The sequence below is a fragment of the Lycorma delicatula genome, chromosome 8 (genome assembly GCF_047948215.1).
Source record: "Lycorma delicatula isolate Av1 chromosome 8, ASM4794821v1, whole genome shotgun sequence".
NCBI lineage: Eukaryota > Metazoa > Arthropoda > Insecta > Hemiptera > Fulgoridae > Lycorma > Lycorma delicatula.
The window spans coordinates 32,262,208-32,385,730 of record NC_134462.1 but is presented as its reverse complement, the minus strand read 5'-3'; the positions used below and the strand labels follow the sequence as shown (position 1 = coordinate 32,385,730).

The following is a 123,523-nucleotide window of genomic DNA, read 5'->3' as shown; positions in this document are numbered from 1 at the left end:
TCTTATGATTAAATTTTATCATCATTTTTATAATCAACAAAAGACATAATTATTATCAATCGAAGAAATTAAGATTCAATCATTTTACAATGATCCAAATTGTTTACATAACTTGTGAATAAAATGAAGTGATTAAAATACAGAAAAGTATCAATAATTCAAATTTTCTGCCTATGTACAGTATTATACTTAAAGTACTTATTGTTTTCTATCTTTTTATGAAAGAAGTGAAATTATGATACTGTTTTAATCTATCAGAACTTTTAATTGTTTGCAACCACACACATCCTCTTTCAATTTTAAGCTGAATCCAAATGTAAATAACTGTATATAATGTAAATAACTGTATGTAAATAAGCTGCAACGGAAGACTGAAAGCAACTATGCAAAGTAAGCTTTTAAATTCGAACCAGCTATTACAATACCATATTACGAATATGCTTCAAAGGTACTAAAGCCTTAACAGTTTATTTGTTTTATGATTAAACTTAACAGGTTTAGAATACAGCAACATAAAGGAGATAACGGTGTTCAAGAAATCATGGTGTTAACTTTTTTAGAATATTTTTTGACAGCCTACTTTACAGTATTTTTACATGTTTTTTTTTTAATTTTCAAGTTGTAGAATTAATGTTCAATTTGTAATGAAATAAGTAATACAGTGAAATGTCTCAAATTCAGAATTTGCAGTAATGTGGTTGTCTTAAAAACACCTTAAAAAAATAACACTTTTTTTTCTTTAGGGAATATTTCAAAAGTTATGCTGGCTAAACTTACATTGGAATGTTAACATGACTAATCATCAATCTTGCCTAAACCGTTTACTATTAAATTCAGACTTCTATTTCAGTAGTGCTGTGTGTTATTGGGCATGTACCTTGTAAATGTTGTACAGTACTAAGTTAAAGTGTTTTCTTTTAAATTTTTAAGGGTTAAGGATTTTAGATAATTCCCTTTGTGTTATGACACTCCCTTTAAGCAAAAAATAATCTTTTCATTTTAAGCTAACATAAAATTTTGGTTGAATATTCCTCTAGATCTTAAAATTACTTTCTAGTTCCATTCAAATAAAGGAAGATAATTAATAAAGAAAAGTTTGGTAACAACTATATTGTTCTCTACTGAAAGGTTTCTTCTGTATTAGAAGAAACACACATACAATTTGACATTATTTTCAAAGTAAAAAAAAAGAATTCCAGATTTTAAAAATAATAAAAATGCATCTAAAAAACTATATCAAAGTAAATGTTTAATTATTTTTGTACTTATTATGTAGAGACTGTAACTTTTAATGATAAAAAAAAGACAGATCTGTATAAAATTTATCAATTACTTTCAATGATTTATAAAGCAAAAAATCAAATACATTTGTAATGGATGGCTATTAAAAAGTGTACAAAGAGGATTAGAGATCAAGAAGAGTAGAGAAACAAGTAACTGGGAAGGCAATTACAGAAATTATGTATTTATAAAAAAGAAGCTCAAGGAGGAAAAACCTGGAGAAATCTAGATCAGTGTGCAACCAGAATGTTAACTGAGAATAAAGACAATTCCCTCTGTGCAACCTCAAACCATAATTTTAATAAATGGCAGAGAAAATAAATCATTACCAAGATTGTTATGCCCCAATAAACATGATGTCTAAAAACTATACAATTATAGTTAATGAAAAAAATTAAAAAAGTTAAAATAAAATAGAAGAGCACAGCATATATAAAGTTAAAGTTATACTTAAGGAATAAAAATTGTGGAGCATAGTACAAAGTCAAATTACTACCAAAATCATATTCATATTTTGTGATTTTTTTCGTTTAAAAACAGAATTTAACTTTTTAATTTGTCATCTAAATTAATTCATAGACTTAACTTATTAATTACATAACATGAGAATAATTTAAATAAATGCAGTGATAAATTATAATAATGTGAATGTAAAAACCTCATCTAAAACATAGTTGTGATCCAATGATTAAAAAAACAGAAACATTTATTTAAATAAAATAAATCACTGAATTATAATAATAATAATAATAATAAAAGAATCTCATATAAAAGGGGTTTTAATAATTGCTCTAATTATACAAAATTTTCATATGTATTAACATTTTACAAAAGTAAAAAATGTTATCAAAAAATTCTTAAATTTACTAAAGATTAAAAATATATAATTATTAAACAAAAGTAAAAAGTGAAAACATTCAAGAACCATTTACAAAAGACAAAATTACTTTTTATAAATAATAAAAAAACTTAGGTATTTATTTAATAGTTCTTGACAGTTTCCTCTTTCTGATATAATTTCATAAATCATTTGGCATGATTTGTTGTTTGTTTTAAAAATTTAATTGTTTTATTTCTATGTAATGTAAAAGTTCTAAGTACTAATAAATTGTGATTACTATATGTGTGTTAAATGATGATGAATGAGGATGATGTTTAGATACAAAATGAGTGATGAAAGACAAAATGTTATTACAAAAATGTGTAGCTTTAAATACAACTTACTAGAGAAAACAGAAAAGAAGAAGTAACTAACATATTGGAATGAATACTATATGATTTCACTGCATTAATTAATATTTTATAAACTATGCAAAATTTAGGAAAATAACTATGAATATTTGCACATCATTATTAGTTTAAACTTAACATTCTACAAATATCAACAGAAATAAAATTATTAAAAAATAAAAATTAAGTTACTTATTACAGTAAATGACTTGTGATTATTATATGTAATTGTAAACATAGGAGACATATGCATCACAACAGAGGGGAAGAGAAACTGTTTGATTTTGTTACAAATTTTACCTAGCTGCTGTTTGTAACCTGTACATCTGCAGCCAAAAACCTTAACCTTTACATTGGTAGTTGAAATCCGTATCGAATTATCATCATAATCCAATTGACATGGATTTTAACTCGTGATAACACTCTTAGCTAAGAACATTTGTTTTAATATTTTATGCGCTACCATTGAACAGCCTTCAACCGAGTTGATATGTATCTTTGTGTAAAATACTTTTAAAATCAAAATTATCACTGATAGAGGAAACACATATTGCCAAAGAAACACATAATTTTTTTCCACATCTAAATGAGAACAAAATGAAAACTGTACTCTGGTGAAAAAAATACAATATTGTAATCTGGAGTCTTTCTCTACAAAAATAAACATTCAAGTAGGGTATAGTCTGAGAATTAATGCATTGCACTTCTAGCGGTGGTTCATTTCATTTAAGGTTGGAGAGCAGAAATGATGTCAAATGATATAAACAAGAACTGTGTAAATAAGACATATAGCAATGAACTTTTAAAAACTGGTGTTTATTCTGATTTTATAGTGGATATTGATAAAGTAATGTTTACAAAATAAAATATTTGTACTGAACGTGGACTTCAACTATAGATGTTTGATTCTTTATTCTATCAAAAAATTATTAAGAGGTAATAATTATATCTAATGTAAATAAATGTAAAAAACTACCCCTCCATTCAATCAATTAGTAACAACACAGTAATGATAAAAAGAAAATTACAGTTAATAGGATAAAATTGAACAGTCACACTTCACTGAAATAAGTATAACTTTTTACAATTTTATTTATAAACTACAATAAAATATAGACAAATCAAATCAGACCATCTAAAAATATATACCATCTGTAAAATTTATTTTATATATTATGTAAGTACATACAATACAATAATAATTAAATACATTAACATTAGAATAGATATTATATAAATTATCATTATTATTATTATTATTACCTAAATAGATTCTTATAACAGAATCAATTAATTAATTATCAAGTCCTTTAGTTCATAAAGGATTATAATTTAATTAATTTACAAATATTATTAATTGGACTAGGGTAGTCAGTCGAGAAGCCAATCAATAAATTGAACTGGACTAGTGACCACCATTTAATTGAATAATTGCATTAACAGACACACTTAATAAATTAATTTAATTAAAATTAACAGAATTCACAACAGTTTATCATTATTATTTTAAATAATCAATGGATGAAACCGTTACTAAATGAAAATCCATCATAACAAAAGAAAAATGAAAATAAGTTATTAGATTTTCACAAGATTGAATAACATATTTTGCTTATTTTTTTGTTATAATTTTATTTTATTTTTTTTACTTTTATTTTCACCTAGAGTATTATTATATATTCATGTACATAAACTTATTACAATTAACTCTTTTTAACTGTAAACAAAAAAAAATTAAAGTTAAAATATTTTTTAAAGTAAACAACAGAATCAATTAAAATATATATTATTTTTCAAGCAGTCTATGAATATTTTGTTAAGATGTAAGAGATAGGTAATCCTATCTCTTTTATTATTAACTGATCTAAATACAATATGTACACTGGCAAAAAATAATAATTAAACATTTTAATAATAATTGCACATTGTATTTTTTAATTTATACAACAAAATAAAACTTAAAGTCCTGTTTCACATGGGTTGTAGAAGTCCAATAGATACTTTGATACTTTCACAAGGGTACTTATAATCAAGTAACTAATAGTTTAGATAGCCAGATCACTAATAAAACAGTTTGCAATTAGAGTTGATACTGTATGAAATACTAAGTTCTTCTGTACTAATTTGGAGCAATTTTAATAACAATACTGCAAAGAGTTTCTAATTATCTTTAAACTTAACTGATATATTCATTAGTATTTTGAAGTTTAACCTTAAGAGTAAAATACAGAAATTAAAAGCCTGGGCATAGCTTGAGAATTGTTATGCAGTATGGAAATTTCGTAGTAAATGACAACACCAAGCCCAACATATATAATATATTTATATATAATCAGCAACAACAGGATTATGCCTTCTTACAGTTACTGATGGATGATATGAATTTTGTAGTAAGCAAAAAATGCCATGCCTGACTGGGATTTGAATCCAGGACCTCCGGATGAAAGGCAGAGGTGCTATCACTCTGCCACAGAGATCAGTTTACTGATCTGGGAGCTACCAGAAGAAAGTCTGACATGCTACCATTTTTCCTTCAAGATCAGTAATTTAATGTAACATTAAATCAAACAATAAATTAAAGGGGTCATTCAATAATTAAACCAACATTTTTTTGTGAAGGAAACATGCTTAATGCAGGCAACTGAAAGTTTTCTAAGTGTTAATTGGCAACCTTGCAAAGAATGTTAGTCAGCTATTCAATTAATATTTACATAAACAAAACCTCTAAGTCTTAGTTAAGATGGCGTGTCTGCTCAAAGAAAGTACTTTTGATGAACAGCATTCTGTAATTCGATTTTTACTTTTGGAACGTCTACAACCATCAGAAATATTCTCTTTGATAAGCAAACAATACAGCAGTAGACATGAACAGTGAGAGTTTTTACATATGGAGGGAAAATTTTAAAAGTGGCCACAAAAGTGTGACCAACAAGCACCGCTCTGATCATCCAGTAACAGTGTTGACCTCAGCATTAGATTTTTGTATTGATTCATTTATGCAAGACCGACAGTTAAAAAAATTGCTCATCATTTCATCACACAACTCACTTCATCATTCAAGACAAACTGAACTACCGCAAGACTTGTGCAAGGTGGGTTCCCAGAGAGCTTACTGTTCATGCACCGAACTCAAAAATTGTTTCAATAACGAAGGTGATGCATCTTTGGACAGGATTTTAACCTGTGATGAAAATTTGATACATAATTTTGAGCAAGAGTCCAAGCATCAAATGATGCAGTGATAGCACCCTGAATCGCCTGTCCATACGAAATTCAAAATGCATCTATTGGCTGGTAAGGTCACGTTATCATCTTTTAGAGTGTCCATGGTCCAATTTTCTGGAGAAGCAATGCACTATCAACAGCCTACACTACTCAGCCATGATTGAGAACAAAGTCAAGTCCATGTTGAAGAGGAAATATCCAGGATGGCAGAAGAAAGGCATGCTTCTTCTTCAAGACAACACTCAACCTCATATGGGACAACTGATGCTGGAAACTATTGGCAAAGTGGGTTGGGAGCTCCTACCTCATCCTCCTTACAACTGTGACCTTGCCCCTTTGGATTTTTATCTGTTTGGTCCGATGAAAGACACTGTGCATGGCATTAAGTTCAAAGAAAAAAGTACAAAACTGGCTTTGAGATCAAAGTAAAGAATTCTTCGCTGAAGGGATAAGATGACTTGTAAAAAGATGGGACAAGTACAGAGAAGTTGGTGGGGATTACATGGAAAAGTAGACAAAAAATTGTATTTATTTAATAACCATTTTTTTCTATACGGCTATTTGTTTAATTATTGAATGTACTATTATTGTCTGGCTACTTATAATCATTTACCGCTTCATTAAAAACTCAAATGTTATTAATTGTTGAAGCAATATAACTTGGCTTTACTTAAACTAATAAGAAAGTAACACGTTACAGCTGGGTTCTGGATGTTTACATTTATTTTTTGTAATCTTAATATATTAATTATTAATGTTTATGTTATTTATAGATATGTGTAATGATTCTAAATCAAATAGGGATTATGATATAAAATAACTAAGTTGATAACTAAATCAAATAAAAATACGAATTAGTAAAGACCTTGACACTGAAAAAAGTCAGTAAAAGAATTTTATTTTAAAGAAAATCTATGTTTTGAAAAATGCTAAATAGATGAAGTTCTACAGTCAAATTTTATATGGTAACAATAAATTTATCAAATTTTATATGGTAACGAACACACTGATTGTGGCTTATATGAATAGTGATGTAATAATCTAGCAAAACTAATTTCTTTTAATGTCAACAATTTTGTTTTACACAGATCTGTGATCTAGACAGAGTAGGTGAATAACTGCTTGTTCACATCACTTTTCCTTATTCTTAAACTTGTATTGAAAAATAAAAACTAAACAAAAAATTCAATGTTTAAACAATTCAAGAGAGTTGAATTATTACTTTTAAATTAAGTAAATAGCAGAATGGCAACATTTTTGTTTAAAAATATTGTAGGGGTTGTTGACCTTTCCATCTGTAAGTAAACTGATACATGAAATAAATTGAGGGTAACTACGTATACTAACCCTTTTAAATCTTGCATGTTCCTCTATTTTTTCAGCAGCTCAGGAAGTTTTTTTATCTGCAACACTTTAAAACAACTGTACTTCTATTACAATTGTAATTCTATTACTAATATTGTATTTATATTATAATTAATTGCATGTTTAAAAAATGAGCAAGATTTTTAGATTTAAATAATTTTAAAAATTATGTTTGCAGTTATTTGTAAATAAATCAATAAAAAACAATAGTTTCAAAATGGGTTATGTTTTTATCTCCTGTCTTCCTGAAAATCTTGATGAAACACGTGTAGGAAATAAAAACTACATTTGCTGACTAATTTTTAGATTTTAGGTAAAATCAGTTACAAATTATATATAAGCAGCTTGACATAAAAATCAGAAACTCTGAATATTAGTAAATAACAAAAATGTTTAGAACACTAAATAAAATCTAATAAACAATATATTAAAAAAGGTTAGAACAAGAAAAAGGTTATAACAAAAAATGACCACAACACTAATGTTCAAAAATATTTTCACTAAATGTCCTTGTTGAATATTGTTCAATACCACAGAAACTTAAGGTGCCATTAAGTACTAATTTTGTAAAAGATTATTAATGGATTGCTAACAAATATAGCATACTGTAAAATTGTGCTGCTAGCTGTTATAAACAGAAACTTCACCAATGTCACATTAATAGATATTAATGTGAATCTCTGATATTATGTGTGTTAATCTTTATATTAATCAAGAAATTAAATGAAAGTTAAACATTTTGTAGGAATAATAATTTTTAACATAAAATTTATCCAATTTGAAGCAAAAAATAAACTTAAATGCATACATACACAAAGCATATGCATGTATGATGCATGTGCACATTTAAACACACACACCCATGATTTTCACACGTCCAAAATAAGTTTTATATAAAAAGAAAATTATTTAAGGAACTTTAACAAGTCATTAAATTATAATTTAAATTTTAAATAAATTTTATGCAAGTCTAGTTACTTGCCTTATTTGATTATAAGAGCTAATGTTGATTTCTGACTACATATAACAATAAGTAATCTGAATACATGTGCAAGTAAATTTTATGATAAAACTCTTTAAAACCAGTTTAAAAATTTCCAAAGAAATATGTTTTTAATAAGAAAGCTAACTCACATTTAATATACATAGTTAATAAGTGCTAAGAAAAAAACCTGTTTTAAATAATGTCAATAGTTATGTTGGTCCACAAACCAAATTTACAAATGAGTAGATCAGTATTTTACATATAATAATACAATTACAATATTTATATTATAAAACTAAGAGAATTAAAACAGGAAAGAATAAAATTATAAAAATTTTCAAAACAATAACATTACTTAGAAATTTTTAAATATTCAACAACTATTTGTACTTTTCACAGATGTATGTAGAGTATGTGTATCTTTAAAGTTACTAAGATTCAGTTTAATATAAATTTTGGTACTTTTGAAGAAGATGCCTGCAGTCGACTGTTAGATGGCAGCACTGAAAGAAGAAAATAAATAGTAAACTTTTTTTTTAATATATACATTGTACTTTAAAATAATGCAATGATACTGTAATAATAAAATAGTAAAGTACAGTATTTTTGAGTACAGTAATTTACGTATATAATCTACTGTATAATGTAACACCTGTGTAAATTGAAGGTACATTGTATAATACACTTATATAAATAACCAAATAAATATATATAAATTAATATAATAAATAAATGTAAAAATGTAAATATAATCTAACCAAACTTAACCTATGCTTGCTTTGCTCGTTAATCAAGGTTAGTGAGTGAAGCGAGCGTAAATTAAGTTTGGTTAGATTATATTTATTTATTACATAAAGTTAGATAATTTTGATTTATTTATTTTTACCTTTCAGTGGCGCCATCTAACAACTAAAAAACTAACTACAGTGACTAACTAACTACAGATTGGCTGCAAGCATCTTCTTGAAGAGTACCTAAATTTTTCACTGAATACATCTGTATTATAATTTAAAATACTAATAATTGCACATCTTGTATAAAATTAATATAAATATATTTCTTTCAGTTGTACCAAAGAAAATAATTTACTATGGAACTCAAGAAAATTTCAGTTCTTTTCTACCTTTATAGCAGCTATCATTCACTTGATTTATTTGAAAATCAAGCATTAATCTTACATTGCACACTTTCTTTCATAGTATTATCGAAGCCGTTATATTCCATTGTCTTATTAGATCTTACAAATTTAGCTTTTTATAATTTTGCTAAAAGCTTGTTTTTTCAGCAATTCATCTTAAAATTTCTTGATTACATAATCAATATATGCTTTATTACTGCATTAGGCCTCTATTCTTTATCTTTCTTGCTTCTCTATTGAGTAATCCTGAAGTTCTCTACTTCAAACATCTTTGAAATTCCTAAATTTATACTTAATACCAATTGTTGTCAGGAATCTCTGATTTCATAGTTTTATCAATTATTTTTAATTTCATTCCCATAATAGAAAACTTCAGGCACTTTATGTTTCCTTAAATGATTAAGGAAATGTAAGCAACATGTGGTTTCCTTACATTGCTACAAAATTCATGTTAATCTAACATTTATTTGACCACACTTGATTAATTTAGTTACATTTTTATTTACATTTAAATCAAATTTGTCTTAAGCAATGAAATAATAACATTCAATATGCTCTATTTTTTAAAATTTATTTCACCTGAAAGAATATTATATCAAACAATATTTAGTGATGTTTTAGTCACATGATAAATAGAAATCATTCACATTTCCAGATCCTCTATTTTATTTGGCACCTAATTCTTATAAAAGTCTTATAAAACTTAATTCTTATAAAAAAAAACTTTTCCTACATTTTAATTTATATTTCTTAAAATTTTAAAATATTTTACTTATTTCAGTCGTATTAAATGTTTTTTCAAGACTGGTAACTTTTTTTTTTTCAGCTTTGTGTATCAAACATAGGCCACACGCAACACGGGTACTTTAAGGTTGGCTAAACAGTGTAACAAAGCTCAGTGCATAACTCATTGAACATTGCTGGATTTGTAATTGTTATTTGTTGCCATTTCATTCATTTTTAATAGCTGGCTTCATCATTTCAAACTAGTGGTAGGAAGATTTTTCAAGTTAATTTAGATAAATATTTACCTAGTTAATTAGTTATTATTGACCGTGTTAAAATTATTAATCAGAACCAAATTCAAATCCAAGTTATGACTGAAGATATTATTATTTTTAACTGGACTTGAATGATTACACTAGTACTGTTTTTATGATTTATTACTAACAATTTCTTAAAATTGATCAGTCTGGGATTTTACAGGACTGGGCTTAAAGCAGCCTGTATAATATGAAACTTGTGTAAATGAACTTTGGTCAAGACAACACAGTACTCTATAGAAAAAACTGGATACAAAAAATTGAATGTACTTAAAAATGTTAAATTATAATTGTATTAATTATAAAGAATTATAGGTTTAACTGTTTTAATAAAATATAATACTACTAGATTTAATGCAAGATAAATATGATAACAGGAAATTAAGGTGATATTAATGTCAAAGCAGAGAATGATATGTCTATACACAGATGACACTTTTTTGATATTAAAACTTATCAAATGTTATTTAAAAGGTAACTAACATTATGAAATGAAATTAACACATTATTTATATCAATTTACAGAATAATCTTACAGAAAATAAGCTGCTGATATCTTAGTTATATAAGAATATACTTATATTGTGGAGTTAATTTATTATCCATTATAATTTTTTTTAATCTAAATTACAAAAAAAACTTTGATATCACGGGTCCCATCATTTTGGGCCAAATATTCTCAAACATAGTGTCCCACAAAGAGCTTTTTGTCTTTGACTTTAGATGTTTTATTTACAGGCTGAGTTGGGGGAAAATAAATTGGAATTAAAACAAGGCAGACATAGTAAAACACCAGCATTCTTCTGTTGCAAACAAAAATAATGGCCTCCTTTCAGAATACAAAAAAAAAAACTAATATTAAAAAACTTAGAAAATACAAAACAAAATGAAACTAAAAGAGAAATAGAAGAAGGATGACTACTTAATTTGAAGACTGACACCAGCAACACACTGATAGTAGTACTTCAAAAATGATTTATAAGAATGGGTGAACAAGTCTTAGGGTTCTAAAAAATGTCTTCCTCTTTCCTCAGGTCAGTATTTACATTATAGGGAATTACACATACTGCTTCAAATAACACTATTAAGAAAAACTCAAATAGTCCTACAATTCCTTACTCTGATCAATAAAATGACTAGGACATATTAAAACATCATTAACATCATTTTAATGTCATCATTAACAATTTGTGTTTGCATAATGATGTCATGTTGATGTTTTCATTAAATTTTAGCCAAATCATTGCATAAATATTGATAATCAAAAATCTAACACTTTGTGAGAAATGTTGTTCAGTTCACAAATTTATTAGATCATTAAAAATGCAGTTTTTAATTTATTGATAATTTTAACAACAAATATAAAACCTAAATAATTGAACTTACATATATCTATACAGTATTACGCATAAATCCTTTTTTAAATTCAGTATAACAATAGCAACATTACACTAACTTGACAATTATAGATAACTATTTAAAATTATAAATATATACAAACACAAAAAAACTTAAATTAAAAATATAATATATCAGTAACAGGAATAATATAATAAAAAAAAAAAAATCACTAATTTCATTCAATATTATCACCTATTCTTTAAAAATATACTATTTAAATAGGGCCTTGATAAAATAATAAAATGAAATAATAATCATTAAAAATTCTCCTATGTGAAACATATATTAACTATTGTGAATTCTGTTCTATAATTTATTAAAATTAATTTATATAATTAATATAAGTGATTGGTCATGAAGTATAAATAGGTAATGGATGTGCTTCAGAATTAATAACATATTTATCAATATCAAGTAATTCTCTATCATCACTAAATAAAAGGTAAAGGTACTTAAGTGTTTCGCTTAAAAAGAATGATTCCATCATATCTCTTGGTCGTGTCTCATCTACATAACGAGTATTTACATTGCCAATAGATGTATAGCCATTATCTACTTTGGTGAACTTTTCAAATGCCTAAAAACAAGAAAAAATAATGTTAACAGTAAACGATGACAAAACATACAAATTAGAATTTATCAGAACAGTAAAAATTGTATTTCTATAATTAAAGTAATGTTAGTAAATATTATTTTAAAATTTCATTCTATAGGAACACTGTATACACCACTACAGTATTTAAATTACAGTCACTGATATCTCAGTAAAAAATTATTCTAATTTCATATTTAAAATCCAACAACTGATAAAAGAAGTTTTATTTTATTTCATACTTTTTAATTCATTCTTGAACTCATTACAAAATATTTTTGAATTTATATTATACAGAAGAAGCCTGTTTTGCTAATTTTATGAGCCATATCAATGTAATGTAATATTAACTCATATTAATGTTTTTGATAAAATGATTTGTACCATCAGTATAATGCGATACAGGCCTGTATTTTTAACTACTACACAGTAAAATCCAAAAAATGACTACCTTCAAGAAATAACTGATAATTTCATTCTGCATTCTGGTAGATTTAAACTAACAGTTTGTTTTTTATATGGCTTTAACAATAGTATCAATCAATATTAACAAACATCAAGTGGTCTACAGTTTATAAATTATAAGACACAAACAGATTTTAAAACAGCTGCTTCTTTAAAATACATTGCTTTTAAACAGTCTGTGCACAGGAATATAGATGTTTACAAGGATACATTTACATTTACAGGGCATTGATGAAACATGGTCTTTTTCAGTTTCTAGAATTTCAGACTTTTATATTCTTCTATTAATTTTTTTTATAATCAAATTAAGCTAACAAAAATTAATAGAAAAAGTAAAAATTTATAATTATAAAAAAAGAATTACCTTGAATATCGACCAACCCCAATCCTGATATGTAGTATTTCCTGTTATTTGGTACATATACCAAAGACTCTCGATAAATTCTGGTCTCAATAAATTATGTGCATCATTGCTCTTTACATACATATCATCTTTAGCAGCAACATCATGCTGAAAATTAAAAACTTTAGACTGCAAAATTATGTAATAGTAAGCTAATAGAGTTCTGACACAGATAAAAGTTTGCTGGATACATTATGTAATGTATGAAAGTAATTTTAAAAGAAATTATATATATATATTATAATAACACAATAGGAATTCAGCTTCTCCAGAGTGTTATATATTTTGTGTATTATTGCAAAAAAAGGCAATATAATATATAATAATTTTGAAATGTGGTGCTATAGGAGAATGTTAAAAATCAGATAGATGGTTGGATAAAGAGACAAATGAAGAGGTATTGCGGCAAATAGATGAAGAAAGAAGCATTTGGAAAAATATAGTTAAAAGAAGAGACAGACTTATAGGCCACATACTAAGGCATCCTGGAATAGTCGCTTTAATATTGGAAGGACAGGTAGTAGGGAACAATTGTGTAGGCAGGCCACGTTTGGAATACGTAAAACAAATTGTTAGGGATGTAGGATGTAGAGGGTATACTGAAATGAAACGACTAGCACTAGATAGGGAATCTTGGAGAGCTGCATCAAACCAGTCAAATGACTGAAGACAAAAAAAAAACTTTGATACAATAAAAGTTTCCGAATAAATAAACAACAAACCGCTGCATACAAAATACAATCATAAAAAATAATAGCACTGGAATAAATTTCTCTTATTACAGATTACAGTTTTCTACATTGGTCAAACAGGAGGTAGCTTCAAACAAAAAAAAATAATGAACAATTTAAAGCTCTCCACAGCAACACAAGTCAACATTGCTAATTACCTCAAATGTAGATCACAAATTCACTGTTATTAAGAACCACAGATACACAAAAAAAGACGATATCTTGTAATATATAATATTCTAATGTTATGAAATATTTAAATGCCTAAATATACTAACTGAAGACACTATTTTTTTTTTGTAATTTACTTGGTGAACAACAAACAATTACATTGCCAGAAAAAAAAATGAGAATGTCAAAGATTCAAACACATTTCTAATCACATTTTAAATGCATGTATGCCTAGTTAAAAAAAAAAAAAAAACTTCCAGCATTATTATCAACTGACATCATTGAGAACAGCAACAATACCTGTCGGTCACTGAAGTGCTGAATTGCTACAAAAGTTGCTTCATTGTTTGAAAAAGTTGATTACAGATAATTAACAAGTATAAAATCAGTCTGAAGTTAAATTTTGTTTTCTACTTAGCATAAGATTTTAAGAATTCTGCATAAAACTATATGCATGAAATCCATGAGCAATTTTTTCTTTATGAAATTTTGTAAAGTTATAATTAAAATCCCAATTTCATTACAATAGTTATATCCATAATTCCATTCTGTTAACAGAACAGAAAAACATTTAAAAAAATACATACTAATGAATAACTATACAGATATTAAAGTGGGTTCCAATTAGAAATAAGCAAAAATAAAATATGGATTTGTGTACACAAGTGTCATGAACAGATAGTCAAAGGAAAAACAACAAAAAATGGCTGTTAATTAACTGTATAATAACAGGATGTATGTGTAGTAATTCTTAAAGAATTTTCTCCAGGAATCTTTGATTTTTATTAATAATTTGTACATAGTGAATGTAATCCAAGCACAATAAAATATTTTTAAATATATATTTATTTATATACACATATTTCAAGATGTCAGGTGATATTTGATATCTTGAAATGCATAATCCAAAAACAACAAAATATATATAGATACGTATTTCACATATTTCAAAATGCCAGGTTTTAGGTGAAAGATTTTTGATAAAGATTTTCAACTAAATGTTCCATTGAAATTATATAAAATATATTTCATGATTAAACAGTTATTCAGAAAAAGAATTTATAAATCTGGATTACCTACTAGATAAGCAGCCTAAACTTTTTTAACTTCCTTTTTAAAAGAAATTTACAGAATTTCTTAATATACAACTTTTTCACATAATTTAATCGTGGCTAAGAATAAAAATTATATTGGAAAACTTAAAAATTTTATCACCATGTCAAGTTTGATAAGGAAAAGATAATTAGGAATGAAACATATTTAAATGAAAATTCTTTTTTAAAAAAAACTTAGTTAATAATGGTATTTAATTTATAATGTTTTCTTTAATTATGAAAAATTAAAGAAGGAATGTTCAACAAGAATCAGAAATTTTCAAGTTTTGTTGAAAGCAAAAATGAGAATATTTATTGAAAATTTGTATAGAAATATTTTGAGTGTACAAATGAAATAAAGTAAAATAAATTACAGGTTAAACCTTTCTAAGAGGTTTTTCCACAAGGAAACCAAACTTTAAAAAAATAGTCAAATCTGATTATGTGATTAATTAGAATTCACTAAATTGAATCACAAAAATACATCATTATAAGATTCTTGTACTATTCTGTAACAGTGGTAAGGCTGGGACTAAGTGCACAGAACTGTTCTTTTTTTATTTTAACTGGTTTCTAACAGGGGTTAGCATTTCTATCTTTAATACCAGTCTTGAGTCATTCCTCCATATTTTGAGTTTATTCTCACTTTTCCAATCCTGCACTTTTAGTGAATTCACTAACTATCTAATTAAGATAAGATGGAAGGATATTCCCTTCAATGGACTGTTGTTCCATCCCATAAGAATTAATCTGTTAAAAAGTGAATATTCCCTAAAAAAAAACTTAAATAAAAATGGCAAAAAATTCTATTTTAAATAGTGCAGAAAAACAAAAAGAAAATTCAATAAACTAACTGATATTAAATAAATAATAATAAAAATGAACAACAAAAAATAATATAGTTACCTGAAACCTAAAGAATGTAATTTCTGGAGCAAGAAATGATGGACGTTGAGCATATGTTTGATAACATGTTTCCATTAATTCTTCTGCCAATTTAAGATGATGCTCAGGTAGTCCATGATGATAACCTAGCGCTAATGTACCAGGTAAATAACAAACCAAATGATCCTGAAATTGCAGAAAACCAATAATGTTTTTCTTTTTAAATAGAGAAACTTGACTTAATAAAGAAATCTTGAATTAATTATTCTTTTTGGACTGTTAATGAATAGCCAGCTTATGGATATATCCACTGAGGTAGAATGTTTTGTAAGAGTGGAATTGGGACATATTTAAGAAATTTTCATTAAAATTTATAAACCTGAAAGATATGTATTCAATGGGTGATTATTCAATGAATCAACTGAATTTCATCACTCACTGAACATTTACTCCTGGACTATACTGAATTGGTCAAGAAATCAAACTGAAATTTTTAAGTTTCTTGAAGTTCCCATTGAACACACATAACTCCATATGTTGGGATGGAAAATAGGAGTCTGATATGGTCCAGGATCCTGGAGTGTACCCTAAAATGGTAACTGAAAATTCGGGAAAATTAGGCAGGTACACTTGGTCTCACTCTGTTATGTCTGTGATGTCATCTCAGTAGCCACATGCTCTGGATCACAGCACATCATGGCTTTTGAAAACAACCGATCTGTGATCGCGATACAAAGAGCTTTTTGGCGATGGTTCAACATTCCATGTAACAATACTGTTCCTAATGTGAATAAAGTTTTGGTCCAGAGTCAGGCAGTTTGAGGAAACTGGTAGTACACTAAGAAAAGGTACACGTGGCTGATGCAGGTCCATCAGAACACCAGAAAAAGTGTAGCTGGTGAGAGCAGTGATTTAGCAATTGCCAAGACCTTCTGTTTGGAGGCATGCTGTTGCCTTGGGGATGCAGGCTGCAGTTTGAGGAGATTCTGAATTTTGATTTGTATTTTCAACCCTTCAGAATAATTAATGATGTCTCAAGAATTGAGCCCAGCAGACTATACAAACCACCAAAATCTGTGTGAGCAAATGCTTGCATAGATCACTTTTGTGGCAGCTTTCTTCAGTAGCGACGAGGCAAATTTTTACCACAGTGGGCTGTGAATAAGCAAAATTTTAACTACTGGACTGAGAGTAACCACTGATATTCATGAAAGGCCGCTACATTTCCCTAAACTAATGATGTGTCGTGCTTCAGGGCTTTTTGAGGAGGACAGCTTGACCATGACTGTGAATTCTGAATGTTGTGTCTCAATGTTGCGAATTTTTCTGCATCCCAGAGTGGAAGAGATTGTTGAAGACAGATTGGGAGACTTTTGGTTTCAACAGTATGGGGCTACAGCTCACACAGCCAGAAATTCACTCAATTTTTTGAGAAAAAAGTTTTCCCAGATGTCTGGTCACTCTGATGGGTGATGTGGGGTGGCTTGCATGGTCACCTGATTTGAGCATTTTGATTTCTTTCTTTGAAAATATCTGAAGGTAAAGGTGTTTAAACATTGCTCTCACACCCTGCCAAAGCTAAGGGAACAGATTATTGAATAAGAAACTGTACAAAGCTTCAGAGATCGTCTTCAACAGTCTATTGTTGCTAATGGCTGTCATCTTGAACACTTATTTTTAAAACTTAATAATTTTATTACATTGTATGTACTGCTAATTTAGAAAATAATAACATTTTTTCTCTATAACCCCCATTACTTTTTTATAATTCCTCAAAACTGCTTAATCAGTTCTGTGGCGCCTGTATATATATATATATATTTTTTATATTATTTATCAAGGTTGTTAGTTGGATATAAGATTATGTTTATTTGTGAACAGACTCATTCATGTCTGTATTATTAATATTTTCAGCATAAAAGTATAACATTTTATTTTTCAAGAATGAAGAGAAACTTTGATGTTTGGTTCAAGGTCATGAGCAGACTGTCCTTAAGACAGTTTATGATTTACACATTATAGTGTTAAATCAATCACATTGATTATAATCAATTATCACATAGTGTTCTACCAAGTGGCTGATTACTTAACTAACATTGGTCATGAGTTGTTCTAATCTCATGACTGTGTTTTGATCTTCATGTCTTCTACACTTTACTTGTCTGTCATTTATAGTATCTTCTTCTATTTACATTTACCTATTCATAAATAGCTACAAAATAATCCTTTTTCTTTCAGAATCTGTCAAATTAAATTTCCTTTCCTCTTTGGACTGCTTGTAAGAGTGCTCTATCTTCTGTAGTACTGCTAAGCACCATTCCTCTTCTTACTCAATCCATCCATTTTATTCCATCTAACCTTCTCCATATCTATATCTCTAATCGTTCAATCTTATCTTCTCTATTTCCTGATGTCCATGTTTCATACCCATACAACATTAACACTACATGTATTTTGACTGTTTTTTCCTCAGCTCTAAACCCATATTTCTTTGGAATTTTAAAATATATAAATGTATATATAAAATATCAATAAAAATTTTATTTCCTATCCTGGAAATTTTTTTATTGTTTTCTTCTTGTTTTTGATTTCTACTTCGCTTCCAATAATTACTCACATCATGTAAAATATATTGTACTTAATAATACTTTTTTTTATTTTGAACAAGTAAAATGAAAAGCCCAATAACTGAAGGAAACATGAGAATTAGGGCATAAGGTGCTCTAGAACAAGTAACAGGTACAACAAAACTGAATCCAAAAATCCCTTTTGGCACACCGGAAGGCAGAGGTAGATTTCACCGGTGCTAAGTAGGGGATAAAAAAGATTTCCGCCTTAAAGTTAAGAAAAACTTCAAATTTACTCAATTTACTCCTCCTGTTGACCAATATTTAGGATGAAAACCTTTGGAGATTTGAAACAAGATTATGAAAAGTTTTTTTTGCTGGGTAATAAAAAGTAGCTAGAGTGCCACAGTATTGTAAATCCTCCAATTTTCAATAAAGATAAAATAGCAGAATACCTGAACTGAATTTTACAAAACTACGTAATCCATTTAATTTGAGATGGATTAGTTCATCTTACTGGTTGTGAAAAACCTTACTTTGGCCTTAAAAACTGAAGCTTATACCCAAAAATTATCAAGGTGATATTTTTTGAGGGTAATGTTTGCAGGAAGTTATTAACAGAGGATGACAAACTTCTCAATCCAGAAATCTATGGAAATCTTGGACCTATCAGATTGATGCCATTCGTTTCTGCTTTCAAAGCTATGGATAAGGTTTTGAGTCATTACTTCATGATAAACAAAAATAAACAGTGATTAATTAAATCAGCATATCAATGAACTACGTAAATGTTCTGAAGCTACAGAGCAAAAGTGTCTAAAATACTGAAAGTTCATGTTATTTTGGAATATATGGCACATTATTTGCAGTTTTTGGATGGAGATGGATTACACCTTTGGTCTGAGCAAGCTGGAGAATCAATTAACAGAAACTTTTTTAAATATTAGGAAAAATATAAAAAAATCAAATTGAAGATGGATCATATTCTCAAAGACTAAAAAAGTCTAACAGGATTTTTGTCACAGCATATATAAATTTAGTTTAATTATAACAGAAAATGTGTAATATTATTGTAATTGAAATAATTAAAATGTATAAACTATGCATTTCAGTATGTTTTGATTGATTCATCTTGTACCTATGTAATGTGAAAACCTTTTAATATATTGTTTAAATTATATCATTTATTGGTTATGCAACCAATAAAAGATTTTAATTATATTATAGGTAGTATAGTTTATTATATTATATGTATAGTTTATAAATTTGTTACAATATTGTAGCTGTACCCGATTCCCCTAATGAAAATACACAGTATGTCTGAAAAGTTCCCCAACTAAATTAAATAAAAATACAGATATACAAACTTACTCATATCAGCCCTCTACATAGAACCCTTCTCTAGTTACACACTCGTTGGAGTGCCGGTAGAGCCTGTCAAACGCTCTGGAGAAATCACATTCAAGCAAGCCCTTTGGATGGCTGGAATTGTCATTGAAAAAGTGGTCTTTCATCTTCAACTTGAGTGTTGGGAACAGAAAGTAGTCTGTTGGAGCCAAGTCAAGTGAGTAGGGCAGGTGGGATAAGATGGTAATTTGATTTGCAGCATAATAATGTATTAAAACTGTTGCCATGAGAGCCAGGGCATTGTAGTGCAAGAGAGTCCAACTGCCCAGATTCCAGTACTTGGGTCTGACTTGATGAATCCAACACATCAGGCGTTTCATTATTTCCAAACAGAATTTAGAATTCACCATTTGACCAGTTGGGACAAATCATGATGGATCGCGCCCTTTGAGTCAAAGGATGCAATCAACATTGTTTGTACTCTTGATTTTTGCTGCCTGACTTGCGTTGATCTTTGTGTTCCAGGACTCAACCAAGCAGCGGATTGACACTTTGTTTGCAAATCATACATGAAGCACCAGCTTTCATCCCAAGTTACAATTGTTTGTAAAAAATTTGGGTCACTATCAGCAGTTTCAATGAAGTCTTGAGTGCAAGAAAAACACTAGTTTTTGTTCTTCAGTCAAGAAGTGTTTCGGCAGTTCATTTCTTCTGTTAGAATTGTACGTACCACATCTTTACTGATTTTTAGCTCTTCTGCTCTGGTCCTACGGGTAAGATGAAGTTGTTCGAGCAGGAGTGCACGCACTTTCGCAACATTTTCATTGTTGATGGCCTCCCGCTTTATTGTTCTTAGTCCAATGACTCTACTGTCTTTAAACTGCTTCCACCATGCATATGTTGTCGTACGAAATGTGGCTGCATCACCAAATGCTTGCTGCATTATAGAATAAATTTCAACGAAAGATTTTTGAAGTCAAACACAAAATTTTATCACGCTTCTCTGTTCCATATCATGAGCTCGCACAAGGTCACATAAACACAACATACGCAGTCGAATATAACTTGAGACTGGAGTGATGAAATTTTGTACACATACTCATCCAACATCATACTACATAATTCCTTTGTTGTCAGAGAGATGGTGCTACTTGTATCGACTACAGAAATTTAGTTCAGCAACTTTTCAGACATACTGTGTAGAGTTTTAATTGCTATCATCTATACCACCATTATTTATATTATTATTCATAAAACATATTTATATTCAAGTTTTAAAAGAAAATGTACTAACTAATATTAAGTTAAAAATAGCATTTTCTGCTTGACCAAACGTGAAAAATAAAAAATGTAAATAACCATTTCTCAAAAAAAGGTCCTGTTACAATTTCATTTAAAATAGATTTTAAAACTATGAATGATGCCAAATGAAACCCTGTTGCCATTTTTGGATTCAGTTTTATTATTTCTGTCACTAGTTCTAGAGCACCATGGGCATATTCCAACACATTAATTCTGCTTAGTCAAGGTTAACTGTAAACACTTAATTTGCTTAATTATATCCCAGCGAAAAAGGATAATACAATTTTTTTTAAGACCAATATATCAAACAAAATTTACTTAAACACAAAAATCTAATGAGATTCTAATCATAAAAAAAAAAAAATTAATATAATTACCATTTTAGGCACAAAATCTTTAGTTCCACCTTTAAGTTCTCCGATGAAAAGAAGATTACTTTTTGGCGTTCTTCTTACAAGCCATTTCTTGATACCTTCAATGGCTTCTAAATAATCATTTTTTAAACTAAAAAAGTAAATAAAAAATAATACATAAAAAAATAGTACATAAAAGTACATAGATCAATTGTAACAATATTCATACACACAATAAAGAAAAAAAAAAAAACAATTACTTTGTTCATAATTTGAATTTATTAATTAAGGTCCATGACCAATTTGCTTTAATGTCATCAATAGTCTCAAAACAGCGGCGTCCTTTCATCACTGATTTTAATTTTGGAAATAAGAAAAAATCGCAAGGAGCCAGGTCTGATTTTTTTACTAAACTGACAAACTGACAAAGCTGAGTGTGTGGGCACATTGTCATAGTGAAGGAACCGTGAATTGTCTCACCACAACTCTGGTCTTTTTTTGTGGATTTTTTCATGTAATCATTGTAATCGCCTTGACAATAGCATGCAGGCTCACTGTTTTATCTTGAGGCAAGAATTCAAATGCACAATTCCATTAAAAAAGAAAAAATGAGCATCGCTTTGACACTGGATCAAGACTGTACTTTCTTGGGGGGTGTGGGGATCCTTTGCCAATCCATTGTGATGGAACTTTTGTCTCAATGTTGTAGCCATAAACCCAGCTTTCATCTCCCGTTCCTTTACATGAATGTTTCATCATCATTGGCTTATTCAAGAAGTTACCAACAAACGTCCACTCAATGTTTTTTCTGCTGTTTGGTCATCAAACGAGTAACAAACTGCTGCAACTCGATGAATGTCTAATTTTTCAGTCAAAATGTCATGGCATGATCCAATTAAGATGCTAACCTCTTCTACAAGTTCTCTGACAGTCAATCGGTGATTTACACACATCTGATTGTTGATTTTCTGAACAAGGGTGTCATCGAAGTTGAAGGTTAGATAACCTTTAGATAAAATTAGTTAAATTACTTTAGATAAATCTAAAGTAATAACTCATTCATTAAAAAATAAAAGAGAATAGTAATCAACAGAAAGATTTATCTTTATAGCAATAAATTTATATTAATTCAAAAAATAATACTCACAAGTCAATAGTTTTTCCAGTTTGAATCCACTGTTTTAAGAGATATTCATAATAGCTATCACCACGGGCGCCTAACTTAATGTCAGTATATGAATGAAACCAACCAGTATTTGGATTAATAAATATGGGAACTAAACCATCTGTTTTTGGAAGTTCATGAACATGCTTTGAAACTTTAAACGCCGATTCCTAAAACAAAATAAATTACTATAGTACAAAAGAAAAGGATCGTCACAACAAATGATTTGTAAACAAATGTTGAGACTTTAAAATACTAAGCTATACATCATATAATAGTAAATTATATTCTACTATTTAATCAAAACTTATAGATGATAAAAAAGTGAAATAAAAAAAACTGTTACTGATAATGATAAGCAATAACACATTTTACATGAATAATTACAATTATTGGAAAAAAAAAAAAGAATAACATTTGTTTCTAATTACTTTATTACTAACATTAAATAAATCAACAAATGGATTATAAATGGTAAATTTAGTAACAAACCTTCAATAGTTGGCTTGATAGTTGGATTTATTGTATTGGGCAATAAATGACCTCTGCCCAGGTCTGCTGGATCATCGCAGGTATAACTGTAGCAATAGCAGCAGTGATCCCCATTGTTTTAAATATTGTGTATGCCTGAATTTTTTACTGTAGACAATTTTAACATATCCCCATAGAAAAAAGTCTAGGGATGTCAAATTTTGGCATCTCGAAGGCCAAAGCGCAGGACCGACCCTACCAATTTGATTAGGGAATCTCTCATTGAGAAAGCGTTGAATGCCTACGCTAGTGTGGGAGCGCACTATTTTGTTAAAACACTACGGCAAAGTTACGTTCTTGTTCAATCTGGTCAACTTGCGGAAACACGTAAAGATGTAGAATGTCTAAATAAACATTCCCTGTGATAGTGGGTTCATGAAAAAAGAATGAGCCAATCACATGATCGCACATCATACGGCTATAGACATTTATTTTTGGGGAATCTCTGCCAATAATTTCACTGTGTTGCTGAGATCCCCATATCCAACAATTATGCCGGTTGACACAATCACTGACATGGAAAGTCACTTCATCTGCAAACATAAATGTTATTAGGCATTTTACTTGCGAATTCAACATATTTAGGACGATCCGTAGGTTTAATTTGATGTTTAAACTGAATTTTATAAGCGTGAAGGTGTAAATGCTTGTTCAACACATTCTGAATAGTTGTCTTTAAAATTCCTAATTATAAATTCACTTAAAATTGACTTTTTAGGGCTTCTTAAACAACTTTGGCATATACACTCAACTAATTCAATACTAGTTTTGGGCCATCCAGGGGACTTTTTCACTTCCATGTTGCTAGATTCCTTTAACTGCTCATACCACTATCTAATGCTGTTTGCATGAGGGAAATCATGTCATAAACACTGTGGAAAGTTCATCGAACAATTGTAACTGATTTATACACCATTAACCACAAAATGCACTGTGCTTTTTGCTGAACTGTCGCCATATCACTGATTGTCAGTAGTACAGAGGCATTGTGCATAACGGCTCAAGTATCTAATATACCATAGTCAATCATAAACATATAATCAAGTATGATTAAAACATGTTCATATAAATCCTAAATGGACTTTTTAAATTTCCAACAGACTTAATTCTAAGATAAACTTAGGTACTTTTAACAATTTAGTAATTTACAATGACATGAATTAATATGTATAAGTTACATAACATATCATTTATAAAAAAAAAAAATCAACAGAAAAGGCAACTCTAAACACTTGTAAAAAAAGATACATCACAGAAATATCTTTTACTAAAAATGCGAGTTATTTTAAGACTGTCAACTGTTTATTACAATATCAATATTATATAGATATTTTCATATGAACTTTTTAGATTTATACATATTGTCTAAAATAATTGCTTCAACTATTTCTGAAATAGGGAAAATATATAGATTAGCACAAATTTGGATGTCAAACTTTTTTTAGAAAATGTCATTGTTTCACGTTCCCCTAAGTGCAAAATAAAACCATAGAAATTTTCAGAAGATGTATGTACATGTGTTAGCCTGTATTTTGATTAATATCTCCAGACTGGCTCAACAGAAACTCTTCAAAAATTTCTAAAAAAATTCCTATATGTGAGGCAGTGATGGTACTAAATTTTGGACATTGAGCTTTGGTGCAATGAAAGTACTTATTTGCTATATAATACTCCAAAGATTTAAGTCAGATATAGTGGTGAGGGGATATTCAACATTATTTCTAAGCAGTTTTTATCCCATATCTCGAAAAACCGCAGACCAAAAAATTTGCAAAAAAATTTGTATATATGTATCCAAAATCTTCTATAAAATAAATAAGTTTGAAAATTTTTACATTTGGAAATGAAAAAATGGTGACTAATGTGAGATTTATCATTAATAGTTTTGTAAATATTAGTTTTATTAAATACGCTTTATTACATAAGCCTTCTACTGTGTACAAAATGACATCTCATTTGTTCAAATCAGTTGACAAATACTTGAGATATGGCTGAAGTTGTTTAAGTGAATCATATAAATTTTGCATAAAAAAAGTCACAAAAATGTCAGGCTGCACCCCTGCTGACAAGCAAATAAGCCTCTTTTCTAAATATAGTATAATTTTGATGATAAAAATACGATTTGGTCAAAGAGGTCAATTGGGACCCAATATATTTTACGAAAATACTTATGTGACTTATATCATCAAATAAGTCACAAATTTTCTTACTAAACACTTTGATCTTTTTTTAAATTGTACTAAAATTGCATAATTAAGTCATTAATAATTAAAAACCACATAGCATATTTGAAATGTCACAAGTAAAGCCAGGAAAGTTATAACCCTTTGCCAGCTTTTTTCATTTTAGAGTAGAAATCTATCATTAGATTATTTATGTAATTTAATTTGATTCAATTTTTACTTATAAATTTATAGGATTATTCAATTTAGAGATTTCTACCAGGGAACTTATGCAATAGAATGAATACTGTAATACCAAAGAGGAATCAGTTTCAGAAAAATTTCAAATTAAGTTGTATAGGAAAATTAGGTTGTATAGGCGTTAAGTTTTATAGGAATGAACCCAAAGTGAGTGCATTAAATTATATTATCTTCCTCTTCAGAAAGAGATCGTCTACTCTAGGAAAGTGGAATGGATACAATCCTTATTCGTGTTACTGAGGAGGCAATCAACAAAAGTTAAAACTTTTTCCGATAATAAAGGTTTCAAAACTAATTAAATAATAATAAAAATAATCAACAAAAAAATATAACTAGTTTAGTGAAAAAGTCCACTTCTTCACTGGTACTCAAAGAAAATCCATTATGAAGATTTGATATAAAGACAATTACAAATATTTAAAAAAATTATCTCCTACAAGAGTAACAAAAAGACTGAACTATCAAACCTCAAATTTTTTATCATGTGTACAACGACTAAGATCACGAAACTCCAACTGTAAAGTTGTTACTTCTGATGTGCTACTATCTGGACTCCACTTCGGTGAATGTGCAGTTTGAGAAGCAAGGTTAACATCTGAGTATGGTATACCAGAAGGTGATTTTGTAAAACAAGGAAGTAATCTTTCTCCTAAGTCCAACTGGTAAAAAAGAAATACATAAATCAATCAAAAATGGTAAAATTCACGATTTAAAATAAAATTGCTTAAATGAGAATTACAATGTACATGGAAATCTCCATGTGAATCCTGCATTATTCTACAATAATTGAATTTCCTTTAATTACTACCCGCAATTATACTTTAGAAGAATATAGCTATAAAATTAACTTTTACTATGCTCTTTGTATTCTTTCACCTTATATGCTGAACAACTGTCAAGAGCTGTGACCTAATGTGAAAAAATGTTTAGAACTTTCTTAAAGCTTGTACCATTATCATATCTGTCTGTTAAGTGCCTTAACTATGATGTTATAGGTAACTATAAACACATATTCATTTCCTAAAATGACAAAAGCCATTCTCAAGAATAAGAAGATCACAAAAGTTTACTAGGGAAACTGATATGGTTTCTCAATGCCTTCTTTACTGTACAGGATATACTATAGCACATCAGCATAAGAGGCCCTCTGAAATATGGTTGAAACTTAAACCACAAACCACAATTTACCTTCACTCAGTTAACTAACAAGATTATATATAATGAACGTATGTATAACTCAATGTTATACGTAGTATAACAATGCATTTACTCAGTAGGGATAATACAAATAAATAAACAAACATATTGTATACTTATTTCTACTTTTCTCTACTTATCTTACTACAGTATTATCATCATCATAATTTAATGTAAAGTTTGACAGCAGTTGTTAACTTTTTGAGTTACAATCATGGATAACAAGAAATATATTAACATAAGAAACATAAAAATGCAAAAGAATATGAATGGTATTGATATATAACAAATTAATAATATACTATGAAACCTGTAAATGTAAAGTAACCTATTAATTATCCATCCTGTAAAGTAACAGAAGGATGATTGTTGAAGGAGTGATGTAATGAGAAAGAAAAATATGATTGCTGGAAATGTGTAGATGTAGTTAAATAAAAAAGAATACTGTGGAAGTGAAACCAAAGCATATTAGCATTAGCAGTGTTATGGAGAAAACAAAGGCCTAACAGGTGACAATATCATATAAATAAAATGATTGCTCAGAGGTGAAATATTATCTAATATAACACAGTAGAGGTGAGAAAAATTGATGATGATATCATAAATTCTACAATATGAATGTGAATTCAGTAGAGCCCTGACGAAGTCACCCATTTGTTCATCAAATTACTATTGGCATGTCGAATTGTATCCGCATTATCATAATGCTTTGAATATGATATACTTTTCTGTCCTTTGATAATTTGATGTTAATTCTCCCTTAAAAATAAGAAAAAAAAAATTAATGAGATAGCATTTAAATTATTATATTACCGTGTTTTATGAATGAATAAATTCTATACATCAGGGCAAAACATTTATGAGAATGGAGAATATCTTTAGATTATGAAATTAATGTAATTTTTTCCATACCCATGAAAGCAGGAGTAAATAAATGTGAGAACTATCAAACCATCAATTTAAAATTTCATGCATAAAAAAATTTTTAATAAGGTAGATTACTGGAAAATTAAATGTTGGATATGTGTATTATTAAATGAAGAAGAGTGGTTTCAAAAAGAACATTAGTATAAAATGTAAAAGATTTGTTATTGAACGATGAATATCAAGCAACAATAAGCATTAGCGTTTATTACTGACTAAATGAACAACACTTTTATGACTTCTACAACATATAACATTAACCAACTTAAAAAAATACCTTGAACTATATATTGAGATGTACTAATTCAAAATAAATATCATATGGTGTTGATAAACTAACACTAACACTTCCCCACAATTATTAAATTATTAATTGAACAAGAACAACATAACATCAGTAAATAAGTGTTTGTACACATACAAATCATATCATGAAATATATAACCTCAAAAAAAAAACGAACTACTTTCTAAACCAAACTAATTATACTTAACTGAAACTATGTCTAACTATGAGTAATAGGTAGTGTATTAATATTTCAGGCAACTTATTGATTCAACAGTTTAATAACTACAATGAAAGTCTTGAAATGCATCAATAAACTTAACCTAAACCTTTTGTTTCAATAAGTTTTCAATACCAATAAGTTCTTAATAGTTAAATCATGTTTAATAAATTTTTCTTTACACAGAGGTTTTACCATTACATAAGCCATATTATGGTCAGTTTCTACATACTCAAAATCTATAATGTTCTTTGCATACAAGTCTTAGACAAAATGTATTTAATATCTATATGCTTAGCATGTTTTGAGTTTTCAAATGTTTTTACTATTGAAATAGTACTACAGTTATATCTACAATACTAGTACTACAGCAGTTATCTTGATTCATTAATTCACACAACACTCCCTTTAAATTTACTAATTTGTGGGCTGCAGCAGATATTGCACATTATTCTACTTCCATAGTACAAATTGCTATGAAAGACTTTTAGAAAACCATGTAATAGGACACCATAAAAAGTTATAAAACCGTTTATGCTCTTTTTTGAAGTTTTATTTTACTTGCCCAATCAAGATTTGAATAACTGTATAATCTTCCTTCACCCTTTTTGAATTTCGGTCCTAGATCTTTGGTAGCACTTTATCAAAAAAATACAAAAAAAAACATGCTTCTCTGCTTTTCAAGTTTGACTAGTAGGCTTGACCAAAACAAAACAACAGTGCAACTGCAAATGTTAACTCTATATTGTCATTACTTCTATATACAATAGACTACTCACAAGCCAATGATAAGGAATAGTAATATTTAATTCTGATTATTCAATTTGAAATCCAACCCCCATTGGTGTAGCTAGACACCAATAAAGTTTTCCATATTGAATTTATTTTAAAGTTGTTAATTATCTTGTTTTGTACTACAGTTAAGCTGTCATTTGCTCTACTGATTTTCATTCCTAAGAAACAGTTATCCTCTCCCATACCCTTGAACTTAAAATTTATTATACAAAATGAATATTATGTCTTTAACCTTTCTTCCATTACCAGTAATTAATTTGACATCAACAAACAAAGAGTTACACATCTTTGGAACAGTATAAACATAATCAACCCACCGGGTTGGTCTAGTGGTTAACGCGTCTTCCCAAATCAGCTGATTTGGGAGTCGAGAGTTACAGCGTTCAAGTCCTAGTAAAGGCAGTTATTTTTACACGGATTTGAATACTAGATCGTGGATACCGGTGTTCTTTGGTGGTTGGGTTTTAATTAACCACACATCTCAGGAACGGTCGAACTGAGAATGTACAAGACTACACTTCATTTACACTCATACATATCATCCTCATTCATCCTCTGAAGAATTATCTAAACGGTAGTTACCGGAGGCTAAACAGGAAAAAGAAAGAAAAGTATAAACATAATCATGCTGTAACTTTGGAACCATTTTCTTTCATTACCTCATTAAATCAGTTATCCCAGTACTTTGTGTCTTTGTGTACTTTAAAGTCCATACAAAGCATGCTATAACTTCAATAGTTCTTCAGAACAGTAAACTCCTTGTGTTTTTTAATGAACATCAACATTAAGAGTACCATTTAAAAAAAGCAGTTGGAACATCTATTTGTCTCAACTTCCAATCATTTCTCACAGCTTGAGAGTAAAATCATTAATGCTGACCTAAAGACAGGAGTATAAGAATTCATCTTCTACTAATTGAAAAAACCTCCTGCTACAAGTTGTGCCTTCTTAGTACAATCTTCTTTAATCTTAAATACCCATTTTGTATTAATAGAGACCAGCTTTCCATTAGGCAATTTTCCAGGTACCATGTACAAAGTTTTTAGTGAGAATTTAGTTCATTTTTAATAGCAATTTCCAATCAGGTATCTTAGCAGCATTCTTCTGTTTGTGACAACAGACAGTATACCGTGTATAATTCATAGTCATATAAATAAATTGGTGTAGTAACCTTTCTTCCACATCTTGTAACATTTGTTTCATAATTTCCCTTTTCATAACTACCTTGCTGAATTTCTTCACTACCACAGCATTCTTTTATATTGGACTTTTTTTTGACCTTATTTATTTTTTCTGTCACCTAAATTTATTTTAACAAATTCTCTCACTTCTACATTCTGGTGTAATTGATGTTGATCTTTAAATTCCAATACAATCTCGTCAAATATCACATCTCTTGACCACATAACTTTCTTTTCATCTGGTATCCACAGTCTATAACTACTTCCACAGTAGCCAATTATTACAGCATGTTTGTTCCTTGAATCTAATTAGTTAGATCTTTGAAACACTGTGACCAAGCCCTCTTAGTTTTGTAATTTCTTGTCATCTATCCCACAGAAGAGATGGAACAATACCCTTTTCTAGAATTGAAGAAGGAAATGAATTTAGTCCATAAACACTGTATTCTTAAAACTTCACCCATAAAAATTTTGGTACACCTAAGTCTAAGACTTAGTTCTAACCATGTTAAGTAGTGTCCTAATTCAGATTTTCCATTCATTTGCAAGCTGTAACTTACAGTGTATTCTAATTTAATACATTTAGACCTGGCATAACTTTTAGATGAATTACAAGTGAACTCAGTACCATTGTCCATTCTTACATATTTCATGTGTGTCCCTTGCTGGTATTCTAACTCCTAGATGTAATCAATCAAGTTTGCTTCAGCTTCATCTTTAGTTTTCAATAGACGAACAATTGAAAATTGATATTTTTCATTGTTGTATGTTAGTTGTTTTGTCTTTCTTTTAAAAAGAAAGTCTGATTGATTTATCTACCAAGCACGCTGTACATTTTTTATTTTTGAAAGGCAGCCCAACTGGTGTAAGCTTTCAAAATTTAAATGTTCAAAACAATGGTGCCAGATATTTTCTTTGAATGATTGTCATATAACACAACACTATCCTTCTGTTTTCAGAATGCTGGCTTTTAATACCTAAAAGCCTTCCACATACACAAATGTATGTCACAAAATACTTTAAAATGAAATCCATTCATTAACATACAATTTTTGTCAAATATCAACTCATAATTTTTTGAGCAACTTACTTAAAACTAACAGATTATGCTTCAGACCACGTACAATCAATGCCTCTTTGGTTATAATTTTGTTTTAGCAGGAAATTCATAGTTTACTCTTGCCAGTGGCTTCTATAACTTCATCATTTGTAATATAGAAAGTCACTTTTTGATCTAATGTTTCTTCATCAAATTTTGTGTAAAGTTTGTTGCTACATCTCTACTTTTACCTCTACTATCATGGCCACTATGTAGACCATGTAATGAACCCCTAACATTTCTTATACCTCAAAGAATATTTTTCTTTGGTTTCTATCACCACAATTATAACTACTACTACTACTCTACTACTACTACTACTACTACTAGATGCTTTGAAGTTTACTTAGAATCTGATCTTGAATTTGAAGAGGACTTTGCTTTTAATTTTATTTCTTCATCTAAAATAACCTTGCCTTACAAAATCAGATTTAATGTCAGGTTATGTGTCTAAATCTGTTATTACTGCATCATATTCTTTTTGATAATGAAAGCAACAGATGACATAAGTTTCCACATTTCATTAATCTTTTAAGTTAGCTCACTGGCTACACTTTAAATTCATCAATTTTCTCCACAACTTTTACTAAATGTACATAAATAAACAAATAGCTGTAGAGCCATCACCATTTCTTTTGCATCTTAGTCTCCTTAATTATATCCAAACGTTTATAGTAACACCTTATATTACTATGGATTTCGCTTTCGAATCTTTAATGAAAAAATTATTTTTCTTATTTGCATCTGTTATGTCTTCATCAAACAAACATTCAATTTGTTATTTTTCAAATAGCAATCTGATTCTAAATTTCCAATTGTTAAAATTAGTTCCCAATAAAAAGGTATGCTAATATTCATCCCCAACATTATTCTGATTATGAAATAAATGAACAAACACTTTATAGGTTATCTACATGGTCTAACTTTTACCGGAAAACACAGTCTTCTTATAACTATTTGGGTGTATCTGGGCTTAACAACTATATAGCATTTAACCAACAACTTAAATAACTTGAACTATATATTGAGAGGTATTAATTGATACAGTGAAATCATACAGTATCAATAAACTAATAAAATATCGATATTTTCTATACAGTTTTATAGAAAGAGATCAATTTTTCATCACCCAAAATGAGGTGCATCAAAAATTTCATTCTAATTTAGCAACAATTCGAAGACGTCATTCTTTTCCTCAAAATAATTTTGGAAGGCAGGCTTAAAAAGAATAAACCTAACTACATAGCATTTGTAGATCTGGAGAAGGAATCTGTTAATGTAGAATGGAATAAAATGGCTAATAATTTGAAGAAAATTGGATTAAATATAAGGGAAGAAGACTTTTACATAATTTGTACAAAAATCAAGTAGCATTGGTAGAATAAAAGATGAAAGAAAGAATTTCTTTGATTCAGAAACAAATGAGACAAGGCTGTTATGACAGATTCTTTTTAACTTTTACAAAGAAGCAGCAAGCAGAAATTGGTTAAATTTGAGAATGGGTTACTTATTGAGAGGGAAAAGAATTGTTGAGATTTGCATATGATACTGTGTTTTTAACAAAAACAAAAAAGTAATACTGGGTAGGATGAATTTATTGCTAGAGAAAAATTAAATTTGAAAACAAATAACAGTAAAAAACCATAATGAAATGTCACAGAAAGGAGAATATAAGAGTATAACATTAAGATAGAAACAATATATATAATATACCAATGTAGGAGAATGTTATCTAGGGAGTAATATTATCAATAACGAATGAAGTAATGCAGATATCTAAAGCAGACTGGAATAAGCAAGGAGAGTTTTCACGAAAAAAGAATCTGTTCTAGAAGAATTACAAAGAACAAAGATCTAGATCTTATAAGATCAGAATCTAATAAGACATAATACTTAGTGGATTGTGTATTAAGCTATCTATGTTTAGTTAATTTGGTCATTGAGGAATTTGTAGAATGTAAAAGATGTAGAGAAAGAAAGACTGGAATACATAAAACAGACAACTGAAGATGTAGGTTGTAGTGTACTATAGTTAAAAGATTAGCACAAAACGGAAAGTGGTAGTAAACTGATTGATGACTTTAAAAAAGGAATAATCAGTAAGTAATGAACCAATAAAGTGTAATTCAAAATCTATTAAATAAAATGTATTTGTACAATGTTCTAAAAATGAAAATTTGACGCTGCTGTTATAAGTTTAAAAAACTGTTTAATCAAAATCTTAGAAAAGTTTACTCTTGTCATTGTACGGGATCATTAACAAACATTGTTCAATTAACACCTTCAGAAACAAAGTTTGTCAGAGGACTTGCCCTTATACAATGTAAATTACCTAAGAACCACCAAAATGTTTCTTCTTCAAAACACATTAGTTATACATAGCACAATTAACTTACTGAAATACTTAACCAAAAGATTATTTTACATCCTGCTACTTCTTCCTTTCCAGAATTCAATTCATTACATTTCCTTTCATTGTTGCACCTTAAGGTTGCTATTAAAGTAAAAATTGTAAATAAAAAGTGAATATCATCCTTTCATGGTTCTTTTCATGCTTGGTGAATTGGAAGAAGTCACAAGGGGCCATGTGCAGAGAATAAGGAGGCTGAGTCATCATAATGGTGTTGTTTTTGGCCAAAAATTCATGAACAAGCAATGAAGTTTGAGTAGGTACTCTATTGTGGTGTAATTGCAGTGAATTGTTTCATCATAGATCCGGGCATTTTCTCAGACTGCTTTAGACTGATTGCGCAGAACTTCCAGGTAGTACTCTTTATTGACCTTATGACTTGGTGGCATGAACTCATGATACACTAAGCCATTAAAATCAAAGAATACAGTGATCAGAACCTTCAAATTTGATTGAACTTGACAAGGTTTTTTTTTTGGTCTAGGCTCTTCAGAAAGCTTCCATTGGGATGATTGGGCTTCATTTTTCACCCTAAAATATGAGTGGTGTATGGATGTATACCCATACACCCATGTTTCCATCAGCAGTTATGATGCATTTGAGTTTTTCTGGATCATCGTTCACTGCAGTCAGCAACTTCTGAGCAATGTTCATTCAGCACTGCTTTTGGCCAAAATTCAACAATTTTGGAACAAATTTTGCTACCACACATTTCAAGCCCAAAACGTCTAAAAAAATTGTTTGGCTTGAGCCAAATAATATGCCAAGATCATCAGCAACCTCTCTGATAGTGATACAGCGACTGTCCACAATAATTTTCTTTACTTTTTTTTATGTTATCAGTAGTTGATGTGCTGGGATGTCCAGGGTCACCTTCATGTCTTCATAGCTCTCTTGGAAATGTTTGTACAATTTTTAAACGCTTGTCTAATCCATAGAAGAATCGCCTAAAGCAACATTCAACATTTCCAATGCAGTGCTGCACTTCATTCCATTCTTAAAGCAAAATTTAAGGCAAATTCTTTGTTCAATTTTTTACAAGTTAAAAATTGCCAACCATACAAAAACAGTATAACTTTTTTGGCAGCCAACATTAAATTAAGCATCCAGTATGGATGCATACATTTACCAACATAAATATACATTAGGGACAAGAGTACAAACACAAAAAAAATTGTGAGAATTTAACTTTACAGCCTTGAAAACTTTAAAAATTCTGTGTATTTTTGATCAAACCTCATACTTTCATAACTACTTTTGATTATAACAATTTAGTGATGATATAAAGATTTTCTTTAGTGTTATAAAAAAACTTACAGCTTTTTCAAGAAAAATTTCCTCTCCAGATAAATGATATGCGCTTAGCAATCCACCAAGAACTCTAATTGTCACTTCAAATAAATTGACATCATTATATGTATTAAATTTTAAGCTACTTTCAACCCATGATTTAGCTTCCTTGAATTCTGCAACAAAAAATATAATTATATATCATACAACGAAACTAATGTTTTATGTTTACATGAACAATATTGTTTGAATAAAAGGGTGAATATGATTGTAGGATCATGTAATGATCCTGTAAATTAATCTTAGGCTTTTATTTTTTATCTTAAATAATCATTTATATAATTCTATTATTAAAATTATTCTATTATTATTATTATTCTATTACCAAAAGAAGAGAATAATCAGTAACTCAGTCTAAAAAGTTACATATTACGATTATTAATACCTCCATAATTAAAAAAAAAAAAAACTATGTTATAGATAAAACCTTGATAATTTTGAACAATCAGGACAATGGAGAAAACAGATTAATGAAAACAGGAAAAATGATAAGTTAAAAAAACTATAACATTTAGATTAAATCTTTGTTATCAAAGAAATTAATTATTAATTGAGTATCAAAGAAACACTGACTTTTTTTATTAAAAAAAGTCCCAATTACGTGGGATTCAACTTACCTGTTGCAGTTAATAAAAATATTACTGCATAAAAACACATCTTTCTCTAAAACGTCTGATATCAAACAGCATTTCCTAAATATTTTCCGCTTTCGTTGGGTTTACAATATCAGCTTTAGTTCAAACATTCAGATGACAAATCAGATTTAAAATATACTCACAAATTACTTTGAGATCCTATAAACACATCATTAAAGATTAGGTTCTACAAAATTTATAAACATTATTAACTAAATGAGGTAGATCACAATTCATTTGATCACTTAACAAAATGAAAAGATGAATAGTATGCTCATAATCATAACAGACTATTTGGCATTATTTAGTCATTACTTCGGTGTGTTCTCAGTGATAAATTACCATTATGAGCAAGCAATTTTATCTCAATCTCTGAAGAAATATTGCTGCAGGAAATTCATGATGAGAATTACAAGTAGTGCCTTTACCTTTAAGGCACATGGTAAAGTGCCTTTAACATGAAGTGCAAGCTTCATGGTAAAGGCCAATGTACAGCTGATAATGGGAAATTTTAATGCCAAGATCAGTCAGGGTGCACAAGATCTAAGGACAGCTTACTGTGTTGCACAAATTAACAAGGTGATCATTTGATTTAGTTTTGCATTGAAAACAGCTGCAGTCAAACTGTTGTTTGGTTGCCACCACAGTATATATATATATATATATGTAAACCACCAACAGATGCAGAAGTAACATAGTGCATAACCATTTGATTTTTATCTATATGAATAGAAGATTCAGAAATAGCATAAAATCTATCCTGGAGCCAATATTAATTTAGACCATATTCTCCGCAAAGTTCCTCTTGGTGAAGTCACCTAGAGGAGACTCTGCCATGTTTCTAACATATCAAAAATAGACTTCAGTAGGAAGAAAAAAAAATAGAATAATATTAAAAATAGAAATCAGTAAGAAGTTTTGAGATATGATCAATACAAGTGCAGTTTTGAAAAAAGTAATGAAAAAGGTAATACTTTTGCGAGATGTGGCTGGAGAGTTATAGTCATCTGAAGGGGAGGAAAGAGTGGATCATTGAGGAGATTCTTGATATGATGGGAAAGAGAAGTGTAAAAGAGATCTGATTGAAATCAGTGTGAGGAACATAACTGCTGAACAAAAAGCAAGATAATTTCAATACCAATAAAAAAACTTAGAAGCAGATATGTACAGACTAATTGGGATACTGGTTGATCATGATGGTAATATTATTAAGAAGAAGCCAGTGGATGTGTAGAGGAACTACATAGAAACTTTGTTTGATGGTAGTAGACTGTATCCTGAAGAAGGATTGTGAAAACTTTGTCTAAGATTTTTAAAGATGAAGTGGAGAAAGTTTTTAAGCAGGATAAGTTTGGGAAGGCATCAGTATTTGATGGTGTGTATACAGAGTTTTTGAAACTATTTAACGATGATGCAATTAACAAAATAATATTTTAAAAGAGATAGGAGCAATTTTTTTGGTCTCAGGAAGCCTTTTTTTGACTTAGGATTTTTCCAGCACTGTAAGGATATTAGTGCATTTGTATTAATGTATTTTGTGTATTTAGTGTACCAAAAGGCATTTGTTACTGTTGAGCAATCAAAGCTTATTTCTGTGAAGTACGGCTAGACTTAAGGAATATTATCATCCTAAATTAGAAAGCTAATGTGAGTTGAGGAAGTGACTTTTATTAGAAAAGTGACTAGTATTAGAAAAGTTAACGTGCTGTCAGCCTTATTGTTCAATATGTAATCTAACACACCTTTAGGGAGATTTGTCATATTGTGTTCATGGAATTTTGGTTAGTAGCAAAAGGCTAAACATCAAGTATGCGTACACAGTTGTCTTCAGATTCTTTAGAAAGCTTGTAAGAATCCTAGATGAATCAATGGAAATTGGTGAAATGTATTTGAATTAAAAGATGAATCTATCGTACTTACTAGAAATTGTATCAAAATTAGTCCAGTGCTGTGAAATCACAACTGGAATACAGCTATAAAATTAAGGCTTGTTGATTGTTATGTCCTTTCTACTTTGTTGTAAGGTAAAGAATCATGCATTATCACAGAAAAAACCAGCAAGGTATGGCTTATTCTATTCTGTTGTATTATTGGAATCTCTAGAAAGAATCATCTGATGAATGTTGAGGTTGTTGGAAAGATTGATGAGAGTACCAAAGCTTCTTTCTCAAAGAGTTCAGAAGCTTTGGTACTCTATTACTAATCTTTCCAACACCTGAGCATACATCAAGAAGACAAAAAGTTTCATTTATGACTATATGATATGCAATCAGTAAGTATGAATTTTACATCTGGTTCTGCAAGACAAGATCAACAATTTGAGGAGAGCCAGAAGATGGATTTAGGGGACTTAAAAATTTAGTCTTGGTGCAGTGTAACCGTTTTGAAGACCAGCAGACAGCATTTTGTCATAAGATTATATCTTGGATTTCTAACATCCAATAACAGACAGACAAAAGAAGAAATAAGGTCTAACTCATTTTTATAAACCTTTTAATCCAACACTAAAAATCTTTATTAAAATTTATATAAATAGATGAATATCTATTTATATATTCATAATTAAATATGTCATCTAAAGCAACTTTTTTACCTTCTTTTAGTCCCATTATATAAATTGTATCCAGAGCATCAATTATTGTTAAACCTAATCCAAACCAATCATGATATCCACCAGATATTGGTTTTAAATGATCATGACCCCAAGCGTACGTTCTGTATCCTTTCCAAGCATGTTTAAATGCAGCTACAACAGCTTCTTGTTTTTCATTACTAGGTGGTGGGAAAACAACTTTCACTTTAACCTGGTCTGGAGGTACAACTTGACCAATTAACTCTTCAGGTTTCCCTTTTTGAATGTCTTCTACATCCTCTTTTTCTGCTAAATCTTTCCTTCTACTTTCTTCTCCTTCTATCTGTACTTCAACTTTATTATCTTTTTCTTGCAACTATAAATAAAAAACAGAACAAAAAGAAAAGAAAAGTAGATTTATATTAAAGTTACAGAAACTAATTAAAGGATTAAGTAAAACAATTATTTGATTGTATATTTATACTACCTTTATTTCCACATTCAAATATGTTAAATTTTTTGAGATTGAAAGTACTTCTACGCAAATTTTACACAGAATATGCTGTTTATAAGCATTTTATTTTTTCAGAATTTGAGATTATCTATAGGATTCAATATAACCATTTTCTAGGGGACTAGTGAATTAATTAATGATGGGGGTCAATGTTAACGCGAATCAAAAGTTGTATGAACATGGAACTAACTTCTTTGAAAAGACACTCACCTGAAGCTCTCCTGAATAAAAGTGAAATCAGTTTTGGTCAATTTTCAAGAATGTAGTTGAAATTGATTATTATAAAAAGGTGAAGACCATTCATTATTCCTAATTATATATATATACTCAGAAATCTACAGATTTAATGTTACTCTCCATTCTCTTTAGTTCTGTGTGAATCTTTTACTTAACATACTTTAGATTCTTCATCCTCAATTATCTAATTATTAATTCCAGTCTTTTGCCTTCCTCTGCAACTTTTACTTTTACATATCCCTCTATGAGCAAATTAACTAAACGTGGATGACATAAACATATGTCCTATCAATCTACTTCTTATCATTACAAGACTCTACCACAAATTTCTCTCTTCCCATACCTTTTAATACTTCATTTCAAGTTTTTTGAAATTACTCAATTTATTTTCAATATTCTCTGAAAAACCAAATTTCAAAAGCCTCTATTTCTTTTCCATTCTGTTTCCTATTATCAACTTTCACTCCATAAATTGCTATACACCTCACAAATATTTTCAAGAATTTATTTTTAATTCTTAGATCTCCATTCGATACAAGCATACTTCTTTTTTTTCATGAAAACTCTCCTAGTTTATGCCAGTATACACTACTTCATTCATCCCTTGTAATTTTACTCCTTAAACAGAAAAATTCTTCCATTTCTGGTATATTGTGCTTACCTATCTTAAGACATTCACTGCTGGCTTTTTCATCTATGTATTAACCCTCAGAACTGAATTTTTTTTTGTTTCTAACTTACTTAAGTATACTACTTATCAACATTTATATATGTCTTGGAATATAACATTTGACTATAAAACACAAGCATGCACTAGAAAATAGTGCATACAGGAGACAAAAAAAGCACTGGATTTATACTGCTTGTGCTGAATACTCATTTGCACATGGTTGAGCATATTTATAAAGTTCTTACTTGTTCATGCTGTCATTTTATGTTAACTAATTTTCTAGTCTTTTAATTACATAAAAACAATTTATTTACGTTTTATGAAAAAAGGAAGACCTAAGTTTGTGGATTTTACTTATACATAAGTCTGATAAATTTAAATGGAATAAATTGATTTATTCCATATCAATAAAAAAATTAAAATTTAAAATTTTTATTTTACTTTTGTATCAGTTAGATTAATTTATAGTTTATTTTCATCTGGTTTTATGTCTCATCTGACTTGTTTATGACTTTTTTACATAAATTCTTCTTAACATTTTAGAATAGATCTAACAAACAAGTAAAGTATACTAAGTAAGTTACTAAGTAAAGTTACTATACTACCTATGTTTTAAACACATACTGAAATACTCTTATATTTTAATGTTTTTATTTAAAAGAATAATAATAAAATTAAAAATATTTATCCAACATACATTTTATTATAAAGGATATAAATAATTGCCAAAAAGTATTAATTAAAAATGAAAATAATAGTATCAATATCTATACTATTATATATAAAGAGGGTTTTTGTTTGTTAAGGATAAACAAAAAAACTACTTGATTAATCGCAACCAAATTTTTACCCACATTTCTTTTGGGATAACTGAGAAAATGTTGGATATTTATCACAAAAAATCTTGGGGAAAAAAAAAATATATATATAGTAGTAGACATTAATGAATTGAATTAATGAACTGTGAACTGTCTCTATCATAATTTGAGCCAGGTTTGAACTTTGGGACCACTGTTACATACTGCTTCAGAGAATGAAATGAATGAAATTTTGTAGTGTGTGAAAATGCCATGCTTGACTGGGATTCGAACCTGGGACCTCCGGATGAAAGGCAGAACACTGGTGCCACAGAGGTCAGCAAGCTCGGTTTGAACTGAATGATTCAAATCAATCGAATGAATAATATTACAAAATAACTGAATTAAATTTACATTAAATAAAATAATATTAAATAAATTTAAAAAACTTCTGTTTAACAATAATGTGCTTCCTGTAGGGAATGTATGTAAGGCTAGAGTGATGAAGTATGCAAGACCTCGTGAGAGACTAAGCCAATCATCACCATCAACTGGTAACAAATGGGGTGCCCCTGGGATGCTGTTTTTGGAAGAGGAAGGGGGTGGGTGCTCTTATAATATCTTTACAAACAATAGTCTGATTTTCAGAATTCAAATGGGGTATTTGTTAGTAGGTTGAAGGCTATCTTTTGTATGCAAATACAAATAATTAACAAAATATATTTATAATAAATATATCACTTTCAAAAGTGATAGTTCATGCAAATTTAAAATTGAACCAAAAAAAAAAACTGGTTCAATGTAATTATGAATGAACTGCACATCAACAAAACAAACATTTTTGTGCGCTAACATATGATACCAAGTCAACAGTCTCATACTGATCCCTACCAGAAGAGATAGAAAAGCCGTTGTACTACCATGCATATGTGCGTGGTCAACAAGTTGCATGTACGCATAGATCATGCATCTGCAAGTGCTCAGCACTGAATGTATTAATATTAGAAGTCCTTTATATCTCATTTCATCTGTTTTGGTCTTATTTATTTTCAAACCAAATTTCTCTCCTAGAACACATCCATGCTGATCAGATTTTTTTCTAACTCATCTCTGGTTTCTGTTGCATATGCCTATTTATATAACTTGAACTTCTGGAAGAAGTGATGATAGAAATTGAATTCTATACTTTTGATTGGAAGTCTACTGATCTTTATAAGCTAATGGGAGTATAAGAGGGAGGCAGTGCTCATACATGTTATTAATAAATTTTACTGTTTGACAAATTCAGTAATTTTTTCCTTTATCCTCTTGTTAAGGGGGGAAAATACAAGTACATATATTGTATTAGAACTGAATTTTCTAGAAAAAGTGAGAAAATGGAGCTTCCTACTTTTTAATATTTAAAATAAACAAGTGCTATAAGAGAATATACAGAGTTAATGAAGGAATACAATTTCAAGATGTACACTAGAATAAACTCATTCACTTTATATGATACCAAGTATGGAACTCAGACATAATTTCATACTAACATATTTTCTGAATTATTTTTTTTATATTATTTTTTAAATACTACTTTCACTACATTAAACAAAACAATTTTTGTTTTTTTCTTACATGAGCAATAATAATATAAAAGTGAATTAAGTTTTTCTTTAATCAGAAAATATAAAACTGTTCCAAACAGTTTAATTCTTTATGAAATTACTTTAAAGCAACAAAAAATGAAAAAAAAATTTAATTATGTGTTTGAGAAATAAATAGAAACACAAAACTCATATCAAATATCATCCCTATTTAAAAACATTCTTTAACTTACATTCTGTTGAGGAGGTTTCTGTAGATCTTGTGACAATGGAGCATTTATTTGTGGTTGATCACTTACTGCTACATGTCCTACTTCAATAATTTTATTTACATTTTGTTGGTGTAGTTTTTTCTGTTGCTGATGAGGCAGATGTTCAACATTTTGATCTATGTCAATCAAGGGTTCACTTAATAATGACCAGTAGTATATTATAGTAACCATTGTAATTGCAGATATCATACAAATCAGGTTTCGTTGAAACCTGGAGAGCTGGTTCCACCACTGAAAAAGAGAAAAAAAAATTACAATAAAATAATTTATTATTTTTTAATGCATGTAATAAATAACTGAATGATTGGTATGCTAGTACCAAACAAGCTGAGTAATTGTTATAAAATATAATTTATTTTGTGGATAATTTTTGGAAAAGCTGTGGCTTTTAAGTGATTAACAAGATTGCAATTTTATATATATATATATATATAATTCCAGACCTACATATTCCGAATTAAGTCATCGAACATATTAAAGAAAACCAAACACGAAGTTGTATAAGTAAAGAAAAAATATATTAAGTACTGGGCCCATTCTTTTTCACTTCTAACTTCTTTTCCTTATTTTTGAAAATTTCTTTCCAATTATTAATTCTGTGCATGCAGATCTCAGCCTACTAGATTCTCCATACTGACTATACTAGGGTCGAAGAATCAATGCTTAACTACTATTTGATGGGGGCTGAATGTGAACAGATTTAGAGAATCTGTTAACAGAATCTGTTATTAATAATAATAATAGTCTTCTCTGGTGGCTGTGTACCCACACACAGGGTTCTCTGTGGCCCTGCTTTACCCAAAAGACTTTTAGGTAAAGCAGGGCCTCCAAATTCTTCCTCCCCTGAAATCCTTCCACTAGAATGTTAAAAAATAACAAAAACCTTTACTATAAAAAAACAATCATGTTACAATAAATTTTTACCAAATTATGTTAACACATTTATAAGCAAGAGGTAAAGATGATTTTTCTAATTCTGATGAATTTGATATAATGAATCAATCAGGACATAAAATGAACAGTTGATACACCAAATATCCGTGAAAAATCAAAATTGTTTAATGTTGTTAAAGCAATATTCAAACTATATTTATTAATTAAATTTATATGAGTTATAATATTGCTTCTATTTTTAGAAGCAATTTTGAAGTATTTCTCTAAAAAATTTTCAGTAATTCAGTTTTACACTACCTATTTAATTCTAATTATTTAATAAATGATTTCAAATTTATTTTAATTCCTTGATGATGTTTCAATATTTATATTTGATTTGCAAATCTGACATCTACTGTCTGTTAATCTTTTTAATTATACCATGTTAATATGTTATATATGTACAGGTGTTATCTCAAATGCTTGAGTTGAGTTGTACAATATTTACTTCATGTTTATCAGTGCAGCAATTGTATATACTAAAATTAAAATTAAAAGGGAAAAATAAGTAAACACGCAATTCAGATATACTACCCTTTCTTGGAATAGTTCAGAAACAACCATTTTGAAAAATATAGCTGAACATTTGTACATGCTTATAATTATCTGTAATATAGTAAAAAATAAAATCTCTCAACATGTTGCATATGTTTCTCACAGCAAAAGTTGAAAGAAAATTATCAATAAGACCTACAATCTTCATTTTTATAAAAACTTTAGATAATTTATCAGTATCTTTTAATAATTGAGATTCAGGAAAGAATTAATTTGCATAGTTTATAGCTTGAGGATAAAAATTAAAGGATGTAATCAAACTTTTACTGTACTGTTTCATTATAGAAATCCAAATGGCACACAAACATACATATTAGATCTTTTTCATAACTACAGTAATACTTACAACAAAATTATTAAAAAGATTCACAATCATAATAAATAATTTCTATTACAATTCAGTTATTCAGTACACTAGCCTAATAAATACACTGTAAAAAATAAATGAAAGTACAATCTGAAAATTAAAACGGATAACCAATATGACCTACAAGATTATATTACAATATCAAACAGTTACTGTTACTGTTTCATCAGTAACTGACCAAAGTTACATGATCTTTTACTACCACTTTGCTGCTACTGTAATAAAATCTTTGTGATTATTATAATTAAAACTATTTCTTATAATAAAAAAATTTATCACTGATTAAAATACACTACAAACTAAACAATTTAAATACTTTGACTGTCTACATTCATTATTTATTATTTTAGAGTAAAACAATAATAGTTTATAAGTATATTTAAAAAAAATCCTATTCACTAACACATGATAAAAAATATATTTATAAATATAATAAATCCTACTGGATATGTAAAAAAAATCAGCTGCTTTTATTGTATTAAAAAAAAAAAATAATAATAATAGTTTTATAACACACACTTGGTAAAAACTACTGATACTTGATAAAATGAACAGTAAATTTGTTTAATTCTATTTTTGTTAATCATTCTTGTTTTATTTGGCAAAGGAAGTTCCTCTTTTCATCTCATTGTATGTTTTTGCAGATATCTTACATGGTAGGTTATTTAAACAAAAAATTTCATTTTCTATTAATTTAAATATATTAAATTTTCTTTTTCATTACCATTGCTTAACATTTGGTTGTACAGCCTTACAATTGGATTAGTATGGTATACTCTGATATTTACAGTAATTCTGCATGAAGATTAGTTGGGAAAATTAGAATAAAATAAATATTTTTGCATTCTGTAGTTCTTGAGTACCACAAATCCTTTTAATTTTGTGTAAATTAATGTATACTGAATATTTTGGTCAGCTGGAAGTTCGAAATAATGGGTATGAATGTACAATGGAATCCAAATGATATTCCCGATTTATACACATGTCCTTTTTAGTAATGAATATCTTTTTTAGTATGTCCTCAATAGTATTTAACACATAAAAGTTGAAAAATTTCAGCTGTATCTTCCTTACCTTTATATTTAAGATTTTTAAATGCGCATTTTTTTTTTCTCTAGGAGCTATCTTCCAAATCATCATGATGCCCTTTGAAGATCAAAATTTTATTTTTACAATGCAATATTTATTGTTTTACAGTTTGATTTTTTTAACATTTTTAATAAGTCTTGGGTAATCTGTAAGATATCATCCTTTGATACTATGGTTGCTAGAGTTTCATATAATAACTATGTCATAAGCACAGTAACTAACTAACTACATTTACTGATTTAAGAGGAATTTGAATCTTTTTTAGCAATTGAATGATCTGTAGATCCTGGCAAGTCAAGTGACCATTGTTGATTAGCCAACTCATTAGTTCAGGAATGGAGTAGTTTTTAATGTCGTTTGAAAAAAAAAGATTTTTTTTTTTTTTGTTACTCTATAATGACTCTCAAACTTGAGTCCTCTATAAGGATAGAGGATCGGTAGAGTTACTGAGGTTTAAACAAGATGGTCTTGATATGAAAGGGTCTACAAAATGATGTTTTTCAAACAAATAGTTATAAGAGTGAATTATATATAATAAAATAAATTAAAGTATGTAATTTTTAATTTCCTAACAATAAATAAGAAAATTTTAAAGAGAATACCTTTAAAAGGTAATGCCAAATATTACTTTTGGATAAATGGCCAAGATAGTTAATAATACTTTATACATGTTGACCTGCTTATCAACAAAATATAACATTTTAGGAGCTAAGTTTCATGGAAGTTTTGCTTGTATCAATAATTTATAGTATATCAGAATATTACAGTTATGTAATATTCCAATCATAACTGTACATTAAATATTACAGCACTATATCCCTTATTCTTTAAAGTACTTGAACTTTTTTCTTAATAACCCGTACAATAATAATTTTACTAACTAAAACAATGACTGAAAATATTCAGTGGAATCTGAATAGCTACTATAAAATAATATTAACTATTATTTAATAACAAATGTATTAAACAACAATTCTATGTTACTACTAAAAACAACAGAAATGTTCAAGTCACAAATTTGTTCCCTTTCATATATGAATTAAAAAATACCAATCACAACAATTATGACATAAAGTACATTAAAAAAAACACAGAATTGAAAACAGTATTAGACAGCTTTAAACAATAATGTGATCACAATATTAATAAGTACATTTATGATATTTTAATGTTTCATAGAAAATTGAATGTTTTTTTGAGTAGTTGAAAAAGAGATCTTGTGGTTTGTGTCAAATTTATTTTACTGATTAATGCAGACACTATATTAAATATAGAAAAATATAATATCTCGATGTAATTAAGAATAATATTAAATGAGTTTGTAGCATCATCTATATCAGTCATTAGCCACTAACAAATTTAAGTAAAACTGCACATAACATTATTATAGACTTATTAAAATAACATTAAAATCAGTTTGTAATTTTTTGTTTTGAAAAATCTATTTTCTAAAAATATTTTTTTCTTGTATCCGTTTTTATCAATATCAGTTTAATTATAAAATAGATTTCAATTACTAACAAGCATGAAGTATTTTTAGCAATGTTCATCAATAATTGACACAAATATGTTTATAAAACTTTCTGTTTGTTTGTTTGCAAGATGAGATTTTGATTACTAATTTATTAAAAAAATTAAAATGACTAAAGCACCTTGGAAATCAGTAAGTAAGAGGATTATTAACATTGTAAATCCTTAGAGAAAAATTTTACTACATCATGCTGAAGAAAGCATAAAACTGATTTTCCAAACATATAGCACTATATAACATTACCAATTTTTTAATGAAAAACCAAATCATTTTGAATAGGATGGGAAACAAAAGATGCAAATGAAACAACTGATACAGATGATGTAACATAAGAATCTTAAATTAATATATGGTATATTTTAAGGACCAAATTTTGAGGACCAAGGTAAGGATTACGATCCATTTTTTATATATACGAGGTGTGATAAAAAAATACGGTGAATAATTTTTTATTAAAAAAAGTAATAAGGTTACATAGAATTCGATTTAATCTCCTTCAAAGTATTGTCCTTGGCTAGCAATGCACCCAACATTGACTTCATGACTGGAGGCATTTCTGGAAGGCGTCTTTCAGAAGGGCTTTCAGCTGCTCGGTCGTGGCCCTCTCAATGTCAGCAATGGTGTCAAAATGTTTTCCTTTAAGCACAGTTTTAATTTTTGGGAAGAGCCAAAAGTCGCATGGTGCTAAATCCAGTGAGTATGGCGGATGTGGACAGACAGGAACACTTTTTCAGCCAAAAACTCGCGAATGAGAAGGGAGGTGTGACACGGCGCATTGTCGTGGTGATGAAGGAAGCCATTGGTTCATTTTTCTGGGTCGCTTTCTTCGTACGTCATTTCGCAAACGTTGCAGTACACCCTTATAAAATTCAGAGTTTACAGTTGTTTCCCTTGGAACGAACTCTGATCGCACTATGCCCTCACTATCGAAAAAAACAATGAGCATGACCTTGATGTTGGATTTTGACCGACTTTCCTTTTTAGGGCGAGGAGATGAACTGGTTTTCCATTGGGAACTCTGCATTTTGGTCACAGGGTCACAGCCATAGACCCAAATTTCATCTCCAATTTTGGCCCATGAAGTCCGGATCTGCATGAAGACAACCCTTCAACTCCGTGCAAATTGACACACCATTTTCCTTCTGTTCATCACTCAAACGTCTGGGAACAAATTTTGCACTCACTCGTCTCATTTGCAATTCATTAGTTAAAATGCTTTGAACGGATCCATACGAGATGTTAAGGTCTTACGATAGCTCTTGAATAGTCATTCGCCTGTTTGAACAGACCATTGTTTCCACTTTTTGCACATTTTCAACTGTTTTTGAGGTTACTGGACGTTCCGCACGCAGCTCGTCTTCAACAGACTCATTTCTGTTTTTAAATCGGTCGTACCACTTGTACACAGTCTTCAAAGTTACCACATTATCGCCGTACACCGATTCTAACATTTCGTGAGCTTCTTTGGCACTCTTTTGCAACTTAAAACAAAACTTAATGTTAATGCATTAATGCATTGTTCAAAATCCATGTTGCGCGACAGATACGATAAACACAACCTCACTCTAGCGGCTCTGGCAGCTGACTGGCAAGCTCGAACGTGTTACAACTTGTCCCTGCCTGTCTCAGTTGATCACGCTATTGGACAAATTACAGCATATGTGGATGTAGCGTCGGCAGTTGCCCCTATAAAAATTCATTCACCTTATTTTTTGATCATACCTCGTATATAGAATATCTGCTGTATTATCATTAATACATGGTTTATTAAAATGATATAATGGAATGTTTTCATATGTTCATTAGGTAATTTTTTGGAGAGGTATATCTTGTATGTTCAGTATAGAACTTAATCTAGTCAGAGCAGCTTAGTTTATATAATTACTGGGAAATATTGTTTGATATATGTTCCAAATGTTTTTGTTTTCTTTCTTTACTGAAGTTATATCTAATTTTTTTTATAAACTGTAAAAGCTATTTCTATCTCTATCTCTCTATAGTGAGAGGCAATTGCCTCAAAATCATAACTTCTACTGTGTTCGAGACTTTCACATTCTGTACATACAAAACAAGTTACAAAAAACAATGTGCTAATCAGTATTATTAGAATAAAACCACAATTAATATGACAGAACAGTGAAAATCCACCAACTAATAACATTTAATGATGTAAGCAAAAGATCACGAGAAAATTCAAATGAACTGTGTTTATTGAAGAAAAGGGAAAAAAGTCGTGAAAAATTTGAACCCAGAATGCTTGTTGTAGAAAAGCAGCAAAGGATCAGGCAAAAATTTTAAATAGTGTCTACTGAAAAAAAGGGAATGACCACTAGTAATCCACACACTATATCTGTGAGTCATTGTTAACAAATGTTGAAGTGATGCATCTTTGTTTTTATTTCAGTTCATTCAGTGTAAGAGTAATTCACAAAGTATGTTGTCATCCAGTTCTGCGAGACATGTTATAGAAATAATTCTTTTATTCTATTTGGGTGCTTAGATTAGTCTTAAGAATCATTGTGTAAAATCTGAGAATTTACAGTTTAGGTGATTTAACATCTTGTGAATATACTAATCATTGCTGGTTTTATGCGTGTATTAAAAATTGTTGCTCTACTTTCAGCAACAAAAATATACGAAAGATAAAAAAAAATAACTGTAAGAATTGTCATATAATGAATATTAATAAAATTAAATAAACTTACCCTCCATACACTACGACGAGGTAATGATCTCATCTGGCCGCCAGCTGACGGTTTACCAATATTTAGAGCAACATAATCTGCCATGTTGAAGATAATGGCTTTATATCAAATAATGTTATAAGAATTTTAATCTCATATTTATCTGTAAAAGTAAAATCAAATATAAAACTAAAAATCTATAATAAAAGAATTCTATTAATAAATTTACTATAAAAACAAAAGATATTTTTATAACTACCATTCTGCAGATCTTGACAAGCAGCATCAAATGTTTATGAATTAAATCTTATATATACGTATATATAAAACTTAATGTTTGTTCTGTATGTGTTCTGATATCATTCATCCGATTGCGATGAAATTTTGGTGAGTTGTTGTGCACACTCCCGCAAAGGTTTCTGAATTAGTTAGTACTCGCTTGGTGGTGCTGTGGTCAAAATATTTTGAAAAATTGTATTTATGGTCTGATTTGGCTCACATTCAGAATATGTGTTACATGGAAAGAAATACCTCTGCAAAAAATGGACCTGCTAGATGGCGCTGGGTTGAGATATTTGGAAAAACTGCATTTATGGTCTGATTTGGCTCATAATCAGATTATATATTAGTCATGTGAAAATAAATATTTTTGCGAAAAATGAAAAAAGGGGAAAAGGAAAGAAGAGAACAGAAGATGCAAAAAAGGGAAAGGTTAAATTTTATGAAGTTCTGTAATGTACAGTTTTTTAATGTTTTATCAAACTTTCATTTGTGTTCATTTAATCTATATATATACTCAAATCTAGCAATGACGAAGCATTGCTGGATCAGCTGGTATTTAATAAACAAATATAATAATCAGATTGGCAAACAACTATATAGATCATGTCAGGAATGGTAGTTGTGCTAATCCACTGAAAAAAGGAACTGCTGCGATATACAGGTGGCGGACGAAATGATCCAACATTTGTTTTGGTAATAATTGTTTAGGTTAATATGTTTTATGTTGGCATAAATAACAGCAGTTTGACCGGGCAGTCTGTGGTATGTGTCTGCAATGCGGATTGTTGGATGATACTTAGCATGTGATATATGAATGTGCTAAGTATGACTTAATATGCACAGAGACCATTTGTTGGGTTGATATTATTGGGTCGAAACTTGATCCCCATGTTAATTGGAAAAGCCAGGCTGAATGTGTAATTGTAGAAAGTTTTATTGCATATTTGGGGAAAGGATTGCTGAAGGGGTATGATTTTCTGCTTAGACTTTCCTTCTTTGTGTTTATGTTTGGTTTTATTGTTATTTTGTTTTATAGTTTACTAAACTATTGATGTTTTTGTTTCTGCTTGGTTATACATTTGTTTGTTTTCATTAGTTATCTTTTATGTTACTGTTATGTTATATTACTTATTGTTATTGCTATGTTTTGTTAGTGTTTTATGATTCGTTGTGTGTCAAACTCATTTTTACCTTTCAGGTAAGTAGAGTTCAGTTCCTTCATTCTTAGAAAGTCATTCAGTCTTGTTTGAGACTTGGCTAGATGTGTTTTGTTTGGAGTTTATGTTAGTTAATAGTACACCAATGGGAATTTTGCTTGGCATTTTCATCAGTAATGTTTGACTGAAAGATATCATTGGCGAGGTACTCTAGATGACCTCTGGTACCCCATAAAGATACCTCTAGATGACCCCATAAAGGCTAGGTACGGAGTGGGTGGCATGGTGACCAAAACCATCAAATAGAGGATTTCTTCACCTATGGGTTCAGTTCATGAATATGAACACTAATTTTCACACCAGCCCCTACCTTGGTAGGTTAGTGTAAAAATTATCACACGGGTTTTTTATAAATTGTTGTTTGGTGGGTATTTCCTAGTGTGATGGAAGAAGGAAATTGTCAAATTGTTGTTTAAAGGTGGCGACAAGGACCTGCTTCGTTTTATAGGCTCTTGGCATTACTGCTAGTCATTGGAAAGGTCTTTGAAAAGGTTTTGTACCTTCACATAAACGAGAGGTTGAGCTCCAGTCAATCATATTGATGACCAGTTGCGAGTAATATGCTCTGGGTATTTTCCTGGACATTTCGGGGGCGTTTAACAACTTGTGGTGGCACTCTGCTATTTTTCAACTTCAAAAGAGAAAATATACTGAAAGTGAGTTGCAAATTATGCAAAGTTACTTCAGTCACAGGATGTGCTGCTTTGAGAGGGCAGTTATGAAGTAGGCAAGACACTGTCCAAGGGTTGCCCTCAGAGCAGTGTGCTAGGTCCTTTGCTATGAGTGATAGAATTTGACTCTCTTCTGCTAAGATTGCTCAGTGGGTATCTCATCATGGCCTATGCTGATGATGGGCTCCTGCTGGTTGAGGGAGGCTTGTAGAGGTATGTAGAGCTCTGTGCCACTCAGGCTTGCAGGGTACTCGAGCTGGTGGGTCATCAACATAAGACGATGTTCAACCCAGAGAAGACCACTAAAATGCCCCTCAAAAGATGTTTGGCTGTGAGGTGGCATGTGTGCATTTCGATGTCAGGCCAATGAGTTATATATGTTCAGGCTAAAAACTACCTTGGGGTGTTTCTCGATGAGAAATTGTCTTTTAAGAATGACCTTCAATATGTTGTAAAGAAGGCCTGTAGTGACTTCTTTGTTATTCGACGTGTGGGCAATCCCCTGTTTGCGGTTTAAATTTCTAAACCATGAGCATCCTGTATAAGGGCATCTACAAGGCTATTATGCTATATGTGGTGCCCATATGGGAGGGTAGGCTAAAATTTAAAAGCTATCAGGAGATGTTATTAAGGGGTCACAACACCTTACATAATTAACGGTAACGGGTGGTTAACCTAAGATTTCACGGGAGGCATTCTTCGTGATCGCAAGCGTGAAACCAATAGGTCTGATTGCTACCGAGAGGCAGCAGCATTATGTAGCCAAGAAATCAGGAGAGTTGACTTCAGAAACAATTCAGGAGATAGGTAATGCCTTATGGCAGGCCACATGGGATGACAGAGGGTGGGCGCTGCACGCATGATTTTATTCCAAATGTTGTAGGTTTGCTGGACGCCTCTTGGGTACACCCTAATAAATATGTGACACAGTTTTTTTCTGGTCATATCGCTTTTCAGGACAGACTTCAGAAGTTTGGCCTGGCGGACTCGGGCATGTATCCGCAAGGTGGACAATTGGACGATGTGTACCATGTTTTTTATCAGTGTTCAAAGTATGAATTGATGCGCACGGAGACCATTTGTTGGCTGGATATTATCGGGTCGGCACTTGATCTCTGTATCAACTGGATGAGTCAGACCAAATGGGTGATAGCAGAAAATTTTATAATTTACTTGACAAAAGAGAGAATTGCCGAAGGGATTTAGGAGTCCACCTGGGTTTTTCTTGTTTTGTTATATATTTGGTTTTTTGGTTATTAGTTATCATACTGTTTTGATTTATTTTGTGTTCTTGTTTTATTCATTAGTGTTGTTATTTATTATTTGTTATCTTATGTCTGTTGTGTGTCGAACTCAATTAACCTATTTCAGATAGGTAGTTTCAGTTCCTTCACTTGTTAGTTTTTCAGTCTTGTTTAAGACTTGAGATTGTTAAATTAGAGTTTTTAGTAGTACACCAATGTAAATGTTACTTGTAGCATTCAACATCGGTGGCATTATAGCTGAGGTTAAGACTGAAAAAGGGCATAACCAAGGTATTGAAGATGACCTCTGGTAAAGCCCATAATGGGGCATCATCATAGGGATCTGCTTCTTTTTGAGAAGAAAAACAATCGTTATTTGCTGCAACATTAATGGCATGATGAAATGTTTGAATGTGAATCATGATCCAACTGATTGTAGGTCATTTATAGACTCCACCAAGCTTAGTTTAAAAGGTGTATTACTTCACAATGGCAACCATCTATGCCTGTTGGTCATGCAGTTCACATGAAGGATAATTATTAATAAATCAATACAATTAAATGAAAAAAAAGTTAAAAAAAAAGGAATGAAGTAGGATTTGAATTGATGTGCCTTCCCCTTGTAAGATCCAAATATTTCATTAATTAAAACTTTATTTGGCTATAACTCTGGAACCATAAAAATAAGTACCACTTATGATATATCATTGAAAAGCTTCCAATGAGGACTTATTACTGCAGTTAAAATTTGCAAAACCCAATTTTTTTTGATTTTGGGCTTTTTTGGACACTTTTGGTCCAGCTGATTGGAATCAAAAGGAGAGGAGCGCAACTAGATGATACAACAGTCCTAAATCCAAAATTTAAACATCCTACGGCTAATCATTTTGGGAGAACAAAATAATCGTTTACGGCTAATCTGCGCAATACGTACAGACGTCATGCCGAAACTATTCAAAATGGATTCAGGGAAAGTCAAAATGGATATTTCTGTTGAAATCTGAAAAAAATTTTTTGCGATCTCAATACTTCCTTTACTTCGTACAAGAAAGTAAAAATAATTGGACATTCAATATTATGAAATTAATAAACAGCTGAATTTTTAATACAAGTAGGCTTATCTATTTTCAATTAGTTTTTTTTTGGAGCATAACTATATATATGTATTCTATGGTGAAAAGATGCTGAAATGCAGTAATCGACTTCTACATTTTGTGTTATATCTGTATTCTACTATTCACTTTTATGATGAAGCATTCAGAAAACTAAACTGTTTGCTAACAGGTATGGTTTTAGAACAGGCATGGTTTTCGATAAATAAGTAGTCTGCTGTAAATTTAACTTAGAGCCACCCTCACAAACACTTAATTTGAAATTGCATCTAAAGTTACAGAAGATTACAAATTTCAAAAGCTTATTTTTTAATGTTCTGATGTAAAACGTAAACTAGATAAATAATTTTCAATTTGGGCAGCAAAAGGCAGGTAGTAACAATTATCATAGGAAACAATAATTACTATTGCCATAAACATCTGTAATATTGACACATAAACAAACATTCTTTGATAGTACATTTCAGAAGGTATCAAACTGCAAACTGTTTTTAAGTCCTAATAACTAGCTGGCCTCTGTGGTGTGAGTGGTAGCATCTCAGCCTTTCATCCAGAGGTCCCGGGTTCGAATCCCGGTCAGGCGTGCTGTATACATACGCTGCAAAAACTGCCATTCGTCACACGGATGTCTAAAACTCAACTAAAATAATTTCATAGGTTCTGAGACAAAACAAGATGTTTACAATTAACTGCATGCTTTCAAATCACATGTGTTTGTGCTTTAAGATACATTATTACACATGTGTAAGATGCTTCAAGGAATACATTTAAGAAAATTTAAAATAGACCCACAGGGTTGGTCTAGTGGTGAACGTGTCTTCGCAGATCAGCTGAGTTCAAATCAAGTCAAGAGTTTCAACATTCAAATCCTAGTAAAAACAGTAACTTCTACACGGATTTGAATACTAGATCGTGGATACCAGTGTTCTTTTGGTGGTTGGGTTTCGATTAACCACACATCTAAGAAATGGTCGACCTGAGACTGTACAAGACTACACTTCACTTACACTCAAACATATCATCCTCTGAAGTAATACCTGACTGTGAATCCCGGAGGCTAAACAGTTAAAATATTTAAGAGAATAAAGAATAATTGCCAAAGGTGAAAGAAATGTTTAGTAAACATTTAAAATGCATCATTTATGTTAATACTGAGTACAGTTTACCTCTAGATAGGATAGGTAACTGCATACTGTTGGCAACTGATGTTAAATGACTCTGTAACTGATAATACTTAGATTAAAATGTTCTAATATCACTCTAGAGGTTCACTTAATAAAACAATGTGGTTTTATTTAAAATCTTAATAGTGAAAAACTGTCAAACCTGCTTCTTAGGTTAATTAGTTAAAATAGGTTAAAGGCTAGTTTTATAAGTAAAGCTGCAAAACCTATATTTAAATAGGCAGGAAGACAGCTGCTTTAATCATTCATATTAATAATTGTGAGAATTCAATTAACTGATAAGCTCGACAGTTTACTTGACAAGACCAACAAGTAAACGGCCACTGAGCTGTTTAATTGGATTAAGCTGTTTAATTGGATTACCTAATTAAGGTTATGGTGGGTAGTCTAATTTAACTTTGGTGTTGTAACTAATATCCAGTTTAATACGTAAGTTTAGTTTTATTTAATGCAACATTTAAATCTTTTGCCGTACTATTACGGTAGTGAAAATCATGTCCCATGGTGTTTTGCCGCTATATAGTACGCTTCATGTATTGCTATCAGCCGCTGCTGTATAAAATGACAACTTATTTAGTAGTGTAGGGGAATAGTATCATTAGGCTATAAAATGATACTCATAGCCCTAATTTCTAACCGTAGCCAAGAGAAACAGCCGTTTTTAACGTTCTTTACTGTAGACTGTTCCTTCAACCACCTCCCTTAAAACAGTACGTTTTCTTTACATAATGTAATTTATCTTGTTTTTTTTTGTAATTTTTATTTATGTTACGTTTTCTTTTTCAAAATGTGGTTGTAAAAACATTGTGTTTATAATATGAGTTTCTTTCTTTACCTTTTTTTTGTGTATAGATCCATGTTTTGAGATATGTCACACTAATGAAACCTTTTAAGCTAACTGTAAACCTACTTTTTTATGCTAAACATTTATTAATCAGTATTCTAGAATGTTTACTATTTAAGTTTAAAATATTATACACAAATCTTAAGCAGAAGTTAAAATAAAGTAAATTTAACTAACATGTTTGTTTCTGTACTTTTATTTTAAAAAACCCACGCAGGTAGGGGTCACAGTTACCTGTATAACTAACAGGTTAAAGGATTAAAACCAATGAATAATACTTAAGATCTTTAAGGAAAGGGTTTAAATTATTTTACTACATATGGAATCATTTTATATAGGTTTTCAATTTGAAAATAAGCTTCCAAAATACTATAATATTATAGTATCTTTATGAAAGAACGACATTACTGATCTGCAATTTGGCAGAAATAATTCTAAAGTATAATTATTAAATAAATATATTCTATCTTTTAAGTAACAACAACAATAAATTTAATTTGAAACTGTTGCCTAGATATTAAAATAGTAAATTAATATTAAAAGCAAAGTTTCAAATTGATAAATCATACAGAGATTTGAAAAAAATTATACAATATTAGTAGTCATTTGTTACATATTTTTTACTGTTATTTTAAAAATACATTGGTCTTAAATATTTTCAGCAAATTATAGGATTAACAGAGAAGAATGCACAGGTGCTGTCTGTTAGCATCCCTTAGGCCAATAAGTACATTCTCCGGCTTGTGTAAAAAGACAGATGAATTTGGTAAATGTAGTGGAACACCATCAGCTTTAGTTCTCGGGGTTTACTCAAGAGAAAATGATAAATTAGGACAACAATGTGAATTAACTCCAACAGGTACAAAAATTAATGATAGACTTAATGGAAAAATATTAGAAGTATTGAGAGACGGTGCACTACCAATTCCAAAGATAGGGCAAATTAGGAAACTGTTTGATTTGGATGTGCAATATCCATTGATAATAATTGCTGGACTCGGTGATGAATGTTTAGGTTATAATCCAGATGAACAAATTGATGAGAAGAAAGAAGCAATTCGCATAGCGACAGCAGCTGGATGTCGTGCCGCTCAGGATTTTGCTTTACAAGTGACATTTGTTGATACAATGGAAAATGCAGAATCAGCAGCTGAAGGTGCTGCATTAGGTACATGGTTATATCAAGACCTAAGGAATCCTCAAAATCATAAAAGAATACCTAAAATTGAATGTTTAGATTCCACTGATCATGCTGGATGGTCGATAGGTCTTCATAAAGCTGCAGCACAAAATTTAGCTAGATTATTATCAGAGACTCCAGCAAATCATCTGACACCATCACTGTTTACGCAAACAACTGTTGAGGTGCTATCAAAATGCGGTATAAATGTTAATGTTAGAATGAAACACTGGGCAAAATTAAGAAACCTGAATGCATTTTTAGCTGTTGCAAAAGGATCCTGTGAAGAACCTGTATTTATGGAAGCACTGTATGAAGGATGTGATCCGGATATTTGTCCAGCTATTTTGATAGGCAAAGGTGTAACATTTGATTCAGGCGGTATATGCCTAAAATCATTTAAGGATATGGAACACACTAGAGGAGATATGACTGGTGCAGCTGTTGTAATAGCAACGTTACGTGCGATTGCAGCACTTCAACTGCCGATTAATGTACGTGGATTAATACCACTTTGTGAAAATCTTCCAGGAGCAAGGGCTACTCATCCAGGTAGTATTATAAGAAATGTTGCTGGTAAATCTATATTAATAAGTAACACAGATGATGAAGGTGTCTTAATGTTGGCAGATACATTAGCTTATGCAAATGAGTTCAATCCTAAATTAATAGTCGACATAGGAAATTTTACAAAACAATCAACTAGTGCTATGGGATGTGGAGCTTCTGTAGTATTTTCAAATTCTGAAGCCTTATATGAAACATTACGAATTGCCAGTATTCATACTGGTGATAAAGTATGGAGATTTCCTCTTTGGAAATATTTTGATGAATATGTCAAAAGCCCTTTTCAAGCAGATATGAAAAATCTGTCATCACATACAGAAGGAGGAGGTGTATGTAAGGCAGCTTCATTTTTAAACCAGTTTTTGAAAAATGATATAGATTGGATGCATATTGATACTGATGGTGTATATATGCATGATGATGAATCTCATTTATATTTACGAAAAGGAATGAGTGGGAGACCTACAAGAACAATCATAGAATTCTTTGCTCAACTGGCTTGTATTACTTCTGAAAGCCGTTAAAATTTGTATTAAGCATTTAATGTTTTGTTAAACATTTTTCAACTAATTTGTGATTAATTTATCACCAATAAATTTTCAATACTTCATTAATTTTTTTTTATTTTTAAACAATTTCATCAATATACAAAGTATAGAGTATGTTAATACCAGGCAGCCTTTTTTATGTTTATGCCAGTTACATGTTTCTCCTTACATGTAATACTAGAAGTTCTAATTATTTTTATTTATGAAAGAAAATTAACAAGTTATGAAGTTATTAACTTTTATAAACAGTTATAAACTGATATTTTATTATAAGCCTTATGTAAACACAAAGGCTGCCTTATATTAACATACTGATAAATATCGCAACATGTTAAATGTTTTTATTTAAAATCCTTCTAAGCATTTTTCATACTAACAGCTGTTAATAACACTAGTCAACACAAAATTTGCATCTAACATGTTATACAGCTTTTCTCACCATAATCTGGGTTCTGATTTCAAATATGCTATTGAAATTGTGTCCAGGAGAAGGTTTTAGGTATATCGTAATTTGTAAAATATTTTTATAATAAACTCATTTTGATCAACTACTGGTTACAGTTACAAATAGTTTCTGTATTTTTACTTTTAAAAATGCATATATATTTAATAAAGAGAAAATAAATATGTAAACTGTATCGTGAGAAGTAGATACGTGTCTGTACGATGTCATACAGACATCGTACAGACATGTATTTGTAGGACACGTAAGTTGTTGCCTACTTCAGAGCTTAAAATCTTAATGTCAGCTTCATTTGTCTAAACTATGTGTTGTATTTCATAGAGTAAGCTACATCTTCATCAATCCTTTATAATACAAAAGTGATTTTTCTAGTTTTTATTTACTACAACATGGCTTCTGTAAAAGTTTCTTGGATGTTGAAATCTAACATCCAGACAATTTTTACCATGTCTGTGGTGGTAAATTTACACCTAAATCTCAAAGAAATACTATTTCTGAATTGATAAAAGCACCTTATGTTATTTGCATATCGTGCTCAGTAAATAAATGGTTGAAGGGAAACGACAAGCCATGTCATTTGCTGTACTTATGGTTTGGCTTAAACCTAAGGACCACTTCACCAGCTGCTACTTTTATTTGACAAATATATTTGGATTTTCATTCAAAAAGAAAGTTCATAGAATTGCAGATGTCTCCTTGGCTCTAAAGTCGAGGAGATAGCACAGAAACAGGCACAGAGAGGAGTTAACCTGTACCTGTACCACCATCTAATCTGACATTGCTAGAAGAAGAATCTGAAAATGAAGCTGATCATGTAGAGGATGTTGAATAATTTCTTCTTCTATCTAATGAGAGGTATCATTTAATTCAACAACATGAACTTAACAATTTAGTTTGCAATTTAAAGTTATCCAAGCAGCAAGCTGAACATCTGGGTGTAGACTGCAACAGTGGAATCTTTTAGCAGAAAAGTTACTACATTTAGAATACAAAATAAAACTCTTTCAACTTATTTTACTATGAAAAATTCATTGTGTGTTTGTACTGATGTCAATGTCTAATGAAAGAGCTTGGAATTTAGCATATTCATGAAGAATAGCATCTTTTTACTGACTCTTCTATAGTTAGTCTGAAAGCAGTTTTATTGCATAATGATAACAAACAGCCATCCATTACATTAGCTCATGCAGTTGACACGAAAGAAAAATATAAAACTATGGCATTAATATTAGAAGCAATAAAATACAAAGATCATATGCGGCATATTTGCGTAATCTGAAAGTTGTTGCATTACTTCTTGGTTTACAAGGTGGGTTTATGAAATATTGTTTTTTTTTTCTTTGGGATAGTTGTGATACAAAAGGTCGTTAGCAAGTAAAGAACTGGCCATTGCGGCAGAACTTTGTGGTTGGTGAAAAAAAGTAGAGCATTTATCATTAAAATGGTAAAATCATACTGCCACCACTTCACATAAAACTTAGGACTCAATGAAAAATTTTGTGAAGGCATTAGACATATATACACCAGGATTTAATTATTTAAAAATAAGTTTTCCTAAATTGAGTGATGGGTAAGCTCAAGGAGGGTATATTTATTGGTTCGCAAATCAAGAAACAAGGACTCAACTTTTGGTGATAAACTTAGTGAATGTGAACTAGCTACATCTAAGTCCTTCAAAGATGTTTGTAGTGGTTCTTAAGGCAACAGAAAAGACTAAGGCTATATTTTTGGTTAATAAGCTGTTAGAAAACAACAAACATTTAAGATGTACGATGTTATTAAAAATTTATCTCCCACATGTTTTTTTCTGAAAATTTGGTCTCTGTCAGTGATGAGCAAGGAGAGTGTTTTCATCAGGATATTCTGACCTTGGTGCATCGGTACCAAGAAAGATGGTATCCTAGAATGAGGGGTAAGTATTGTTGGTCTTTGTTTAGAGAGAGACTGATTAAACATTGTAAAAATGAAAAGGTTTGTCAACATATCTCGAAACTGTTATTTTAAAATTGTATTATGTATTTCAATTTATCTGTGTTTGAATACAAATTTAGTGGATTTAACAAAATTTTAAATTAATACATATATTTCTTTTATTTAAAATACTGATTTCACAGTGATCATACATTTATTGATAAATAAATTGTATGTATCTAAAAGATGTCATGTATTAATAAATTCTGATAACAGTTTTTGAATTCAGCACCCTAAAATTAGTTAAATTTCTTTTTTTTTTTTAATGTAATGACTTCTATTATTATTCCTGTTTATGTTGCAATCTGTTTAACTAGTGAACAGTAAGCAAACCCATCCCATGAACCAATGAGATGAGAATGATATGTATGATGAATAAATGTGGTGTCTTGTACAGACTCAGGCCATCATTCCTGAGTTGTGTGATTCTGGAAGAAAATTCTTTCTCCTTAACATTAAATATGTGATGGAAAAAGAGAAAGATGAAACTATTACTTTTTTAGACTTAACAATAAAAAGAAATAATCTAGTTTTTGAAATATACAGAAAAGAAACCTATGCAGATAACATCATAGCTTAAGACTCAATCGCCTATGGAGCATAAATTAGCGGCTTCTAGATACATGATAGATAGACTACACAAATTACGATTAAAGAAACAAGCATATAAAAAAGAGTTAAACTGTTTTAAAAACAAAAAAAATATATAAAATAACAGGTTATGTTATTGTATTGCTATTATTGTATATGCATATTGTGCAGTAAATAAATGGTTGAAGGGAAACGACAAGCCATGTCATTTGCTGTACTGATGGTTTGGCATAAACCTAAGGGCCACTTCACCAGTTGCTACTTTTATTTGACAAATATATTGGAATTTTCATTCAAAAATAGAAAAAAAAAATTGTGGTTAATTGAACCCCAACCACCAAAGTACTGTCTAATACTCAGATTTATATAAAAGCAACTAACTAATAGAATTTGAATCTCAGAACCTTTCACCAAAAATCAGTTAAGGAACTGATTTTGAAATTGTGAGTTTACCACTATAGTTCGCTATAATTATTTAATAAATTATTCATATTAGCCATATAAACAAAAACCAATTAAACTATAACAAACAATTATATAACAACAAAAAAAACACATTATAAAAGTAGAACTATTAAAAAATATTTTCTCAAATGCATAAGCATTTATGCTCAGTAAAAAAATTAATAATTATTTAATAAATTATTCATATTAGCCATATAAACAAAAACCAATTAAACTATAACAAACAATTATATAACAACAAAAAAAAACAGATTATAAAAGTAGAACTATTAAAAAATATTTTCTCAAATGCATAAGCATTTATGCTCAGTAAAAAAATTAATATTAAGTGATGATAAATTATTAGGAGTATAGTGAGTGATTAGTAAACTTGTTATTGACTATTAGGTTAACATCATTTAAGTATAACAAATGTACTTAAAATTACTATTGGTGTACTTTAACAAATATATATGAAAAAAAAAAGCTAAAGTATATTAGCACACAATCTATTTTTTTTTCTCTTTTGTTAAGATAATAAATTACTATTTTCTTTGCGTTAAACGTCACTGTTGTTTTCATGTTGAGTGCTTACCTTTCTTAGCTTCATTATTTTATCACTTGTTGATCTATTTCAGAACCACTCCATTGTCAAAACTTATTGTACTGATAGTTTTAAATCTCTTTAATCTTTATATAGCGTTTAGTCAACCCCCCCTTCCTATATTTGACGTCATGCCTTATCTGGCCTTCTTTTTTGTTATTAATGGTTATACTTATATATATTTTTTTATTTATCCACTTCCTGTTTTCAAAAAGCTGAGGTTTTTGAAAAGGACTTGCAATTCATTGTTGATCTGTTCATTTATCATAGTTTTATTGTTATACTATTTAATTTAAAAATTTCTTGAGTTTCGTTCATTATTCTTCCTCTAACAATTGTGAATTAATTTCATTGATAATACCATTTTCATTGGGGTATGACCTTTTATTAAATGCATTGCATAATTAGAATCTTGTTTTTGATTTTTAAATATCTCATGTGTTTGTTATATCTTAATTTTCATCCAGTTTGTCCATTGTATGCTGCATTGCATTTACATTTTATTTTGTATATACCATTATTGATGTATATGGTACAATTAAAAATCTATGTGACTATGTTATACTATATTACGATTAAAAATCTTTTTTAGTTTATTATTTGCATTTATAGCCATTTTTATATTATGTTTACTTAAAAATTGTTTTGGGTAAATTTCTTACCCATTAAATGGTAATGTACTCCCATTTAAAGTTTTCTTTAATTTGTTGTTTTAATTTATTTCTATTTTTATTAATTTTTTTGATAATTTATTTTTTATACCTGTTATTTTCTTTTATTTGTTTTAAACAGTTTTTAACTCTTTTTTATATACTTGTTTCTTTAATGATAATTTGTTTAGTCTATGATGTATCTAAAAGCCGCTAATTTAATCATAAGCTATGATTCGAATGTTATCAGCATAGCTTTCTTATCTGTACATTTCAAAAGCTAAATTATTATTTCTTTTAATTGTTAGGTCTAAAAAAGTAATAGTTTCGTTGTTCTCTTTTTACATCACATATTTAATGTAATGGTGGAAGAACTGAACCAGTTCTTCCAGAATCTTTTCCTCAAAAAGAAACTCTATATAAAGATTAACAGAAATTTAAATATACCAGTACAAAGTTTTGACAGTGGAATGATTTTGAAACACAACAAGCGATAAAAGAATGAAGCTAAGAAAGGTAAGCAGTACTCAACATAGAATTTATTTTTTTATTTATAAAAATGTTATTCTGAATGGAAAGAATATTTTTTTTAAATTGTGTTTATAAGGAAAATGACTGAACTACATAAGCTTTTATTAAAAGCTTAATCTACCAGTAAATTTCCTAATTGATAATAGAAGCACTAGCTAAGGAGAGAACCTCTTATTATTTTTCCCTGAATAAAGGTAAACAAAAAAGAAAGGAATACTGTACAGACAGCACAAAGCTATGGCAGAGACTGTGAAGAGTCAAAAGTTTTCAATATATCATGACATCATGATAAATTGATTGACTTATGATTTTTTATTTTACAGACTTCTTGAAGAACAAAAGTTTTGAATTACTTTCAGTCACATGTTAGGGGTGGGGGCTGAAAATGAGTTTTTTTATGTTTTGAGGTAGAAAGAGTTCCACCATTCACTTAAATTGTGGTATCCTTATATACACATGCCTATGTATAAAATTTTGTGTTTTGAAAATCTCAAGAATTACTGTATCAATTTTATTGAAATTTATATATGTTGTAGTAGCATTAGTTATGCATGTGAAAATTTGATGAAGATTGATTGAGTCGTTAGAGTATGATCAATATAAGGTCAAAAAAATTTGAGTGGGGCAAGTTAGAAGCACGATTTGTTGATGCTGCAAGTTGTAATGTTGATGTTTTTTTATGTGTGGTATCTATTGTTAGCAATATTAAACCAATTAAAAAAAATATTAAAACCAAATTAAATTAATGAAAAGTCTGTCCTATTGTGCAGAACTGCTCAAGAGTTCATTATTATTTTTCTTTCTTTGAGTACATTTTCCTCTACGATTCATAATGGAAAAAATGACTTTGAAAATACTATTCTTTACAGTGAAACTAAACTAGTACATTTTAAGAGATTTAATCTCTAAGAACAATCTGAAATCTCATAAGTTGTTGATTGTGCATCCTACGAACAATAAACATTTAAAAATTATAAATATTTAGATTTTTCATTGCTTTTTTAATACCACAAATAATTTTAGAAAAAAACTCCTCAATGGTTGTTAGTAGATCCTCGAGTTAATTCAGATTGTAGATACTAAGAGAAAAATTATTTGATATATAATGAAATGGTATTAAATACAAGTAAATTGCAAAATTACATCTTGAATGGGTATTAAGCCCCCCACCCCATTCTACTGTAATTAGAAAGAAAGAAATTTGAGCAAAATTAGCACATTATAGTTGAGAGTTGCTGACTGGTTTTAATACAGAGCCTCGTGTTATTTTAAAACATTAACCAACATGTTTTTATGCTTAGCTTTCGTGATATAAAATGTTAAAAAGGCATTTAATTGGCAGATTTCAAAATCTGAGTCTAAAAATAATTGCTTATTGAATTTAATTGAACCTTTTAGCTGATATCATACATGAAAAGGTAAATGAAATCATATTTTTACTAGGGCAAATAATTAAAACTATAAATTACAATATCCTATCAAGCTGAACAAAATTGTTGACTGCATTTACTCATTTCAAAAAGTATCATCAATAAATAAGTTGTACATCCTCTGAACTATAAATAAATAAATTTAATTTGAATTTCATTAAAAATGTTTAAGAAAAAAAAAATATTCAGCTAAAAAAAAAAAAAATAAATAAATAAAAAACAAGGTATGGAAGTGAAGCACTAAACATTATTATGCAATATTTAATTAAATAAAATAATGGGTGATTAGTAAACTTACAGCTTTAATTTTAAGTACATTTTTCATGTTGTAGAAGTAGTAGGCATTTAAGCTAGTCTTGATAAGCTTTCACAAGTTCTTATATCGATAAGAAAAATTTTGTCAGATGAAAATATTTAAATGCAGTCAGTCTTTAATATTGACTATTCAGAGCCCCACCCAAACTGCACTTAAATATTTTCATTGAATGACAAAATTTTCTCATCGATTTAAGACTTGAGAACTTAATCATTTGACTACCTTAAATGCCTGCTACTTCTATAACATGAAAAATATATTTAAACAACTAAAACTAAAAATTGATTAAAATAAACAAACAAATAAAAAAAAGTCTAATAATTGATTAGTCATCCATTATTTTATTTAATTAAACACTGCATAACAATGTTTAGACCTTATTTCCATATGTTGTTTTCTTTTTTTAGTTCGATTTATTAGTTCAATTATTTATTTTTCGGTAGGTGTGTTTTTTAAGTTTTATAATTCTTTTTATTATTTATATTTAATACTTTTTAGTAGTCAAGAAAAATTCACGATCTGAAAACATGGATATAAGATATTTAACATACTGAGCCAAATGAGGAAACTATAAACATTTATTTATTTAATTGGCATATACCAATCTAAACATACAGATTTCTCAAGAAATTGAGTTTCTCAAGACATTTTTTTATCATGTGGATCATACAATTTTCTGGGATCCAAACAATAAATGACTAAACTAATTGTCTCACACAACTCAGTGTTATATAGGCCTGGCCCTTGGTGAAGATGCGAGTGCTCAGATCTATGACGGCTCTATCTAGGGTAGTCCCTTGTAGTTTATGCACTGTCACAACCCAGCACAATATTAGTGACAGCATATGCTGTTCCACTCTGCCCTGTCCCCGTAAAGCATCAGATTTGACAATAGTGGGTTTGATCCCAATCTGATACCGACAGAATTACCTTTAACAGTACTGTCATCAAACTCTCAAGCTGGTATCAGTGTAGCACAGGCCACTCAATTTTTCTGAGTATATCAGTTAATTTTTTTTTTGGTTTGGTTCATGATTTTGTATTATACTAGCAAATACCCATTTTAAGTTTGAAAATCAGATGATTGTTTGCAGAGATATATAAGAGCACCCCAATGCACCTTCCACAACAACACCCCAGGGGCACTCCAATTGATAGTAATTGATGGTGATAATTGTCTAGCCTTGCATGAGGTGCTCGCATCACCTCACCACTAGTCTCACACGCAGTCTCCTCAGGAAGTCAATTATTATTGAATAGAAATTTTTTTTAATTTACTTAATACTATTTTATTTTATGTAAATTTGGTATTATTCATTCGATTTTGAATCAATCAGTTCAAACCCAGCTAACACAGTGATAGAGGCTTACAGATTAATTCAATTCATTAAATCCGTGCTTCAACCGGCAAATCTCCACTACAACATATATAGCCTATGACTATCTTAAGTACATTACATATTTTTGGTTGTCCTTTTAATGTAAACATTTTATTAATGAAAACTGATATTAATTATATCAAATTATAAAATTTAGGAGGTCGAACATGATCTTTTTTTAGACAGCATAAATAATTGTATTGGTTGGGAAGCAATAAGTTGGCTATACTAGAATTGGGTCTAGATAAGACAAGAACTTAATTATAAAATATTTAATGCACTTTGCCCAATTTAAAATTATAAAATATTTAATGCACTTTTTTTCAATTGAGAGAAACAGAAAACTAGCGACTGTCGATTAAGAAAGGTAAAAGAGATGTTTTCTCATCTGATGCAGAAACAAGATCCTAGTGCAAATACAAAATAACATCAATATTAGAAATAAAGTAGATAAATATTAATAAATATTGAAAAATCACAATTATGCACATTTTTGATGAGTTAAACATCATCTGATAACAAAAAAAAAGTAAAAATGGCAAAATTTAATACATTTATTCACACATAAATGTAAAATTAAGACAGAATGGAAAATAACAGATAATAGGGCGGTAAGTGGGAAATAGTGAATAAAAGAAAACAGAAAAACATAAATAATGAGACTGAATAAAATTAATATAAAATGGGAGGGGGCAGTATTTTATGATATAACTACTAAAAACCTCAAACTTAAAATCAATCCACCATATTATATATAAAGCCTTCATCTGCATGAAACATTGTAAAAGTTCTTTAAATAAATGAGATTTATTAATCATGTCAGTGCATGATGAATAAATCCTCATTTATTTAAAGAACATTTATTTTTAACAATCTTTTTGAAAAATTAAAAAAAAATTTTTTTAACTTTTATTTTGAAAAATCTTTTTTCTTTTAAAAGCGTAAAGTAAGTCGCTGTTCTAGTAGACTGTAAATCTTTTGTTGCCATATCATTTAGAAATAGAAGAGCGACATTTAGTTAACAAGTAAATGACAACATCAGTCTTCGTCATGTTTAAAAAATACTTTTTTTAACTGCCAAGCCCTTTTATACAGATTATTCTATTACGCCATACTTATTTACAATATTCAGTTTACTAGGCTATGCGTATCAATTTGATGTACAACTTATCTTTTATCCCAGGCCATATGTATCATACCAATGAATAACTTTAGAATGTTATTAACACATAGTGACTGTATACAAAGACGATATGTTATTTAAAACTGCATAGTAAACCATGCATTATCGATAAGGTCTGACCTAGTAGAAACATAATATCACATTGGTACAGGTTATATTGGCAGCATTGGGTGCATACGGCAAAGTGGAATGTTACTTGACAAGTGTTCTGCTGAGTAAGTACTCTGATGTGAAGTTATGTTAGTAGTTATTTTACAAAATGCCCAACTCAGATCAAATTAGGCAATATATTGATGAATTAGGAGTGTGTGAAAGTGATAAAAGCAAATTAAGTATTTTTCGTAACTGTAGTGATTCTGATGATTAGGAATATTGTATGTTGAGTGAAAGTAGTGAAGAAAGTGATGACAGTGTAGGTGAATCTGTACAAAGGAAACAATAACATAATATCAATTTTGAACATAACTATGCTCAGCAGTTTGATGAAACAGACAAACAACTGATGATGATCAACCCGCTGATTCACCTTCATTTGCTGCTGTAATTCTAACTGCTGGGATAATTCAACCTAATGCAAAAACTAAACCGAGTCAATCTCCTCAAAAAGGCCAAGCTAGCAACCTGACAACCTCACACTTGCATAGGCAGATGTATCAGGTAGCCTACATGAATTTACCTGTAATGTTGATGGTTTAACAAACTATATTTATCAGAAGTTGCAGGGGGTGCCTAGTGAACTTAATTATTATAATATATTCATAGACAATTCAGTAATTGACATAGTTATGGGGACAAATCTCTTTAATGAGTAATCTATTATTATTAAATGCATCTTACATGAAAATGTCAGTAAACATTCAAGACTTCCCTTTTGACAAGATAGACATAGAGAGGAAATGTGTAACTTTTGTGGTTTACCTCATCAAAAAACCAACTCTACAATATTGGTCTTGGAATTCACTACATGGGAATAAAATAAGCAACATAATGTCCAGGAATCATTTTTAATTATATAAAGTAATTTTCATTTTTCAGATAACAAAAACCCTGTTGCTGATAAACCTAAGTTTCATAAAATTAAGGCTCTAGTAGACATGTTGAACAAGGAATTTCAAAGTGCTTACACCTCTCATGATAAAGTTTGTATAGATGAGACCATGACACAAATACAGGAAGGTTGGGATTTATAAAATATATTCCTAATAAAAGGTACAAGTATGGTTTAAAGTTATGGTTACCTTGTATAAACAGGGTGGCTACATACATAGGCCACCAAAGGGAAGCATTCTGTTTCAGTCATTACCAAATTAATGGCAATTTTGCTAAACACTAGGCGAACAACTCTCATTACAGATAATTTCAACACTAATGTACAATTAGCATACAAGCTCACCCAAAAAGAAACATCTCATTGGTACACTAAATAAAAAAAGGAACTATAACCCTCAACTTGTTTTGCAGTTGGCAAAAGAACAAATGACTGTCCTACAATGACAAAAAATCTATTGTTCCAAGATATGTTCTTTTTAATAACAAAAGATTTCCTTAAGATGACTGAAGTGACAATTTGATATGGAGTAATCCACAAACCTACAAAAAGTTTGGAATATAATAACGTAAAATCACATACAGATGTTTTTAATCAGTTGGCAGCTTATGCCACAACTGTTCATAAAGGGATGAAATGGTATAGAGAAGTAAGTCATGGAGCTGCTTACCAACACAGCTGTAGTAAATGCCTATGTTTACAAAAAGATAACTAGCAATAACCAAGCTGGGATTACAGAGTTTTGAGAGAAGCTTTTCAAATGAAAGTTGGTGATGTCTTTGATTTACCATGAGGTACATAATTGTAATGCAACAACTTTCTCTGGTCGAAAATATGAGGTTCAAAAAATGGATGCAAGCAAAGTTGGTATTGTATATGTTACACCAAGCTTGTTGAACTTTACAGAAAAGGAACAGTATTGTAAGAAACCAAAACAAGTTAACACTAAATGAATTGGTTGTCCTGATTATATAACTATTTCCTTGTTTTCTTCATAAGCATAACAGCAACTCAAAAGCTAGTATGTGTACTTCGATGTGAATTAAAATAATAACAAATTTTAATATATAAAGTTAAGTTTAGTAGTTTTATGCAAAGTTAGGTTTTAGTTTTGTTTTTTAATATATAAAGTGTACATGAAATATATTTTTTTTTTACTGAAAATAATTTTTTTCAATTAGTACTGACAAATTGTACCTTTTATACTGTGTACATAAACATTTGGTAAATAAAAACTTGTAATTTCGTAAATATAGTTTAACTTCCTCAACCAAACAGATTTTACACATTGTGTCGCAGAGGGTTTTTAATGCCCAAGGCTATGTGTATCAATTCTATACACAATGATTAAATCCTAATATAAATACAATTTTGGGAATTAAAATGAGTTTTTTTAATGAGTTGCATTTAAGACTAAATATTTCAAACAGAGAAATTATGTTGGCCTGGCACAAAACTTTTATACAATTCACCTTGACCTAACAAGAAATTCTAATGCATATCAAATTGATAAACATGGTTTGTAGGGAAATCATTTGAGTATAATAGTGATACACATGACAGTTAAAGTGTTAAAAGATATCCACTAATGTGTAATATTAAAAGAACAGCTGTGTATTTGAGAAAAATTAAATAAAAATCACTACTGAGGAGTAAAATTAAAATCATTTCTTTAAAATAAATTAATTTTACATTTCAGAATCTGATTAATTGCTCGTTTGTTACAATTTCCTACATAACTGAACTATATGAAAATATATTCAAATAAATGAGAAATTATTCTGTTTAAAATGAAATTCTTAAGATGGTAGTTAATAACACAATTTAAAAAACCCACACATAATGATTTAATGATTTTTAAAAATTTACAAAGCCATTTTTTTTTTCAATTGAAAGCAACCTTATTTATTTTTTTCTTACAGGATGTATTCATAAAACCAATGAGAACAAGAGAGAAATTGACTAGTTTGAAAATGTTGCATTTTCAAACGTTCATGGGAGATTTTTACTCAATTTATATTTACATGTCTATTACTGATACATCTGTTCAGTAAAGTAATGAAAAATGATCTATTAAAAAAAATTATGACAAATTAACTCACTAATAGTAATAAAAAAAAAATGTAAAGAACTTTATCAGCAGGAAGGGGAAACATACCTAATATAAAAGACTGACAGACTAATTATTCAAAATTATCATTCTATGCCCATCCATCTCCACACTACGCACAAACGTAAGTTACTTTCTGGACCGCCCTCGTATATACACAGGGTGTCCAGGTTTAAGGTATCCAAAAGTAACAGCTTATATTAAGAGAACCAGTTAATATAATTTTTTTTTTTAATAAATACAGCAACTCACCATTTTTAATGCCAAGTTCAATGTGAGCACCTTTTGTCGCTTGAAAGATGTTTAAACAATAATCTAACTCTTGCCAGGTCTTTAGAGCATTTGCGGCATTGTTAGACCAACAGCTTCAACAATTTTCTGTTTTATGTCGTCCAAATCTCAAACTTTGCTTTGGTACCCACAACTTTTAATAAATTCCCAAGCAAAAAGTTCAAAGGAGTGATATCTGGAGATCTACGTTGCCATGCAGTTGGCCCTCCTCATCAGATCCAACATCCAAAGAGAAAATTGTTCAACATGGTAACTTCTAGATGTGTGGTGGAGCACTATCTTGTTGGAAACTGAAGCCTGCAGGAATATGAGGAACAGCAATGTTCTCATGCATGTCGAGGTGCATGTCACAGTTGGCTCCATGAAAAAAAAGATTGATGATGCCATTTTTGTGCAGTCTTAACCAGACTGGTGTGTCCCTTTCATTTTCAGTTACTAAAAGGAGGTTTTCAGTATCCCAAATTCAACAGTTTGTTAACTTTCCCACACATGTGAAAGATTGCCTCATCACTAAATAACAACATATCAAAATAATTAGGATTGGTATTGACTCTGTGCATTACCTCTGCAGCAAATTAATATTGTAGATATTAATATGCAATCATTTGATTTAATGTGAAGGAGTTGTAACTTGTATGCTCGCAAATGGAGCAGCTTACGAACAATGGAACAAGGACTTTACACTTAGTAATTAGCCCATGTAATTGACTTTCCGGAACTGGCAGTGAATGCATCACGTACATGATTGACAGTCTCATCACTAACTGAAACTTGTGAATGATTTCTAGCCTGTGAAACCAAGCTTCCAGTCTCTCAAAATCATATCCCACTGACAAATTGACTAGGATGTAGGAAGATCAATATTCCAGTTACTTTGTACATGCCATTGAACATGCTTAAGTAATTGAAACTCCGCTAATCAATGCACAAACTCAACCTTCTGTTGTTGGGGTCCACATCCTGACACTACTGCTGACTACAATTGCACTGTGAGTTGGTTTGCCTGCACATGCTGATCTTGAGAGTACACAGAACAAATCTTGGGAAATATTTTCTCTCAACTGAGCCCTAAGTTTAAGAGATTACAACTGGTTCTTTTAAATATAGGCCAGTAATTTTGGATATATTTAGCCCAGACACCCTTATATTTTTCTTCTCATTGTCTGGTGATGGTTAACAATCAAAATGACCATTTAAATCTAAATACCAAAAATAAAATTATTTACATCAACTTGAAAAATTTATGTAAAATTTCTGTTAACAGTTTTTGAGTGTAATCTTATTTTCTCAATTTATTTCAATAATCGTTTGCCTCAGTTCTTTATCTGTATTTCAATTTAATTAATTTCAATTAACCTTTCAAGATTAAATTTGTAACGTTAAAATCAAATAAACAAATATAAATCCCATTATATTTTTGAAATAATAATATACCTCCTCTATGAATCATGAGACCTTGCCGTTGGTGAGGGGGCTTGAGTGCTCAGGGATACAGAGTAGCTGGACCGAAGGTGCAACCATATCGGAGAGGTATCTGTTGAGAGCCAGACTAAGGAATGATTCCTGAAAGAGGGCAGCAGCTCTTTCAGTAGTTGTTAGGGGCGTGAGTCACAATGACTTAAACGGCCATATCAACATCACTCAGTCCTCTGAGTACTGCGCAGCTGAAAGCAATGGAAAACTACAGCTGCTTTTTTTCCAAGAAAATGTGGCTCTCTGCATTTTAACATAGCAATAATGGAGGCGCCTTCCTTGGTAAAATATTCCGGAGGTAAAATAGTCCCCCGTTCGGATCTCCGGGTGGGGACTACTAAGGAAGGGGTCACCAGAAAATTAAAAAATAACATTCTACGACTCAGAGCGTGGAATGTTAGAAGCTTAAAAAAGGTTGGAAAATTTAAAAAGGGAAATGGATAGGGTGAATGTGGATATAGTAGGAATTAGTGAGGTTCGGTGGGAAGAGAAAGGCGACTTTGGTCAGGTGATTTTAGAGTAATTAACTCAGCGTCAAATAATGGGCAGGCAGGAGTAGGTTTCGTGATGAACAAGAAGATAGGGAGGAGAGTGGAGTATTTCAAAATGCATAGCGATAGAATCATTGTAATAAGGATAAAATCAAAACCTAAACCGACAACGATTCTTAACGTCTATATGCCTACAAGCGCCCATGATGATGATGAGGTAGAGTGTGTATACGAAGAGATTGATGAAGCAATTAAACACGTAAAAGGAGATGAAAATTTAATAATAGTTGGAGATTGGAATGCAAGCATTGGAAAAGGCAAGGAAGGAAATATAGTGGGTGAATACGGGCTGGGCAAAAGGAATGAGAGAGGGGACCGACTTATAGAATTTTGCACGAAGTATAATTTAGAAATTGCCAACACCCAATTTAAAAATCATAATAGAAGAATATACACTTGGAAAAAGCCAGGCGATACTGGAAGGTATCAGATAGATTATATCATGTTTAAGCAAAGATTTAGAAATCAACTCGTTGACGGCAAAACTTACCCTGGAGCAGACATTGATAGCGACCATAATTTGGTGATAATGAAATGTAGATTGGGGTTTAAAAACCTGAAGAAAAGTTGTCAGATGAATCGGTGGAATTTAGAGAAGCTTGAGGAAGAGGAGGTAAAGAAGATATTTGAGGAGGACATCGCAAGAGGTCTGAGTAAAAAAGATAAGGTAGAAAATGTAGAAGAAGAATGGGAGAATGTTAAAAAGGAAATTCTTAAATCAGCAGAAGCAAACTTAGGCGGAATAAAGAGAACTGGTAGAAAACCTTGGGTTTCAGACGATATATTGCAGCTGATGGATGAACGTAGAAAATATAAGAATGCTAGTGATGAAGAAAGTAAAAGGAACTATCGGCAATTAAGAAATGCTATAAATAGGAAGTGCAAATTGGCGAAAGAAGAGTGGATTAAAGAAAAGTGTTCAGAAGTGGAAAGACAAATGAACATTGGTAAAATAGACGGAGCATACAGGAAAGTTAAGGAAAATTTTGGGGTACATAAATTAAAATCTAATAATGTGTTAAACAAAGATGGTACACCAATATATAATACGAAAGGTAAAGTTGAGGAAGATGAAATGGGAGAAACAATACTGAGATCTGAATTTAAGAGAGCATTAAAAGATTTAAATGGCAGAAAGGCTCCTGGAATAGACGGAATACCTGTAGAATTACTGCGCAGTGCAGGTGAGGAAGCGATTGATAGATTATACAAACTGGTGTGTAATATTTATGAAAAAGGGGAATTTCCGTCAGACTTCAAAAAAAGTGTTATAGTTATGATACCAAAGAAAGCAGGGGCAGATAAATGTGAAGAATATAGAACAATTAGTTTAACTAGTCATGCATCAAAAATCTTAACTAGAATTTTATACAGAAGAATTGAGAGGAGAGTGGAAGAAGTGTTAGGAGAAGACCAATTTGGTTTCAGGAAAAGTATAGGGACAAGGGAAGCAATTTTAGGGCTCAGATTAATAGTAGAAGGAAGATTAAAGAAAAACAAACCAACATACTTGGCGTTTATAGACCTAGAAAAGGCTTTCGATAACGTAGATTGGAATAAAATGTTCAGCATTTTAAAAAAATTAGGGTTCAAATACAGAGATAGAAGAACAATTGCTAACATGTACAGGAACCAAACAGCAACAGTAATAATTGAAGAACATAAGAAAGAAGCCGTAATAAGAAAGGGAGTCCGACAAGGATGTTCCCTATCTCCGTTACTTTTTAATCTTTACATGGAACTAGCAGTTAATGAACAGTTAAAGAACAATTTAGATTCGGAGTAACAGTACAAGGTGAAAAGATAAAGATGCTACGATTTGCTGATGATATAGTAATTCTAGCCGAGAGTAAAAAGGATTTAGAAGAAACAATGAACGGCATAGATGAAGTCCTACGCAAGAACTATCGCATGAAAATAAACAAGAACAAAACAAAAGTAATGAAATGTAGTAGAAATAACAAAGATGGACCGCTGAATGTGAAAATAGGAGGAGAAAAGATTATGGAGGTAGAAGAATTTTGTTATTTGGGAAATAGAATTACTAAAGATGGACGAAGCAGGAGCGATATAAAATGCCGAATAGCACAAGCTAAACGAGCCTTCAGTAAGAAATATAATTTGTTTACATCAAAAATTAATTTAAATCTCAGGAAAAGATTTTTGAAAGTGTATGTTTGGAGTGTCGCTTTATATGGAAGTGAAACTTGGACAATCGGAGTATCTGAGAAGAAAAGATTAGAAGCTTTTGAAATGTGGTGCTATAGGAGAATGTTAAAAATCAGATGGGTGGATAAAGTGACAAATGAAGAGGTATTGCGGCAAATAGATGAAGAAAGAAGCATTTGGAAAAATATAGTTAAAAGAAGAGACAGACTTATAGGCCACATACTAAGGCATCCTGGAATAGTCGCTTTAATATTGGAAGGACAGGTAGAAGGGAAAAATTGTGTAGGCAGGCCACGTTTGGAGTATGTAAAACAAATTGTTGGGGATGTAGGATGTAGAGGGTATACTGAAATGAAACGACTAGCACTAGATAGGGAATCTTGGAGAGCTGCATCAAACCAGTCAAATGACTGAAGACAAAAAAAAAAAAAAAAAATGTAGTATTGTAATATAAATTTTGAGAAGTTAACAGTGAAAGAGGATAATCAAGTTTCATTTTAAATGATCTAGAATATAAAAAACAATTAAAATATACCATTAAAGAGATTAATAATGAAATATAAAGTATATTACATAAAAATAGAATCAAAATTTTGTCTACATTAAATGTTGAAGCAATTTTTCAATTAATTATTCTATTTTAAATGCTGAAGCAAGTAAAAGGAAAGTGATAATTACGATTCTATACAAAACTATTTACTTTAAAAACCCCACTGATTTAGCTAAAACTGATTATTTAGGTTAACTGTTAACTATGTTTTACAAAAAAATTACAATGAAATGTAAACTGTACAGTAAGAGTCTTGCAGATATCATTTCTTCCACTCAAAAAAAAAAATTCTGTAATATAAATAAAACTTTTTAACAAAACGATACTATCAAAAAAGGTAAGACACTGCATTTCAATTTTCAAAATCTGTTATTAATTTAGAATTTTCTTTAAAAAAAATACATGTTATATATGTAATAGATAATAGATATACAATAATAGATAATAAACAATGTTTAAGTGTTCCATAGAATAAGCAAAAAAAAAAGAAAGAAAAAATTGTTACAAAACTCTTACCAACCCGATTTCATTTATTAAACAACGAATAATCCTAAGAATTGTGTTATTTCTGTAAATGTGATATGTATTATTCGTTGTTTAATAAATGAAATCGAGCCGGTAAGAGTTTTGTAAATATTTTTTTTTTTTCTTATAAGGAGTGCTTAAACATTGTTTATTGTCTATTATTGTATATCTATTGTCTATTACATATATTTAACATGTAACTTTTTTTAAAAGAAAATTCTAAATTAATAACAGAATTTGATAATAGAAATGTAGCGTTTTACCTTTTTTGATATCAGTATCATTTTGTTAAAAACAAATGTATTTATATTACAGACATTTTTTTTTGAGTGGAAGAAATATCTGTGAGACTCTTACCATACAGTTTACAATTCCATTGTAATTTTTTTGGATATCACTGCATTTTGTTAGATTATTCTTTTATTTTTTTTATGAATTACTGATTGTTATCTTATTGATTTATTATTAAAATTTATTGCTTTCTAGAACAAACCAATTGAATTTCACAGTCAGTTTTTTTTGTTATAGTCATATCATTCACTTCATACTACATTTTTTCATTTTTAATAAAACTAGTATAATGACCTTTACAAATCAAAGATCCATGATGTAATACTGCACTTATTACTCTGTAAGTAAAATCCTCGATTTTTATCATAAAATTCAATTTTACAAATCGAATTTATTTCTGTTTTATTTATTCCTTTTTTAATAAAACTAGTATAATCTCTTGTAAATTAAGATTCTTATTTTTTTAAAGAAGTGATGGAAATTAAAAAAACTGTTTCATTTTCAGTATTTTACATATGACCATTTACTATTAAAAGAAGCTGCAGTATATATTTTCTTTTAAATTTTATTATTCCAAGTACATTATCAAGTTTTTGCTACCTAGTACTATTAAGTACTGCTATCTAGCAGTGAGATTCGTAAAGGTACATTACAAAAATGAATAAAATGACATATTTGAGTCCTGCAGTTCATAAAATGGGAAAAAACCCGTTGTCTGACAAAATTTGAGGTAGTTTTTGAAAATATTCCTTATTACAAATCTAACTGAACTGAAATACAATGTTTTCCCACTTATTTTATTATTTTTTCCCCATTTTCATTTCACTGTTAGTTTAGGTCTGTTTAGAACTGTAAATGTAGTTTGACTTTGTTGCCGACTTTCTTACCGATGAGGTTCTAATGAACTCCATGATATTGAATTATCTGAAATTAAATGCATATCTCATCTTTCCAATAAAAATGGATGGCACATGGGTTTGTTTGTTATACGTGCCCACATTTTTATTTTAGCTATTAGCACAGAGCAGACCAATGGTGGTGCGCCGGGTAGCTGCACACAGACTCTATCTCAGCCAACACTATCCTGCTAGAAGCAGTCTGTTGTCAATTAATTTACAGATTATTTAATTTCTCAGTATAGACTATTTATTTACTTATTATTAATTTTATTAATAAGATTAATAGAGATTATTAATTAATATTTAACAGTAAAAAAAGGATTCTTTATTTAACGGGAGAGAGTTGTTGGCATGCATCTGGCTGGCGCATCATGTGGTCTGCTCTGCACCAATAGCAACAACTGGACTGGCAACTAACACAATCCTACACGAACGCACACAAGACTAAGTGAAGAAGACGGTGTCTCCAAGCTAATCCCTGTTATCACTATGTAGCGTTAAACATTATATCACTATAAAAAACTATTAAACACTTTATCTACTTACTCCTTCAGTCTATTTTAAAAATAAAAACACTAAAATATTGAGAAAAATATTCTCTACACACTAATATTTCTTTTCTTAAAATATTTTTGTAAAATACTTAATATTCTTACAAACATGAAGATACGACTGTTGAGGGTTAGTGACCAGTTAGTGAAACTACAAGAAAATATATCACACTATATAACACTTATTTTGTATAATAGAAACCTAAAAATTAATATTTTTATTTAAAATTCTGTACAATGCACAAATTCTCTAATCCTGTGAAAAAAGTATTAAAATAAATTCCTTTACTACGTTACTTAATATAAAATTCAAACAACTTTTAGAAGTTATTTCTTGAAGAAAGTAGAAATGGATATAAAGTAAATAGTCAGTGAGAAGAATGACATCTAGCTGACTTCAAAACTAAAAAAAAACTATAAAAATATTTTTTCAGAGATGAAATGATATATTAGCAACAAACAAAACAATTTACATAAGTAAAGGGTTTTTTATATATTCGTAATTATTTTTAAAAAGTGCCCTACCAGAGGGTTCTACATCAACTTCTTTTAAGTAAATTTAAACATTTTAATTCTTAATTCATTGAAATAATTTGGCCTTTATATTAATAAAGCTACGTAATAATAATAAAACATTAAAGTTTTTAACAAACAACAGAGCATGACAAAAGTGAATGTTAAATTCATTTTAAAATGAAAGCACATATATAAAAGATAGGTCCTAATTGAGTCAATTTCATCTATTATTATCGCATTTGCCATGCTTCTACATATACCTTAATGTAAAAAAGATTATTGTGAATAAACATGTTAGATTTTGCCAGGAATCAAATTTAAGATCAGCTGATTTACAAGGTAGCATCCAAACCTGTTGGATGCTATGTTTGTAGATTCACTTGTGATAATGAAATAAATATTTCAGTCTATATGTAATAATAAAAAACAATAAAATGGAATCTGTGTGGGGGCAGCGTAAAATTAAGAACAAAGGTCCTCCAAGTTACATGATTTTAAAACAATTCAGATTTAACTTTTACTTTAAGTTGTAATAGATCAAGTTTTATAATTTATTTATCTTTAATTATCTGTTTATTCAAGCAAAAACAACAGGTAAGTATAACATTACAGTTAACTTTTTTAGTTCTAATAATTTTGATAATTGTAAGTTACTCTAATTACATAATTCTGTAATATATTAATAGAAATAAAATATAATTTTTTTAAAAATTAACTAAGATCAACCCTGGAAAAGGTCAATATTTAAAAAAATATTAGGATAACATTTCAAGTAACACTAACTGCAAAACATATACTAAAAAAAAATATATATTTATTTACCCTAATATTAAAAAAAAAACAAATTCACAAGAGATATAAAAATGGATCAAAAATACCATATGAGAATCTTCAATTTTTTTTATTTTATAATAATTACTCAAAATAATCAACAAAAAAAGCACAAATAAATCACAAGTAAAAATTCAACCAGCATACTAAACAAATTATAAGATAACTAATTTAATTTATAAATATTCTTAGATATAGATACATACAGTCAAAAAAGCGACTTACAGATAAACCCCATTAAACTTGTGATTAGTAACTGAATAGATTGTTATAATTTCTAACATGTGATAAAATAAATCACAAAAACCTTAAAGCAATAAAAAAACCTTTCATAAGCATTAAAAAAAAATCACTTTTTTAAAACTCTCAATTACATTATATTGTATAGAAAGAGCAAAAGATAAAATCTTACAGTTAAAACATTACAATAAACCAAAAAAATCAATGTTAACTTACAAACAGCCATTTTTGATGAAAATAAGTTTAAAAAAATATATATATATTTATTTATATAAGTCAACATAAACTTAATTATTATAGTGTGTGTATATATATATATATATATATATATAATAGTAATATTTTATTAATTCATTTAAATCAACCACTAAAACTTTAGCGAAAAATATGAATTATATATACTTAAAGAAATGCTGATAGAATTTTTTATATAAGAATGAAACATAATAAATACATAAACATAACTTAAATAATAAAACAATTTAATTCTGTTGGCTAAGTAATAACATTTAATTATTTTGCAAATATAAACTATAATATTTTTGTATTCTAAGGACTACTGAAGGTTAAAAATACAATTTTATTAACTGTAATAACGAAAATAAATGTCAGTAATAAACAACAAACTAATGAAATTTAAATTTTATTATAAACAGATTATTTGACAATAATAACAAATAAATAACAGACTATGCTGTTCTTTGGGGAATAAAATTATCTACTGGATGGGGTCACCTATATTTTATTTTCACATTTAAAGAGAAAGTCATGCAAGAACCGGTACTAATGCAATAAAATTTTTTCATTACAAATGGAATCATTCATGGAACTTATCCAAAGCTTCAGATATCCATTTTTATACATTCAGAGACCATTTCTTGAATCAAAGACCAATCTTAATCTCCTAAGAAACACATTTCCTCTTAACTTAATGCATTCAAGGTAATGCTTGATGTATTACGATGTTAAGTTAAAATATAAATAAAAATATATAGTCTATCTGATAATAGATAAGTATCAAAAAATATCTGCATCTTAAATTAAAAAAAAATAATAATTCATATACAGTAACAAATGCAATTTTTTTTATGAAAATCCTTATCCTATCAACTTTTCTTTCAATTCCCTCCAGTTTTATTATTAATATTTGCATTATCTGTAAATAAAAATCTGTGTACTCTTTAAACTTCCAAATTTTCCGTTAAATATAATTTTAATAAAATATTCATACAGTATATATGCATTATTTGTTATTTGTGCAACAGAACAGTTACACAAAACCTATTAAATATATATATATATATATTTAATAGATCAACCCAAGTACAGAATAATTGAAATATTTTTACTTACCTTTTTCATTACATAAGCAGAAGTGCTTTCACGAACTTAATTTGCATCATCAGCTCACTACACTTATACATTTATTTCAAAAAACATCATAAACTCACAATATATATAACTTATTCATTTATATTTTATGCTAAAAATTTTTTAAACTACTTAATTTTTATTAAAATCGTTTAAATTAAACTTAAATTTACTTAATCATACTTTAAAAGCTTATACAAAACTTAAAAAACTTTTATTTAAATTAAAAATTTTTAATTATAAATCAAAACAAGATGTAAAATATAAAAACAGGCTGTTTAAAAATTATAAAGATTAATTAATTAAAATTGATATTAAAATTAAATTAAAAAATGAAAATGTAACCATTTGTCACACATGTGATGTCAATATAAACAAATAAGTTAAAATTAAATTAAAAATAGAATTAAAGATTAATTAAATTCTAATTTTAAAACATGGAACATTTTAGAAGTTATAAAAAAGGTAAACTGGATTTTTTGAACGTATCAGATCATTTGATTAAAAATAAGACACAATATCAGATATTCAGACAAACTTAAAAATACTAGATATTAAAAAATGCAACATGGATATGTATAACATGGGTTTTGACATTTTAGAAAGGTATTATATATATATACTAATAAATTTAATATGATTAACCTTAAGACAGAGTATGAAGATGATATTATAAAGGCTGCAGTAGAAAGCACCACTATCTGTTTTGATAATAATGTTAAGTAACTAATCTTCCAATCTGGTGGTTAGCAAAGTAAATTCTGTGAAATGGCTAGCATATACAGTATCTTTCATATGTTTAAGAACAAGTTAAAAATAACCGAAAAATCATACAAAAGCTTTATTTTATATAAGACAAAAGCTTTATTTTATATAAGTAAAAATAAAAAATAAAAATAACAGAGATAATACTACATTATTTTTTAAATGTTTAGTATTTTGTATGACCTCCATACAATTTTAGGCATGCTGCTACTCTATCAGGCATTGATACAATCAATTCCAGACATTTTTCTTTCGTCACCTGTTGCCACAGACTTGTGATTTGAAGTCGAAACTCAGCCTTATTTTTAAGTTTTCTTTTAGCAAGTTGCAGTGCTATTCAATTCCATAATTCTTAATTGGATTTAGGTCAGGTCTAAGAGCAGGCCAGTCCAAAAGTTCCACATCATTTGCATCAAACCATGCCTTGGTAACTCATGATTTATGACAAGGTGCGCTGTCTTGCTGGAAGATGAAATTCTCACCCAACAGGTTATGGACACTAGGAACCATGAATTCTTCCATTGTTTTTATGTGCTGCATGCTGTTCATTGTCCCATCCATTATTCTAAGGTGTCCAGCGCCCTCTGAAGTTATGCAACCGCACACCAAGACAGTATCTCCTTTCACAGCAGGAATGATGCAGGCTGGTAGAAACTTTTCAGTTTTTGTTCACCTGACCCAAATTTTTCTGTTTGAATATAACTGGAATCTGCTTTCATCAGAAAAGACAACCCTTCGCCAAGCTTCTTTCAACTAGTTTTTCGTTTGCTTGCAAAACTGACAACATTTTGACTTGTGGACAGCGCTTAAAAGAGGTTTTGCTAATGCAAAATGTGATTCCATTCCAGATTCTTTTAAACGTCTAGAAAGAGTGGCAGTACTAACCTGAATTCCATGATTTTGTGCTACTTCTGTCGCTATATCAGGCAAACTAGCAGACCAATTAAGTTTTGATACCTTTATAATTGCTCTGTCTTGCCTCATTGATGTTTTTTGTGGTCGACCAGATCATGGAAGATCAACGACAGTTTCTTGATCACGATATTTTTTAACAACTTGCTGTACATATGTTTTTGATATTTTTAATTGTTCAACAATGTCTCTGTATGTTTTATTTCCTTTCCAGAAACCGATTACTTGCCATTTTACTTCTACACTAACACTTTTCTTACCCATTGTTAATAAAAAATACTTTTCACCAACCTAACCTCAAAGAAACAAATGCTAATTCATCACCGTTTTGGTGGTAAACAGCTGATAATAGTACCAACTTGACATTTTTAATTACTGTTGGTATGCCTGACACTCTATGTTGGTGTACTTGACACAAGTGATTTGTACATTTTTGAACATTACTCTTTTAAAAACAAAAATTTAATGAAAATTTTAAAATCACTTAAGCCCTTTTAACTCATAAAATAATTTTTTTAGAATTTTTCTTATTACTCTATTGAAAAACTCTAAACACTGCTTTAAAATGATATCACACTCATTAGCCTAGGTTACATATTTTACGAGAAATAGTAATTTCTTTATAAAAAAACGGGCTAATTTTAGCTCATTAAACACCATAAAATTTGAAGCATCTAACTTAGAAGCTTGCGGTTTCCTCCAAAAGATGTATTTTTTAAAGCTGTTTCTCACAGACATATAGGATTTGTATGTAGTTCATAAGTTTAAAGACAAACTGAAATAAACAGTTTTTCTAAGGTGTCCTTAAAATTATGAAAGATACTGCATATATATATATATATATATATATATATATATAAATGCAATGCAGTTGATAATGTGAATTAAATTTGTGAAAGCGCTTCTGCTTATAAAATGAAATAAGGTAAGTAATCCTATTTCAATTATTCTGTACTTGCATAGATTTATTAAATATAAATTAAATTGTATTGGTACATGGAAGTATGGTTCATAAAATAATTGATTTTAAAAAAATATATATTTATATGTAAATTATTTATGTAAATTAATCAATTTGCAGCATTAATCATAGTGACTTCTTTCACATTCAATCTATCATAGAGGACTGATTCCACTACTAATGATGTACCAAAGATTAGTTTCATGGCACATAATGATGCATCTTTGATCTTGCTGGTATGTTTAATAACAATTAAGTCCAGGGCTGCCCTGTTCATTCTGTATCTTCACAAGATATTCTACAACAGTGAAATTCAAAACTATTTTAAGATGCAAAAGGGCATTTTTCTCTTCTCCCACTGTCTACACTACAACCTCATGAAACTTTTGTGGTACGATTCTTTCAGGAATAGATATTTTATTATTTTTCTAATATTAGTTTTGTTAACTTTTCATCACACACCATGGTAATTCTGAGCTATTACTTGATCAGCTTCAATTTTATTCATACTTTAATACACTGTAGTAGTTAACCTTAGGATGAGGAAAGCACAAGATTTAAATGTCAGAAAGCAGGTTTGGATGGCAGATGGCCTGATGAAGGTAAAAGTCTGCACCACATTATTAGAACTCTAAGTCAATTAGCAATCAGTTTTGCGAGTCATCAAGACCTGTTCCGATACTAACCCGTTCTGTGGAGAGTTTAGGGATAAATTACCAAGGTATGACAACTATACTTAACAGCATCTCATAGGACACTTGACTAAATCTGTGTAAACAGAAATATAGTCACTACAGAGAGACTACACCAAATATTCCATGCTACTAGTCATGTGTATGACTGATATCACCTTACAAAGTGTCCTGAAAATTATCTTCAACAGCTGAGTCAGAGTCTGACTATGATTACTATTAAGGTTACTTTATGATTTATTCCACTATCAACAAAACTTTAATCTTAATCTTAACTTTAACCTTAAGTGAAACCATAACGCTAACCTTAGCATCTGAAGAGGTCACCATAATTCACAAAACTTATAACTTGATCTGGCAGACTTTGATCCCTTTGTTCAAACCTGTTTACAATCATTTACATTTTGTGTTATCCTAATTCTAAGAACATTTGTTATCTATACTATTATATAAAGAGAAAGAGGGTTTTTGTTTGTTCAGGATAAACAAAAAACTAAAAAAAAATCGGATCTGTAAATCTGTGTTTAAGTAAGTTAGCAAGACCCTCATTACTTATACTAGAATTTCTTAGCTGTACTGCTTTTAAGCTTGTTACAGCAGGATTTCCAAATATTCTAACAAATTGATCATTCAATACATAACATTTTGTTGATATATTTGTAATAATTTTTCACATATTTCTCGAGGTAACGCTAGACCATTAATAAGTTCATAGCCTTTAATATGAGGGTTTGAATAACAAATAACTTCCAGATTTCTGGCAACAAACTTCAAACAATGATAAAGCAACGACTGGTTCATTTTCATCATCTCCAGGGTTAATAGGAAACATTTATGGTTGTGATCAATCACAACCAAATTTTTACCCATGTTTCTTGGCATAACTTATGAAGTTTTTAGATATCGAAAAATCTCTTAAGAAAATAATACATACATATACATTTAATAGTGGAGATTAGCTGGTTGAAGCACAAACATTGCCAAAGGTATCTGCTTAAAAAAAAAAACAAAAAACCACAGCAACTATAATTTCAACGTGCATCTTACTGTGGGAATTTGCTGATTATGAATTTTATAAAATTATACCTATATATAAAGTTCAACTTTAGTTCCGATAGGATTTCGTCTAAAAAATTCACATATAATTTATTAACACTTGAATTATGCTAAACTCGTATCAGTTAATAAAAAAATATTAAATAAATAAAAATAATCAGACTTCGAATCAGACGTATCATTCAGCTGGTTTTTACGATCCAATAACTATTTATAAAATACCAGTTCCAAAACATTGACAGATTTATTTATTGTATGTGGTACGAAATGAATACTCCAAATTTTTTTCGTTTAAAACATTTTTGAAAACTTAAAATGTTTCAAGTTAGTTTAATTAATTTTATAACAATTATATAAAAGAAAACAAATTAACCGACAATACATATAGGTTATACTCATCGAATATGCATTTTGACAATAACAGACTGTAAATCAGTCACAAAGGGAAAATATTTTAGTAAAAAACTTTCATGTAAACAAAATTAGTGTATACTTAAAACGAAAAAAGAAGTTAATAAAACTGACCATAAATCGCAAACTAAATTTCTGACATTTATCAAGGTTGCCAAATTTTACTTTCGGATTAAAAATAATAAATAACCTGTCATTGAGATAACGTTATACCGGCGTATACAGACTCAATCTGCTGGCTGAGCACCACTTTCCTTTCGTAAATTATTCGCTAAAAATTTAAAAGGAACTGAAATTTTTAAGGTTAAATATATACAATTTGCATCAAAACTGCTAAATGTTTCGTAATTACAATTTATAATTACATCAATATCCCCAAGATAAAAATATTGAAAGTGAAAAGTCGGTATATTAATTTTTATTTATAGTTATATATATTTTTCTGTTTAGGGCTACTAAATTCAGCATTATTTTTGGATTTTTTAAAAATCGAACAAAGTAATTTTCGACAGTAAAATTAAATTTTAGGTACAGCAGCTGATCTTATGTTTTTTCATCTGTTTTCATTTTCAGCTGGTAAATGTCACGTGACTTAGAACGGCTTACACGCTTGCGCAGTAGATGTTGTGACGAATATTTGTGCGCAGCATAAAAATCTTGTGCCATTTCTGGATTACATTATTTCGTAACATTATTTACATTTTCGTCATATTGTTCTAAAGTCAATATGTGACGAAAGTTTATAATAGTGTTATTTAATTTTAATAGCGTTTGTCAATTAGCTTTATTTGTTGTAAGAAACTATTATTAGTGTTACGTCAGTTGACAGCCACAGTTTCTTAGGCTAGGTTCGCAAACAAACTAACATCACAATTGCTTACTCATAATCTGTTAATTGATTACGAGTGCTATTCTAACATAACTATACATATTTTATAACAGAATTTATGAACAGTAAAAATATATAATGACTGCTGACCTTGGAAGTGGTTTTTTGTGGTGAACGAAAACGACCATTATGTTGTAAAAATAAATAAATCGCAAACATAACTATTTGCAGATATCAAATTAGTCAATAAAAATGTTTCCTATTAACCCTGGAGACGATGAAAATGAACCAGAGTCATTGCTTTATCATTGTTTGAAGTTTGTTGCCAGAAATCTGGAAGTTATTTGTTATTCAAACCCTCATACTAAAGGCTATGAACTTATTAATGGTCTAGCGTTACCTCGAGAAATATGTGAAAAATTATTACAAATATATCAACAAAATGGTTATGTATTGAATGATCAATTTGTTAGAATATTTGGAAATCCTGCTGTAACAAGCTTAAAAGCAGTACAGCTAAGAAATTCTAGTATAAGTAATGAGGGTCTTGCTATCTTACTTAAACACAGATTAACAGAATTAGAGATAAATAAATGTAATAAAATTACAGAAGAGGCCTTTACAAAATTGAATGAATATGGTGATCGTTTGCAGTCATTGGTCATTGGAGCTGGTGTAGATTTGTTACCACATTTTTTACCAGATAATGATTACATTTTAAAAACACCAAATTTAAGACGTTTAGCTGTACGAAATTTAAGAAACCACGGAGCTCAAACTAGTAAACTATATTTTCGCAGATTGCTTAATGCTTTGCCAAATCTTGCATGTCTTGATCTTTCTGGTTGCAATGATTTGGATAATATGTTGTGTTTAACATCACTGCCTAATTTAATTTCATTAACATTACATAATGTTCCAAGAATTGCTGATTCATTAATTCATGTATGTCAACTGAGAAAATTAAGGTATGTAATGTGATTAATTATTCTCTCTGTAATTTAGTGAATAAAATTGTAATTAATTTTTTAAGGTGTTTGCTCTACTTTGTTAATCAAATTTATGCATGTGTGATGAAATCATTGTTGAAAACTTTCCCTCTTTATTGTTTTTCTGTTAATGTTTTTCATATTTAAGAAAATTGGTAATATTCATGGTTATTTTAAGTATATTATTAATAAACAAGTTATATTGGCTAATTTGTTTTTTTGTGCATCCTAAGGTATAATTGTGATAAAGTATAAAATTTGATCAGATATGGCTTCCAAGGACTAATAACAATTTCCTTTGAAGAAAAAAAAATGAAAACAAAAGAATAAAATTAGCAGTTCAGTTATGTATAAACAAAAATTATAAGAAATACAGTGTTACATCCTGCTTGTATGTAAAAAATTATTTTTTTAACATTATTAGTCTGCTCTATTTCTAAAGCAAATCAAATTTCAAAATAATATCTCCAGTAACTAATACAGATTGTTTAATCACCTTAGAATATGAATTTTGAACTTTTTTTGCTGGTAAAAACTATTTCTTTTATCAAGATTGACTTTTTAGAATATTTTTCTACTTGTTCTTTGAAATTTCACATTAAATAATAAATTTTGCTTGTTATCAAGACAATTAAAAATAATATCAATTTTCACTATCTGAGGATGGACATGTAAGGCTATCTTTTAAGTTTTACAAGTGAGTTAACATAGCGAGTAGGCCAAGTGTTCCCTTTATGCTTTCCTTTAAGTGCCAACTTGTATAGAAATATTTGTTAGAAGTATAACTTTACTAAACAAAATTTAAATCGCGTCTTCAATAGCAGCGTGACTTTGACCATTACTATTACAGAAATAGTAGACCAGAAAGACTTTACAACAATAGCTATCTTTGAACATCACTTGGTAGAAACAAACTAAAAATACCCTAAAACTACCACCCTTAGTTTTTATCCCCTAGTGTTTATGTACATACATATTTTATCAGCTCTGTATTTCTTACAACTATACACCTGCTAATCTAATCATTAACTGGTAGACTTACTAAAAAGTTTGGTTCCTTTTCATTAATTTACCACCATTTTAAATATAAATTTTGTTATTAATGAGTAATATATAATTTTTAGTGTTAATTAAAGAGGAAGCGAGAATTAGGTTATGTTTGGTTGTTACACAAAAGTTCAGTATACAAAATTATTAGTTATGATACCTAACCTAACCTTATTATTAACCTTTCCCTAAATCTAACCAACTTTATGTATTAAGATACTACATAATATAGTTAATTATAACTTAAATATGATATACATGAGTAAATATATATTGTAATAAAAATTTAAGGGGGGCAATGAATTAATGGAAAAGAAACAAAAATAATAGTACTGTTTAATAGTAGTTAGTAGTCAAATGATAATAGTAGTTAAGATGTCTGTCTGACTACTTAGTTGGACATCTGATTATTTAATAGTACTATTTTGGGTACTTTTCAAGAAGATGCCCACAACTAATCTGTAGTCAGTTAGATCGAAAATCTAGTTAGATATAAAATAAATAAATAATACATATTTTTTCTTTTTAAATTCATACATGTACTGTAATATCATTAAAATACTAATGATACTAATGAATGTAATAATACAATACAGTATTTTTTGAGTACAGTAATTTACGTATGTCATTTACTGTATAAATTAACAAGAACCTAACCTATATTTCTGCATTAAATGTGAGTCTCCGTTTACGCGATTTAATTATACGCAAAAAATTTCTGAAACATAACACCCGCTTAAATTGAAGGTGCACTGTATAATAAATTATATAAATAAATAAATATTTATATAAATCTATATAATAAATAAATCTAAAAGTATAATCTAACCAAATTTAGCCTATGCTCGCTTTGCTTGCTAGTCAAGGTTAGTGAGCGTAGGTTAAGTTTGTTTAGATTATATTTATTTATTATATAAAGTTAGATTATAATTTTAATTTATTTATTTTCTCCTTTCAGTGATGCCATCTAACTACAAACTGACTCACTACAGATCGACTACGGCCATCTTCTTAAAAAATACCCTATTTTGTTTGTAAATGTTTACCATATAATGGTGTTGCATCATTTCTTGTTTAGTGTTGTTAACTCCCTACAAGGCATGGATCCCCATGCAGTCGTGAGGTGTAATGCCTTCTCGACGATGGTAGTTTTATAAGATAAAGTAAATGTCACACGAGACTGCGATGGAGCTGAGTGGGAATAGGAGGTTTGTCCTTCACTCCCTGGTAGACCAGACCGAAGTCCGTAGTTGTAATCAAACTACAGGTTTGAACTATAAAGTTGAGTTCACTAAGGGAACTAGGAATAAATTCTGTTGTTGCGAACAATATTTCTTGTGGAATGTTATTTACTGAATTTGCCTCGAATGTTATGATACATTTACTCACAAATAGCTTACTTAAAATGTACAACTAGTCAAGGGTGGGGTGGGGGTTTCGTGCTTCTGTGAATTTGGCTAACTAGTTCAGAGAGCAACAAAGAAGGACAGTCAAGAGCCATTTACATCGGTGGCATCCCAATGAGTTGTGGCTTATTACTGTGAGATGTACAAAGGTAGAGGTCAAAAGATGACCTCCGTTAAAGCCCATCAAGGCTAAGAATGGAGGAGGGTGGTGACCAGAATCGTCATAAGGTGGTGTCTTCCCCTACGAGGGTTGGGATGTTAACTTCCTACTGATTAATGCAGCATTTATTAGTTACCTGAGTAGAGAGGATTAAAATACTTTCATTAATTTACAATAAAGTTACTTAACTGCTGGGATTGGAAATGAATGTTTTGATACTATTATGTTTAAACATTTGTCTTGTTACAAATCTATGATCTAATGTCAGATTTTTATAAATAAACTTTAGTAATTTTATGATTCCTATTTTAATATTTATTTTTTATGAAAATTTTTTTAAAAAGATCAAAAATCATTAGCAATCTAGCCTTACATAATAAATGCTTTTCAATTTATAAAAAAGGTTATGTTAAAAAAGACCCTAAACTAATGAGAAAGCTTTATAATTTTTGTAGTTTTTCTATACTAAAGAATTTCTGTTTCAATATTTTAATCTTAGCTCTGATATTTATTCAATATTCATTTAATTTCTCTTAATGCAGTTTTTTATTGCATCATCTTTATCTGTTAGCATTCTTAACATTTATTGATCAATAAACACTCCATGCCATCAATTATGTATTAATTGTCTAGGTGTGAGACTATTTGTGCAGCATTGCATAACCTACATAACTTATTCAAAGCTGTTATGAACTACTAATTTGAAAAAAGAAATCAAGTTTAAGAGAATGAAGAGTCACCCTTCATTGCTCTACCGTATTGAGATCACTCAGTATTAATTTATATTTGTATCTTTTAATGGTGATTTGCAAGAGTATAAGTGATGGGATTTCCTGGTGTACATTAAGCTGGTTCTGAAAATTTTATTCAGAAATGTACGTGTGATAAATTCTATTAATTTAATGAAAGCATGAAATCTGTGCTTGATTATTGTGAGGACATAGCTTCCTCACTTTTTAAAAATAATCTACTTATGTTGCAAGGATAATGTAAGGTGATCAGCATAGCATAGCTTTTGTCTTGATGAAACTATAGAGGTGAAACTGTGTCTGTGGTTATCAGTTGTTCAGTTCAAACCCAGCTCACACAGTGATAAAGGCTCACAGTTCATTAATTCAAATCATTTAAGTTTGTGTGCTTCATCCAGCAAATCTCCATTACTATATATGTATAATTTTTAAAGATTATTTGAGGTGAAATATATCTAAAACCATTCTCAATTATGTCAAGAAACATGGGTAAAAATTTGGTTGCAATCAAATAGTTTTTTTTGTTTATCACGAACAAAGAAAAACCCTCTCCTCTTCAAATAATAATATAGATGAACATTGAAAATGTGGCTCTAGAAACACAGATCAGGATTGTACTTTCTCCACTTGACCAATCCAAAGGTCATCTATCTTTAAAAGAACTAGCTGTATCACTAGAAGAAGATTGTTTGTGTCAGCCAATTTCATTACCTTTAAGCTGTGTTTTTAACATGATGTTTCATGATGTCTTTTACAATCGTTATATATTGTTAGGTAATTTTCAGTAGTGAGTACTATTTTATTGAAGTTATAGTAGATATTGTAATTAATAGTTCCTGCATTTTTATTGTCACACCATGGATATTTTTTAGACCAGTGTAGATAATAGATACCTTTGTGTATCCATACCATGGTATTTTGCATTATTCATCTACATTTATGAAATTTTTCTTCATTGTTTCCTGCACAGCTGTTTGTAAAATTATTTTTAATAATAACATTGCATATTTAAATCTCATTGTAACTTTTACAATACTTACAAGTTGAAGATTTCACTGAAAATATTGACTTCATTCGTTCAGCTTTATAACCTGGTGCTTTGCATAAACTACAATGTGTATTTTATTTTTGTAGGTTTGTAGTAATATAATATAGGCAAATCAATATTTAATGTTAATATTTCATGTAGATGAACAATAAAGAATGGTAATTACAAAAATAGATTTAAAAAGTATTTTCCTTGATTCACGAAAATATCTGTTCCCAAAAGGTACTTTCATAATTATGATGGTTGTTCCTTCCTCAACAGCTTAAAGAAGGAATTGTATCAAATTATGAAAGGTATTCTGGAAAATTATTTTCATTTATTTAAAAATTGAGTATTTAATATATTTTTTTTTTATACTAAGTAGCTATTGTATATATACTTGTAATATTTGTATTAACCTTTGTTTTTATTTTTTATTTAGACATTTGGATATATCTCAAGCAAATGACAAGTCTGGAACATTTTATGATGAGAATAGCACTTTAGCTCTTATAGTAGAAAGCTTGCCAAATCTAGTGTCCTTGGATATATCTGGTACCAATTTGGCAGGCACAGGTAATTGATTGTTGTGTAATTATATTTTTATTTATTAATTTTAAATTTTAGAGTAATTAATTCACTTGAGAGATTATACATTAAGCTATTTTATTGTTAAAGAATTATGTCTATTTTACCATTTACGTCTAGTTTACATAAAAAAAATTATTCTTATGTTTTTAGGTGTAGCAGAACCAAGATTGAAAAAGGAAGAATGGGGTTATGAGACCGACATACCTGGTCTTATTTCAAGAGTTCAGCGCCCTTTTGAATTTCTTGGTCTTTATGGTACTCATTTTGGAGCTTGTCGTCGTCATGATATACCTGCAAAATTGGTATTGTCAAAAATCTTTTTTTGTAGAATAATCTATAATTATGTTTTTATAAATATTTGCTATATTTTCCATGGCATTTTACATTGAAAATTATGTAAAACTGCCAGTGAAGATACATCCGTATGCAAATAGATTGAAACAAGTACTACATTTTACTTATATTTATGGTAGGCCAATAGAATCAGTTAACAGAATCAGTAAAATAAAAAATTAAATTTATTCAGTATGACCTAAATGTAAAAATTTGTGGGAAAATTGTGGGAGAAGAAGGACTGCCACTTCATGAGATGATACAGTTTTGATAAGAAGTAGTATGGTTGATCCTAAAAACAAAAAACAGCTTTGACCTTGAAAAAATCTTCCAGAGGCCGAAGTCAAAGTAGATGACCCAGTGATTTATCTGATCTACTTGAAGGCTGGTTAGAACAATTTTTAAGATTTTGCAATGATAATGAAGAACCTGAATGGGCTAGAAAATATAAATGTTGGATTCAGGAAGACTGAAGAAAGGTATTATTTTCTGATGAATTCTAATTTTATGTTCAGGAAATAGAGTATACCATGCATGAAGGGCTGATGAAAAAAAATAAGCCTAGAACATGTTCACCAAACCATGAAGCATCCTTTGAAAAAGATGTTTTGGGGTTGTTTTTCATAAACTGGGATGGAATCACTTGAGAAGGTATGTTGGTGAAAAATATTTATCATTTCTGGAACAAAGAATGTTATCAGAGTTAACAAATCTGCATCCTAATTTGTCTTCCGTGTTCCAGCAAGATCTCATCACAAGGTACCATGTTTTAAGAAAGGTAATAAACTTTTTCAGAACAAAGGGATAAAAGTATTTGACTAATCTGAGAATTTAGAACATATGAATCCCCTTGAAAACTTGTAGACCATTTGTAGGAACAATCTCAGGAAAATTAGCCTCAAAGTCACAAATGAAAAAGAAATAACACCAAATCAGTCATTCTTACTTTTTATGTATTATTTGGATAATAAACTACCCTTGAATGTCATTGATTATTCACCTATATACAGAGACTAAAAATTAAAAAAAATCTGACTGAAAAAATCTTTTATTATCTGTGCAGTCATCAATTCTGTAAATTTTATTACAATTTTCCTGTTGATTATTATCACAGAAATGTATAAATCTCTCCCTCTCTCTCTCTCTCTCTCTCTCTAATTATTGTTTTTCCAGAAAATTGTGGTAATAGTTGACCGGTATAAATTTATCTTTAGCTTCTAATTTTTAATCATCAATACAGTTTATACCTAAAAAAAAAAAAGTTTCATCTTCTCTTGTTTTTGACCACTATTTTAGCCCTGATTTGGGCAGTACATTTGTTTTGGCGATTAGAAAATTAAAATAAGTGTTAGTTTCTAAAATTATTTTAGCTACCATTTGTTCTTCGAAACTGTTTGAAATAATCTAATTATTATTGTTCTCAGTAATTTCATTTTGCACAACGCTAAAACCTGAATTATTATGTAAAATTGATGCACTTTCCATACAAAAGGGCTTGACAGCCATCAAATTTTTTGTTACCCGATTGCTTGTTTTTACTAATTTGATGTCTACAGTAACTATATCTTCCTCACTAGAAAGAATTATCTAATTTAGTTTCATAGTCACTCTCTGACTCAGTCATTAACAATGATCCGTTTACTGTGTAGTACCAACACATGCAAACTGCTACCACTACAACTAATACTGCCAGAACTATTTGAATTCATTTGTTAATAAAAAAGAGATATCTAAACTACGCTAAGCACAATGAAAACATACACTAAATAATCATATAATGTCAAAAATAATCATACACCAAATAATAAACTTACAATTTTGCTACATAATCACATAACCTACAGACACAATTATACGTGCTGTTTTTTAGAAGTAAAATAATGAGATTGTGAGAAACATGAGAAATATTTCAAAGATTCCCTAATAAGTAGTGCTGTTTATAAATTCTGAATCAACTTCTGTAAAGTTATAGATAAAGCACAGAAATCAAACTCATTAATCTGAAAAATTATGGGTTTTGTAAAATATACTGCTTCATCCCTGTATTTATATATATATATATATATATATATACAGATGAAGCTGTAAATATGCACAGGTGTTTGGTTTAGTTGACATGTGTACCTGAAGTATGTTATCTATTTATATTCATCATTAATTATCTTCTATTTTTATAATCAAAAACCAACTTGAACAACCCAAGTACAGAATTACAAAGTAAATGAAATGACACTTACCTTATTTTTTTTTTTATTCCAAAAGAACTTTCACAGGATCTCGCATCATCAGTTGTATTAAAGATATATTTATATAAAGTTACATATCAAACATAAAAATTTTTAATTAAAATTACAATCATATATAAAAAAACATATGAAGTCAATTAAATAATATAACTATTATGATATAAGACATCATAATTAAAAAATTTTAATTTAAAAATAAATAGAAAATTTATACTATGTTACCTGACCAGCCAATGTTACATTACTGAGTGGATTTGAATTAAATTATTTATATACATTATGCTATTTTTATCTAAAAAAAAAAAAAAAAAAAAATCGTGCAGTCATCTGTTGCCGCTTTTATAAGAGTGTCATCTTAATTCTTTTGTATTTATATATATAAAATCTCTCTAAAATGTCCGTACGATTATTATTTAAATTAAATTTCTTGATTTCCACTGTTTCAATTTGCTTGAATATCAGATGGTATGTTTGTTATTATTAATAAGGTGGTCAGCAACATTAAATAAACCCAATTTACAATTTTTATAATTTCTAATCTGTTCTAAAAATCTAGTTTTAAAAGGCCTATTAGTTTTACACACACATATATATATATATATATATATATATATATATATATATACGAGGTGCGACAATAAAGTAATGAGACTGATGTGAAAAAATATGTTGCTTACCGTTTTAGTCATGTTTAGTGTTGTCTCCTTCAAAGTAGTTCCCCTCTGATTGCACACACTTATTCCAGCGCTTCTGCCATTGATGATAACATTTCTGGAACTCATCTTCTGTAATATCCTCCAAGACCCTCGTCACAGCTTTTTGGACATCTTGTGTTGTTTGAAAATGGTGTCCCTTGACCGCCATTTTGACTCTTGGAAATGGAAAAAAGTCGCACGGAGCGATATCTGGTGAATAAGGTGGCTGTGATAGTACTGAAATTTGTTTTGAGGTTAAAAATTGCTATACTGACAAGAGCAGTATGGGATGCGCATTATCGTGATGCAGAATCCAATTATCAGCAACGTTGGCATGGACATGAAGAACTCGTTTACGAAGTCTTTCTAAAATTTCTTTGTAGAAATATTGGTTAACTGTTTGTCCAGGAGGCACCCACTCTTTATGAACAATTCCCTTGGAATCGAAGAAGCACACAAGCATGCATTTCACTTTTGACTTTGACATACAAGCTTTTTTTGGTCTGGGTGATCCCTTTGAGCACCATTGCGAACTTTGGCGTTTTGTCTCTGGATCGTATTGAAAAAAACCAACCTTCATCACCAGTGATAACACGGCTCAACAAATCTGGATTGATTTCCGTTTGCTCTAACAGATTGGCTGCCACATTTTTCCGTGTTTCTCGCTGTTGTGTGAGATTTTTGGGGACCATTTTTGCACAAATCTTTCTCATACCAAGATCTTCAGTTAATATTAGACGAACCGTTTCTCGATCGATGTTGAGTTCTTCTGCAATCATTTTCACAGATAATCTTCAATCAGATCGTACGATTTCACGCACCCTGGTCAACTTGACATCTGTCCATGAGGTTGATGGCCGTCCACTGCGGTTTTCATCTTCGTTCAGAACATTCGTTCTGCCTTCACTACAAAATTTTATGCCACCGAAAAACATAACCTCCTCTCTGAAAGCCTTCTGAAGCTTACCATAAGTTGTAGTCGCGTTTTCACCCAATTTAACGCAAAAAGAAATGGCATACCGTTGCGCAACATTTTGCGGTTTCATTTCTGTGACGAGAGATACAAACACGTGTTCACTTATTACAGCACAACTTACGACTGAGCAGTTGCATCAATGTGCCGCTTGGACTAGAAGTAGCTTATAGACCAAGGTCAAAGATGGTGTGCCTACACAAGCTGCAGGGTTGTCACATCTTCTTTTTTTCCCCCTACATCCCTGGGCCGGACATCCACTCAAGTATTACACGGCCCAGGGATGTGTCCTTGTGACTAAGGGGGCCTCCCCACCCACCGGCTGTACGTCCGGCACGGCAGATCAGCCCCCCGGTTTCGGATCTTTTCTTATTGCTGCCCGCCTCTTATCCTCCTCATGTAAGGGAAGGTCCGGCTATGCCGTCCCCCCCCCACACGCAGAGAACCGGGTCTCAGTCTTTACTCTTTTATGCCTGCCTCAAACTGGCGGCGCCAGCCCCAGCAAGCACCGAAGTGCCCCCAGGAACCGACACCGTCGGCCGGGACTCGGTCTTTTCTTTATCCCTTTCAAGCAACCCCAGGAGTTCCCACCCCATCACTGGAACCCTCATACCTAAGCATACGGGCCCTCCGGGGTGGGACTGTCCTCCCTGCCTTATCTTCACGCCTATTGTCTGTGATGCCTCTCCTCTTCCTCTTTAGATTTGAGGACGGTGCTCGCAAAATTGGAAAACCAATCCCAGCTGTTATTGGATTGCATTAGCCAGCTAACCAGGTTGTCAGATGTCAGGTTATTATGCCTTATTTCATGTCTGAGACCCTCACATCTATAGCAGTTCAATACGGTGTGTTCCGCGTCGTCTTCTTCCTGACAGTACGGACACCTTGATGTCTGCCTTTTCCCGATTCTATTAAGGTATTTCCCGAACGACCCATGTCCTGTCATCAACTGAGTGGTCTGGAAATTTAGTCCGCCTTTCTCCCTACCCAACTACTCTTTCAGATTGGGAATAAGTCTCCTTGTCCACTCTTCTGTTTGAGCGGATGACCATCCGGTTTGTCAGTTGCTAACGACTGTGTCTTCTACCTCGGCTCTTGGCACACCTGCCACCCTCATGCTTCAGCCTTTTATCTATAATTCAATGGGAGGCGTTTCAGCTAAGACACATAACGCATCGTAAGAAATTGTTCTATATCCTGAGACAACTCGTATTAGTGCTACTCTGTGCACGCTTCTAAGTTTGCATTTATTGTATTGTACATTCATTGCAGTGCCCCAGACTGGTGCCGCGTATAAGATAGATGACATCATTGCCATTGTGATCAATCTTCTGACCACCAGTTTCGGGGCACAATGGTTATTAAATAGACCTCTTAGAGCCTTAATTGTAGGGGCAACCTTTTGACAAATCATATCTATGTGATAACCGTATTTTAGACTCTTATCTATGAATACGCCCAAGTATTTGACGTTACTGACTTCACGAATAATTTCCCCCCTTATTTCTGTATTTATTCCTCTGACCCTTCTCCTACCAGAGAGCAAAATTCATTTTGACTTAGCTGGGGCTACTTGGAGTTGGTTGTTATCTAACCATTCGTCTAATAGTTGTATGGCCTGATTTGCCTTAATTTCAAGACAGTCCACTTCCCTATCTTCCACCAGTACCGCAACGTCATCTGCATAGCCGACAATCCTCACTCCTTCTGGATATGTGTTAATTTTAAAATTACTTTTTTATTTCGATGTTATACAGAAAAAAATAATAAGATAAACTATTTGATCAGATAATTATTTATTTATTTACTTCCTGTTTTTTCTTTGTTGTTTCTTATTACTATTTATCCTTGGAACTTACGCCCAAATTAAAGCATATTAAAAGAATCTTGGTTTATAAAAATTCATGCTATTTCTAATTGGAAAGTTATAGAATCATTTTAACTACCAAAGAATTTCTAGTTACACAAGATTTGAATTCTGCAAGTTGAATCACTGTTACTAAATTTGAACTGAATCTGTATCTGATTTTGCATGGTATGTTCTTTGTTGACCAATAACTACCTTTTTTATGTATCTTTTTTATGGTTTTCTTAAGTGTTAATGTTTTCATAGTAATATTTTTATCCTTGCGCTATGTTATAGATATCTGGAGATGGTAATGAATCGCAAATACTCACAGCAGCTGCAGCATACATAGAGCGCCCTGAAATATTACAGCGTGTTTTAAATGATTTGTATCATTTATTACGATATGAAACATGTCACGACATATCACAAGCTCTCAGTATTGTTTTGGATGCTATGGATCGCCATCTAAGTGAAAAGCATATTCAGATATCCGGAAGGTAAATTTTTCTAGCTTAAAAAAATAATTATTTTTTTTATTATTTTATTATGAGCTTGTATTTTATTTAGCTTTCAATTATATGAAGTGTTTGTAAACATTCTTAAATAAAAATCCAGTGTGGGCACCACATGACTTTCTTGTACACCTATTAATTTATATATACACATTTTTTTTTTTTAATGAAAAGTACGTAAAATTGTATTTCATTAAGCTGATATTTTTTCATTTTTTTTTTATTGTTATTATTGAATTATTATTGTTTATCGTAAAAACATTTTCACAATCAGAGGTTAATATTATTAATAAATCAATACATTTAAATTAAAAAAAAAAAAGTTAAAAAAAGGAGATGAAGTCTGATTTGAACCAATGTGTCTTTCTCTTATAAGATCCAAATATTTCATTAATTAAAATTTTATTTGGCTATAACTTTGGAACCAATATATCATAAGTACCACTTATGATATATCATTAAAAAGCTCTTAATGAAGGCTTATTACTGCAGTTACGAAAAAGTCCAAAATCCAAATTTTTTTTTGGATTTTGGGCTATTTTGGACACTTTTGGCTCAGTCAATTGCAATCAAAAGGGGAAGTAGACAACTAGGTGTTACAAGAGTCCTAAATCCAAAATTTCAACAACCCACAACTAATTGTTTTTGAGTTATGTGAGATACAACATATGTATGTACGTACATACATATGTACATACGTACAGACGTCATGCCTAAACTAGTCAAAATGGATATTTCTGTTATTATCTGAAAACCAAAATTTTTCACGATCACAATACTTCCTTTACTTTGTACAAGGAAGTAAAAATGAAGTTTAGTAATTATTCTGTTGGTTTTTAGAGCATTAAATTTTATCTCAAGGTTCTGGGTTCGAATCCTGATCAGGCAAGCCATTTTTTATATACTAGAAAGTTCATTACCGTCTAGTACAAGGAACAACCACCATAGTCTATTATAGGGATTGCTTCTTTCTTTTCTAGCTTTTGTTTGTGGGTTGGACATCAGCTTGATTGTCACTATTTTGTTAATAAATAAATAAATAAAATATTTTCTTAATTTTTTAAAACAGCACTGCGTAAGCTTCCAGAGTTTATATCTGTTTCAAGAATATTGACTTTGGAATAAAATAAAATTATTGTTTTGTAAACTAAAAGTTTTTGGAATATACATACATATTTATATTATTTTACTGAAATTAATATTTTTAGATTCATATTATTTCTCTGTACTATTAAATTATATTTAAATTTTTTAAAATAAATCGCCTAGTACAGAATATTGGGATAAGACGTATCTTACCATAATTTTTAATGTAAATCCTATCACGCATCTTCAATTCATGATTGAAATTATTTTGTTATTGCATAATAAAAATCTCAACTCATATTTTTATTATACAGTTACGGAATTATCAGTATTTTGTACTAGAAAGTTTTATATGACCCTTTGAGGACCAGACCTTTTTTGGAGATTGTTAATAAAATTGCATGCTTGTATTATAGTTTATAAAAAACATGTACAGTGCCTTATGTTAACTATTTGTAAACTAGTGCTAAACGATTTATAAAATTTTTTATTACCAATATTTTTTAAATTGTTTTTTTGCATTGTCAAGTAGAAATGTTTTTTTGTGTCATATCTTGTTTAGAAACTTTCTAAAGATGAAAGAACCCAAAAACAGAAATAAAAAAGCTAAAATAATTGTTTTTTTTTTTTCATTTATCTTTAGCTCACTTTAAGTTGCTTAACTCATCAAGAAACAATTTTAATACGGGAATCATGATTTTTAAATTGTTGTCCTGATTTGTTGAACAATAATCATGAAAATTTCATGATTTTTGACAAGAAATTGATTAATTTTTGTCAAATTTGTAAAATTAAATTTTTTAGAACTGTCGGTACACAAATCACTATCAGATTCAACATTCTTAAGTTCCCAATCAGTTTCACTTGGTGTTCAAAATACACTGCTCATTTTGCGTGTTATAGCAGTTTGCCTATAAATATTGCTGGAAAAAAGAAAAAACATTAAGATGAAATAAGTTTAATATTACGATCCAAATGTTACAAGTAAGTAAAAATAATGATAAATGAACAGTATTCTCAGCTCATCTACTTAATATGCAGCATACCAATAAATACAATATTGTAAAGAAACTAAATAAATAAAGTAAATCATTCCTTTTCACTGTGAACAAACTATGATTTCACTGCCAACTGAAAACGATAACAAGTAAATGATATTTATGTATTATGCAATGTATACAATTAAATGTTTTCTAAAAATAAAAACATTAACAGTTATTAACTTCAAAATAATAATTATTTTTGTTTACCATCCAAATATAATTGTGATGTCACGTGCAACTTTAAACAATAACAAATGTAACCTCTACCAAATGCATTGTCTATCATGACAACCAAACATGTGGTCAGTACTAATGTAATTTTGACACTGATAAAATTTCACCAAATTTGTATTCCTCGCATCAAATGAAATTGACAAAAAATTGCCAGTTGGTCTTTTTAGCGTAAAACTGAACCTGACGAAAAATCATCAGGTAGTCTTCAAAGGGTTAATAGAATTTAAATATATATATATATATATATATATATATATATATATATGTGTGTTTCTTTTTTATTTATGTTAATTTATCAAACACTATATTTCAGTTCGTAAAAAAATAATAATATAAAGATACTAATCATTAGATACATTCTAGTTAGAGGTAACACCAAAACATAGTACTTTCCAGAACTTCTTTCTTTATCACCACAAAATTATTATAAAATGCAGATATTTATTAAATCATACTACTTTTTTAAATTGACTGAGTCTGCATAGTCGTTAATTAAAATTTTCTTATCACTACCATGATATTATAATAAACTGTAATAAAATTTAATTAAATGTGAAATAATAGTAATAAAAAATCAATTTATGCAACTTCAAAACATGCTTGGTTGTAAAAAGTGAGCTTTACTGAAAATAAATTTGAAAATGAATAAAATTACCTCAAAATACAAAGCTGCAATAGATGCAACAGTGAATTTCGTAATAAAATTACTATGAAGGTATACTAACAAAAGTAAAATTAAAAAACTAGACTGAGATAACATTAATATTAAATCTGAACATAAATAAATAAAATATATTACATAGACAGACAGATTGTTTAGTTCAAGGATTTGAGAACATTGCAATAATTACAAAAATGGCAACACTAAGCTTTTTAACTTATCTGAACATTTGATAGGAAATAAACATATTGTAACTAATAATTAAAAAAAGTTAATATTAAAAAAAATTTCATTGATGAATAAACAAAAAAAGTTTTGGAATAATTAATTGCTATATTGATTGAATCTTTACAACTATATTTTAATAAACAAAGTTTAAATTATGTTTTTATAATAGTATTACGCCGACAATGAGAGACCCTCTGAAAAGTATTCTGTTTTGATAGTTGTTCTTTACTATATTTGATATTTCATATTTACGAGGGCTATTCAGAAAGTAAGGAACGTTTCCACCTGACGCCGCCAGGTGCACGCCAATCGCGTATATATTGGTGTGCTCGTGCTCGGCACCTCAGTCAGCGTCCAGCCATGACAACAGGAACATCTCTGCACTGCCCGTTTTTTTACATACAAATTTGAAATGTGTGCTGCAATCGAAAATCCCGCCAGTTGTAAGGTGCGGTCTGTGATTTGTTTTTTGTTGGCAAAAACTTAAAACCAATAGAAATTCATCGGGTACTGTGTGAAGTGTACGGGAACAATGTAATGAGTGAAAGTTCTGTCAGGAAGTGGTGCATTCAGTTTAAAAATGGCCGAACAAATGTTCACAATAAAGAGAAAAGTGGACGTTCGAGCATTGTGACTGATGATCTGGTCTCCAAAGTTGACAAAAAGATTCGTGAAAACCGCCGTTTCACAATAACTGAGCTTCCTCTATGTTTCCCACAAGTTTCACAGACTTTATTGTTTGAAATTGTTTCACAGAAGCTAGGCTACCACAAATTTTGTGCAAGATGGGTGCATCACTGAGTGGTTGAGATCACAGGCGGCAGAATTCTATGATACAGGAATTTCAAAGCTTGTCCACCGCTATGATAAGTGCCTGAATTTGTATGGTGATTATGTTGAAAAGTAGTATTTTAGTCCCTCTTTCACATGTATATAATAAAAAGTTTTTCTTGTACTTGGTTTTTTAAAATTCCCAAATGTTCCTTACTTTCTGAATAGCCCTCGTATAATTTTAAAACAAACTTTATGATATGATGTAATAAATAGCTTATTACACTGAATTTTGCCCGCTGCTGTTCTGTAACAAGAAAGGACTTAATATGAAATTGGCTAAATTATTTTGTGTAAGTTTTCAGTTTATCCTTTGGTCAGTAGTACAAAAAAAATAAATATGAATACCATTATGTAGCCATTACCTATACTGTTATTAAGCTGATACAGTGAAGTTATTTGTAATTCTTGCTAGATCCTGTTTCTGACATTTAATTTTAGAATACATTGGCTTTCCCATCCATCATAGAAAGAATGACAAAGTTCACAGATATTGCAAATAGTACTTTATTGTTTTTAAAATCTTAATTTCTTTTTTCCTTTTTCATGACTGTTTTGCAAGATGCTTATCATTTAAGTAGATAAATCAAATCAACTGACTTTGTGACTCTTCCTTGACTTTTCTTGTAAAAATGTCTTCATCCGGTTGCATCTGAAAAAAATTATTTGGTGATAGTTCATGATAGTGAATGATTAACCCTACGTTAAAGAAAAATTCAAGACAATCTCTTATAAGATATTACTGCAGTTTTTCTGGATCTGCAAAAGTAGAAGAGGTGGATTTTTGGTTCCAGCAATATAAAGTTACTTGTCATGTTTCCAAAATTATTTCCTTACTATACAGAAACTGAAACAAATGTAATTGAAGTGACTTAGGAGTAGAAAGAAGTATTCTTGAAAGGGTTACCTAAACTATTAAAAAAAAAATGAAGATTTTTATTACTGAAAATGTTGGTTTCTTTCTGAATTTACTCTGGGCAAATCTAAAAACCATTATGAGAAATTCTGTTCCCTTTAGTTACATGTAAAAAAAAACAAAGAATCTATAAGATATTTTCATGTACCTTCAATTTCATATGTTAAATCTTTGTTATTTTCAGTGCATCTTTATTTTATATTGTAAAAAATAAAGAAACACCAGCTTTAGGTCGTCGTACTAAACGTAATATTATTACTGCTTTGTTAAATGGAATGAATGAGCATAGAGATGATGATACCATGATGCGTAATGGATGCCTTACATTGTGCCAGTTTAAAATACCTCAAGATGTGGTAAGTTGTTTATTTTATTTATATGTAGTAATTGTATCGTGTTTTTTTTCAGTGAGGTGGAAATGAATAATGCACTGAAAGAATGAATATTGAGTAAACTATTGAATTGGACTGAACTGTCTAAAATAATTTAAAAGTTAATAAAAATTATACAGTTTAAATATAATCCTTTCATTAATTCACATCTGTTATATAATGTAACAGAAAAAAGAAAAAAATTCTAATGTTTGCAAAGGTTTGGCAACAATACTCTGATCAGTGTTCACTTTTAGAATTTTTTTCTTTTTTCTGTTATATTATAATAGATCCTCAGTTTACATTAAACTGTTCCTATATTTTAACTACAATAAAACTTTAAAGTTTGCTAGCAATGAAAAAATATTTTTTAATTACATTTACTTATTGTTAAAGGTCTAACTGTTTGCTCCCAAATTGAACATAATTTGTGTGAAATTGTTGTTATATGTTATACTTTTGTACTATATTTGTAATACTAAATTATTTACAGAATTGTGTTAATGTCAGAGCTGAAACAGAAAAAGCAGGATTTTCCTGGCATCTGCTTACAGTATAATGTATAAACCCTTCCCAGTAATGAAGTTTTTTCTTTATGATCCTGTTATTTTCTTTGTGTAAAGAAAAGTAATTCAAAACTTCTACATTGATTCGTTGAACTAGTAAAAACATGTAAAATTCATTAAGGTTCTCTGGCATGTCAGTTAAAGAATTTATTAAAAATACTCACTGGGACATTCTTATTGATCTGAAATTCAGATACTGAAGCTGATATACAGTGAAACCAAAGTAGGAAATATAAAGTGAAAAGACTAGTAGAGTTATGAAAATTGGTATAAATGTTCATTTTTATTTGCCTTTTCAACAGTCACCGAATTCAATTAACTCCTGATAGCATTGTTAGTTTTATGAACAACACTCCAGAAAAATGTGAAGATCTTATTAAATTTCTTTTTAAGTTTTTTCGTTTCTTGTTTGGGATTCAAAAAAATGATAAATACAATTCTCTGTAATGAGCCCCTTTAAAAATAGAATTTTAAAGCTCAATTTTCAGTTATTGTTGTGAAAACTGTCTCCTATGTGAAAATTGTTTAATAAGTTGATTATTTTCACCTATTGATTCAAATTTTCTTCATCAAAAGTATATTAATTTACTGATAAAATAGTATGCTTTTCTATAGAAAAAAAAATATACTAAATTTTTCTGATTATGTTATGGCTAGAAAAATTTAGCATATTTATTAATTTAATATAATGAACTCATTTACCTATAAATTGTATGTTAAGAAGTTTAATGAAAAACATCAACATCTATAATTTCTATCCTGCTCATTGTAGAATAAATAAAAACCAGAAGTGATTAGTTTATTTACCATTGATATTTTTTTTTATAATTTATTTATATTAATTTTTATACTAGATTATATTTACAGATTATTCAAATTTATTAAAAGTTTTTTTTTTATTTTAGTAAAAGAAATAAAGAAATTTCAGATTTTTTTTGTTCAGCTCTGTCCGAGTAAAACAGTATGGTTAGTTACAAAGCATTTGTTTATATTACCTAAACATACACTGCTTTCTGTTTTTAAAACAGAATTCTTTTTCTATTTTAAAAATTCAAATAAATGTTTTACTGTTTATCTCTTAATATAAATATTTATTTTTATAGTTATTTGAATATGAGAGATTGGTATTGATGCTTCTTCATATTGTGTCTGAGATGGAACAAGAAGGATTTGTTCAAAGGATAGGCATATACCTACTTAATTCATTAGCATGTCAGGTAGATGGTTGCCAGAAACAATTATTGGGAGATCTTGGTGCTATTAGTGTAAGTATACCATTCTTATTATTTAGTTGTTATATCAATGTTTTAATTTTGCATGTATTTTTCCTATTCAGATCAAGATGATGTACTTATTATGTGCATTTTTGAAGTCATATTAGATAAATTAATTTAATATTTCTATGATATTCTTTTTAATGTTTTGTTTATATAAATTATTTTTAATATTTTATAGAGAATGTTAGAACTAATAGATGATCGTGTTAAGAGGGATACATGTGATGATGTGCTAGAAGTTGCATGGTCAACAATGTGGAATGTCACTGATGAAACGGCTATTAATTGTCAAAGGTTTCTTGATGGTAAAGGAATGGAATACTTTTTGGCTTGCTTACAGGTAAGTGTGATTTGTGTCATATATTTGTACATACATAAAACAAATTAATTTTGAATGTTGCATTGTTGCCTGCCCTAATCTAAAATATATCTAGATGTTAATTTTTAGATCTTTTGGTTTTGTTATTGAAACATTTTTATTATTCTAGCTAATCTAATTCACTTTATCCAATTAATTCACTCATTACTTTAAACCTGCCAAATACACACACTTTTGTTTGTTTTGTATATGAGACTCCTAAAAATCCTGATAATAAAATTTTATATAGCATATAATAATTTTAATATTAATTTTCTTTACAAATTTTGTCTTGTTACAAATGAACCATTAACTCAGTGTAAATAAACTGTTACTTTGCTTTCCTGCCAACTAGAAAAACATGTTCCTCTGCCACCTGCTGAGTTGTATTTTTAATCATGTATCTAAAGATAATCTTTGAGCTTTTTTTGTAGATTATAGAATAAAAGAAGCATAAACTGCTAGATAATGGTATCGTTAAGTCACAATTTTTAAATCATCAAAATTCCAATAATAGGTACAATTATTTAATTTATGAAATCAGTTATAAGTATATTAAAATATAGATGCAAGATTTGATAGCTTTGCGTGTATACCAGGTTGGACTAGAAATTTCTCTGAACTTATACTCTCTTCCTTGCTTTATTAATATACATAATGACTAATATTACATATATAATTCCTGTTGTGAGACAAAAGTCTCCAGGGTAAGCAGTAAAACAGTAAAAAAATTTCAATTCAGTTTGGTCTCATTGAACGGAGTGTCATTCTGGAGTTCATTCTATCGTCCTTCTCTTGCTGGGTCAAGCCATGTTTCAATCGTCGATCTTCCAACTGTTCTTCGGTCTTCCTCATTTCCTGACTGGCGGGAAATCAAGAGCCATTATCTTTTTTGTAACACTTGAAGGGTGCTGAGAATCAATCTTTTCGAACCAATCGTTTCGCTCTCGAGAGATTTTCTCTGCCACTGACTTTTTTATTTGAAGGAAGCCTCGTATTCGTTCATTTCTGATGCGGTCCAACTTAGTCACAGCAAGAGACATTCGACACATTTTCATCTCTGCGGTCGTGAGATCTCGATCAAACTGCTCGTATCATGTCCAACACTTTGCTCCATATGTAAGTGCGGGTCTAACCACTGTAGTATACATTCGGCCCTTAAGTTTTGGAGGCATACGCTTGTCGCAAAGAACAGCCGAAATCTGCTGCCACTTCAACCATGCCATGGTGATTCGATGGTTCACATCTTGCTCACAGCCGCCTCTTTGATTCAATATAGATCCAAGATACTTAAAACTTGTACACTTCGGCATAACTCAATCGTTGATCATAATGTCAGGCGATGGTGCTTGTGCATCACTGAATGGCAAGAACATATATTCTGTTTGGATTCACTGATTTTCAGACCGTGACTTTCAAGTGCACATTTCCAGCGATTGAAAACATCCTGCAGCACCACAACACTTTCGCTCGTGAGACCCACATCGTCAGCAAAATGTACGCTCAGCAGCAATTCATCCATGATGTGTGTTGTCAGATAATTAATGATCACATGAAAAGCCGTTGATATTCCTGCCATGCATCTCAACCTTGTGGTCGCATCGCGATACATGTCCACAATCATTTCAACATATCGTTCTGGAACACCGTGACTTCTCAATGCCGTCCATATCAAATCTGCAAATATCATAATGCAAATTCCTAGCAGCGTCTCTAAACTTTTCCACCAGTATACGCATAGCTTGAATTGCATCCACTGTTGATCTACCAGGCACGAAACCACATTGATTAACGTGAATTTTTGACAGTACAATTTTCATCAGGCGGTTGTTCATGACTCTTTCCCAAAGCTTCATAGTGTGCGACAGTAGTTTTATACCTCTGTAATTGCTGCATTTTCTGGAGTCTCCTTTGCCCTTGAAGAACGGCAAGAGGAAGCTTTGACGAAAAGCCGTAGGCAACGAGCTTCCTTTTTTAATTTTGTTGAACAACATACAGAGAAGGAGGATGCCGATCGCTCCAACAGACTTCCACAGCTCTATGGGCACTTCGTCCGGTCCCACTGCTCTTTACCTCTTTTCATTTCTTTCAGTGCAGCTTCGACCTCCACTTCGGTTATGTCTTCCACTTCTTCGCCTAAGACGGGATCACAGGATGGGTATTCGGTTCATGGGAACTCCTCGTTCAACAGATTATCAAAGTAGTCTCTCCATCCCTGCGTTATGTCGTGGTCGTCAGTAAGCAGCCTGCCATTTGCATCCCCAATAAACTTAGGTGAAGTTAATGCTTTTGCATTGTTTCGACGCTGTGCCGCCACTTTAAAGATCATCCCACCACCGTCCGGAGATTCGAGATCTTCATAGAACTTTTGACACGCAGCAGCTTTGGCTTTAGCTACTTCTTTTGCCGTGGCTTTCTTCGTTTCAACTTTTTGTTGTCGTAGCCGCTCTTTTTCTATTGTTAGTAGTGGATCACACTTCGACCACGCCCTGAATGTTGTCCTCTTAGCCGCCACTGCCTTCTTGACAGAGTCGCCCTTCCAAAACCAGGCTTCTCTTCCATTTCTCAATCGACCTTTCGATACTCTAAGCAGTTCTTTAGCTTTCAACAAACAGACATCTTGGAATGCCTGCCACATCTCGCCATCATCCAGTTCAGCCTCTGCCTCAACAACATCATGAATCCAGTCTTTCAATTCTGTCAGAAGCTGCACGCCCTGTTCAATACCCAGTCTTTGCCATCGAATCTTTTCCACTTTAACCAACTTGTCTATAGTTCGAGAAGCAGCCGGAAGGCGCATTTGAGTCAGTAGAAAACGATGTTGATCCACAACGTCCTCTCCCAAGATGACTTTACAATCCCTCACAAGCTTTCTCATGTCGGCAGTGCACAAATGGTAATCGATCTGGGTCGTACGGCCCCCGCTGCTGTAAGTGATCAGGTGACAGGGCTGTTTTCTGAAGAACGTGTTCAGTATCACACTCATGAGCCTTGGCAAGTCGAAGTATCTCATTTCCCTGCTCATTTCTGCAGCCGTATCCGTAACCACCATGCCACCTTTTATCGCCTTGATTTTGTGTGCCGACATGTCTTGGGGAGTTTTTTAAGCAAGTTCTCCAGTTCAAGCCAAAAAGCCTCTTTCTCTGCTGCTGGACATCTTGTCTGAGGTGCATAGGCACTGATGATGTTCCAAATTCCCCTGTCGATCACCAACTTAATGCTCATCAGGCGGTCACTGACTTTTTCAATACCGACGATGTTGTTTTGTAGCTCTTGACAGAGTATGATGCCGACTCCATTTTGATGATTCTCGAGCCCATGATAGTGTAGTTTAAATTTCTTTGTGTTCGTATCCAAAAAATGGGTCTTGTTTGCTTGGTTATGCCACTTTGTTTCTTGGACACACAGAACATCCAATCTCCGTCTCTCCATCACATCCTCCAGTTGGTAGCTCTTTCCGTTCATGCTACCCACATTCCATGAGCCAATGCGCAAAATCCTTGGTCCAATTGGATGCTTCATTTTGCTCGCCCCCGAAACATCCCGAGCTCTGATCCGTCCACGAGTGGACGTCCCGGGATCACGAACCCGAAGGCTAGTGCCCGGCAGGATAGTGTTATTTATTTCAACCATTATTTCCATAAAGCATGAATCCATTGTTTTGAACCTGTCTGGATTTAAAAGGCTTTGTTTGTTTGACGTCTTCATGTTGCCTATAATTAAACTTCGACCTTTCTTTTCTTTCCACCAGTGGTCTCCAGTCGTGGTAACCCAAGGCTTCATGACACTGTTGGGATCAGTGCTTAAGGTGTTAATGACGTCGCAGCCACATCTTATGGTGTTCACTTTGTAGCTGCATTTGATTCAAAATAGTTATTAGACATGACCCCCTCCCTTCTCTGTCTGCCGCACCACCTGGTAGGTCTTGCGTTGCCTGGGTCACACCACAGGGAGGTAGAGAATCGGGTAGTTGACCGGTCTGGAGCTATGTCGTTTTCCTAATAAATGATGTTGGGTACTTAGCCCTGCGCTCCGTTTCAACCGGCCCATTTCGTGACCCTTCTCTGAACTTATATTCTTACTTATATTTTTTAGTCATACATAAATCAAATTAGCAAACATAGCATAAATTTAATTAGTAGGTTAATTTGGATTTAAGCTTTCTGCTTAATGGGTGCCACATTTATTAACAGAATACACATTTGACCAAACACTTCTCAAGGGCATTTAAATTTATTTAAATGAAATTCTTTTGAGTTCTTCAATGTTTTATAACAGATAAAATACAGATTCACTATTAAATGCTGGAGACCAAACAGAGGATGGAAGCAGTGAAAGTGCATCAAAAAAGCAAAAACTGTTCCATCTACAGGAAAAGATTACTACAGTTTTCTGGGATTCTAGTGGTCTGGTGTTCATAGAGCGTTTGTAAAAAGCCAGTCTATCACCTCCCTCTCTTTTTTCTGTTTAGCCTCTGGAACTGCTGTAAGGTATTACTTCAGAGGATGAATGAGAGTGAATGTGTGGATGAATGTGTGTGAATGTAAATGAAGTGTACTGTTGTACAGTCTCAGGTTGATCATTCCTGAAATGTGTGGTAAATTGAAACCCAACCACCAAAGAACACTGCTATTCACGATCACAAGGGAGTATTATGCTTCACTACTGGAATGATTGAAAGATGCTATTTAGGCTAAACGTCTGCATCTGCTCAAAGTGTGCTTACACCACAATAATGTGCCTGCACGTGCATCTTGGATTGTTTCTGCAAACTTCATGCTTCAGAGTGCTTCCACAAGCACTTTATTTGCTAGACCTGCAGAATGGATGTGAGGGGTTGGACTGAAATTGGCGCCTGAAAAAACCGAGATGGTAGTAATCACTGTGGCCAAACGGCGTCTTAGACTAACGATCATCATGGAAGGGCAGTACACATCCAATTTATGCTGTCTCTGAAATACTTGGGCATGTGGATTGACACCAGGCTTCGCTTTGGGATGCATACTCTAGAGGCGAGCAAAAAAGTGGATAGAGAGTTGGGAATAGTTGCCGGTTTGTTGCCCAATTGTAATAGCCCTAAACAACACAGAAGGAAACTTTTAGCTAGTGTGGCTCGATCTACACTTTTGTATGGCGCAGAGGTGTGGGCAGGAGCCATGATATGTGCAAGATACAGAGGAGTGCTGGAGGCCCCCCATCACAGAAGGCGCTGTCTCCGTGTCATATCTCCGCATACAGGACTGTCTTGGGTGTGGTGACAGAAGTCCTTGCGGGACTTCTTCCCATAGATCAGTGACCTATGTAACTGAGGAGGATGTGGGAGGCAAGGGCTCTCACATCAGAAAAGAGGAAGAGACAATCTGCCGAAACATTGGCTGAGATGTACAGTATGACAATGGAGATGGGACCAGAGTGATAAGGGACGGTGGATGCACCGGATGCTTGGTGATGTCATACATTGGAGCAATAGGCACCATGGCTTGTGGATTACTTCCTCATGCAGTTTCTGATGGACCATGGCGGATTCAGGTCCTATCTGTACAGGTTTGTCCCGGATCATTCAGACATCTGCCTGGTGTGCAATGAGAAGGAAACTCCCTATCACATGTTTTTCATGTGCACCAGATACGATGATGAGAGGAGAGATCTATTAGATGCTTTGCACAAAGAGGTAATGTTTGCATCAGCAGAGGTGCAGGATATACTTCTATATTCTGAGAGGAACTGCATGGTGATAGTCATGTGTGTCAAGGCAATTATGCATGACTTAAAAGCCTGGGAGGAGTCCTGTGATAGAGAGATGTGTCGGAGGGTACGTGCACAGACATGCACCTGTGCCTATGGGGTCACATGAGTGTGTAGGAGTTGCCTGGGTGCGATGAAGTGCACTCCACTGTGTGTTAGATGGTTGCCTAATGATGATGATGGAGGTCTGATAGGTTCGATAGGTATATTGCTGTGCATTAACATATTGTATGTCATGATTGATACATCGTTTACTGGTGCTGTGATATGATGGCAGTTGGTGTGTCTGGATGAGTTCTGTCCTTGCACCTTGGTCTGCTTTTTCTGTGTGTATGAATTGTATCATTATTTTATTATTATCTACTGTAGTGTTTCTATTTTTAGAGTACTCCATTATTGTTGATTTAGGTTGTAACATTAATTATAGTGCATTATTGTATATTATATTTGCTGTTATGATTTCATGTATGTGTATGTATGTTGTTTTTCTGTAGTATCAGGAGGGAGTGGTAGAAATATCATGTAATATAATTGTAATGACATTGAGGATGAGTTATGGACTATAGATCTTGTTTTGATATATAGTATATATATAAGTAATTACTATTATCTATTATTGATGTATTATGCTTCATATATTACTATATTTTGTGTATTACTATTTCAGTTAACTGATAAGAAGTAATTTTTACATTGTGTATAGTATATTATGTATCACCAACATGTATTTCGATGTATTGTATTATGATGTATTAATTGCAGTATCCTTATTGAGGAAGTATTTGTTTTTACTTTATTAATATGACTGTGTATTATTAATTCTTAATGTGCGCATATTGTATTTTGTACTAGCTGTATTTGTATTTTACATTGTACATTGTATATAATGTATCACTATTACTATGTATTTTGATGCATTGTAATATGATGTATTAATTGTAGTATCCATATTGAGGAAGTGTTTGTCTTTTGTGTTATCAGTGTGATTGTGTATTAATTCCTAATGTGCCTTATATTGTATATGGTATTTGCTGTTTTATTGTATATATAATGTGTACATTATTGTAGTATGAATGTGAAGCTCAACTGTGTGTGTGTGTGTGTGTGTGTAGGTGACTCCTCCCTTCCTGATGAAATACAACACTAGCTGTTCTTAGGAAGGCTGGGCAGGCAGGGATGGAGGTTTAGTCGGTAGTGCGCAGGTATACATATGCACCTAATAACACCTTGCGGAACCTATTAGTGACCCCGACACTGCCTTGGTCTGTAAAATGGATTTCTCCATCTCTCAAAAAAAAAATGACCTGCAGAAATGGCTCACTGAACAGTGATGATGTCAAAACTGAGATAACTGCTTATTTTGCAGAATTGGACAAATTGCATTATTCTGAAGATATAAAAAGTTGGAAAGTGATTGGTCTAAATGTATTGAATGCAAGGTGTCTATAAAATGAAAAATAAAAACATTTCTGAAAAATGTTATTTTTTTTTTTGTTAGTCTGAGAACTTTCCGAATGGCTCTTGTAATCCTTAACAAAAAGTGTCTGTATATTAAATTATGTGTTTTTTATAAGGTGTCTCTAGCAGAATATTTATTACTTTACTAATTTTTTTTATTTTAATATCACAAATGAATTGTAACCACGTATTAATTCAATATTTTTTAATTAGTTTTTATTCATAATTGATGATTCATGTGTCAAAATGTTTTGTTGTTTTTTTTATGAAGTTTTTAAAAATATGAATTATGAAAAAAATTGCTTTTAAACTAAAAAGCTTGTTATGGGTGTCTTATATAAACCAGGTAATTTCTGTGTTGAGTACTGTTTTCTTTTCTTAGCTTCATTCTTTTATTATATGTTGATGTGTTTTGGAACAATTCCATTGTCAAAACTTATTGTACTCCATTACAGTACAGTGTTTTGTGAATACAATAAATTTTGATGATATATTTGTTCTGAAACATCCAGTATATAAAAAAAAATGAAGCTAAGAAAGGTAAACAGTACTTGATGTAGAAATTATAATGATTTTAGCAGAAAATATAATAATTATTATCGTAACAGAACCTGGTAATTTTAACATAATCATTTTTATGTTTTTAAATTATATTTTATCATAATTATTTTAATAGTTTTTATTACAGATTTATTTTATATACAGGGTGAGAAACATAAAACCGAACCCATAATGAAACCTACCCAACACTACTATTTACTCTCTCACACAACTAGCACAACTAGTGGATGTATATGTTACTACTACTGATTGTTGCTGCCGTTTGTCAGATGGTTACGTGTCAGTGCAGTATACATTTTGTCATAGTGAAGTATTGTGAGTGCAGCTGTGTTTATGTACGTTCAAGTCCTAGTAAAGCCAGTTATTTTTACACGGATTTGAATACTAAATCGTGGATACAACACCAGTATCCACGGGAAGTCGAGAGTTCCAACGTTCAAGTCCTAGTAAAGCCAGCTATTTTTACACGAATTTGAATACTAGATCGTGGATACCGGTGTTCTTTGGTGGTTGGGTTTCAATTAACCACACATCTCAGGAATGGTCGAACTGAGAATGTACAAGACTACACTTCATTTACACTCATACATATCATCCTCATTCATCCTCTGAAGAATTATCTAAACGGCAGTTACCGGAGGCTAAACAGGAAAAAGAAAGAAAGTTGTGTTTATGTAAAATGCCATATTCAATCCAGAAGAGGATAGGTGTAGTTGAGGCCTATATTCATTCTGGATTGTTTGAAGAATCATGTTGAGTATTCATAGAAAAATTTCCAAATGCCTATATCCCAGTGAAGAGCAGCATACACGATTTGGTTAAAAAATGGCATACAACTGGTTGTTTCAGATACAAAATGAGATATGCAACCTTCTGTTAGGATGCCACAGGCCATTGCCAAAAATTGAAAGGAGAGTTACTGACAGTCCAAAAAAATCACTATACAAGTTATCTCAACAATCTGGTGTTAAATAAACATCTTGTCGTTAAATGTTTTATGAATTAAAATTGAAACCATACTGCATTACAACTGTGCAATAACTGAAGGAGACTGACAAACTGAAATGACTTGATTATTGCAACTGTCTTCTTGAAAACATTGTTGGTGGACAGATAAAGTTGTCCACCTGCGATCTTTTTCCTTTGGGGCTACTTAAAGGAGAGAGTTTATGCATCTAATGCCTATATTGATGAAATGAAGGTGAACATTCAACGTGAAATCAACACAATTGACAACAATGTTTTGCATTAAATGACTCTCAATATGTTCAGTCTATCACAGTAGTGCTTTGATGCCCATGGTAGTCATTTTGAACATCGTTTGTAACAATAAGGTAAATAAATGCAACATTTAGATTATGTTTTGTTTTTCTTATTTAATTTATCTGTATCATTCATAAAATTTCATTCCATCATAACCTACCGGTTCTGCAGCGGTTACATTAATGGGTTCAGTTTTATGTTGCTCACCTGTAATATATATATATATATATATATATATATATTATATAAAACTGATATTTTTTTTTTTTTTGTTGACAGTTATTTCCGCGGAAGGATGAACTGATGCGAAATATGATGGGTTTATTAGGAAATGTTGCTGAAGTGCAACCTCTAAGACCACGACTTATGACTGATAGATATGTATCTGTTTTCGCTGACCTTGTAGATTCTTGTAGTGATGGAATTGAGGTAACTGATTAAATTGCAGGGATAACCTGACTTAAGCATTATTAATCCCTGTATTATTTGGGAACACAGGCAACTTAGAGTATTTTACTCGTCAAAAATGCCACCTCAGTTAGAAGTTAATTTTTCTGAAAAAGTAACCTTAGGCTATCCTCTGACCTTTACGCTACAGTAGTAACATCTCTGTCGTTCACCAAGAATGTAATGGATTCAAAAAATTGGTCAGATGGCATTTATCAATGTTACAAAATTCATCCTTCATAATTGGTTATGATTTGGTGTAAGTCTGTAGTTGCTAAAAAGAAATAAATAAACATACCATCTTGGAAAATAGTTACCACCACATGATGTAAGTAAAAAATCTTTATTTAGAGTAGGCCTAAAAAAATTATGCCTATATGAAAATACATAAAAATATAAAGAAAAGAGATCTGAATTTTTCTAAAAATATGAAAAGGAGATGATGTAAATGGTTTACTGGTGTACATGGGTTAACGTCCAGAATGTGTATAATTTTTTAGCTTAAGTTCTCCAACCTTAAACTGCATATTAAAGATTAAAAATACTGAAATAGATATAATGCTTGTGGTTTAATGTTTGTTACATTACTGTCAAATTGATACAACAATGTAAATTTATACAATTAATATAGTAGTTTAACTTAGCTGATTACTGTGTTTCAGTGATTTATATTTCATAAAATATTAAATTTTATTAACACAGTGGTCAGTATGTTAATGAATTTAAAATTTTAATTTCTGAATCGCATTTAAGGCTAGGAAATAGATTTAAAGTTTGGAAGAAGTAGAAAATTACTTGAATTGATTTTTAATAAAATTCTGCCTTGGAACATTAACTGGTAGTTAGCCCAATATTGTTCAGTAATTGGTCTATCTAACAGCATTATGTTCACAGACCTTCATCAGACAAAAAAAAAAATAGATTTGTCAATTTATTGAGCACCCTATTAAAGAAAACTCCATCCATTGTTTAATAATCGATCTGATGGTTGTTGAATGTAGCCTTTAATACTTAGTTTAATAATAATCGATCTGATGGTTATTGAATGTAGCCTTTAATACTTAGTTTAATCCATATCACTTTATATTCCAGAATGCTATTTCCTTTCATTAAACAGATGAAGCTGAACCATTAGCTATTTAAAGGCTAGTTAAAATTTTCAAATAATAGCTATTTTTTGAGATGGAAATGCATTTACATGACTCCTACTGATGGTCGTATCCGACCATCACCAGCAGACTACGGACTAAAATCACCACTGTTTGGCACACCCCAGAACCACATTAGGCATAACGTCAAGGTTCGTAGGCTACAGAACAGTTCACTCTAGCTTCAACGAGAGTTTGAACCAACAAGTCACAACGACTTAACATTACAACACTACATTACTATAATACTACAGTAACTATATTACATATATAATACTACAACTGCAACATGAATTTTTTTTTTAATTAACTCTATGACTGCACAGGTGTGAATTTCGCTATGGTTACAAATGTAGACATGATCGCACTTAAACTCAAATAAACAAATCCAAAAACACATGATAAACGACACAACACAACAGTAACACAGTAATGAATAATGCAATAACAGCATGAATTACAGCGTCAGATCCGTGAGATAATTCCTCAACACTCAAATTACACTACAAGTTAAAAAACTATACTTACACCACAAAAATGCACATGACAGAACACTACAATGTTTTTTTTTTTAAACGTAGACTCGTTCATGCAAAAACATACACATGATAAACAACCTGATGCAAATTACACTACAAAATTAACTACTACATGATTACAATGCAATTTACATTACAAGATTACATACAGATTTCACCAGTTCTCGTCCTCCCCTTTCCTGGACATGGAGGACATAATAAACCTGGCCATGACCGTCCGCCCATGACTCCTTGCATTGATGTGCTCATCAATGTCCACCTCCACTGAGCAGTACCCATACTAATGGGTGTCTCTCCTTCTTCTCACATAGAGGTAAGAATTGAAACACCCATGACTGTTGAAGAATTGGGAGAGAAAGTAATCAAGCTCCCCCAATTCCTGCACATCCAACCCTTCACGTTGGGCAGCAGCAGCCTCCTGGGCCAGGCTCCTTTGTTGGAAGTCTCCCACTTCCTCTGCAATTGCCTAAGAAGGTTCTCCCCGGCCAGACTGTGGGCAACACCCTCCTTCCTCGACACTGCTCCTTGGCCAATAGATCCAAGGGGGGGATTCCTGTCAAGACTGTAGCCACCTCATATGAGACAGTTTTGTAGGAGGAAGTGACCCTTAAGGCCATCATCTTACATAACCTCTCCAGAATCCCTCTACCTCTTGCAACCCTTAAACCTTTTTCCCAGATCTGGACTCCGTACAGGACGGTTGAGTCTATGACTGATGCCAGCAGCTTCCTCTTTGACTGCCGTAGACTCCCAATATTCAAAATTAATTGGCTCAGTTGCGACTGTTCTCTCTACCTTCATGGCAGTTTCTGCTTTTGACTAACCAAACCCCCACATACTTAATTGCTTGCACCAGAATGATGACCTCGTCCCTTACCCTAGAAAACTATCTCCTCCAGCCTCCTCCTCTCTGCGAAGACGATGGCTTGCTTCTTCTCCACAATCTCAGCTCACTACCCTCCATCCAACCCATGATGCTCCTGATCGCATCATTACGTTTAGTGGTCAACTCCCTCTCCTAACATCCCAACCCCATAGGGGAAGACACCTGCCTTGTTACAATTCCAGTTGCCACCCACCCCCCCATTCCTAGCCATGGTGGGTTTTAACAGAACACCTGCCATGATGCTCTAACGCACATGCACTTCCTCAAGAGATGACCCTACTAACAGCATCCACAGTAGACCTGCTCCTCCGGAAGCCAAACTGGCTATCCGTTTGACTGCCACTCTCCCCAATCTCTTCCTCTAACCTTGCTAGCAACAACTGCTCGAAAAGCTTACCCCCCTGTATTTAACAAGTATATTAGCTGGTATACTGAGAGGTTCTCCACAAGTCTTCCCAGCTTCCTGACCAGAATTAATCTGCCCACATTCCGTTTCACTGGGAAGCACTCTATGTAGCAAGCCATTCATGCAAACTGCCACCAGCTGTGGTGCTGCCAAGTGTTAGCATTAGTTTTTGTTTTACTCATCTTATTTTATAATTATCCCAAAGTTTATTATACATTTACACTTTTGAGATGTGTTTATAAGGTTTCCCTCTCTATATTTAAAAAAAAAAATTGTGTGTTTATAATTCAGGTCAGTTATAATGCAGCAGGTGTACTGTCACATATGGCTTCTGATGGTGAAGAAGCATGGACTATTTCGAAGCCATGCAGAGCTAAAGTTTTAGATAGAATGGTTGCTGCTATAGAACGTTGGAATATTTCAACAGAAAGAAATATAAATTATCGTTCATTTGAACCTATTCTTCAACTTGCTAAAGTTAGGCATACACCACAATGCCAACATTGGGCTGTTTGGGCTCTTGCTAATCTCACTTCAGTGTATCGTAAGTATTTAAATTATTTATACTTAATTGAATTTACTTCTTCAAGGCTTTATCTGATAGTCAGTTATGCTATTAAGCTTATTTTGTGGCCGTTGGATAGGAAAGAGAGTCTTAACTCAGTCAATATGTAATCACTATCTCTACATTCTTAATCACTGTCTCAACATCCTTAGCGTACATCTAGCAGGATCTATTCCTCACCCACAGAACTAAAAATGGCAAGAAGGATAAAGATGGAGAAAAATGCTCCTTCTAGGCATTTGGTTTCTTCACTCCCTTAAGACAGTTTTACCCAGACGAAAGCATATTACTGATCAATGAATTTGCATTGACCAGTGTAGAATTCTACTCCTTCAGAAATTTAAAGAGCCAACCTAAAACAAGAGTTGTAAGATGATCAACTAAACCGTCACTGGAGGATATGTTATTTGACATTGGAAAATTATATAATTTTTCATTGAAATTGAAATTTTAAATTGCTATAGTTTCATTCCATTGATTATTTAGCAAGTTATTTAATGAATTAAGTTTTATAATGTAATACACAGTTGTTTGCTCAGAATTGTTCAACTTGTGTAATGTTTACTATGCAATTTAGTATGTAATATTTTGAAAGTCAAGCTATTGTATTTTTGAATATAGGTGATATGAATTTTTTTTTTTTTAGTTATTCAGTTCAGAAATCAGCCAACATATAAAATATGCTTTCAGTAAGCTTGGTATTGTCCAAGTTTTCTATGCATTAGATATAGAATGTAGGGATTAATGATTTATAGATTGTAATATAAATTTTTTTTTAAATTCTTTATTTTGTTTTGTAGCTGAAAAGTTATTTTGTTTTCAGCTGAAAAGTATTGTTCGTTAGTTGAATCAGAAGGTGGAATACAAATATTAGAAAATGTTATAGCAGATGATGCCCCGTATCAGCGAATTAAAGATTTAGCAGCAATGGTTATTGATGAATGTCGAAAATATCGTGAACGAAACCATATGGAACAACAACAACATCATGGACCACCACAATTAGATGGCTAGATATAAAAAATTTATATATATATATATATGTAATATTATAAGTGAAATAATATGAATAATTTAATTAAAAAGAAGTATGTAATCATTATAATATAAACGTAATTGAAAAACATTATTGATATAATATTTATAATAATAATAATAACATTGTGCTTGTATATTATACTTTGTGATATTTTTTTAACGATAATAATCTAATTTGTATATTTCATTATTTCGTTGTAATGATAATAATATTAATAACCATATAATGAGAGAAGTGATTTAATTTCAATTTATTGAATTTAATTGGTAACATTTTTATTATTTGTAGTGTTATTTTAAATAAAAAAATAAACGTATACATGCAATTAAATAGTTTTTTATTGTCAATTTTTTAGAGAGATTGATTTTACTAGTACATTTTTTTAATTGGAAATATATTGTTTCAAATTTAAGATGCTTTTAAATGTTATAAAAAAAATTTGAGACAATGTTAGGGTGAAAAATAGAAGTAAGTTTTAATTACAAAAATAAATATTTTAATGAAAACTTAATATTACAAGAAAGGTTTTATTGGTATAGAGAATTTTACTGAAATATGTATGTGGATAAAGGTAGAAGAATAGCTTAAATTTTAAATTTGTTAAAAGTAATTTGTTTATCAAAACGTATATAAAAGAGATAAATATCTGAACTCTTGAAATTGCTTTCAGTTTCTCTTGTTCATTGTAAACTTAGTATTAGCCTAAACATACATAGTTTGACATCAGTTTTAATAATTTTGAATATTTTGAAATAATGTGTAGTTAATTAATTTAAACTAATCATCTTGCTTACACCTTAAAAAAACTTTTTTAACCCTTCTTGGTGGCTGCATTCAGTTCAAAGTAATTTGATCTTACTTCTTTTTGTTTTATTTAAAACTATCAAGTTAGTACTGATGAACTTTTTTGTTATTATTACTATTAAGTTTAACATTTTTATAATAAGTTGTTTAAGTTAACTATTTAGAATTCCTGGTTACCCAAAATCTGATGCAGTTACCATGTTTTGATTTATAACTTATGATAAATACCTTAAATCATAAAAATTACACCATTTGCTGCATACACACAACCAGTGTATGCAGGAAGTTACATGGATAAGACTTATTTGAAATCATTTGGAAAAATAATGAAAATTATTCAACTGCACACTACACTATGCAATGAGTTTTAAAATATTTATTATGATAAATTGAAAACAAATTAGAATATACATCTTTATGCGTAGAAGCTCCACAATGGACTTTTCCAGAAGTCCTCTACCCCTGCTGCTTCTAAGCTAATGGTTTTTGTCAGCACTCCTCTAAAACCCTCATGTCTTTCTTGTGAAACATTGCAGTTGTCACTGGGCAAAGATTTCCCCTCTCAACCTTCATCAAAACCTTAGCTGATCTGCATGCAAATCAATAGCTGATTCTCTAGCCTTCTCAGGTATTTTTACACTTTGTATTGTGTTGAAATTTTGCCTTCTTAAAGACTTTTAAGACTATGAGCACCTCTTGTTTTGTCTTCCTCGATTCTTGTTACCGTCTGCCATCTTCTTTTCTTCTTTCTTCTCCGAATTCGCTGTGTGGTTCATTTACAAAATAACAATTTTTTTTTTCTTTTGCCTTTAATACATGGGATCAATCTCATGTACTGGGTCATGTTAACCGGATCTTGCTACGAGTCCTACTGACTGTTCTCTTTCTACATTATACTATCCTAACCTGACACTACTATTCTACCTAATAGCCTACTATTCATGAAAGCATCTCAGACATCTTCCTTTATAAATGGATATCTTCAAAAATTGCATCCCTTATGTCCATGAACAATCTTCTTTCTTCTTTGATCCTGTATTTTCTTTTTTTACCAGGATCTTTTTTATATAATTACTAAAATTTCTATATGCTAATCTATTTCTACAAATATCCTCTAGCCAAAAAGTAACATTTGACTCGCGGAGTTGAACTGTCGCCTCTCTTCCATATAGAACACACATTCAAGGAGTACACAATATACATTCTTCCATTTCACAGATAGACAGACAGACAGCACAGTTTGGACTCAGAACCAGTCCAAACGCATTGAGGTCTACTATTGAAATCTCTATGCCCTGACAATACCTGCACCATGTAGTGATTCACCGTTAGCCACTCTCTTTTACATCCTTCCCAAACATCTGGGAAAATTGCATGTGTTAACCTTCCTTCTGTTGAGGTGTCCCATCTCTCTTGCCATTCAGCGAAACCCTCATCTCTAAAAACTCTTTCACCGTACTG

The 123,523-nt window shown here is 30.5% G+C and overlaps 2 protein-coding genes and 1 pseudogene across 4 annotated transcripts; 2 read left to right on the top strand and 1 right to left on the bottom strand.

Annotated features, from left to right (window-relative positions):
- Nucleotides 1-8,435: 8,435 nt before the first annotated feature.
- On the bottom strand, nt 8,436-86,431 carry alpha-Man-Ib (alpha-Mannosidase class I b). 3 transcript variants are annotated; one of them, XM_075373378.1, is made up of 12 exons: nt 86,339-86,431; nt 49,622-49,763; nt 42,403-42,672; nt 38,387-38,741; nt 35,126-35,274; nt 26,165-26,356; nt 22,726-22,913; nt 21,603-21,729; nt 16,031-16,195; nt 13,090-13,236; nt 12,121-12,245; nt 8,436-8,589 (listed from the first exon to the last, which is right to left on the bottom strand). In XM_075373378.1, exons 2-12 carry the CDS (start codon nt 49,703-49,705, stop codon nt 8,577-8,579), a joined length of 1,815 nt encoding a protein of 604 aa, XP_075229493.1. In that variant the 5' UTR covers nt 49,706-49,763; nt 86,339-86,431; the 3' UTR covers nt 8,436-8,576. The 3 variants fall into 3 exon arrangements, with proteins under 3 accessions (XP_075229493.1, XP_075229491.1, XP_075229492.1); XM_075373376.1 differs by lacking the exon at nt 8,436-8,589 and having other exon boundaries at nt 11,897-12,245; XM_075373377.1 differs by lacking the exons at nt 8,436-8,589; nt 49,622-49,763; nt 86,339-86,431 and adding an exon at nt 44,276-44,379 and having other exon boundaries at nt 11,897-12,245.
- LOC142329189 (cytosol aminopeptidase pseudogene) lies at nt 47,215-58,425 on the top strand (annotated as a pseudogene).
- Nucleotides 86,432-86,853: 422 nt separating the features above from the next.
- On the top strand, nt 86,854-121,588 carry LOC142328778 (protein zer-1 homolog). The gene is made up of 10 exons (XM_075372804.1): nt 86,854-88,021; nt 92,874-93,007; nt 93,173-93,324; nt 99,413-99,615; nt 104,814-104,985; nt 106,670-106,831; nt 107,022-107,183; nt 116,508-116,657; nt 119,946-120,198; nt 121,043-121,588. Exons 1-10 carry the CDS (start codon nt 87,306-87,308, stop codon nt 121,231-121,233), a joined length of 2,295 nt encoding a protein of 764 aa, XP_075228919.1. The 5' UTR covers nt 86,854-87,305; the 3' UTR covers nt 121,234-121,588.
- The last annotated feature ends 1,935 nt before the right edge of the window (nt 121,589-123,523 follow it).

Bases quoted from the DNA above. Each gene is read 5' to 3' on its own strand.
- alpha-Man-Ib (XM_075373376.1), bottom strand. From the start codon at position 49,705: ATGGCAGATTATGTTGCTCTAAATATTGGTAAACCGTCAGCTGGCGGC. The intron at 26,357-35,125 runs GTAAGTTTTTTT...CTTTTTTACCAG, and splicing joins AAATTTTTCTTGAAAAAGCT to TTGGACTTAGGAGAAAGATT. The intron at 12,246-13,089 runs GTAATTCTTTTT...TCTTGTTTTTAG, and splicing joins GGGGTTGGTCGATATTCAAG to GCATTTGAAAAGTTCACCAA.
- LOC142328778 (XM_075372804.1), top strand. From the start codon at position 87,306: ATGTTTCCTATTAACCCTGGAGACGATGAAAATGAACCAGAGTCATTG. The intron at 93,325-99,412 runs GTATTGTCAAAA...GCTATGTTATAG, and splicing joins ATGATATACCTGCAAAATTG to ATATCTGGAGATGGTAATGA. The intron at 99,616-104,813 runs GTAAATTTTTCT...TGTTATTTTCAG, and splicing joins CATATTCAGATATCCGGAAG to TGCATCTTTATTTTATATTG.